The following is a 144,179-nucleotide window of genomic DNA, read 5'->3' on the forward strand; positions in this document are numbered from 1 at the left end:
ATTTTAAGAATGTATGCTCAAGATGCGTTTATGTTCAAGATGCTTTTTACGGTTTACATTTTATGAATGTCTGCATCTGGATCAACAGACATCTTTTTTAAAGTGCTTTCACGTGTAATTGCCATAATGTGAAGAAACATACCGGACAGCTGTTCATCAGAATATTACTGTCCATCATCTTTACCCTATTTGAGATGGGTGCGTGGGGGGTTTGGCCCCAAAATGCACGACTCAGAAACAATGATGTAGTTTATTCGGGGCAATCCAGAGAGCGTAGTCAAAAAACAAGCAATGATCGTACACGTAATATCCGGCCAAAAAACCAAAGCGCAGTACCGAGGGAGAAGGCAGTCTTGTAATCGGTACACATGCAAGAAGTCTGGTATCCAGGAAAGCTGTCAGCGGGGCTCAGGGTCGATGACGGCGCAAGAGTCAAGACCGAAGTCTGCTCCGCGGGGCAAAAGTACAAAAACAGCAGGCAATGACGTGGTACAGGCAGGCAATGGTCAACAAAACAGAAGTCAATAATCTTTGGTCGGTAAACAGGCTTGGATCGTAACGGGTAGACAATGGCTTGACACAAGATGCTAAAGAGCTGCACTCACAAACAGGAGGCAAACAATTTCGCAGTAAGTAGACAAGGGAAATTGAAACAATTAGGGTGTGAGTGACAGAAAGGGAGAGAGAGAAAGCAGGAATGCAAGATTTGCAGAAAGACATTAAAAAACTGTATGCTAATCAATGACCAGTACAACGTAACATGAAACATAAATTGTGACATAACAAGTTTGCGAAATATGACAATAAACGAAATAACATGACATGGCAAGACTAACAATTAAATCGTAACAACAACTAAACATGAAACATAACATGACATAAAACCGTGGTGATACTAGACTAACATAATACGTGACATGACAATAACATAACTAAGACAATAACTAAACATAAAACATGACATGACAAACATGAAACGTGACACTATTGGCTAATAGCAGTAAAGCAGCTTTACCCTGTTGGCTAATAGCAGTAAAGTAACTTTACCCTGTTGGCTAATAGCAGTAAAGTAACTTTACCCTGTTGGCTAATAGTAGCACAGTAACTTTACCCTGTTGACTAATAGCAGTACAGTAGCTTTACCCTGTTGGCTAATAGCAGTATAGTAGCTTTACCCTGTTGGCAGAGGGGGTAAAGTAGCACAGATTGGGTTTGGGTGAGACAGCGAATCACTGTCTGGTAAGAGAAAGCTGAAGGTTATGGACTGCTGCAGAGAGGGCGATAGTGATGCTATCAGTGATGGAGATCGCGAACCTTTGAAAGAGCAGCCTTGGACACGATATTGTTGTATTTGGCACCAGAAAAAATAATGCATATTTACATGGCAAATACAGTAGCATTATTGACAATTCTGTTTATTTCTTCTCAATCATTGCTTTTAATGAATAATGTAAGTAAGATTGACATATATATATGTATATATATACATATATATACATATATACATATATATACACACATATATATACATATACATATATGTGTGTCTATATATATATATATATATATATATATATATGTCAATCTTACTTACATTATTCATTAAAAGCAATGATTGAGAAGAAATTAACAGAATTGTCAATAATGCTACTGTATTTGCCATGTAAATATGCGATCTCCATATCGATATATGTCAATCTTACCTGTTTCATTAAACAAGGAACTGAAATTCAGTATTTCCAATATTTTATTATGTATCAATCTAGACAGGACATTTATTAAGTGGTTGTCAAAAACAGTCTGGAATATGGACTCCCATCAGCATCAAGTTCGAGAAAAGGGGCTTTACTATGCAAGCGCCTTGGGGCAGCCCGCAATCTAAATCCATATTTTATCGGGGGTCAGCTATCACTTAAATTTGTATGGCCTAAAGCAAGGCTACAGGGCAGCATTCAATATCAATGGCTGTTCGGCTGGGCAGCCTAGATGTCCTGGGTTGACTTGCAAAGATCCATTTGAATTAAAATTTTTAGAAAAATTGCTTATTTTTGAAATGTACAAATACAATCAACGAACACATCATCAACGTATGATCCGTTTAATATGAGGTTTGGTGTCCTGAACATCAAAAGAGCTAAAGAGCACTGCTGTTTCATGAGAAAATATAAAGTTTGAGAAGGGAAGGTGGGGATTACATGTAAAGTATTCATGGGGCCGTCTGCAGTGTAGCTGCTTCATTGCATCCAGGTTTCCCAAAATCATTTATGTGTACCTAATCCACTGAGAACAACTGCACCCCAAGATTACACTACATTACATACTGCATTTGGCAGATGCTCTTATCCAGAGTGACGTACAGTTGATTGGACTAAGCAGGAGACAGTCCTCCCCTGGAGCAATGCAGGGTTAAGGGCCTTGCTCAAGGGCCCAACGGCTGTGCGGCTCTTATCGTGGCTACACCGGGGATTGAACCACCGGCCTTGCATGTCCCAGTCCTTTACCTTAACCACTACGCTACAGGCTGCCTTCAAGATAATAATAATAATAGGCAATTAGAAAATCTGTTTCACTTTCCAAATAAAACACATATATTTCCAGAATACCTTGAAACTAAGATGATTTTAATGAAAATTGATCAGCATAATCTACATTTAGATTACAACAGTTTTAATGTCTGTCTCAGTTACGTTTCGCGATTTGACAAATGGCACGCAGTGGTTTCTGTTCCAAGAAGATAATGTTTTTTAAACAGGATTGAACTGCTAATGGAGGCTAATGAGACAATATTGCGGATCTTGTTTGGTTCTAAAATGTCATTAAAGTACAGTATAAAAACAATTAGGATTCAGAACACAAAGTGCCTGTCACAGCTGCCTGTATCAGCCATGCGCTGCTGATGAGTTTAATGCAAACTTAATACGGACAAGATGGAGAATTTCACGATCAAAGGAGTACATTTTTTGTCAGGCCCTACAGGACTGCTGAACTGAGTGTAAGAAGTCGTCATATGCATGTTAATCTGGGTGAAATTCTGAGGCACAGAGCCAGCTTTCTGTTTTTACTTTTCTTTCCTTCCCAGTTCCACAGGGGGCATGGCCATCAGTCCCCTGCACTAATAAAAATGTATCTTAATACTACTGCGAATACAGCATTCTCTGGGGCTCATTTTATTATCCTGACGAATCTCACCATTCCACCGAATGATCAGCTCCGGTAATCTCTCACTGTGTGGAGGGGGAGAGGATATATATTTCCATGTGAAGGGGAAAAGGGGCTTTAATGGCATGTAATGGTTTGGAACTGGGTTATGAATAGTGATCAGTCTCAGAAAGTCTGTGCAATATTCCCACTTTGTGACAGGTGCCATCAACAGCAGAACTAGGGAAGGGAACTCTGGCAAGGGTAGAGAATATAATAATGAGACATATGTTTCCTAAAGAGCCCTGCCAGACTATAAATACACATCAGTCCCCTATAAACCGGGAACGTGAATTCTGACAAACAGGACCCAAACCTGGTAAAGACAAACACAGCATAACGGTATCCCTCTAAAGATGAAACATACCTAATTAAGAAAGCTTATTAAAATGACTAGATTGCAGTTGTGGTTGGAACGAAAACCAGCATACACAGGTGTACTCCCGGAGTGTGGGAACCACTGCTGCAAACAATTAAAAAAACTGAAATCAGTTAAATGAGTTAGGATGAAAAACGTATGGATGAAATGAGTGCACATCAAGGCAGGATGAAGACAACCCTGCTTTATGAAGGACCAGAAATGCCAGAGAGCTGCACCAGCAGCACACATGGGGAAATTGGGGCTTTCAGATGACAGCAATGATGATGCTGACATTATTGATCTGTGCCTTTCCTGCACTCAGATGGCCAGGAAAACGGAGCAGTGTGTAATGAAGCCACCACCCAGAACTTTTTTAGAGGACTAGGACCAGGGGAACCTGGGATGTAGTGTGAATTTCGGATCTGTTTTTCAAGACTAGGGCTGAAGGAACTGGGATCTTAAATACACAACACCTATGATGGCACTAACATTATACAATTGTAGATAAGCGCATAATCAGCGGTAATTCTGTTTGGGCATCATAGTACCAATTTGCAGCACATGCTGGTGTTGTCACATTCACAACATTGTCTGGGAGTATGAAGGCCAGGAAGCTAAAGGAATAATGTGTTCTGGTGAAAATATGTTCTCACAAGTTTTAAAAATATAAAGTGTTGAGCTCATGGGAACAATTCAGTATGTGGTGCTGTATAACCTACATAACAGCCCAGTTGACACATCAGGAGTGAGATATTATCACCAGCTACTGTAATTGTGAGTCTCTGTTAACCACCTATTGCATGGATTAAAAATGTATCAAAGATGACAGGAAAATGTGTTAAATACACATCTTTATGCTTGGTCTTGGAACTCTAGAAACAACTAAGACAAATGCAATAAATGTTTAGCTATTGCTGAATACACATAACGTCCCATTTAAACTGCAATGCCATATATAAATACGACTTAATGCAAGAAAAAGAAATGCCTTTGAAAATATGTGATATAGGATATGTGCAGTCACTTCTATCCTGTTCTCATTTAATCACACCATATGTCATTGTAGTAGGATACCTAAATGGATATTTAGTGAATAATGCATTTATACAGCGAAAAGACAAATATCTACTAATGATGTCTGCTGAAGAAAATATTGTCAACCTCAAACACGGTACATATGGTGCTATTCTTTTCCACTGCATCGCCTGCTGTAGGTGTGAAGATTTCCAGCATATTTCACAGTTATTCATTTCCTCCCTCTGCTGCTCTCTGCTGAGTTTACCTCCCCGGAAATCTGCAGAGGTTGTCCAGTGACTACAGTGGTGTAGGACCCTCTCTACGTATGTTTAGAATAATTATAAAAATAATTTGTTACTTAGCTTATGCTTTTATCCAAAGAGACTTACAGTTGATTAGACTAAGCAGGGGACGAGCTGCCCTTGGAGCAATGCGGGGTTAAGAGCCTCGCTCAGGGGCCCAACAGCTGCATTGATCTTACTGTGTCCACACCGGGGCTTGAACCACAGACCTTCCGGGCCCGGTCATGTAACTTGGGTTACAGGCTGCCCCAGTGAGATTTGTCCTTTTTTTGGCAACATTGAATTAATTATTTTGTTAATTAATCTTACAGAGAGAGGCAGCAAGTGGTGTTCAAAGAAGCTTGAGAAAATAATTTCAAATTAGCATTATGACTAATGAATGTGTTGCACCAAACACGACGGAGAATTAACCATGACTCAAAGCCGATTCACCGTTTAAATGAGCGGACTGCAGTGATATCTGCTACTGTTCCCGACGATCCCTCGGAATTCTCCACAGGTAGAGGCATGTCCCAGAAGGACCACTTGCTCTCTGGCCTCTGTGGGAAGCTCGTCGGACACACCACACATAAAACCTGTGACCTTCCTGGCCCCATAGGACTACTCATCACTTCTTGTTTGTGAAATTCCCCTGTGACTGTCTCTCTCTTTATACACTCAGGTTTGGTTCCTCCCTCACCCCTCTAACTGCCATTACTGCTTGCTGAATAGACTGTATTGCCAAGCACTTGCAGCTCTTCTATTTTAACACACATTGCACCACATTCATCCAACAGCTGATTGGTGCCTGGAGAAAGTACTATTTCGGGTGCCAATCACATTGATGGCTCAAAGTCATTTTCAGTCATTATGAGCCATTTTTGTGAAACTACCTTGAGGATCTCCAGAGAATGCTACATTTCTTGAGCGTATATTTTAACATCTGCACAACAGATGCAAGATTGCCCGCTCATCATTACGTCAGTAGACATGAGATTTAAAAAATGTATTAGCCTCTCTAAAAAAAAATAAGAAGCTCCAATCACAAAAGTTTCTCTGAAAACATGAAATATTAATGTTCAGCAGGTGAGCACACTGTTAGTAAGGTTTTCTTGAGGAAACAATGTAATATTCTTGTTCGAGCCATTATATCTGTCAGCGTAAACTCCAGTCAAGGAACACAGCTACACGTGTCAGTGGTGTCAAAGAGTGTCTTCATTACCACAAAGACAGCCTTCTTTGCATGTGTTCTCAGAGTATCATGTCGGCACTGAATCACCAGACCCATGTAAAATTAATTCATAAAACATGCATTACCATATATCCCATTTGGTGTACTTTGCAGGCATGAAAAATATGAAATTAAAAGGTTTGTTCTGCTCCAGAACCTGTGCTTCCTTACCTCCCTGAGTTTCTTGGTAAGCTACATACATTCCCACACTGCTGACAGTATGGTACAACACACAGCCTATGTAGTCATCCCTGCTGATAAAAACAGTTTAAGCTAGGTTTTGAAACAGCTGATAGCTGGTTGACCAGTTCAGACCGGCTCCCAGCTTGACATGGTTTCTCCCACTCAAACTATATTTTTAAACAGTCAACCAGCTATACCGCTCAGACCAGCTATCAGCACTAGCTGGTAGACCAGCTCATACCCAGCTACACCAGCTAATGAATAGCTTGGCCATGCTGGCTGGCCAGCTTATACCCAGGTAGACCATTTTATAACCAGCTTGTAGGCATCCACCTGGACAGGTACCAAGTGCCTTCACACAAGTGAGCCTGCTTTGGCATCTGTTCATTGCCCGAGACTTCTGCCTGTTGACTTCCCAGTAAAGTTTTACCTCCTCTACAGTTTGCTTGCCCTCTGCCTCTACTTCTTTCGCTGGCCCAAGGCACTGTGTCACTTACCTGTGCTCCCTACCGAGGCTCCGCTCAACTGAAGGCGTCCTGTCTGCGGGTACAGCACAGCCATCTGGAAATTAAAAACAGCAGGCAGGACCTCGCCAGCCAATCCTCGGCGTGGGCCGATTTGCATTCTACCCTCCGTCGTACAGTCAACACAAACAGTGACAGGTGTGTTTAGTTGATATGCATTGCCCCACCAACCCACACACGCTTCTGCTTATCCCGCCCCCACCAAATGCATGTTATCACTTCTTTCCTGCTTTTTCGGTTATATACACATTTTTACTAAACTGCTTCCTGGTGTGACTATTTTGTTCCAGACCCTCCATCTCCATGGGAGGTTGAACCTGATTGGCTTACAGTTGTTTAAGCACATGCTTAAGGAAGCTGAGTGAGTTGCCTACTGTATGAACTCTATACACCCCTCATACCACAGGTGGCTGCTGATCTGTTCAAACTATATCCCTCTGCTCTCAGAATCATGTTCCCGCTGTTCAAGCTTGGTGTTGTGGATATATTTGATTTATTCTGGGGAAGTAAAGGTGTTGTCTTTCACTGTTCCATAACCCTGGTCCACTGGGTACACTGTGTATGCCTGTTTTCATTCCAGCTGAGTTCCTAGATAATTTGACTTCATTGAGCTGTTAACTCAATACTGATCTTTATTTGATACCTTATCTCAGTTTAATCTACCCAAAACTATTTGTGAAAGAATTGTACATTTGCTCATGCGAATGTAAAGATAAGGTTGTTTATTGACCTTATTGTGTATTAGGGATGAAACAATAGTCGATCCTACCGTGAATCAACGATTGATTACATCTATCATCGATCCATATCTAGCTGGCGATTGCCATGGCAATTTCTTTAGTTATTTTTCTTGCCAGAAAAAAAAGCACTGTGAATTTTAAGGGTCATTCAATACATGAATAGTATTGGTCTTGTACTAGAAAGCCTGCATTTTCTTTTAAAGTTACTATATTAGCATTCACAGGTTGTTTATCAAGACCTCACGTCTTTGGAATTCACCGTAACGGCACAGCTGTTCAGATTAAGAAAATTATTAAATTTACCCACGAAAAGAACGTGAAGGAAGCTGTACGAGTTGTTGTTGGAGCCATTTTGAAGTTTGATGTTTTCCTGAAATGAATTATTACCATTATGTGCTTGTATCATATTAATATCCGTTGTTGACGAATATTCTGTTCCGTTTAGCCTGGCCATCCGATTGAACGTGACTGAGGTGTGCCTGGCGGTGTTAATTTAGGTGAGAGTAACAGGTGGCTCAATAAAGCGGAAAAGAAAAACGTTTTTGACTGTGTATCCAAGCCCGTATTGTGTAACGTTTATGGACGGTGTGCATGGAATGTGTCTTTGAGCGAATGTGGAATTACTATTGAACTGTATGTTCAATGGGAATTGCCCGTGGGATTCCGTTGTGCTTCGATTACACCTTATTTAGTATGATTTGGTTTGTTTCTGTCATGACTGTAAATAAACGCACATGAACCGAGCACAGGAGTCGGCTGGGCTGAATCGCTTTTATACATGGCATTAGAAAGCTATTACAGTTGTTGTGCATCACACGTCTTCATAATCGTAATGGAATATGAAAAAAATAATATATCCAGAATCAACAGATAGAAAATAGTTAGTAGTTGCCAGTGTAGACGGCTTTTTTTCCCTCAGCCGATTGAATCGACTATTGGCAATCACTAGGAGGAGCGATCGGCAGAGAGGTTTGGGAACGATTTAACAACCCTATTGGACAATTATGGGACTGCTTTCACCATTTAGCTTATTTGGTTGTTAAATCAATTGCTCTGGTTCACATAGGGTAATTAATCTAGTCTCCATAAAGATGTTTTGTGAACTAATTGGTCCTTTTAAATAAATTGAGTTGTATTTAGCAGATAGTGTTCAGTAGACCCAATCAAAATTGAAATAAACTGACAGCTCTGTTGATATGAAGGCCAATATACCGCATCTTTCTTATCGATTTTGTGTTCGCTCAGTTTAAGCTTCCTTTGACTTGTTGATATGCAGATCGCAGATCAGCTGTTGATCAGTGTTTTGGAGATTAGCTGTTAATTAGTCATTGAGAGCAGCTGTTGTGCATTCGTCTCTTGTCCAATCATAGCGGGACAACACCCTTCCTGTTGGGCTTCAATGTGAAATGAAATGCGCTATATTATTTTCTGATCCTATATTATCGCTTTCCTGCAGTTTTTTTGCGCTGTATTAGTCTTTTGCCACTTTGTTTGACTTTGCTTTAGTTGTCAGTCCAATGGGGTAGAAGTAAAAGTACTGGGAAGTGTGATGGTTTTTCAGGGTGTTGTATTTAAAAGCATTCCTTTGCTCTGTTATGTGTGTTAGGGTGACTAGCAGAACTAGCCTTGGCTATCCATTGCAAGTCCATGCAGATTGCTTTGTTCAAAATAAGCTGCAAAGCTATCTTATTTAGGTTATATCTTATTTAGGTTATCCTAATAAGATATATTTATCCTTTTTAGATACATATATCTAGTCTTGCCACAAGTTTAGGCTTGTTATTTGCATTGCTTTAACTGTTAGGTCCAATGGCCAGCTGTACACTTTCCCCTGTTGGGAGCATATGGTCTTTAATTTGATCAGTTCAAAATGCTTTTTATTTGTTATTTGCGATAAGCACACAGTGTATATGGAACATATATTCTACTTTTGTCATGTTTACAGAATGCATTTCTTGAATGCAGGACTCCTCAACAATGTAATAGCAGCACAATGATTTTGTAGCTTTTTTTCAAATTGCTGCCACATTGCATTGCGATGATAAATGTAATCCTTAAAAAACCTTTTTTTAAGAAAAATCCATCATAATTGGACATTGACAAGATGCTGTAAGTAAAATAAATACTGGCACTGTCAACAAGGGCTGGTAACTAGTGTGAGAATAATTCATGAAAAAAAAAAAAGTAGGAATGAAAACTAAGAATAATAAGGAGTAAAATGTGTTGGTGCAGATGGTCCACGTGCAGTGAAAGTGTAGTGTTCAGGCCACAGGCTTGTGCTGTGAGCAAACAGCTAGTCACCCTTTTAACAGACTCACAGCCTGATGATAGGAACTGCCTCTTAATCCATGTGTCTGGGACTGGAAACTTTGACTGGTATCATATGCTGGACTGGTAATGTACTGGACTGGTATCGTATGCTAGACGGTATTGTACTGGACTGATACTGTATGCTAGACGGTAGAATCCTGAAGTTTTTGGCCTGGCTGGCTGGAGTCATTTGTGATTTATGTATTTTGGTCTTCAGATACCGCCCGGATGTCTTGCAGGGAGGAAAGCTCACCTCCAGTAACACTCTTGGCTGCCCACACAGTCGTCTGAGATGCTGTGGTTGAGGGCAGAGCAGTTACCATACCGGGTGTTAGCGCAGGCTGTCAGCAGCTGTAAAACTTCCTGTGGGTCTGAGGGCTTCTGCCAAACTTTTTCAGTCAAAGGCCATGTTCTGCCTTCTGCCCCCTACCCGGTCCAGGACCAGAGGTCCTTGGATGTGCACACTCAGGACCCCGAGTCTGCTGACTCTCCTGACCGCAGCCCCAGTGAAGTCTCTTCGAGTGCCTGTCGGGAAATCCAGGATCCAGAGCCTGCTGACTCTCCCAACCGCAGCCCCAGTGAAGTCTCATCGAGTGCCTGTCGGGAAATCCAGGATCCAGAGCCTGCTGACTCTCCCAACCGCAGCCCCAGTGAAGTCTCTTCGAGTGCCTGTCGGGAAGTCCAGGATCCAGAGCCTGCTGACTCTCCCAACCGCAGCCCCAGTGAAGTCTCTTCGAGTGCCTGTCGGGAAGTCCAGGATCCAGAGCCTGCTGACTCTCCCAACCGCAGCCCCAGTGAAGTCTCTTCGAGTGCCTGTCGGGAAGTCCAGGATCCAGAGCCTGCTGACTCTCCTGACCGCAGCCCCAGTGAAGTCTCTTCGAGTGCCTGTCGGGAAGTCCAGGATCCAGAGCCTGCTGACTCTCCTGACCGCAGCCCCAGTGAAGTCTCTTCGAGTGCCTGTCGGGAAGTCCAGGATCCAGAGCCTGCTGACTCTCCCAACCGCAGCCCCAGTGAAGTCTCTTCGAGTGCCTGTCGGGAAGTCCAGGATCCAGAGCCTGCTGACTCTCCCAACCGCAGCCCCAGTGAAGTCTCTTCGAGTGCCTGTCGGGAAGTCCAGGATCCAGAGCCTGCTGACTCTCCCAACCGCAGCCCCAGTGAAGTCTCTTCGAGTGCCTGTCGGGAAGTCCAGGATCCAGAGCCTGCTGACTCTCCCAACCGCAGCCCCAGTGAAGTCTCTGGCAGTGCACCCACCCCCTGGCGATGAACTGGCAGGAAGTCCAGGATCCAGGTGTACTGAGGAGTGTCTATGCATAGGGCACATGGCATGCAAAGCCATTTTTGGCATAATGTAGTTTATGAAAGTAGTGAATAATCCCTGCTTGTGGCCAGAATGATCGTACCAAGTTTGAGAATCACTAAAATAGAGAAGAAAGTGGTCAATTATAATGGGAGGAAAAGCTATAAGAACATTGGCTTCCTTCTAAGCAAAACCATTTGTTCATTATTTTATTGAAGATGTGTTTTTATTGTTAATAAAAAGTCATGACTTTAATTTCCCTGAAATAAACTGTGTTCCTCCTTTCCTTATTTTACATGGTTGGAATCGGTAGTCAGACTCTGGGCTTTTGGGACTACTGTGCTGCCACAGCTGTAATCCCAGAGAACAAAGCTGATTTTGGGATTTTGTGTTAGGATCAGTATATCTATGGATAAAATGCTGTCAGAGCCACATTTGTAGCACTTCTTTACGCTTTACAACTCTGCTCTTACAACAGGGGATGGAGTGGAGAAACTGAACAAAGGCTCAACCTGCCTATTGTGAATAAAATAGAACGCAACATCCCTGGGAAACTTTTCTTAAACCAAGAAAAAATATTGCCAGTCTGCGACTGGATGATTCTCAAATATTTAGGACCGTTTTTGCTCCTCTGTATTTTCTTTTTTTTTATTTATAAATGAACCAATACATTCTGATAGACTTTTCACCTACACAGAAAAGATGAAAAAAGTCAGGTATCATAGACCTTCAAACTGTGCAGTAGTACATCTCTGCTTATACATTTTACCCAACAAAAACCTTGCCCTGTCCGCCCCTCTAAAAATCCCATCACATTGGTGTTGTTTTACTGCTCCTTAAAACCGCTGGAGCAGCCACCACGGGGGACAGTTTTAATATTTCACGGGCACAGCCATGCCTGTCCTTCACAACAAAGCCCTTTCTTCATATAGAGCATATGATAGGATAATCTCAGGTCAAGGGCCTGGAGCAAAGCACTGGGTGATCTCTCACTCTGTCTCGCACAAATGCTCTTATTTTCTGGAAGTTTCTGAAATGATTTCAAGGAACTGTGATTTTCACTTATTTTACTACTGTCTGGTTTTTTTTTCTGCACATCCCAGCATTTTCTGGAAAACTGTTTTACATTAAGTTGTTGTGTTCCTGGATTATGTGATTATAATGTGTGTAGTTTCAATATTAAGGCTGTGTTTTCTAACTTCAGTCAATCAATCAAGAGGCAAGTTTGTTCACTTCAGTTCAGCATCTATCATGCGTTGTGTGCAAGCGCGATAGCCTCCATTGTAAATACACATTTCCTTTCAAGTGGGACAATGCTTCATGCTTCATTTAAAGCTGTTTGCAGTACTTTCCCCAAAAAAGGCTATCGTAAAGGCTTTCCTCAGGCCTTACAATCAATGCCATATCTACATCTGCTGAAAGAAAATCTTAAACATTAAATTAGCTCATCAGTACATTACATTCAAATTGCATGCTTTGTTTTAAAAGAAAAATATTGAATTCATATTTTATCATTTTTAATAAGCACATTGTGAATATAGAACATATATTCAGGTTTTGCCACGTTTACAGAAGTGTAAATGCTGAATGCAATTTTTAAATGCTCCTCAACAATGAAATTGCAGCTTAATGATTTAAATCAATATTTCCATCTTTTAAAATTTCAATAAAAAAAAACATTAAATTAGCTCACATTCAAAGTGCATGCTTGGGGGGGGGGGGGGGGGGGGGCTATATAAGGTGCCGGCTGACCCAGGTTGGCTCGCTTTTGGGGAACTTCGTTTTCGGTTCTTTGCTTCGTCACAGCTGACACGCCACATTGGATTGCGCAGTGTGTTAATACTTGAGCAGGAAAGGTCTGAAAATGCTCCAATGGGGAATGTGAATCTTGGTTGGATGTCGAAAGAACTCCGATTTAATAATGTATAGAAAGAGAATTTTGAATGTGGAAAAGCATAAAAAAAGTGCTTTCGCTATGTGGTTGATCAGTGTTTGTTGATCAAATACTGGATGTCTTGTCTATATTGCCAGAGCGAAATATTGATTTTATTGATTGAATTTTCTGGATGAACCTGGAGACTAACACTTGCTCTAAGTGTGAAGCCTATTTACAGTATCTATAGACATATCCACTCTGACTAATGCAGGCACCGTGGCTGCTGTATTAGACAAGCTTGGAGAAATTGCAGGAGCTGAAGTGTGACACTGTAATTACAACCTTTTCATTTCATCTTTTCTCTTCAGTTGAAAATAGCAAGGTTCCGAGACTACGCTTATTAAAAAGCCGGTAAAAGTTTACTTGGTGACAGGTTGAATTCATTCAGCTTACTGGTGCATTGGTAATGAGGTGCTTTGTTCTGGTTCATTCACAAAATTAAATAGCTGAGTATTCTCTCTTGTCCACTCAAGCTGATGATTGACTTTCACCTTGTAGAATTGGGAGTTTAATGAAAGTTCATGTTCTCATGTGCCAGCTTCCTTCACACTGGCCACGGCTAGCTACTCCATCGCTGTAAACTGGTAGGCTGTATAGCCTATTTCCTCTGCGAGGTGTATTGCGAGGTGCGAGGTGCGAGGTGAAGACAGCGATTTAATTTATTTGGTTGCCTTCAGCTGGATGTGATGAATGCTCTCAGGGTTAGCTCAGCTAATTAGCCCGCAGGTTACCATGTCAATACCCCCGGTTGTCATAACTCTTACATTTTATGCAATGTGGTTTAAAGCGATTAATCCAAATTCCACCTGGGACTCGCAGATTCACACTCACTTGCTTGCACTGTATGCAACTAGATCCTGACAAAGTCGCCTCACCCTCCCGTATCATATACCAACAAAGTGGTCCCATCTCTTAACTTGTAGCATTATGAGAGACAGACAAACCGGGACCGAATCTCAGGTGATATTCAGTCTCTTGCACGTATAGTTGGTGGTGGTGAGCCTGCGTGTGTTGCAATAAATCCGACTGTGTATAGTGGTGTTGAAGGTGTAAACATGGCATCAGTTTCTTGCTACCTAAGTGTTCAGAATGGCAAACGTCACATTTGTGGGAGTACATTTCACGAGCTGACAAGCATTCACAGGTGCTTTTGAATCTGCCACACGTTCACTAGTAGTCAGGGTGACATTGGCTCAGGCGGTGAGAGCAGTCGTTTGGCAATCTGAGGGTTGCCGGTTCGCCCTGGGTGTGTCGACGTGTCCCTGAGCTAACCCCAAAAATGTTCCTGATGAGCTGGTTTGTGCCTTGCATGGCAGCCAGTGTGTGTATGAATGAATGAATGAGAAGCATCGATTGTACAGCGCTTTGGATAAAGGCGCTATATAAACGCCTTTTGCTACTGTATTTGGCAACACGGCCTCACGGCACTAAGCTAGCGTCATGGTTATGGGAGCATGTTTGCCAAGCTGGCAGACCACCACAGACTATAAGTCATAATCTTTTGGGGGGGCTCTTCAAATCAATGTTGTTTCGCATCATTTAAGTTTTAATGCATGTTTGTGTTTTATTTCAGGTTAGTACAACCATCGATGACTTTGCCTCTGCCTCTAAGGTCACCATTTATTTTGGGGGATGCTCATCACCACCGTCTGCTCCAGTGCTAAGCTAGTGTCATGGTTACGGGAACATGCTTGCCAAGCTGCCAGCTGGCCTCGCTAACATGAGGAAATCAGTTTCCACAGCTCATCGACAATAGCAAAAATTCAAAGACATTCACATGCAGCATTAACTATAAAATACATAATTGAAGTCACATTTAATAGAGACAACAGACAGTGAACCTTTTTGCAGGTTTCTGGTATGTGGCACAAAGCATCACCTAAGTGTGCTGTTTAACACTGAGGGTGATAGCATGGCAGGTGATGAAAATTACAGCTGTGCAATGGGTGAAGCCCGTGAGCTGCAACGATGCTCACTTCCTTCTGTACATCGTGTTCAGCTGAGGAATCATTTAAGGCTTTGAGTTCTTTGCTGAAATTCTCAGCGTGACGCAATAAAACAACCTGAACTGGATAGAAGTTTGTACAAGAAGAAAGAAGAAGAAAGGGTTCCCTTTCGGGTGGTGAATTTCAATAGCTTTTTACTTTCCATTTGCAACTCTTCATCACCCCTGCCCTTATGTCTGATTGACCTCTGCCTCATGCAGTACATGTGAGCGTTGGATTGTGATGTAACTTCTCAAAGTACATTCATGCAGAAGTGTATTACAATTCTGAATACTATTCTGAGGCCAATGAAAGGCCAAGTTTTCAATTTGTCCTGCCACCTATGGCACGTGCAGTCCTTGAGTCCAGACAAATGCATCAAAGGAAGCTTTTACCTTACTGAAGCCCATTCAGTGGAAAGCGGGCTGTTGGATCCATCCAGGTAAATGAATCCTCGCCCCCCCTCCCAACAAGGGGCTCTTTGCAGTCGCTAATTTTTCACCTCCTATCTCTTTGTTCTTCACCTGACCTGGAAATCAATTGAGGTCCTCCATCTTTAAGGAAATCCCAATCCGTTAAATGGTCCTAGAAGTTAGGAGGCTCTTGAGCTTTTCTTGAGCGAGGAAACATGAGCCCATCCTTTGCTGAGGTGAGGCGTGAGGTGGATCCACAGGTTGATCATTCGTACAGGATGCCTGTAGCGTAGTGGTTAAGGTAAAGGACTGGGACACGCAAGGTCGGTGGTTCTAATCCCGGTGTAACCGCAATAAGATCCGCACAGCCGTTGGGCCCTTGAGCAAGGCCCAGCATTGCTCCAGGGGAGGATTGTCTCCTGCTTAGTCTAAGCAGGACTGCGTGTCCCAGTCCTGCTTAGTCTAATCAACTGCATGTCGCTCTGGATAAGAGCGTCTGCCAAATGGCATTAATGTAATGATGCCACGTCTGTAGCTGACGTTTGAAGGAGCAAGGACATTCCATTAACCTAATTCACATTTTCACCATTTCCCCATCTTCACTTCCTTTTCTCACCTCTGCAGCTGAATCAAGACAATGAACAGGAAAAGGATTATGAGGTGAAAATTAAGTAACACAAGTAATGTACCTTATGGCATAATGAGGGCCACATATATGATCACATATATGACACCCTCAAAGCTTAAATAACCCATCCCTGTAGTAATCTGTCTGCAATTTACAGAGATGTATCTGTTGTCTTTCTGATTCCTACTTATTAATCTAATTATCTGCTTCTACTCTTTCCTCTCTGCGTGGACGTTGAAAATGAGGAGTGGAATTGAAATCTGAGATGCTGATATGAAACCAAATAATGATTCAAAAGCCAGAATAATTTTGCACATTGGCTTCACATCTCAATGCAGAAGCCCTCTGAAGCATATGAAAAGCGTAATGTGTTTGTCTCATGTTCAGTTGTGTCTTTAGAGGTTGGATTGCACTTTTAACCCTTTGGTTACTAAACAACAGCTGTGCGTTGGTGTTGCTCATTGATTTGTGCCCGGGGCAGAACATACCAGCATAGGCTCCTTTTGAACTGCAGACCGATAAATTATGCTTTATTGCACAGAAACCTGCAAGTGTTGAATTTCATTTTTAAAAAAAGGGTATGGCAGAATCAATTCTCAATTACTCTCAATCTAGTATTTATTTTAATTTATGTGATTTAAAAAGCCAATATAGAATTTCTAGAGACTAAACAAGAGCAGTCGTGATGGTTGCTATCTAGGACAAATATATTGAAATGCCAATGAACAGGAAGATATTACCTTCAGGCACACAACATGTTCAGTGTTAAATCAACTCTTACAGTGTACATATGGTCCCTAAAGTTTGAAAGCTGTGTCCACAGCAGTCAACAACCTTAATGAGTTCATTCTCCTTTTTGGTGTTTCTATTTTTTTCTGTGCAGAGACAGCTAAATTCAAACTAGACAAACTAGAGTTCCTAGCAAACATGTTGTTATCGCTGTATCGACAGGGAAATGCTAACCATGCTTTCCAAGCAAAGGTATTTCACAGCTTTGTGGTGCATGTATCCAACTATAAATGATGTCCTGCGTGATTCAATAAATACTAAACATTTCCATGTCTTCGTATAGTTATGAAACAATATAGCCTGTTTTAGTCATATTTCATCTCTATCTAAATCACATTATTGTTCATTTTGCATAGAATATATGGCTTATTGCAAGTAGATTAAAAAGTACAGACTTTATAAAACTAAATTTAAATAGGAAAATTCAATCTGAAGCAGTTTGACAAGCTAGACTATACAATATGCGCAATCAGATTCAACTCTCACATGTACTATAATTGCTCATATATACCCAAATTACATTTTCAGTTTCATTCACCAGTGTTACGTAATGCACTTTTGTTCTGATCCATACATCCCAACATCTGAAATTCATTTGTATTACTTCCACATTATATTTTATTGCCTGAAATGGAAATAATTATAAAATATATCTGATTTAAAATGTGAACTGCTATGTACATTTTTATGTATCCTGTTGAATGGCCTTGTGCATAGTTTAGATAATATGCAAAGAAATTAATAAAAAAAAAAAAAAAAAAAAAAAAATATATATATATATATATATATATATATATATATATATAGTTCTGTGATTATAAAGTACCCTTTCATACAGTATGTTTCTGTTACATTCTTTGAGCATAATTTACAAGGTAAGCAATGACAGAACATTAATCAAGTATTAAGTGTTTTGCTAGTCATTTGAACTTGACCTTTTTTGACTTTTTGTTTGTTCAAGTGCTTTATTTTTTAAATGGTTTTATTTTTAAATGGTACCTGTATAGCCCTCTAAGAGGAAAGGATTTGAGACATACCAAGCAATTAAAAATCTGCTGGGTAAGGACAATTAATGTGTTTTGTGCTTAGTATGTCCAAATAAACACTTAATCATTTTCAGCCAAATACAATGTTAAGAGAAGAGCATTTCCCCCTTCCTACCCTTGAATTGTGTGGGGCAAAAGGTACTTTAATGTGCAAAATGCTCTTATACTAAATGAAGAACTATTTGTACAGGTATAAGTGAATTTCATGTTTACCCTATATCATTGGCCTCAGTACAACCAGCAATGCCATTTCTCTGAGCACTGGTGAGATTTACAGTAATCCTTGTCTGAGCACTGGTGAGATTTATAGTAATCCTCATCTGAACACTGCTGAGATTTACAGTAATCCTTGTCTGAGCACTGGTGAGATTTACAGTAATCCTCGTCTGAGCACTGCTGAGATTTACAGAAATCCTTGTCTGAGCACTGGTGAGATTTACAGTAATCCTCATCTGAACACTGTTGAGATTTACAGTAATCCTTGTCTGAGCACTGGTTAGATTTACAGTAATCCTTGTCTGACCACTGGTGAGATTTACAGTAATCCTTGTCTGAGCACTGGTGAGATTTATAGTAATCCTCATCTGAACACTGCTGAGATTTACAGTAATCCTTGTCTGAGCACTGGTGAGATTTACAGTAATCCTCGTCTGAGCACTGCTGAGATTTACAGAAATCCTTGTCTGAGCACTGGTGAGATTTACAGTAATCCTCATCTGAACACTGTTGAGATTTACAGTAATCCTTGTCTGAGCACTGGTTAGATTTACAGTAATCCTTGTCTGACCACTGGTGAGATTTACAGTAATCCTCGTCTGAGCCCTGGTGATATTTACAGTAATCCTCGTCTGAGCACTGGTGAGATTTACAGTAATCCTCATCTGAGTACTGGTGAGATTTACAGTAATCTTTGTCTGAGCACTGGTGAGATTTACAGTAATCCTTGTCTGAGAACTGGTGAGATTTACAGTAATCCTCGTCTGAGCACTGGTTAGATTTACAGTGATCCTTGTCTGAGCACTGGTTAGATTTACAGTGATCCTTGTCTGAGCACTGGTGAGATTTACAGTAATCCTCATCTGAGCACTGCTGGGATTTACAGTAATCCTTGTCTGAGCACTGCTGAGATTTACAGTAATCCTCATCTGAGCACTGCTGAGATTTACAGTAATCCTCATCTGAGCACTGATGAGATTTTCAGTAATCCTCATCTGGGCACTGGGATGAAGAATCTTGAAACAGGCCATATGGGAAGTACAGGGAATAACAAAATTCAGAAAGCCGTCTTGTCACACATACAGGCAAGTTACCATTACATGAAATTAGATTCTAATCTTTTCATTAACTAAGGTATTTGATTGTATTGTGTATGGGTAAACACTTCCAACTGATGGACAAAACTGATCTAGCAATTATTGGCTAGCTTTTTGTGCTTGTTGTAGCAAACAGACGTTTGTACATGCAATCATTGCCTGAAGATTATCATGTGTTGCTGAATTATTACCCCGAATCCAAAAAGCGAGTCATTGTTTGTTCACTATGCATCTGCAGAGTGCTACTTGTGCCAATAAATGCCAAGTCCAGCAAATTCCAATTCCTCAAAATGGCTGCATGTCTCATTTCTATATGGACTGTGCCTCTTGACTGTTGGCAGAGCAGCCTATAGTTCCCCACCACTTTGATTATATAAACCAAAAGGGTTTGGAAAAGGCGACAGCTGCTGTGTTTATTCCTCATTCTAATGGTTGCTTCGAGGAGCTTGATTCTGATTTGAAGCCGTGTGCATTTCCTTTTGGGTCTTGTCTAGGCTTTCGATTCACATGTATTTGAGTTGAAATCCATTTAGTTTTCAAATCCTAGTAATGTGTCGAAATAAGGGCAGGCCTAATATTATTTTAGTGTAGTTTCTATGCCGGCCATATCTTAATATTCTGGACCAGCAATATTGCAACTTGAGGCACCATTCATTTTATTACAATGTTGTCTTTTGTCTGAAATGTAATTTTAAAGGCCTGCATTTCAGATTCAATAACTGGTGGCGTTTATTTTTTCCGCATTTTCACACATTTTAATTTGTTACAATGTTTGTCGCAGCCAACGTGACCAACATCGCGTCACATCCTGGTGGCACCATGGGCTGTGTAGAGTCTGTCAGGCCGGGGGCATTGTGGGAAACCAAAGTGAGAACCTCTCCTGCACTCAGCTGCACATATCCAGAACACCGGGAAATTTTATTAAATGGGCCTTGACACAGCTGCCTGGGATCCACCGAGTGCATCTCTCTGATACTCCTCTGAAAGAAGCCTTTGCCCCAGGCCAGAGGAGTACTGGTCACCTCCAGCAGCACCGGCAGTGATTCATACTGCTCTTTAGACTTTCTGACAAAAGCTTGGAGAGATGGGAAAATGCCGGTGTTTGTCTGGGAGAAAACGTTGTGAATACTTTGTATCTTTCCACCCGGTGGCAAGGCCGAGACACAGGATTATAACGAGTTCCCTTCTGCTCATTGTATAAGAACCATAGCACAGTATAGGGAACACATGGATTTCAAGGCTTTTGTACAATGGTCAGTGGACATGAATGGAAGGTGATGCACTATGGGTTATTGTTCTTTATTTTGATTTGTTGTGGTTAATTATGCAGGTATAAAACACTGAACCATGTGGTAAACTATGCATTGTGCAAAATTGTAGCCATTCTAGTATTTAGCTTTCACCATTAATAATACATAAATGGGGATTCATTCATTCATTCATTATCCTAACCCGCTTATCCTGAACAGGGTCGCAGGGGGGCTGGAGCCTATCCCAGCATACATTGGGCGAAAGGCAGGAATACACCCTGGACAGGTCGCCAGTCCATCGCAGGGCACACACACCATTCACTCACACACTCATACCTATGGGCAATTTAGACTCTTCAATCAGCCTAACCTGCATGTCTTTGGACTGTGGGAGGAAACCCACGCAGACACGGGTAGAACATGGAAACTCCGCACAGAGAGGCCTCGGCCGACTGGGATTCGAACCCAGGACCTCCTTGCTGTGAGGCAGCAGTGCTACCCACTGCACCATCTGTGCCGCCTAAATGGGGATTCAGAACACACAATTCACAGTATATCTAATTTGCCAATGTGTGTCCAACAGGAAGCGTGTCATATTAACAATTACAGTAACACACTTATAATACAGTACTGAGGAATTACAGTAGCACTATAAATGGGTAAGGCCTCTTTCGTTACATGACTAAAGCATAAAACATACCACCATTATGAACTTCATATTGAGGCTACATGATTATACCCAAAGAAAATAGCAGTATACAATAATTTAGGGCATACATTTGAATTGTTTTCTGAAATAAATGCTTGCATGATTGCAGTAGGGACTCCAGTAGGGCTAAGAATGGACTCGTATTTACAGGAAATTAAGTGAGGCGCATCAGTTATTGTGGCATTCAAAAGTAAAAAGTATTTCAACAGCCATGTCTGCATTGGTGCATCCATTTAATTCAAAACTATGCGATGGGAATTGTGCGAACATTTAAAGTTGGATTACTAATAACTCCTGACTGCTTAAGAGAAAGGCCAGTTGCAAAGGGCAAACAATGACCTGCACTTGAGCCTTATTTAAAATTGACCCATTCTCAGGTGAGATTACTGACAGTGTATTGAGGGGTTAGCTGCAGTCATACAATGGAACTCTTCCTCGCAAAAAATCTATTCGGAAACACCTGTCTTGGTCCCGTCGCTGTTTTTGCACACAGGTGGAAGTGATAGTTTGTTGCGCCCCAAGGTACATTTCATGTGACATTTCAACTGCAAATATGGAAAACATTGAATGCGATTGTGGGTAAATATTTTGTGTCCTTGGACACCGAACGAGGTGTCACTCCCACAGACTCCGGGAGGGGGGCTCTATTTCCGGTAAATTCTGATTCTCTCTCGGGTCTCGGCACGGGTGCAAGCCTTTGAGGATCCTAAACACCATTTAATGTATGATCCTGAGCACTGCTGTTTGCTCCCACCATCACAGCAGTGCTGCCCCGCATATCCAGTGTGCTATCATGCGTGTATCATTTAATTACAGTGAAATGTAATCCCATCATGAATTTTAAAGAGTTCCATTTCTGTAAAGAGTGTTTATTGGAGCCTTTTGAATACGCCCCATAAGATGTGGTTCAATTAATATCGGGTCGTTTTTATTTTTTATTATTTGCTCTTTGGGCTTTTTTTTTAACTGAATATTCTTCCACAACACCCTGCCGCTCACAGTGAGGGTTTGATCGAAGTAATAAGACCTGATTTGTCACTAATGGTCTCAACATGCACACTGGATTTTTGTTTTTCAATTCACAAGTGACTCGCCCAATAAAACTAATGCAACACTATCTTAATTGGCTTTGCCCTGTGTCAAGAAGACATGCTGAGCAGTCATGTAATGTGGTGCCAACTTGATTTGCTTTTTAATTTTCTGGCTGCCGCTATGTGCCAGACGGATTTAAAAGTCCAGTTTCCCAAAAACAAGGATTCTTAAGTGCACAGAAAAGTGGACAGAAGTTAGAAAATATTTCAATTTTGCAAAGTCTCCATTTTCTTTTTTTAAATTCTGAAAACGAATGCAACACTGAGAACAGGCTTTGAATTGAAGAGGGTTTGTACTTCAGATGATATGCTTGAAGCCAATAAAAGCTGTTCTCTGAATATAGCTAATATCGCTGAGCTTAGTAATCCTGAAATTGTAATACTTTCTGTGCCTATTGTAATGGGTTTACTCTGGAGGTAAGTCAGGGAGGAGGCCTGTGCAGAGATGGGTCCCTGCCCAGGGCCAGCTCCGTGGTCCACTGCAGGAGCTCAGTGGGTAACTGTGGGTAACATCCAGGAAGCTACACCATTTATCTTTCAGCTTCAGTGGGCACCTCTCTTTATACTGGCCTGCTGTGCTTTATTTCATACGGCAATTCATATGTTGGGTCTGATTTATGGGGCCGAATTGTATATAATGTAATGTAAAAAAAAAAAAAAAAGTACCAATGTGTAGGTTGTCTCAGAATGAATGCTGCTGTTGTACTTCAGTGAAAAGTATGTTTGGGAAGAGAGTTTATAATTCTAATTTGTGTAAAATGTTCTACTCTTGGCTGCTAACGGAATGCTTTTTCCTTGTTTATTTTGGACATTTTCACTCTGCCTTATGGGGATGAGGCTGTGAAAAGACATAGGTCTTTGGTTCAAAATCGCTTGTTATGCTGAAGTATAATGTAATGCAGCAAAACTGTATTTAATTATATACAGTAGCTGTACACACACTCAGCACATTGATGATCACTTCAGAATTACTGTTCTCCTAAAGGCTCCACCACATTCAGGGACATTTTTGGAATGGTATTAGGCAATATTATGACCTGAAGATGTGAAGGGATTATAGATATTTTTACATGTCAGAGGAGACGGCGAGTGTAGAAGTGGAAATGTATTCTAAAATGGCTGCTCTCTAGGGAGGCTGGGGTTGTGTATTTTCATTGCTCACACCACCTCAGAAACATCCAGCTGTCAAACATACTTATCAAGCCCACACTACCATGGGTCTGTAATTCTACAAAGTCTCCGAAAGATCCAGCACTTACATAGTCTCATTCCCATTATTCACCATAGTCACTGAAGTTTGCTGTGATAGGGAGATACGGAGCAAGAAAGGCTAGACATTATGTATCCTAATAAGGCTGCACTTAGATTAAATGGTTGAATCAAATTGGCCAAATTTAATTGAGTCTGAGAGCTTAAACGCTATTGCTGTGTGGTTTTCATCTTAATTCATTAACCAAGCTGACAGATGTGCAGGATCTGGCATCTGATGAGAATAGCTCAGGCTTTGTTAACAGGATTGATACCCAGACGGGAGACTGTAAACCACCATGAAATAAGGAGGACGGAGGACCCTTTGGAAAAATAAATGTAAATAAAACCAATTTTTGCTTTCTCGCTTGCTTTCAATATGCCCTAATCTGTAAATGTTTAACTTTCTGAGCTTGCACAGTCACACAGAAATTAGTTTCCCCAAAACATGAGAGATTAGCGTCCTCCATGGGAGAGTCTCCAGATGCTATTGCTAACAACCCCTTTTGTAGCTTAAAGGCTCCAACTGCGCTTCTTAATAGCTTCCTCCTTTTTCATACATGGGGAGTTTGCAGATATCTGCTTACATTTGCTTTACATTTTATTTCACACTTAATAAAATGGGTTGGAGAGGATGACACACCATTTCACCAATATCAACGCTGTTGCATCAAGGGAAGCTTGGCAGTTCATACATCTAAACGATATCATGGGATCTTACAGGGTAAAGTAATTTTACCCCAGCCAACAACTCCTCCCAAGACGCGGTTTGCTATAAAGGGCAATAAATTCCACTTTGTCGGTCTGGTCAGATGCTTCTTGGAAACTTAGACAAACATAGAACATCTCCTAGCTATGTTAGATAATATCCTAGCATCACCTAAGACCTTTAAAATGTATTGGTAACTATTATGATGACATTTTGGGCTTCTGATCCACTCTGTAGCTAAAAAATAGTTGTTTGTTGAGGTACCCACAGGGATCAAGTCTAGAATATCTCTCCTTCACTCCCTTACTGAATGAGCATCACTTTCAGGAGAGACATTTTATCACTGAAGCCTTTTCAGTTCATTATATTCTGTAAAAAAAAATATCTCATTCAAATATTTTGCTATTTTACAAAACTCAAGGGGAAATATGCAATATCAGGAAGGGAGCAAATACTTGTACTGGCACTGACTACACTGCACTCTTAAGATATCAGTGTACGTATTGTAATGGGACGCATTGGAACTGGCTAAATGTCATATTTACCCATTGGGTTATTAAATAAATTATAATGCAGATATTAATGTGCTTTATTAAAGGGTTGGTTGCTTTTGCTATATTGGTTGTCTAATGTTCTAGAAGTTTTGTGGCCTTCCTCCCTGCATCGTGTTAGTAGTCCAGAGGTTCCCAGTTACTATCAATGAGTTGTGCCTCTCCTCCAGTCTGTTTCACTCTATAGCCTGCGGTTTGAAAAATAGCCAGCGCTTTGCAGTTCAATAAAGTGGAGCTCTCTGAATGCAGGTGCCACAGTGACCACTTAAAAGGTACAGTTGGTGATATCGCCCCCAACAACAGCAAATAAAAATGGGATATTCCAATGACCTCCAGAGTGAGGTATTTCTGTTGACCGAGTCCTTTAATCCAGACTAGCCATCCATCATATTCAACGGAAGGCTGATATTTCAGCAGGCCACAGCTCATTTATGGCATAACCCCTTCAGTGGCATACGAGTGTGGAACCTGTGCTCTCTAGCCTCTGTTGACATACACACTGTATGTTTTGTGTATCGGAACATTAGGTCCACTCTTCCTTTCTCTTCCTTTGCTGAATGCTGCAGTGTCTTGAGCTTTTGCACCCTGTTGTTCCCTCACACTATTGCCACACTTGTGCACCTGTTTGTCTGTTGGAGGTTGGGTTGTCACGGCAATGGCATGTGTGTCATCATGTCAGCTCTGCAACAGGTACAGTAAGGATGCACATATTTATATTAATTCCATGAGTGTACTGCAGTCAGGCAAGAAGGAGGGTAATCCTCAAAACCCCAGAACACATGCATGTGTGCATAGGCATATTGCTAAGGGAGATATCTGTAATATCTTATTCAAAATTATGGACCCCAGAGGTACAAACATCCGGTGTTTGCTTTTCAAAGCATGGCCAACTTAACACATTTGATTGTGTTTATCAGATATCTTTTCAGTTGGCACTTGGCTCCCAAAATTAAAACACATGCTAGTTTAATCAAAATAACATTTCTAAGTATTGAGAGAGAGGGGACATATTGTAAAGCATGATGAATATGTGCCATGTTTCTCTTGTAATTGTTGCTCAATTCAATATTTCCCACACTTTTCAGTTTACTTGCTTATCATTCATTCGATTCATTCCTCATTTCACTCATGAGGCAAGCTGTCCTGTTTCAAGATATCAACTGTCAGAACTGAGATTATAATCACTTAAACCATTCTTCAGGTTGGTTTGAATGACACTTCATTTTTAGACAAATTTTCCCCTTCTGTTAAAATATACACCTATCCAGACCAGCTTTTCTGCCTGACTGATTTACGTTCAAAATCTTTATCATATTTGTTGAAGCTACAAAAAAGCAGGGATCACTGACAAATATCAAGAGCATGACTTGACATGGCTGTTGGCATTCCTTCTCGTTCAGCTATCTTCACACATGCAAAGCGCATTTTATTGCGTAAATCCACACAGTACGTGCTGTGTGATTCACTCATCCAGCTTTGAATCTTTTTAATTTCACTTCGGCTATGTGTTCTGGTCCAGCAAAGGCTGGAGATCACAGCACATTATAGGCTCGTTTAAAGGGAAACTGTCACACATCTACGTGAAAGATTACATTTCTGATATGAATTGTTTGTTACAAATGTTCACATTTGACAGCAGCAAGACACATCAGGCTGCTGTCGGCACAGAAAAGGCACTGAGGGGATAGTAGATTGTCAATCACGCCAACAAAAAGCAGATGGAATAAGTACAATTTTGGTGTTCGGGGGAAAGAGAGCAACTGTCAACTTTGAAATCAGTCATCTGACACAAGGCCCAAAACATTCACACTGTGCCGCAGAAACACCACATTACAACCCAAGTTCCACACACTTTGCAGTCTCTATGATTCAAACAATAATATGCCAGGCATTCCTGCTAAATGACTAAGTTGCATGATGACACGGAATAGCCTAGAAACCTTGCCCAAATATTTTAATCCTATTGCCAGTATGACAATATAGCCAGAGTCAGAAAATGTGTAATTCCAAAGGTGGTCCCAGTAGAGATTTACAGTTCTGGGAGATGTTGCAGCTCCTTTCAGCAGTACAGGGAAGGTGTGACTGCCATGCCAAAAACAGTCTGCCAATTACTACATAAATGATTAATGTTACTCTAATTAACTCTAGTTACTCTAACTACATAAACTGTATGGCTTACAGCCAAGACAAATATTTGAAAAATCTCACCATTGTTTTCTCACCTTTCAGTAGTAGGCATGGTTCAATAGTGTCATTTTTTGCAAAAGGGGGGAAAGTTGCCAATGTGCAAATTGGATGGTATTGTCTATATCGTAATACTCACAGTGAATGTGGGGTTTCTATTCAATTTTAATATTGGAAATGTGATTAAGAATTAAAAAGTGTAATGTTAGTTGTGGTGGGGAGGGGGGGGGGTGTGTGTTTGAATTGTGTACACCCTGGTGGAAACGCTACATGATGCATACAATCAAGTAAATACGGGTCAGGAGCTTCAGTTAATGTTCAACCATCAGAATGGGTAAAAATGTGATCTAAGTGACTTTGACTGTGGAATGATTGTTGGTGGTTTGAGTATCTCAGAAACTGCTCATCTCCTGGGATTTTCACACATTCTAGTCTCTAGAGTTTGCAAAAAACACAAAAAACACACAAAAAAATCCAGCGAGCAGCAGTTCTGCAGACAGAAAAGCCTTGTTAATGAGAGACCTCAGAGGAGAATGGCCAGACTGGTTAAAGCTGACAGGAAGGTGACAATAATGCAAATAACCACACATTACAACAGTGGTATGCATAAGAACATCTCTGAACACACAACACATCATATCTCTAAGTGGATAGGCTACACCAGTAGAAATCAAAAAAAAAAAATGTATTCTAATAAGTACCTCATAAAGTGCTTGGTGAGTGTATATCATTAGTTATGAGAGGAGACAGGGGGGAGAGAGTGAGCTGACAGCACATCAGCGTGAATGTCTGAATGAGGACCGTGGCTCGGACTGACCCAGAACACTGCGCTCTGTGGGAGTCTCATGCTCATTTCACACCCAGCACGCCTGGGCCTGCTCCATGTTTGTCCAACAGCAGCGCCAGCTCATTCCACTGTCCACATTACGCTCTTGATCTCTAAGTAGGCTCAAGACATTTCCTAGTATCGTTCGTGCTCACAGTTTACTTAGTGTCTTTTTTCTAAAAGCAAAGCTACACAAAACTCTTCTGGTGTTCCTAAAATGTGCAAAAGTAGGATAAATGAAATGCAGATCTGCACCACGCGGGCTGACATTCTGCTGACTTTTGATGCTGTAGCTCAGTCACTTTGTGTCCTGTTTATAATTAACTGCCACTGGAGTCTCTTAATCTCCAGAAAATATTACAGAAATACACTGTGTGACACCCACACCGAATGCAGGCTTTTCTATGCTGTATGTTCCACAAATTGTCCTTTCAAGTGTGACCCAATGTTGGCTGTCGGCTGGAGCAGAGAGGGCTAAATGTGTTTCTTCACACTGATTTTATTACTTTAAAAGTTTTCAGAGGTTTGGAAAGTCTCTAGTCATTTTTAGGAATTTTCATCTGAAATTTGCATTCTGTTGCATGCGATGTATAAATTGAAAAAAAAACAAATACCCCCTGCGCTATCAGATATATTTTTTAAAGAATTACTGCAATGTCATGGTAATTGATTGCATGCAGCACAGCCTTAGAATTGATGCCCTTAAAATATTGCTGCTATTTTTTTTCCAATCGTATTTTCTAGCGTTGAATCTTGCTCAAAGAGACTGCCTGTTTGACAAATGGCACGTGCGCACGAGGATGGTACTGCACAAAAATAGCGATTTGCATTTAAGAAAAGACACAGTGCTTGTTGCACAGATCCCTAGGAAAGGGTGTAGCTTTGCCATTGTCACAAGGTTTTAAAACAAGGATAATAATAAAACGTGCCGGTGGCCAGCGTACAGAAGTATGATTACAGAATGAAATACAACACAGATCTGTACACGCCTCAGGGCACTGGACCATATGTTTCCTGTCCTCCAAGGAAATGCATGAAATACAATAATTGAAGATTTTAAAGGAAAACATATATACACTAAAGTGAAGCTTGGAGTTCTAATAGCAACTCAAAACATTCTTGACGGCTTAGTGAGATCATTTTGTCAACGGCAATGCATTACCGTACACAGAGCTGGGGTGATATTTCTGCTTTCAGGCAAAATGAAAAAAAATGTTTGCATTACAGTTTGTCAGTCTTAGGCATAATTACAAACTACCAAACAACTGAAAAAGTTTACACCCACCCCCACCCAAACAACTACCACCCTCACCCCAAACAACTACCACCCTCACCCCAAACAACTACCACCCTCACCCCAAACAAACCAATTGTTTTTGGACAATGTGACCCTTACAAAAAATTCAACATCTGAACTGGACATTTTTACACGATTGCCTTTGATTGCCTTTTTTCAGATGTTAATGAAAAGACTTGAAATAGCATAGGCTACATTTTTCCAATGATCTGATAAGTGGGATTCTTTAGAGTCCAAATGTATTCTTCTCATTTTGAGTGTTTATATGTGATTATTGAACACATGGGCGGCCTGTAGCGTAGTGGTTACGGTGGTTGCGGTAAATGACTGAGGCACACAAGGTCGGTGGTTCTAATCCCGGTGTAGCCACAATAGCCTTGAGCAAGGCCCTTAACCCTGCATTGCCCTTAACCCAGGGGAGGATTGTCTCCTGCTTAGTCTAATCAACTGTACGTCGCTCTGGATAAGAGCGTCTGCCAAATGCCAATAATGTAATGTAATGTTTTCAATAATTAATAATTTTGAAAGTGGAATAACAGGAGCAAAGTCGGCCAAACTACAACGGCACTGAACAGGAAGACCGGATAAAGAGCAAATAGTGTCTGGAGTGCTGAATGTAGCTGCTAATTCTGCCTCAAATCACTCACTCAGTCAATCTGATGGCTCATAATTGACATGTGCAAATGTTGTGTGTGTAAACTGTTTCATATAACTGCAATGCATAATGGAATGTGAGAAAATACTGGGCTGAAATTGAAATTACACTGAAACTTTGTGAAGATGTAAACACTTGGGAAACTTGGCATTCACCTGGCATTCTTCGTGTGTGTGTGCATGTGCGGGTTTTAATTTAATTTATTTTTACAGAAGTTTTTCAGGAATTTGTTCTTTCTTGGATAGATTAAAGAGAAAGCCAACAGGTTTGTCGTCTGAATTCATCTGGCAAAGTGAATAAATTGAAACATTTATCAAAGGGCTGACCTGTCAAGGGGACCGGCCTCAGATGTGCAAAAATATGCGTTCAATCACACGCTGACAGTAGGTGCCCTCCTGCCACTCACACTCACCTCAAAGGCAGCTAATCTTCTACGCCCCAGTCTGAGTGAATGCAGATATTCTTATTCCAAGGGGAGGCAAGGAATCTTCCGGACCTGGCACATCCTCTCTGCTAACTGTCGCTTTCCTGCATTTTCCTTACATACATGTACTTGGCAGTCCTGTGGATTTTGAAATGTGCCCGTTTTTAAAAAATGATTGTGGGTTGTTCTGACAAGATGGACCCAAATGAGGTAATCGCTGAATCATGAATTGTGTGTCACACCTCATCGAAAGACCACACAATGCTGTCATATGCTTGATGCCTGAATTATAGTGGCCGCTATATGTTCGCTATTTGGTTTGCTATTAATTTGCTTCAAAACCACTCTCAATGCAACTTCACAGCTCTACTACAACGCTGAAAGCTATGCTGAAAGAGTGATACAAGATATGCGGTCTTAAATAAGATACATGGACATGTTGGAAATAGAGCATGCTTTAGAAAAGTGCAAAAGAATTATATTGCCTGTAAGCCAATAAACTTTTCAGTGCACTACTCTAAGATTGTTTAAGATTCACAATCTGCCCAGTGGTGAGCACATGTTGTTTGATGAACAGTAGGCATTATACATGGCTGTAGCAGTTGTCAGATATCTGTACTGATGCCTTGATGGAGAGCAGGCTGATGTTAGCATTAGGGCTGATCAATTTAATTTCCTGTCTTGAGGCTTTGTGCAAATGCAAACATTTCACTTAAAACATTATTTTTTTGTGTGATTAATAACCTATGGGCCTAGGCACAGAAGGTTGAAACATTTTATAATATTCATATGATTATGTTTCCTATAGATTTTCAATAACCTCATACCCTAAAATGATTACATACAAAAAATATGGTAACTGAATTAATCAGAAGACCTGCCTGGAATAAAGCCTGAAACTACAAGGCAAAAGCCCTATCAGATAATCTCATGCTGAAGTAGTTGAACCCTAGAGACATCCAAAATCAACAGGCTCATTACATTACATGTTGTTTGGCTGACACTTTTAGCCAAAGCAACTTACAGTTGATTAGACTAAGCAGGAGATAATCCCCCCTGGAGCAATGCAGCATTAAGGGCTTTGCTCATGGGACCAACAGTTGTGTGGATATTAATGTGGCTACACATTGAACCATCGACATTGTGGGTCCCAGTCATATACCTTAACTACGGGGTTTATAATGCATATGGATGTTTGAATGAAAGAAAAACTAGCACAAATATACAGTAACAACCTTCATATCAAAAGAGTATTGAGTAAATGAAGTGCACATATGTCTTCGCACCCTCAGCGTTCTGTTGAGAAAGGTGAGCTAGCGTTCTGCGCATACATTCACAATGTCGGCAGAGGAAGGCGCGCGCGATCCTGAATTTGGTAACATTTATGATGAAAGCAATCTTTTGAGGAAAATGACACGCGATGCCTTCGGCCCCGTTTTCGCTGGCATTGATAATGATGCAATATTCGCCCCGTGAAACTCTGCCGAACGAAAAAAAAAAAACATCCATCCTCTGCTCTCTGCCTCGGGTCTTCATTCTGAAATGAGATCTGCTTTTTGGGGGGGTTTTTTCACCTCCATCTGACGTCAAAATGACAATGACACCGACATAATGAGGGGAAATTTGACATTATGTCAAAACCACCAATGGTTTTACTTCACATTTCCCCATCTTACCCCTTCCCCTAACTAAAGAAGTTGTCAAGCAAAGCTGCATGTGCAGGCCTAACTGCAGAAGTAATCTCAAACAATTTCCTCAACTAAAGTACTTATTATACATCCTTGGATTATCAGATCACACTGCAGGGTGATTTATTGAAATCCAATTAATAAATTAGGTAGCAGTGGTGGTGGGGGATTTGTACACCTTTTACAATCAGTATTTTACTGACTGCGCTAGTCATTCTGAAATGTACAGTTTACCGATGAATCACATATATAAGACATGGCGTAATGGGTGAGTTTGGCTGTGTTTTAAGGGAGACCCGGCACCTCATTACTTCTGAATGTAAATCATTATTGTGAGGTCTAGTCGAAAAAGGACCCCTGAGATGGCGACCGTGTCACCTGCTTGAAAGAGCGGAGCGCAGTCTGGTTCCACACATTGATTTCAGCTTATTTTGGCTGCAAAATAAGAGCCTGTATTGACGTCCTCATTTCCCTGGATGGATTGCTAAATCGTCGGTTATGTTTATAGATATGTGACCTTACAAAGGCTGCGTCTGAAGGTCATAAAAAGTCATGCATTTTCATTTTAATCCATATCTTCCATTATTACGCTCCGCCGTGTTGGGAAAACAATGTGTGCCACATAAACAAAGCGGCCCTTTTCTTGAGACAATTTGAGTCCTCTAAATTTGAAGCGCATCAGCTTTTTTGATCTTGCGAAGGTCCATAAGTGTTCAATGTCCCTTGAAGAATTGGGGAAATGACACAGGAAAGAGGCACAGAAAGTGCCTACACATGACTGAAAACTCGATACACGGTCATAAAGTCTAAGTATCTGCATCTGTTGTGCTCTCTTCATTTGTCCTCTGGACTCTTATATACTCCATGCAATCACCTTACAGCTATTTAAATGTCACCGGAGCACTTCTTTAAGCCAACTATGGGAAAACCAAAAGGCCTAATGTTCTTTTAATTAATTCCCCTGTATTGATGAATGGTTCACTCTGAAGAGATAAAGCTAGACATAAATCTCCTCTGTTTAAGTGACACCTTGTTCAGACAATGCCGGGGGATGGATTACAACCTAAATCGAGTTTTTTAATACAGTATGGAGACTTAGTCTTATGGAGTCTGGGTCTCAGCTCTCCTCAATTCCTACAATCAATTCTGCTCTTTTAAAAGTGCATCTATAGTGCACATAACTACTAAACCCAGAGCATCCCATAAACCAAACAGTCATGCGAGTAAACTCTCGAAATACAGCACAATGTGCACCTTTGACAGGACATGCAGTGAATTCAAACTATGCTATGCAATGTGCTAATTGAATGCGGTCATGGCTGCTTTAACAGAAAGCTGTCTGTAGTCACATATTTAAACAGAGTTGGCATTTCTCATTAGGTTACATAGCCTTGGTTTATAGGGAAAATAACATCACCTGGATTCCGTCCTAACATTGATTTAGTTAAATGCCCACACTCAGTCTTTTAATCAAACCACACATTGATGAATAACAAGAACAGTGAAATGAATAAATGCAATTACTTCTGTACAATTCATTTGTCAAATATTGAACAAAGCGTTTTTTTTTTCCAATTTGCTCATTTGGTAGAATATATATACTTTAAAAATGTGACTCGTTTTTTGCGTCATTCTCTGCAAACTCTAGAGACTGTTGTGCGTGAATATCCCAGGAGATCAGCAGTTTCTGATATACTGAATCCACCCTGTCAGGCACCAACAATCATTCCACGGTCAAAGTCACTTAGATCATATTTCTTCCCCATTCTAACATTTGGTCTGAAAAACAGCTGAACCTCTTCATCGTGTCTGCATGCCTTTATGCATTTAGTTGCTGCCACATGATTGGCTGATTAAATATTGTCATTAACAAGCTACAAATGTACAAAAGTACCTAATAAATTGCACACTGAGTGTATTACAGTGATCAGTGCAGTCTGAGATTGGCTGTCCTTTGGACATACTCCAGCGTTTCTCTCATTAAAAACTATATCCTTATCTTTGAACTAGCTTATCTTTGACTTCACTAGATTATTTAATTTTTTTTTCGATAATTTGTCATAAATTTAATGGAACATCAATCCACTTATTTATATGAATATAAAGCACAGACTAGAAGAGATGTGGAATTAAGAGCTCACACAGCGAATCGATACAATGAGAAGAGATTGCCTCCGACTCTATTATACTCCATTGTAAACTATGGATGCCATTACTGGAGTCTAAAAATAGCTCCGGTTGAGACTTGAGTGTGTCTCGCTATTGCTCAAGTCCTGGCATGATGCTGTGCCAATCCTGGACATTCATGCTGAGGTCATCAGAACAGCTAGTCTACACTAGACTTCAGCTCACAGCAACATGGTGGAGATCCATAACTACACGCTGACCTTCAGGGCCGCATCCTCAACTCAATACATTTCAGGCTTCATATTTCAAAGCTGAGATTAGCATTTCGCACCAAGGTCGGTTTTCCCTCGAAAACACCTGTTCAGTGGGGGAAAACTTTTCCTTTTTTTTCAGTTCTTTAACAAGGTTGTTCAGAGGTTGAGAACCGGCTAGTTCAACATTAGTCCAGTTCAATAAGTTAATTGAATAAATGTTTACCGTTAATAGGGATTTGTTGCCCAGAGAAACCATTAGCCTGGTGAATCTGTGACTGCCAAGACAAAAGATGGTTCATCCGTAGTAAACACTAGCCTTTAGTAAAACAGCATTGTCAAACTACATCTGCCAACCCCACGTTGTCGCTGAATAATAAAATGCATTATGCAATGTCTGCAAGTGCATAGGCTCAATGCTCGGTTTTTGTACAGCTGAATGGGAGAGGCACTGAGCAATGCCTCTTGCTAGTGCCTATTTCCAGGATGCAATCTATCTGAGTAACAGATCTGTTAAATGAAGTACTGGACTGTAGAAGGCAGGGAAGAAGGAGTGTGTGCAATTTGACTGGAGCTAAACAGCCTCTCGTGACATTGAGGTACCTTATATTTTTCCATCTGCAGGTATAAATACAGAAACAAATTGCCTTCATGTGCTTTGCATACAATGGACACTGTATGCACTTGTTTTAGCCTAAATTGTTTGTATATTGTCTATGTTCTTCCGTGTCTTGCTGTGTGTAATGCACAATCTGTGTTATTTGTTATATTTTCAAATCTCAATGGGACTATTTCCTGGTTTTTGACAGTTTTGTTCATTCCGGTGCTTTAAGCGTGCCAGTGGCCCATACGCTCAGAATTCTAAATTCTAAATTCTAAATTCTAAAAGGGGGGCGTCAGCCGCTAGGGTTCTGACAACAGCTGATGCCTCCTGATCCCTGTATGGGTTTTAAGAATTCTGAGCGTAACTCGATATGATCTACAAATTGCTTGTATAACTGTAGATTATCTCTTGTTAAAGGAACAATAGGTAATATAGTCTTTAAACATTGTTAGAAGACCATTGTAAATCCCTTCCTATCATTGAAATAGGCTCACAGACATGTTGACTCACCCCCTGCCTGTGTTTATGGTACTTAAATTTGGTTTAAAAGTGTACATTTGTCGGGCCATCACTCTGTATCAAAATATTGTACAGCTATACAACAAGTTCATTGGTTGATAATTGGTGCTAACTGCCACAGCCAATGGCTTGGGGGCTTACTCAGATTGTTCGCGTAGCTCCCCAAATTGACGAATTTACAAAAAGGCAATACAAACATAGTAGCATTGCAAGGATTGTTGCACACAAGTTGTGTCTCAGGTAGATATTTGTAAATTTGACAAGCTAACTAATAGTTAATTTGCTTGTTGTGGCAGTGATAGAACTTGCAGTGTCAACATATTATAACTGCACTGAAGTAACACTGTAAGGATGGTCAGGATAATTGTATCCCATACCTAAGCTGGGTATGTATTTATGGTTAATGTCATTCAGTGCATGTGGAGGTAGAAATGAACCTACCCCATTTCTCTCATGTACTATTTGTTTCCTTAAAGCTGATTGTAGGTAATACACATTGGACTTTGGATATGGCATCAGACTAATTCATTATTGTTTTCATGTCTGTTTGACTGTTGTACAAGTACCTCACCCCATTAGTTTGAATGGTGAGATGATTTAATCTAATGGATGTCAAGCCCGAAGAAAAGAAAGATTAAAAACACAGAAAGGAACCAATAGGCCCCACTGTACGTCAGATTGATCAATACAACAGTCAACATGTGGGTGGCTGGTCTAATTCAGAGTAATTTCTCACCATCTTAGCTCTTCTCAGCCAGACAGACACAACTGTCAATAAAGCACAATAGAGATTTTGAGGATGATAATAATAATGATGATGATGATAATAATAATATACTGTAACAGAACATTTCCCTGCATGGGACTGTATTTTAAGTGACATATATTATTGATACACAGTGGAAATAACGGTTTTCTGTCAAAATGTACAGCACGTTGTGAGCCACTGTGTGTGGGAGACAGGCACATGTAACTATTGGCCGTTAACAATAACATAACATTGAGCCATGCGATCAACTATAATTCAGTTAGTGCTCCTAAATATGTTGATCAGCATTCAAGCTCATTCGATAGAGCTTAGAAACAGAATCTGCAGCACTAGCCTCTGGTTCAAGCATTCACTAATTTTCCAATTTAGTGTAAAATTACCCATAACAAGCTAGAAATAGCAAGTGCTATTCCAAGCCTCTGGTCCTTGAAAAAAAGCACAAAGCAAGTAAGACTTTATTTGTATAGCACATTTTCATATGAGAACTGCAACGCAATGTGCTGTACATGGAAATAGTTATGCCCCTGAAATCATTTGAAAACTTAATTCAGCAATATAGACAGCAAAACAATGAGGATAGTCTCTCTGCGTGTTCTGTCCAGCCCTGACACGCTACATTATGGGACACTGGCATCATTTCAGCGTGAGTTGCTCGCAAATTTAACCCTTGTGTTGTCTTAAGGGTCAAAAATGACCCGCCACTATGTTTAAAGGTACAATAGGTAAACATTTTCTGTTAAAGCATTGTTATAAATCCATTCTTATCATTGAAAAAGGCTGACTGCCATGCTCTGGCTGACTGTCCCTCTACCTGTATTCATAGTCCTTAAATTCTGTATACTATTGCTTATTATTCAGGCGAAGGCTACATATCTAGTTTTAAAACAATACCAGTTCACTACCGGTAGCAACAAGCAAATTAGCTTAATGAATTTACAAATATCCACCAGGCAATACGAACATAGTAGCGAATGTTGCGAGCATAGTTGCACAAGCCTCAGGTGGATATTTGTAAATTCGGCAAGTTAACTAATAGCTTGCTCATTTGCTTGTTGCTACCGATAACGCACTGGTATCATTTTATAACTAGATATATATTCTTGCCTTGGACAATAAGCATACAGAGTTTCAGTGACCGCTTGTCTGGACTGCAATTTCAGCAGCTATACGTTCCTTTTCAACTTTTTGTTATTCAACTTACCAATCATTTTCTCAATTCTAAAGGAAAAGTTAACATTCATTTATTTGTATATAAATATCAGCAGTCAATGTTCAAGGAAACCCTGGCCTCAATCTTATTCTTGTATTTTAAATAAACTTATTTCAAGGCATGCTCTGTTTGGAAGGATACTAGATCATCTCATTCTCGCAGATACCCTGCACTGTCATCTGTCAGGTGGCTGCGGACTTGATCACATGGTCACAGAACCACCCCGCCTTTTGCAAAAAGCACAGAATCCCTGCTTTCATTTTTTTGTTCTTCAAATAGCCCTCCACTAAAGGATCATTTTTTCCCCCCTTTCTTTGACAAATTGCTCCCACAAGATCAAACTCTGAAGATAATGGAAAACCAGCGCAGAACCGTGGAACTGATTTATTTTCAGACTTGAGCCTCTGAAACAAAACACATTTAAGGGCTACAGTACAGTCACAAACTAGTCAACGTCTTGCTGAGCTGAAGCTTTATAGTCTGACAAGCCTTTATGACTCAACCTTTCTGTTTTTATTCCCTCTGCTTGTCACTTATCACTTAATTGGCTATATTAAATTATGATTAAACTGGCCATGTGATTAAAAATAACCTTGATTAATACGCGTTCACACCATGGTCCAGGCAGACGTGTCATTCACCTGCACCGCACTGCGGGATAAATCTCGTTCAAGTTTAAATACAATTTATACACATGTTTTCTCCTACATTGCCACAAATGGCGTCTCAGGCTTGACAAAAACATTCATCGCTATTCAATTCAATTGCTATTTTAATAATGATCATAAATGATATTCTGAAACAATAGTTTTATTAGCGAGAGGAAATGACATGTTTTGAAAGCAATTTATTTGCAAATGAGGTCGTTTTTTTCCGTAAACAATTTCCCATTGACACAATATTGACACGGTTGTTGTTAACGACATGGCACATATAACGACTTTAAAAGCACATTCCGAAGGCCCCGGGCCTGTGATTAAATTTTTAACTTGACTACAAAAATCTCATGAAGGTATACTGGTAATGCAATCTGACTCAGCATATTCCTGCGGTATGAAAATCAAGTTTCAGGAGGTGCTTCTCTGCACCTTTTATTGCGAGGAGATCAATAAAGGTTCCCGCCCGCTCTTCCTTCGAGGGGGCAGACTCTGTTTACAAGAGCAAGATGGGAACTATTCACAAATATTAGGTATGAGCAGCGTTTATGTCATGAATATAGAGCAGGCCTTGAGGTTAGGCATTTAATAAATGGAAAGTAGAAATGGGAGACCTTTAAAAAAAACAGTTTAGTGGCTCCTGTGCAAACATCAGCGAGCCTCAACTCTCTTATCAAGAGACTCTGGACCCAGTGTATATGAAGGAAGAGGGTCTGATGCACACTCACATACACACACACACACACACACACTCACATACACACACACACTCACATGCACACACTCACACACACACACTCACATACACACATACACACACTCACATGCACACACTCACACTCACATGCACACACTCACACACACACTCACATACACACACACACTCACATGCACACACTCACACACACACTCACATACACACACACACTCACATGCGCACACACACACACTCACACTCTCACATACACACATACACACACTCACATACACACACACAGACTCACACGCACACTCCCATACACACACACACACTCACATGCACACACACACACACTCACACACACACACACACACTCACACACACACACTCACATGCACACACACACACACACTCACATACACACACATGCACACACACACTCACATGTACACTCACATGCACACACATGCACACACACACACATACACGTGCGCACACACACATGCACGCACACACGTGCGTGCACACACACACATAATCACATGCACACACACGTGCGCACACACACGCGGGTGCAAGCATGCACATAGAAGGACACACAGACACACACTTACTTTCTCTCTCTCGCTTTCGCACTCTCTCTCTCTCTCACTGCTGACCCTGCATGTTTGAAGTGCATTTATTTCATAATATAAAAGTAATACTCAGTTGAGACTATAACCATATGCCTTTATGTGCACCTGTTTTTTTTTTGTTTTGTTTTTTTTGAGGCCAAAAGTTACAGTATTTATTGTTAATGCCCTATATTTCAGCATGTCCTCTATTTTGCAAACCCTTGTGAAATAATGTGGAAGCTTCCTGCTTGCTGCATTTCCCTTTGGGTACAATCCCACACATATTTCATCAATTATATAAATGAGTCTGACAAGATAATTAAACGCATCCTGTTTTTCACTTGTTCATCTCCCTCTTAGCTGCAGGAATATATAGTGTAAAGTGTGGGCAATTTACTATAGCCAATCAGTGATTTATTTTTTTATTGTAGCATTACCTATTACTTATATTTATATAAGGAATATATATATATATATATAATCAAGGAATTGAGGTCACATCTCATTCTGCAGTTTTTTTTTTATGTAACACAATCACATTTCTAATAAAATGTGACACTTCAAATAAAGATGTTTCTAGTCAGTTCATGTATATGCTTCTAAAGAGTTCCCTTTCTCTGAATAAATCGATATTATTAACGCAAACCAACAAAGTAGGAAATATCTCACAGGCAGTGTAATATAATTAGCAGGTAGGTTCTTGGCTTAAAAAGTTTACATCTCACTGCAATATTTCAAAAAGTAATATAGGTAGGGCTTTCTCATGAATAATGGAACAACACATAGACACTCTGCTCCAAATTCCTGACAGCTTCATTGTGATGATGTGTTTGGATTATTTTGCTTGTGACATTATCACATCACCCACCCACAGTAATGATATTTTATTGTTTTCAAAGTGCAATAAACAGCTATCAGTTTTAAAGCTATAGTGGCACTGGAAAATACTTCAAGTCAGCTCACTGGAAACTGCCATATGCACTGTAGCCAGGAAAAAGGACTTTTCAACAGGGGAATACTGGAAACAGAGTGAGACGTGCAGCTTCTCAGACTATACTCCCAAACAATATTCCCTAGCACAGGCCATTCACAAATTGTACATTTGGTCAGGAATCGTACAAATGTCACCGTATCGTACTGGAACAAGCTTTATGAAACGGGTAGACGTTAAGCCAGTTATGGTTAAGCAACGGGCCCACCTGTTTACAAGGTCACAAGACAATGCCAATGACTGATACTCAAGATATTACTGTGATATGTTTGTTTTGGGATGCTTATCATTCAAATGTAGAATATACAAAGCCCTGCCTTTGGAATGGATGCCAACATGTTGAACATACTCCAAGAGGCCAGCATATGCACGATGTCAAACAGACTGCCAGGCCTCGTCTCAGGCCTAATGCTCCAGTGAAATCACAGCAATTCTGTTTCCTCCAGATGTAAATCTCAGAGCACAGATCATATCCTAAATGGCTGTGGAAGGAGCTAAACAAATAAATTGAGTCACGGGTATCAATGAGTACTGGGAGCTGGAGCAGAGGAAGAGAGCGAATCTGCATTTCGCCCCTCAGAGCAAATACAAATGAGATGCTAATGCGCCCTCCACATGTCCATCAACTGCTGCATCAGTATACCTTTGCTGGGAAACTAATCTGGCTTTTATTGGTCTGACAGAAAGAATTTATACATTAGCCATAGATTACTGAGGAAGGCAGCTGTACAGTGTGCAGAACTAATGTCGTCTGTCACAGATTGTCTGGATAATGAACTGTTGAGGAAAGTAGCCAAAGCAGCCCAAAAAAAAAGATAGTAATGGCACTATTAGGGGTACTGCACGAGGAACTGGCTACTGGAAGGCAACCATGGCAACAGCATCTGTCTCCATGGCTTTGTTTGGAAATGCTAACTCTATCCAACGCTGTGACAGGGAAGGAAAGAAGCATAGCATTTTTGTCGTAGTAGCTTTGTTTCAACAACCGCTGTGTGATTATTTTGCATTCGGAATGGCCAACGAGGTGGAATTCATGCCCCTGCCGTGTGTCCCGGGGGGGAAGGGGGGGAACAGGCAGAAGAATATCAGAAAATGGAGTCCAGTTTGCTGGCCGTCCTGGCCCATTGCCCACAGCTGCAGACGAGGGATTACAGCTGATGTATCAGACTCCGGGACGTGGCTGAGGGGCTGCTGCCCGGCCCTGGAGGCTGCGCCCGAGGCAGTTTTCTCTGCCTCACTCCCCTGCCCCCCCCCCTACCCCATTCTCTGCTGCTCTGAGCTGGTACATGCAGAGGCTTACTAGCCCCCAGACGAAAGGCAAGGGCACACGCTACACGTAGCTCACCTCAGAGAGAGAGAATTCATAGGGAATCAGAACCCACATTAGCCTCTGGATACGGGGGGGGGGGGGGGGTTGTCCAGAGGGAACAAAAACCTTTAGTCAGGGGATGGTAGAGTGGAACCGAGTGGTAGTGTGTTGGTGGTTGGGGGGGGGGGGGGGGGGTTGGTGGCACGGTTGGGGTCGGCGTGTTGTATCAGCAAGACTGTTCAATGAATCACACATTGCAGGGCTGCTTAGGTGATAAATACACAAGCGAGAGGTCTCACGTAAAAGATAAAACTCATTGTCGGAGGGGACCGGCCTGTATTTCACAGGCAGGGCAGGGCTGGTGATGGATGGTGTGGACATGGGTAATATTTCTCTCAGTATTTCGGTCCAGAGCCCTGTGGAGGAGGGGGGGGGCCGGGGCTGAATTTATAATTTTTGAACGAAACCAGGGAGGCCTGGACCTCACAGTCCAGGCCTAGGTTAAGGCCGAGGAATTCAGGGGCCTGAGCAAGTTCATATTGTCTCCGGATATTGATTTCCTGCTATAAAACTATTTCAGTTTCTTCCAAAAGGCATCAGTCTGTGTCAATATATGTTACATACAGCATATATTCATATTGGGGTCATTTCAGTATTTGAGTTGAATAATAGAGATTGGTTGGTTGAGTAATTGCCTGATGGATTCAGTGTGCTGTCCAAGAAATGGGGTCAATCTGGAGGTCTGGCTTGAGTTATATTTTAATGGTATGCTAGTTAAAAAGTACAATTCTGGTGAATACCTACAATTCAGCTGAAATATTAACATCTCTGTATACGTACTACTGTAACTGCAAACGTGATTTGCAATCAATCTTAACTTTCCCAGAAATGGTCCAGTTCATCATTTTACTAGTATAGTTTCAACCTCAAATTTCCCTCACAGTACTCAATATTAACTATGTTAATTATATATAACTGTATAATTCCATATATAATATAATGGAATTGTAATACATATTATAATAACTATAGAAATGATCTATCTATCTAAAATAAATGTAATGTTTCATTTGCTGTTACAGCACATTGGCAATATCAAATAGTCTAAGAAGCAAGTTATAACTAAGCGTGGGCTGACTAATTACGATTGTTGTGGGATCTGCAGAACAGAAGAACAGTACAGAAGAAATAGCAATGACAAAAACATTGAAAAGCACCGGACAGTTGAATGTGTCATTTCTGCACAGACCAGACACTTTAACTCCCTCTCATAGTTATTGCCTTCTGGACCGGCACCTAAATGCTGTCAACATATTATTATTAATTTAAATCCCCCCGAATCATTTCATGATAAATATTTGACCACGGCAGGGCCGGGCTCCAAAGGAGAAGGGTTCAGGATATCTGTGTATGCTTTATTTATGTCCCCCAGTTCACAGGCACCTACAGGGCAGAACGTAATGGGGAGTAGTGTTCTTTTTTTCTCTGAGCCCCTTGCAGATGTAATTTCCCTTAGCCGAGCTATACATAGGCTAGAAGGTACTTTAATCAAAGACAAACTGCCTTTGCAATGCAATTTTGTGGTCCCCACAGTTGCATGGGTGAAGTCAAGTGATTTATAAAGCTGTTTATGCCCGGCGAAAAGATTCCCGTAGTCCCGTAATGGTGGTTTCATCTCGGCGGCCGCGTTTTCATTTTCGGATTCCTTTAAGAAAACAAATCCGGGGATTGGGTCCACCTCTTTATCTGTTGTGTTGAGGGATGGCTCGGAGGAACAGTGTGGACCGCGTGCGATCTGCATTCCTTCCCTGCCTCTTCCATCTAAATTGCTTACTTTGTAATGTCCCATCTGTGTAGCCCTATCCTTTCGCACTGACTGCTAAAAATACTACATATGTGTTAACATGTCGTCCCGTGGCCCAGCATGCATTGCTTTCCTCAATAGCTATGTGCGTTTTCAGTCTCTGTGTTTGCATTTTATATCAGGGCTGTGGAGTAAGAACTTTATATAGCACGAATGCTAAAACTGCAGCCAGATAAAGCAGTTTCCTCCTGTGTTGCAGTGTGTGTTTTGTGACCTGGCTTAGCATTTCTTCAACCCAGCCAGCCTGGCTTCCTACTTAACAGTACATTCATATTTAAAGATGCCAAATGACCGTTGACAATTCGTTTTTAATTATGTATGCAGTTGATTAAAGTCAATTGATTAGATTAAACATGATTAAGCATGGATATAGTTATTCTAAACTGAGAGCGTTTGGAAAACGAGCTGCTTCTTTTGCTTTACATCGACGAAAACACCAGAGGCACTTGGGTAATAAAGTGAGACTGTGGAAAAGTCACACCTGCTCGAAACAGGCTATGGGTGTCATCAGACACGGTGAGAGACTGACTTAGGAAGATGCAGCGGTGCGCAAATGCCATTTGCACTTTATTTTTGTTCTTATTTGACTTTAATGGGAACCCGGTTCACGACCAGGAGAGCAAGAAAATGCAGTCCCGTGGCTGTTGTAACAGCTATTATGTTCGTACAACAGTGGCTGTCAGCCATTACTGAACTGTATTCTATCACTGCTCACCCAGGACCTTGCAGAGCAAAGGAAGGTCAGTTTCAGGAAATGACTTATACAATTGCAGAAGTATGATTAAAATAATTTAAAAAAAAACAGCATTTTGTGAAAAAAATTAAATACAGCATACAGAGACTGTGTTGGTCATTTATGACTTCTATTATTTTTTTAAGCCCTTAGGGTTGGGGTTAAGGTTAGTATGCAGCACACCTTGGAGTTATAAGGGAGTAATTTTACGGCCACCAGACGCTGGCCAGTGCCTACTCTTTTTTGTAATAAAAATTCTGAAAAAAAAAAAAAAATGTATATAGTATACTTTTTTGTTAAAAAAAAGCCTGTACTTGACTGTGTGTCCAATCAAATCTGGTGTCTATCACTAGGTTGCACAGCCTGAATATAAACAATTTTCAGAATAAACCCTGTGTTTTTTGGTGAGGTGTCCTTTCCAGTCCTGCTCACGCAGTAAAAATAGCGGAAACATTAAAATCTTAGTATTGGCTTCCCTTTATCAGTTTTGTTATTTTAAATGACAAGACCTCCCCATGACTTATAGTCCGTAGGCCACCACCAGTGCCTTTAGTTCCTGAGGTTGTCCAGGTGATATAGTGTGAGCCCTGCATAGGAGGTAGAAGGGATCAGCTGTATGATAACAGAAAGAGGCAGCAACTGTTGCATTTAAAATAGCGACAGGCGGTCTTCTGTATTCACAGCCCACTGACACAGGTAGGCATGAAGGTCTGAGACACCCTCCCTTCCTCCCTAACAGATGAGGCAATAAGAACAAGGCCAGGACTGGACCAGTGTGTCATCTGATTACAAAAACACAGTCCGATCAGAAGACGCATTTGACCAGCATTCAGACAGTGTGATTCAGTGACTGATTAAATTAAATGGCCTTCAAACCACAGTAAAGTTTCCCCGATCTTGAACAGAGAGGTGAGGAAAAATATTTGTTTGGACTTTCAATGTCGAAATTCACTCAAATTGTACATTAGCAATGCACATCATTGACTATTAAATTATTACATTAGCTCATGAATTGGCCAACATTGTGTTGGATGACCCTTCAAGAGGCTCAAATCTTATGAGCAACAACATCTTCACCTGAGACATTCCTCAGCTGAGAGGGTGACACGAGAGGTACTGGATGATGCTGATTTGAGATCTCCGATGTCTGCAATCACTCATCATTTATCAATAACAGCCCAATGTCCCAGGGTCAATGTTTATTCCACTTGACATCAACAGCAATGCTAGGCAATGTCAATGTAGGAGGGGCTGGGAGGAGGGGTGGGGGTGGGGGGGGTTGGGGTACTGTCTGCCAACGAGCTGTCACTCAAAGTTCAATTAGCATTTCTCACCACCATCTGGTGGCATCTGAGCCAGTGACACAGCTCAGGTGTAGGGTAGGTTTTGATTACAGAGCTGTCTGAGACCCATCAGTCAGCAAACCGGAGAAGTACTAATGACTGCACAGCACCTCTGCGGAAAAGAGGGGGAAGAGGAAGGGAGGGCAGGAAGCTCCACGCAGGTGAAATTACACGTCTGCCTCCTGTTATGTTTGCTTGTACATTCTCCCCAGAACGAGCCACTTCCTCTAGTATACAACCCAAAAAAAAGGCAGTACTTTCATTTTATTACTTTTTTTTTCAATAAAGACAATTTTCGCATTGAGCTATTTACATTATTCAAATAAGCAATACTGCTGGTTATAATCGTTGATTATAATGTGTTAGCGGATGCAGAGGTGTGCATTGTAAAGAATGAGGTGGTGACACGAAGATTGAATCTGACCATGTCATTGTCAGACTTGTATTTGTTGTCCTTCATTTTAACATTAAAATAAAACCTATGGCCTCTTCAGGGAATCTGTTATTCATGAGTGTTGCCTGCAAGCTACTTATTTTCAATGAAATATTAAACTGTTCATTGGTTTTTAGGCCCCGGAAACCGATAAGCGTCATTTCAGAATAGAGCTTAACAGACAACCCACACGAGATGGACCTGCCGATAGCTCTCGACGATCAAATGCTGTTGGAGGGTTAGTGGCTTTGGCATTCCAGCATTTGATGAGCAATCCATCAGTGTCCCCGTTAACTGAGACAAGACATCGGACAATCTGACAAACTGCAGGATAGCCCTGCAACTTTGCCACAAAGAACCAAGCCAAACATTGAACGGTGGTCTCTATATAGGAGACAGTGACTGAATGTCGGAAAAAAGCGAATGTAAAAAAATCCTCCGTTAAAATGATTATTCTTTTTCAAACTGAAATTAACAAATCACATTCACAAAAAGGCAGAACATTCAGGCCTACAGTTGACACCTCACATTAACATGAGTCACTTTTAAACGATTTTGAGAGTGGTGAGCCATGACATTCTGTCAACTTGGGAAACGCTGTCCTGAAGGAACCTCAATCAAGATCATAAATGCAATACAGACATTAATGCACAACCATTAACTGCACAACGCAGGTCACTACACTGACATGCAAATAATAACATTTATATAGAATGTAGTACAGTAAAATGGCCACATTTACGGGATTCAACATTCAACATTTGGGATTCATTCCATTGTGCCAAACTCCTCTAACCATTTCAAAACTGATTCACTCCATGAGGATAACAATAGAGTATGTTCATGAGTGCAGGGAAATGGAAACAATATACTTCTATTCAGAGACCAAGGTCAAAAAACAAAAACGGAAAGAAAAGAAGATGAAATAAACATCCACGATGGTGGTCTAGGTACGTTTTATGTGGTGTAGAACAGATAACAAAAATGCACCAGCAACAGATGCTACAGGTAATAAACACATTCTCATACTATTTTAAAGTAGCTAGCATCTTTCATATATCTCTTGTGGCTGAATTATCCTGTTTACAATTAATGTAAAATCATGTTTTTTTTTTCAAGTACTAGAGTGTTAATGCTATTTTAAAAGTGGTTATTAAAAATCTCATAGCATTTTGGTTTAACTACCTTCATGATACATATGGCACTACTCATTTTTCTGTTGAATGTTAATGCAAACACCTGAAAAGGAATTCACAAAGCAATCACAAAGTAATACATTAGCTTGCAAATACATGACCTTCTAATATTGATGCTCAAGTTATTTTCCCTGCATGCACACACATTTCAGGGATGATGACAGAGAAAAGGTAAGTAAAAAAAAAAAACTGTAGTTGATACAATTCAGAGCTGATAGCCTATGTAAAGTGAATGGAATGGCATACCTTAGATTGCACCAACTGTAATTGCCAAAAAAAAGTTCTCGGGAAATAGCTTTTGTTCTTTCCAGCAGACCAGAAAAAATGATGAAACATTAAAGACTCAGGCATGTCTATGCCATCCTCTCCAATAATCCGCTTTGCCTGCAGCTGCTCTTGCGCTGGCAGAGTTCCGGTCCTCAGGTCCTCTCCAAAAGTTTTTCTTTCAAACCACTCTCAACATCACCCCATACTTTCTTTAAATCTCCTATTGATAATATTATTGCTCTCAAAGCATTCATTGTGTGATTGATTCCTCCCCTTACATCCAAATTTAATTAAATACAGTGTCAGGGAAGTGAAGCCTAAAGGTGAAATATTGTCAATTTTCAAATCCAGCAATTTTAACAATCAACACCCTTGTTCAACGTTCAGCACTCTGAATACCAAACACAAGCGCATCAACTGTTAAAACCCTTCACTTATCCAACATGTAAAATACATTTATTTGATTTGGTTCATTATTATCAAAGATATCAATTATCAATTAAATCACAAAATTCTTTGATAGGCAGAGCAACCTGTTGGATCACCTTTAATGAGACAGTTTCCAAAAATAATATCAAGTCTGTCTCTCAAAGGCAATATTCAGATAGCACAGCAATACCTGCTGAACCAATACTTCAGATTAACGGTCAATTTCGCTCAACGCTCAATGTTGTTTTTATTGGCTGTTGTTGTATTCTAGCTGCCAACAGTGGTATGCTAGTTTGAATGTTGATTGTACTCTTCAAGGGTTCTGAATTTCTGTATGTTTACACTAGGACTCGGAACTGTACTGTCCTCTCAGGTCTACTTTTGCACTTGTTCTTGTGATTGATTTGCACTTTGTTGTACGTCGCTCTGGATAAGAGCGTCTGCTAAATACCACGTAATGTAATGTAATGTAATGTAATGTAATTTCTGTTCTCTCACAGACCTTTTTGAGCATTGCCCTGTAGTGTCCATTTCTTCTGTAGGTTAGTAATATTATGCACATAATGCTTCACTTACTATTTATAGTCGTCTCTTTACTAATTATAACTTTTGATTAGTTAGTTGCTTGAGAAGTTTGTGAATCAGTCAGTTATTCACAAAAATTCTGACACTATGCTATTACAGCTCATTATTAGTGACTTACCCATGCAATCTACCATCTATAGTGTACTTGCTTCCATTGGTTTCAGTATATTTTCTATTCAAACCATTTTATTTGTGCTGTTGTTTAATTTCAGGAATGAATAGTGAAGTAATTAAGATCACACAATTTGACAACAAAGTATCTGCACTTAAAATGGGGTTCATGGTTAAATGAAATATTTTATAAAATAACACTGTGATGGAAATGGGTTTAAGTGGGCCGCAACTGGGGGAAGGGATGGCGTTGTGAGGTTTGTGGCGAGAGAATCCATGTCTGGACAGCTTGGCAGTTGCATCTTCAGGAGTGCACGCTTGGTCCCTGTGTGCATAACTGTACAGGGTTTAAAGAAACTGTTAAATCAAGCTGTCATTCTCCTGCAATACCGGGCTTCTCTTCTCAATGTTTTTTGGAGATAAGCTCTAGGCTGTAAAATGACCCAATATGTAAGCATTTTAATCTACCTCGAATGCATCTCAGATTTTGAAAGAATGTCAGTTCATTCTTTCATCTACAGTGTGCTAACACTTGGGAAAAAATCTAATTAAACGTCAACATTTTTCACCTGATGGACGATGAAAGCTGCCATTTTCAGTGGCCTGGAGCCAACACAGATCCAGTTTAACCTGAACATAGGCAGTAGCATGATATTGCCCTTACTCCATTATATACTGTATACGATGAGACGGATTGAGAAAAATGTGTCAAATTTAAATGTATTAATATAGATTTAAGGTGAATATTAGATTAATATGAAATGCATGAAACAATACTCTAAAGATATTTGGAAAGCATGTTGCTCAAAGCACCCTGGTGCTAATCTCCCATAACACTTTTGACACATTTTGTACCGGAGAACAAACTACCTCCGGGCACTAAGCCTTTCCAATAAACTCACTTTTGACATGTGAATGTGAAGAGAAACTGTGCTACTAAGCACATAACATAAGGTCCTGTATAGTTTGTTGTCATGCAAAGAGAATCCCCTGGACCATATTTGAAAAGTCCTTCTAAAGCCATGTGTCCACATGAGACAGCTATGACTTTTGGCAATGTTATGAAATGCACAACGTGCCGCAAAGAATATTCTCACCTTCTGATGGCTGCATTGTAATGTTCCACCTGACTTCTGCGGTGAATTTTCACCACTCCAAGCCCCTCTCTATCAGGCTACAGTGTGCGTTTTTGTGAGTTTTCAACCGAATAACAATTCATGCACTCAGCCATGTCTTTAACAGCCGGCCCACCAGGGGGAATCCCACTGGAAGACTGCAAGATTGAGTTACAGTAATATGAAGCAATATAACGGAGCCATATTTTAATCCAGGATAATAGGCAAATTATTTTTAACCTTACCAAATTGGAAATAAGGAATAAAACAGCCTTAACCTTAGCCCTAGCTAAATTAAATTGCATTACTCATTCTGTATGTCTTTCTAAGTATTTTAAAATGATGTTTAATATAATCCTTCAGAATGTGTTTGCACTAATGAATTCACTGCTTGAGCTGCATGTACTGAAAGTGCCAGTGTACATTAAAAATATATATCTTTTATTTAGCAGGCATATTTGTTACGGTTTAATAATTATGATGAATGTGTCAGTGGTGCTCTTGGCAGGTAGACCAAAGGTGTAGTAGCCTTGTTCATTATCACATTTAAAACAAAAATGTGCAGTGATTCATCCTTACCCAGAGTTAAGGATGCTGAAGCCTGAAAAGATAAATAGTTCTCTTCTTCACCGAGATCACTTCAGTAAAGAAGATTATTTGCATGCCTTAAAATTAGGCGGTCCCTCAGAGGTCATCTTTTCGGTCCTTGCATTTGGCTTCCTCATTAAGGCCCCGGATTTGTCATTGACTCAAAGCTTCAGTCAATATGCCCACAAGTTCTGCAAACAGAGCAAATCTCTGTGGCCTTTTTAAGACGGTGAACTGCGGTGATCTCTAATTTGATGGTGTCTGACTTCTGCTCTTGATTGTATTTACGAGTTCATAATATTTGCAAAATGATCCCAGTGAACTCAATTAAACGACGAGTGCCACTCGCTTTGAGGTTCGGAGAGTCGGCACGCATCTTCATTTCCCCCCATTATTGACGCCTCTCTGGAGCTATGTTTTTAGGGACAGAACCTAGAAACAAAGACATTGGTTTAATTGAGTAATTATATAATCGCTTTGGAACAAAATACATGTTATATCTTGTTTACCAACTAGTTTTGGGAAAAGGTTTATAGTGGTCTCTGTTTAGAGGGGGAAAAGATTTTATATTTCAATAATCGAATTTAAAAACCTGCCTACCTTCCTGTGGTTTGTGTGTGCAGTGTATTTTTGAGATATTGACACTTTTATAGGACTAGTACAACATAGGTGGAAATTGCCCACTAGGGGCAAAGAGGAAAGGGTTCATTAAAGTCTGATGCCAGTGCAGTCCTTTGGAAATGATGATTTTAATGCTAGAGCATTCTAATAAAGAGCCCAGAGGGGAATGTAGGAATAAGGGCCGAGGCTGCTGGGACCATATTCTATTAAATATTAAATAATACTTTTTATTTTTAGCATATTCGGTTATTTTGGTATTACACATCTTCCACATATAGATTATTTGAAATTCCAAATTTACTCATATCTAATGTATAGTATATCAAGTGGCTCTAGTTATGTTGTGAGAGTACGGATGCATTCTGCCTACGAACCACAGAATTTTCGGCTGAAATTAATTTCCCTACAAGGAACAATACATGTGCTTAGGGAAAATGGTGTCTAACAAGAAATACAACTCTCCTTAGAATTTCTTGATTGGCAATTGTGATAAATTCCTCTAATTACTGTCAACGCCAAGGAGGGTTTAAATGTGACAGCTTTCTGTGTACTTAAAAAGAAAAATTGCAGCGCTGCAATGTCCTTTGGAGGCCATTACCACAGGTAGCACAGCTGGCAGGAACAGCTGAGGAATGGCTCCAGGACCCAGTCATTCATCACGATCAGGCCAGCTTTTCCAGGAGAGGATCCATCAGCGGGGGTTTGTCCTGGGCCTGGAGATGCTCCCCACGCAGGTATCCCCCTCCGGGGGGAAACGGGAGATGCGTCAGGATGACAGCCCTCATCAGGAGGAGCGACCTCCAAAGAGGACAAAGTAGGAGTCACTGGAAATTAGCATTGGAAGAATCTTTAATCTATCTTTAAAATCACATGTATAACAGTCTTCATGTAGTGGACTCACATACAGAATTTTTTTAATTATTTTTTCTATTTTCTATTATTCATATTATTATTATTCATATTATGATTATTATTATTATTATTGTTGTTGTTCTTGTTATTGCTGTTTTTGTTGTTGTTATTATTTCTGACTTCAAAATAAACTGTCATTTCATATTTAAACATAAGTCTTACAATGATCTACATGGCTTACAATGATCTAGGGCTACATGGCTCAGGCAGTAAGAGCAGTCGTCTGGCAGTCGGAGGTTTGCTGGTTCAAACCCCCGCCTGGGCTGTGTCGAAGTGTCCCTGAGCAAGACACCTAACCCCCAATTGCTCCTGACGAGCTGGTCGGTGCCTTGCATGGCAGCCAATTGCTGTCGATGTGTGAGTGTGTGTATGAATGGGTGAACGAGAAGCATCAATTGTACAGCGCTTTGGATCAAGGCGCTATATAAATGCCAACCATTTACCATCTATAATTTAAGATTATATAAACATTATGGCATTTTAATGGTGCTTAAAAAGCAAAAACGGCAGGAATAAATACATCTTAAGTCTAACCAAGAGACCTATAATGGGTGCAGTTGACCAGGGTTAGATCAAGCCTTTGTTTGAGTCTCTCCATAAATATGTTTTCAACAGCGTTCTCATGACTGGATTTCCCTACCCAATTAAAGTGATGGCTGGTGAAAGCCGTCTCCTCCCCCAGCACCCAGCCACCCCCTACTCTTCATGCGAGCAGCACCATCATTTTGACTGATGGAGCCAGCAGGGTGTCCATATTTATTTGGGTACATAATGACGGGATTTATGCTTTCATCCCAGGCTCCCTCTCATCTGTCAACCATTAGGGGAAAAAAACAGTATTTTGCTCTGTAGTGGCTCTCTCGCTCTCTCTCTTGTTGGTGCTTGGATTCCTGTTCTGATTTGACGCTCTGACAGCTGAGTACGCCCCCCTCTTCCTGCCTCTCCGCTCCCTCTCAGAAAGGTAGAGATGGGCAATTTCGCACCAAAAGAGCACTCACACACCCAGCGTTTTTCATTCGAGACCAGATAACAAGCTGCATGTTCATGGTCTATCAACAGAAAATAAACAAACAAGTCACCACATGCCATGTCTTCATGTTGTCTGAATGTGTGATCCTCGTGTCCTTCTTCCATTGTTTTAAGCCAGGAGAGATTTGGCTAAGCACAGGGGGGAAAGAGTACCGAACAAACACGAAAAACATGACTTGGCAGAAAATGTATCTTCCAGGAGGGCCATATCGGGAGCAGTAAGCTCAGTTATGGAGTTAATGGGGGAGTGTACCCAAAGCCTTGCCCTACACATCTCACTGCGTTCATTTAATACCACGAGCCTGCTTCTCTAAACGCCTCCCAATTAGCCTCTCTCAAGCAGCATGGCACAGAAAATTGGAGGATCAGGAGACAGGTGACTGATACTCCACACCCAAAACTCCCCATTTCCTGCTGTGCTGAAAACAACTTTTTCCTTGTTGGAAAGTTCAGCTTCACCTGGCCCAAAGCCCAATTATATTTCCGCTACTAAAATCGGCGCCCAGAATCTTTTCTGTTGACGCAGTCCCAGCACGATATCGTGCCATTACTGGGAAGAAGTGTCGGATTAGACACATTTTCTGGGATAATTTTAGTTTTGTATTTCCCTCGGTTTGTGAAATTACAAATGAAAAGGCCCATTATAAATTACAGCACTGTAAGAGTGAGGATCAAAAAATATATATAAATGAGTTGAAGTGCATCCTGTGTTGCGAAAGAGCATCTGCCCACGGAGCGTCCCAGTTCACCGGTCCGACCCCCGCAGCGTGGGAAGAGCGTTGCTGCACCGTTGACTTCATTGATTTCAGCGATGCTCATGCCACTGTAATCATGGGGCACTGTGGCGAGCTTAGTTTATTTTCCTTTGTACATCCAAAAGGATACATAAACATCATTTAATAACTCAGGCTTTGTTGTTGAGGAAGCAGGCCGTGGTTTGGTTAAGCAGGGCAGTTTTACCATTATGTCTTTTTTTTTTTTTGCCCTCTCCATGTCTGTTCAGGTATTGTGTTGTCCATTTGTCTATGCTCAACAAAAAACGGCCACATACAGAGATATTTCAGCATTTTTATTTGCAATGCTGGAAAACAGGTCCACTGTATTCTATTCTACAGTGTAAGTATTGAGTTCCCCTTTCTCAAAATATGTTTCCCCATACATTAAAAATGAACTTTAATAGTTTCTTCCAAACAGTCAATTAAATGACAAAGGTTTGTGCAATATTCCCGGTTTGGCTGGCTCTCGTGGAGTGCCATAATTGGCTCGCTGCTCCAGAGGGAGGGACCTGGAAGGGTTAGCTGATCACCACACAATAAGCACCTCGGGCGCCTCGGTCAAGAGCATGAGACAAGACGGCTTGAAGAAGGCGTGTCGCTCTCCTTCGGGCCGCTGAGGGACGGGGTGTGGGCGGTGTATCTAACACTAACTCTAATTGGTTTAGTTGGGGTACAATTGCCTACCAAATTGGGAGAAAAAGGAAAAAATCTTAAGTAAATGTATAAAAAAAATGAATGTATTTGTGCAATAAGTTCAGTGAGTAAAACATTTCACAAGTAACCTCGACACAATACTGTAATGTGGACCGTTGGAGTGGCATGTCCAGCGTGTTTGCCTTGATCAGATTCAGCCTGTAATCAGCACTGCAGGATGGTGTGGGCTATGCTCTGCCTCACCGTGCAGGAGGAACCCCTGTTTATGGGCCACTTCAAGGTCACCTCAGGACCTTAGTGAAGGGCCTATTCGTTGGAGTGCACTTGTATAATTTGGCTTTAACATGCATGTTTAAATAGTTTATTTTTACCATATTGTTTCACATTTATGAATGCATAAAACAAGGACAGATGAGCTTGGCTCAGGTCATATGCTAAACCGTTTTGTTTTGTTTATTTGTGAAATTGGTATTGTGGTTGTTCGCGGTCACCCTTATTTCCCTTATGGGTTCATGTTGTTTTAGCTAGATTTAGCAAAGTAAAAAAATTTTTTTGCCAGATAGCCAGTTCATTTGCTGGTTGTACAACTTGGGGTAGACAGGTTTGTTTATGGTGGTTAGCTTGTCAGTAAATCTGCTGTCAGCAGCATGAATGGTTCTCACTCACATCTACTGTTCATTAGGCTGATTCAAGAGTGACCGTCACTTGTGGAGGTGCACCAGTTTCACGATCAACTAATGTAATCCGTGAATTGCATCATTATAGCAAAGCATGTGTAGCAGAGTAGATGCTGACTTTAGTATGTCCCACGCAAACCTCACCTGCACGTATGCCTTGCCAGTGCCTCCCCTTCTGCCACCTGACTTTCGCTGTTCGAGAGGTAGGTCTGCTCGTTGCGTTGCAGCATTTTGCCAGAATCGGATTTCTGGTATTCGCTAACTTCCCCAAATGTTTGTATCAGCTTGTCCTTGGAAGCTGCGATTCTCCGTGTGGCTCGACGCCGAAAGTTTGTGTAGGTTTCATTTTAGCTTGGTAGTCCGGTCCGTTCCTGCACTATTATTTGCAATGATTGTGGTGCAATTGGTTGTTTTTATCTTGCGTAGCCTGGCGTCCTCCCTGTAGCATCCCTAGCCGGCACATCGTTGTTATTTGTGCGACCTCACTGACGGTATGTAAACATAATCAAAGTCAAAGTAAAATAAGAAACGTGAAAACCAAAATCTGTTGTGCAGTTAGTATTGTGTAATGTCAAATAATGACACCCTGTTCAAATGGTTGGTAGCCATTCTTATTGTACATTTTATATGGATTCATGGCATTTGTAATTAAATTGCATAAGCTGTGACTATGACAGTGACTATGTTGTCAAAGTTGATATCAGTTTAAACTAAATGGTAACTATCAATAATTCAAGTATTTCCTCATAATGATCATACTTTCTAGTGGTAAATTAACAAATGAATTGCTAATTGCTTTCATAAAACAAAGCTGGGAGTATGTGCTTTTACAAACAGTATTGACTGAAAAGGTCGTCTTTGGCATTGTAATTTCTAATTCTAAGCACAAGCGCACTGACTGTGTTTGTGACATATTCCATATCCAGTCAGTAAGTGATATCAGGGAAGGATGTGGATAATGCAATTGTCCGCAACATTGGATAACGTCAGAATAATTAGACTTGTGCAATTCATTGACAATTCAATTAATTTCTTGACAGTTCTTTCCACAGATTCCTCTTCTGCTCTTTGAACATTTCTAAAATGAGACTAAATAAATGTGATTTATATAAATAATTACTGGTAAAAGCAAATATAGTGCAGTGTAATTTGAGTGTGGGCCTACTGTGGAACTAAATGGAAATGTACATCTTTGGCATCATGTAACAGCAAACCATAGTAAAATCTGAAATAAGGTTTTGGTGTTTTGATTTCTGCAAGTAGTCGTGCAATTTTAAGCAGATCCTTTGAAACAATCAGCACATCTGGTCATTACAAAAACAACTGTTTTCCAGCATCAGCCATGCAACTGGTGATGGAAACCGGCCTGAAACATATACTGTGTTCTTAGATTCATGGGTTACAGAACTTATTCACTGTCCAAGCCACAAAGTGGCCTCAGAAGATATTACCAGGAAAATTAATTGTGAAGTATTTATCTAAAGTTATACCATCAAATCAAGTATATTGCCATCTTTTTAATTATCTTCAAAGTATTTGATAACTGCTGCAAGTAATAAGCAGCCAGGCCATGGCAATATAAATATTCAAGTCAAAATGAGAGGTCAGAAACCAGTCGCCTACAGTTCTCTTGCACCCAAGACGGCATTAAGGAGTTAATGTGACACAGTGCGGTGGTTTAAACAGATATTCCCAGAATTGAGTGAGCTCTTGCTGCCTGATACTTCCTGCTTATAGCAGTAATCAATCAAGACACCCACCACTGCTCACATTTGACTGGCTAATGCACCCCATGAATATCCGTTATTAAAGTCGCATGATTGTACTGTACTATATGCCCCACTTCCAGCTCACCAGCTTGATTCAACAATTGTATTTTTTTTATTTTGGTATATACTCACATCTAAGTGATTTTATTAAAAATTGCGCTTATAGTTGCATCTGTTTTACAGATTTAACACATTTTGTGATTGGGTATGTACAGTACTGGAGTGTTTGTTGTGGACATACACACAGCAAGATGAGAGCTTGTCATTTAAAAATATATTCTTGACCCTTCAGCTATGTAGTACTCTAATAGTTTCAAAATTGATATGCATTGGCATTAATAAATGTAGTTAACACAAATTAACTGATGTACAAATGCATTAAGCATGAAATTAAATTAGTATTAAGTAATTTATTTGTTGCACTACAAACTATTGTATTAGTTGCATGAATATTTATACTTTAGCAAGCCACAGGCTAAACCTGCAATTACTTAACCATTAACAAATACATTAACACTTTTTTTTACTTCCAATGTTAAGTGGCATTAACTAATCTAGTTGTTAACATGATTTAATGATGTACAAATGTATAAAGCTGCACGGATTGCCTTCTCGGTAGTTAGTTAGTTAATTGCATTGTTTAATGCCAATTCATATACACTAACCTTATTGCAAAGTGTTAACAAGCTGGCTAATAGATGTGATGGCAGTTCCATATTTGTAGTGATAATTATGAGTAGAACCGCTTGATACTTACGCATATTTCTGGCTTTCATAGGCTTTCATTGCTTGCAGAATGTGACATACTGCCAGATAACCAGGGTCGATTTAAAAAGCTAAAATATTGCTAAAATATATAGCGTTTAATACATTTGATAGCTTGTCTTCATTGTGGATCAGATTTACACACGTGTTAACCAGTGGCAGGCATGGGTGGTTTTCTCGGTTACCTGTGTTTCAGTGATAGACATTCTGGGGCTGCTCTCTCACTGTGCCTCGTGTATATTTAGGAAGATAAATCATCTTTGCTAGTGAAGCACAGTTTTCAGGGCCCCAAAAATGCATAGTAAAATTTATAATCCTGCCTGCAGGCAGAAAACAATGAACAGAAAATGATTTTAAAAAAGGTACAACCTGAGGCAGGTGACTGCATGGTAAAATATGACAAATGTGTCTGCCAAGGCTTTTACTGTATACAGAAGTAGACTGGCCGACTGTAGATAGCCTAAAATATTGCAACGAGGCAGAAATGCATCGAGCTAACAGGCATTTCGACTGCACTCATCTTTATCTGAGTCCTCGCAGATACTGCTGCTCTCGGTGCTGCCTGCTGAAATGCTGAATTGTATATCAAACGCGTGAAAAGTGATTGGGATTAGATGCAAATAGAATGGCAGCATTAAGTGAATGTTAAGCCTTCTGATAGACAATAATGCTAAGAGCTCTTTCAAAAAACGCTCTTTCGTTCGAGTAAGAGACGAAGATTTATGTTACCTCTGTACTGTCTTTCATGAGGGCCGTTTTTACTTTAGCGCCCACTGTAGTTTTTTTTCAATGTGTTAATACATAACTCATGTTTGTTATATGAGCTGAAATACAATGAATGCCATACAAACTCTTAACGTCTGAGCATGTTTGCAGGAAAACAGCATGTCATCAGCCATTTTGACAGAAATATTCATAAAGCTTAGGCTGCAAAGAAGTGGCTGGGCCAGAACTGCCTGTGTGGGATTTTACAATTAGGTGCGGTGGTTCAGACAAGAAAGATATGTGGGCTAGGATACCCTAAGTGCCTGTGACTCACCCATACCTACACAGTTGCATGTACTGGAGTGAAACTACAATATTTTTTACACCAATTCTTCTATGGTCACGCAAGAACCTGTTGCTGCTAAACTGCTGCTGTGGATGTTTATCAATAAACCAAATCTTTCTGCCTGCCATTCAACACACCTTAGTAAAAATTAGGCAACTAATTTGATTTCGGAGGTAAGCACTATGAAAAGGGCTTTAAAACACACTTACATACAACTTACATGTAGTTATATAGTGCCTTTATCCAAAGCACTGTACAGTGTACAGAGTTGCAATTGACAAAGCTTACTGATTTTGTTTCATAGCACTTGCCACTGAAATCAAAGTACTTACCAAATAATTAGACGTAGATGTGCACTTACCCAGTAAGTAGTGATAACTTTGTTCAGACACCCAGTGGAGGTCCTGAACTTGTCACAGACCCCTTATTGGTTCATTTCTGCATTCTTTTGTGTCGAAATAATTATTCAGCAAGTCAGTCATTAAATTAGTCGTAATGCGTCTGTGAACAGCTGAACTGCTGTTAACTGTCTCACTTATCTTAGTTTAGAAAAAACCTGTCTGGGTTCATTAGCATTTTGAGTATGAATTGAATCGTATGTGTAAGATTTTACTCAAAAGTTTATGTGCATGATTTTATTAGCTCACAGAACACTCACACAGTCTATTTTGCCTCATAAACTTAATTGAAGATCATTAAAATATTCTTGTTTCTTGTCTTCAGCCATGTGGTGCTCGTATTGTCTCAAAATTTAAATGCAACATTTCTGAGATGCATTTTATGACGCAAGTGTGCCCAGCTCACTAAAGAAAGAATAAACAGCACAAAAGCTTCTCAAAAGCCATTTCGCTGCCTGCTTATCAAAGCACATTTCACAGGCCAGGTTCACACGGACATGAGCCCGAGGAGGATGCCTCACACGTCAACAAAAAGACTTGTAGGTTCCCGGTCAACCAGTAGGCGGTGCTGGTGTGCAACAAGAAATCCTTAGTCCTTTCCACTTCTGGACTTTTTGGAACAAATTTCAACGCATGCATGCAGAAGATGATCCGATTGTACAAAATAAACAGTATTGATGCAAACAGTTGGGAAAGCAACCTTAACCCTCACCAATTGCACCCGTTCAGAGACCTCGCTAAGTTGCTAATTAAGCCACCATAACTGTGTGACATTCAATTCACACATGCTGGAGGCTCATGCTTGTCATTAAAAAAAAAAAAAAAAAAAAAAAAAAAAAAAACTTGCAAAGGTAGCATCTTCCGCCATCACACTTCAAGGCTTGCTGTTATAAATACTTTCAGAAGAGAATGAGTTGTCATGTGGGGTATAGACTTAGCAGCTAAGAGGACAAAATATAAATGGAAAATGTATATTATTCTAGTGGCTTGTTTCTCAAACAGAATTAAAAGGTAAATGGATTCTCCAAGAGAGACTGACACTGAGCCGTATAACAAAGTGAAATAAATGTTTCTGTCACAACCTCATTTCTGTGAGACGCGTTGGCAGGCTTGACTCCGTTAAAGGGCTCTGCTCTGCCTTTATCCGAAGCACTGTACAATTGATGCTTCTCACTCACCCATTCATACGGCAACGGCGATTGGCTGCCATACAAGGCACCAACCAGCTCCTCAGGGGCATTTTGGGGGTTAGGTGTCTTGCTCAGGGACACTTCGACACACCCAGGGCGGGATCGAACCGCCAACCCTACGACTGCCAGACGACTGCTCTTACCAATGAGACGACTGCTCTTACCGCCTGTGCCAATGTTGCTCATGCGAGTAGTGAGTGGGTAAGTGAGCAGTGAGACCCAAATGTTCACCCACGGCTTTGTGAGGAAAGTGAGGAAAGCTGGAGTGTAACACACCCCTTGTAGCCTGCGGGAGGGGGGGGGAGGGGGGGGGAGGCAGAAGTAAAGGAACCTGTAGGCCTCCCGAGCATCTGAAAACAATCCCAGGATCCTTCCTAAAAGCCCTCGCCTTTGCCCCAGACCCTCCCACCCAATGGGAAGTGCTGAGTGTTTCTGGTGCATCGCGAAGGATTTCTGGCCTGAGACACTTAAGCCTCTGCCCTCTGTGCAACTCAAGCCTGTTAAAGTTTTCTTGCTAGGTTTTGCCCCGATGCGTCCATGGCAAGGAAGAACAGCCAACTGTATCTAGCCTGATCTCTCCCGTATCACACGTAGTTTACCCACCATCTCCTCCCCTTGTTCATGACACCCTAACCATTCGCAGAAATCAGTTCATCTGGGTTCCTACACAAAGTGATAGAACAGACCAACACGATGATGAGTATGCAGATAATGCAGAGTATTTACACCCATCTAGAATCACAACAACCACGTTGAATCTCATGCTGAATTTGGTTTTGCTTTATTTCTCACCCGGAATACTCAAGCCAATTTGAAATCATTTTAAAACCTAATGCGGCATGAGGGTAACCAGGAACGGTGTGCTAGTACACCAGTTATAAAGGCACAGAGTAATAATCAACAATAAGTAGCCAATTACGCCACCCTGGGAATTTCACCCTGGGAAATAAACCTCAGAAAGTAGGCACTAAGGAATACTAAGCAGGAGACATGATTTCCTCAACCAAACTTATTTTTTATTGAACATAGACAAAGGGAATACTAGAGAAGGAGATTAAGTGTAAACTAAAAGGCAAGCATGATTACATAGCAATATGGCAAATGTTTTCTTTATTTAAAGAAACGGTACCCCTAGTACAGCACAAGAATAGGTTAGGACAAGGTGTATTCCATGCCTTTCGCCCAATGTATGCTGGGATAGGCTCCAGCCCCCCTGCGACCCTGTTCAGGATAAGCAGGTTAGGATAATGAATGAATGAATGAATGAATGAATGAGGTTAGGACAAGTCAGTTGCAGTTTCACTTCAGTCTACACACACTATAGTTGCCACTCCATATGGCCACAAGGGAAAAGGGGGTTTAAACCATTACGGGAGCAAGGCTGAGGCTTACCTGGAGGAGGCAGTCTAGCTGAGGTGTGTTTCAGGATCCAGACAGACACACGTGCACACAGCAAATCATAAGAAAAAGTGAGATCAACCAACCTACGTGCTCTTAAGCCACATCCAGTGCAGGAAACCACCACCAGGTGCCTAGCCTCCTCTGGGGCACACAGCCATTGCTAAAGAAAAAGTAGAAATAATTTCAAAATACCACGCCAAAATATACCAGTACCATGCTCCAAAGGTAAACTTAACCATGCACAGAAATTGAAAAACCAATTGCAATCAATACCAATTAGCTTGCTATAAATAAACCATGTAAACAGAAAACCACAAAAAGAAACAATATCAAAGAAACCAAAAGATAAGAATCAGTAAAGCACACATTTCACATTGAATAGGCCCACAAAGAAAACGAAAGAAACGGAAACAATTGAAAATAGACAAAGCAGGAGCGTTCTCACTCATTGCCTGACAAGCAATGGATACGCAGCCTTGAGCTCCCTGCAAGATAAGGCTACAAGATTACAACCGGTAAGTGTACAGCCTAGGAACGCTTTTTACATTATGTTTACATACCGTCAGTGAGGTTGCGCAAATAACAACGATGTGCCAGCTAGGGATGCTACGCCAGGGAGGACGCCAGGCTACCAAGATAAAAACAACCAATGGCACCACAGTCGTTACAATGCACGGACTGGACTACCAAGCTAAAATGAAACCTACCTAAACTGTAGCGTGTAGCGGGGTTTTTAAGGTACATGACTGGGACCTGCAAGGTCTTTCGTTCGATCCCCGCTGTAGCCACAATAAGATCTGCACAGTCGTTGGGCCCTTGAGCAAGGCCCTTAACCCTGCATTGCTCCAGGGGAGGATTGTCTCCTGCTTAGTCTAATCAACTGTACGTCGCTCTGGATAAGAGCGTCTGCCAAATGCCATTAATGCAATGCAATGTAATGAACTATTGGTGTCGAGCAACAAGGCCAAGAAAACCGATTCTGGGGAAAAAAAAAGTTGCAACGCAACCAACAGACATACAGTACGTACATACATACCTCTCGAACAGCGGAAGTCAGGTGGCCGAAGGGGAGGCACTCACAAGGCATATGTTCAGGTGAGGTTTGCGTGGGACTAAGATATAAGATATATATGCTAATTGGGCTGCCGCAATACTAAACGGAGCAATGCAAAGGGAGAGAAAGAGAGAGAGTCCCAGTGAACGGCAGAGAGAATGACAGGGAAAGAGATAGCATCTACCCTGCTACACTAAGTAGGGTTAGTATGTCCATGTTCTATTCCTTGTACCAGCATTGTTTTAATAATAAATCTTCCATTGCCATTGGTTTGCTTGCTTGTGGTTCACCTGCACCTATAGTCTTTTGGGGAATAAGCTGGGATAATAATCTGGAAAACCTAGGCTCCCTGCTTGAACATTCTGATAAAGTATTGTCCCTGTCTATGAAGACACTGTCCATTTGTGAAATAATTCATAATTGACATCTAGTACACAAAACAGTGCAAATGTCAATTCATGCTACTTCTTGTCCTTGTTTTTGTGTCCTTTCTCATCAGTTGGTTTCCAGATGAACTTGTTTATTTACTGCCAAAAATGGTACAATGGTAAATGGACTGAATTTATATAGCGCTTTTATCCAAAGTGCTTTACAATTAACGATACAAAAGTGAGTGAGTGGCCCAAAAATAAGCAGGTTAGAGTTCAGTCCCGAGTGGTCCAAGAACACTCCTTTCAAGTGGTCCCTGGTCTATTGTTTCGATTTGCACCATAGTGTGATTACTTCACTATGAGTGGTTTCATTTGCATTTGCCACAAAGAAGCCAAATCACACTTCTGTCCCAATCAAACAGTCAAGTGGACTGGATGGGGGAGTGCTAAATATTTCAGCCAATTATTTTCTTCCACTTGGCTCAACCCAGAAGACTAATCTTTTTGGAAAAGCATAAAACTTATCCTACATCAGTCAAGTTATCTACTGCATCTTTCTGCCTCAGTTCAACATTGCTTAATTGGCCATTTATTCTAACTCAAAGCGGAATGATCAAGCACCCACTGTGTTTCAACATTATTTTGTTTTAACTGGAGAACTTCCACCATTCCTTATGCAGCTTAGGCCTGTAGTGCCATTTATCTACAGTTCTGTGTCTGCTCCAGCCTAGGAGGGAGGTTCTCAAATATGACATCTCTATGCCTATACATGTAATCTTTTAGAAAATGAAAGTTAACAAGACAATACAATTTCCTTAATTGTCTCGTCATATCCCACCTTTCACAACTCCAAAGTACGGCTGTCAGGCGGGCTACTGGCGTAATTGTAGCCTGCCTCCATATCACAGGTATGAGAGGTCTGAGCCTGTGATAAAGTATGTCACTAGCCGATTGTGACCCTAGTCCCCCCTTTGCTTCAGCCCAGTCGGGGTATATTCAGTTTGCTGGCCGGGGTAACTACCATATTCTGGTCTCTCCTCTTCTCCACGCTGGCTGTCTTATAGTACAGTGCAACCGAATGCACAGAAAATGGTGATTTGTGCAAGAGTGCATCTGAAAAGGCTAATATCCAGCAGCAGTGCTCCTTGTAATGCCAAGAGAAGGAAAGGGAGAATGTGAAAAAATGTGTCTTGGTCTGAGATGGAAATGAGACCTGCAGTTCCTCAGCATTGGCTGGGGTATATAATCTGCAAAGTGGCCTTCTATGTGTAACATGTTGAAGTGCTGCCAGTCTCTCTTCAGTAAGAACACATTTCAGGATGCCGTATTGGGAGAAATATGTTGAGAAAATGACAGGATAAACAACAAGCTCCCGCCATTATCCCAGACAGGATCAGGGAAATGGGTGGTCTGCAATCGATTAACTTTTGTGTAAATTCCCTGAGATTTGATCCTTACTGAAAAAGGGCAGCAGATGAAAACCATAATTTATTATCTGCCCATTTACCTCCAACCAAATAATTCTGCCTCAAACTAATATATTGTAATTGAGAGCGCAGAAGCAATAAAAATGTAGATGGGACCAGGTAATGGGAAGAGATAACTGACATGCCAATATCATTCTCTCATCTCACGAAATGAAAAGGCAAGATTCCGCTCTTTTTTTCGGAATAATATGGAAACCCTGGTTTAGCAGAAGCAATATAGACTTGAGTCGCTTAAGTCGATTTCAAATGTTGTGCATAGCCCATCTGTACGATTCCATAACACCTTATCACTACCCAAGAAAAGTACAGAACAGCATGTCAGTTCTACTTTAACTCAGTTTCAGTGGACCAATGCTATTGGGGTGCTCCTGGTTCCGATACTATACGCTTTGAAGCAGGACACCCCAGTGTAAAACCCAGCTATGACCAGCTTGAAATACCAGCCTACCTCGCAATACGAAACCTAGCTTGAGCTGGTCAAACTGGTCAACCAGCTACCAGCTGTTTCAAAACCTAGCTTGAGCTGTTTTTTCAGCAGGGCTGAGTAAAGACAATTAGATTGTTTTGTCGTCTCCATACAAGTGCTTGTTGTCAAAAAGCTATGAAGAGACCATGCACCTCATTTTGATCTGCTTTAATTCTTTCTTGAATAACATCTGATTTAAATTGCTAAATTGCATCCCCTCCGACACATTTTATTGTGTGAGGCCTGTTGTGACCTGCTTAAAAATGCACTCGTGTCAAATGCCAGGCATGTGACATTATTCTGCATTTTGCTTCAGTAATGAATGTTTGTAAACATACGTATGCCTGCGGGGGGAAAGGGATAATCTTTCTGCTTGATAACTCACTGAGATAATATTTCCATCTCTGTTCCACCTGGCTGCTTCCAGGAAATGGACAAAGCGTGAAATTAGTGGTGTGGGGGTGGGGGTTGGGGGGGTCAAAAGGAAATGCAAAAATGAAATGGTCTTGCAGTAAATCAGAGAGCATCACAGTCTGCTGTTCTGCAATTCTTAAATTCTCAATCTGAAATGATCAACTAACACTGTATTTTTCTAAGACGTACAACAGAAAACATGGATTTCATTCAAGTCCTTTACCAAATATCCCTTTCATCTCAGACTGAAGGAAGAAAGACAATTTTTGCCATGAAGTGGACTTTTTCTTCAATGCAAATGAATTGTCCCCTGTTGAAATCCCGCTATTGGTGATGCAGTAATGGGAACGATATGAGTTGGATGAATAGGGATTGTTGGGTGACCCGCTTTACAACTCCAAAGTGCAGTGGCAAGCTCTAAATCAGCTTTCTGAAGGCATGTTGTGGCTCCTTGCCTGGATGGCCCATTCTGCAACACAAACTCTCGTCTACCATGAGTCCATCCATTATAAAGCAGGCCCCATATTTATGTTTCATCGTTTGTACTGGCAGTTATACAGTGTGGTACATTCACATCCCAATAGTTCATACTTTTGGCCTGCAGAGGAGGAGACATCTGGTGTAAAAGTACTAATTGCTAACTGAAATTTATTTTTAAAGCTGGTCCAACCAGCAGCTTCTGGAAACTGCCATAGGTCAAGGCAGTTCAGTTGATCCTCGTTGCTGGACTCTGTTTTGAAATTGCCATGAATTGGCTTATTCTCCATGACCATATTGCATCGTGTGTTAGCAATATGGCATCAAAGAAATATTAGCAGTTTTCCTGTAGGACAGATTGACTCCATTTATAGTGTTGGTGTATATGAAAATAAGGTATGAGGTATGAAATAAATGTTCTGACTGCAGTTATGAGCAACATGATCTCGCACCATTTTTTCATGCCCGGGAAATCAGTTCACATATAGCAAATCCGGGATAAGCGCCACCCTGCGATTATATTCTGCAATTGCAAGGAGAAATATAATAGATATAAAATATGTACAGATAGTATATGTATTTACACATAATCTGTTGGCAAACGGCAAAAAGTGATGGTAAGAAATATAAATATGCACAGAAATACTAAATAATATAATATAATGTATTTACACATAATCCTTCATGAAATGGCTTTTTTTTTTAGCTACAGTACTGTTTGTGTTATGAATATTATTTTGTACCTTTTTTTCGTGTTTGTAAGTAATTGTCCATGTGGCTGTAATCCTCTAAGAGGCAGTCCTGTTTAGGCCATTGTATGGGACATGCTAGCTTAATTTAACAGTGTCATTTCCTGATCCTGTGAAGTGAAAAATATTGAATTTCAGAATAATTTCCATAAAATTCAAAAGGCAATATGTAACTGTCAGGAGAAAAAAATATTATTTATTTATTTATTATGAATATAGGGTCTTTGATTAAATCGCAGCCCATATTATACAGGAAAACATATTTGTGACATTTTAATTCCCAGCACAGACTGTGTTTCTGAATGTGTGTGTTCCAAAAAGATTAAAGATGGAATAACACAGGGATGGAGTAAAGGTCACATACAGATACCAATAATCCAAGCTCTACAACAAATACAATTCATGTTATAAAAAAACACTCACAAGTCAGTTGGCACGAGCAGCTCCTGATTTCTGTGGACACAATTACAGATCTTTTCTGTTATCTTCCCTGCTGCTTGGTTATTTGAATATGAAGAATATGAAATGTGTCGTATCTTTATTCACTTTGCATGTTTGATGGCATTGACACCAGAAAATCAACTAATGTCATGCATGGTGAATTGTAGATATTTATACTGTATTTTATTATGGCAGATGTCAGCTGTATGACAACCTTAATAAACATAATACGGTGCATTATTGCCCTGTAATAAGCACGGAAAACATGAGGAAAAACAAGAACTATGATAAAAATCTACTATTCTGTTGTGGTCTGCATTATAAGCACCTACATGTACAAGGACAGAGAAATAACCCTGCGCAATTCCACAGTCAAATCAAAAGCTGATATCAAGCCCTGAAAATAATAGAAGCTCACAAAATAAGCCAGCAATATGCTTATGGACACAGTGGTGTCTGTTTTAAACACTAATGTTATCACCGTTACAAGGGATTGTTGATGGAAAGGCTTGCGTTTGATTGGAAAATAAGTGTTTTATTGAACACTAAGAGGGATACAATGGACTTGTAATCACTTCAGTTCATTGGACATATTCACAGCACCCAAAATGACATGTTTTGTATTTTCATCTACAGCAAATTGAGTGTTTGTTGTAGTTTGAGTCATTGTTTTATTCTCCTCTACTGTAAGCCCAAAATGCAATTTTAGGAACTTAATTGTGTAGTCGTTCAAATCAAAGTTTTAAGACTTTAGTTGGCTTATTAAAATGGTTCAAGGCAGTCGGTTGTCTCAAACAACTTGAGTGAATGTAACTTTTTTTGTGTCCTAATTTGAAAGTGTACGCAATTACATACATTGTATTGTATAATGGTCTACACTCTGTTGACACTTTATTCACAACTTCTATAAAGTTCTAATATTGTATTTGTACACTGCATGTGGTGGCCTTGCTGTTGTAGTTCGTTGCTGTTGCACACCGAGGACCGGGGTTCGATTCCCGGTCCTGCCAAAAGCCAAGTTTGGCCGTCTCGTGGAGCGGCGTGATTGGCTCGCTGCTCCAGAGGGGGAGGGACTTTGCAGGGTTAGTGGATCGCCGCTTACAACAGCGCCCCAAGCGCCTCAGAATCACTGTCACGAGCATGAGACCAGAAGAAGGCGTATTGTTCTCGAATCACCGCCGAGGGACGGGGTGTGGGCGGTGTATCCCCCAGCTAACACCAATTGTATTAGTTAGGGTACAATTGGCTACCAAATCGTGAGAAACATCGTGACAAACGTTATTTACCCTTCTAGATTCTACATGCTATTTACTGAAATGTAGTTTAAAAAAGTAAATATAATTTATCTTTTCACAGAACCATAGTTTTGCCGAAGGGATCATACCACAGTTGAATCGCAAACTGATGACCTGATTGCATAACAAGCTATCCCTGTCATGATTGGTAGAGTTTACTGTAGGTGTTTAAATCAGTAAAACCTAGGAGCACAGGGATTAGACGCCCTTACAGTATGTTCGGAGTGAGAAGGCAGCTATCGGATACTTCAGCACCTTATCTAATTGTAATGGCCCCGGTTCCTGGCGCAAATAGTCTGTTCCAAGAACACGTCAGCCAAGATGAAGTAAAGTAACTACAGGGAAGGGAATGTGTGCACCTCCAGTAGGCAGACAAGAGGAGGTATTGATGTTTCTAATGCTTGGGGCTGTGAGCATAGACACCGCATTGCTGAAAAAGAGGAATAAAACAAAGGTATTAGAAAAACATTGTTCTGTAGCAGGTAAAGTCAGCATAACGGATTCTGAAAGTCATGTCCTTGATTCTTGAAACAATTTTTTTTTACCAAGGCCTTCAAAAGAGAACAGAAACAACCACAGTTCTGGCCTATGGGCTGCCCTGACACAGGGGTACATGATTCTGGCAAACTCCAAGTAACTATGAAAACAAATGACCCAGGTGAGTTTCTTGATGTCTGGGGAAACAAAATAAACAAATGCCACCATGAATATCAAGAACCCCTCGCAATCCCATTGTTCTTTTCAGCACATGTTGGACAGTGAAGCAACGGGCCTGTCTGATGCTTACACTGTGGCTAGAAGAAAGCAGATAGGAGCAGACGGCTTAACATCCTGTGAAGCAGGCGGAAGCCACTTATCCAGCCTGACCTGAGCCTGGACCCCTGGAGCGGAGGTGTCTCACCAGGACCTGGACCCCTGGAGCAGAGCAGCCTGACCAGGGCCTGGACCCCTGGAGCGGAGGTGTCTCACCAGGGCCTGGACCCCTGGAGCAGAGCAGCCTGACCAGGGCCTGGACCCCTGGAGCAGAGGTGTCTGACCTGAGCCTGGACCCCTGGAGCGGAGCTGTCTGACCAGGGCCTGGACCCCCGGAGCGGAGGTGTCTGACCTGAGCCTGGACCCCTGGAGCAGAGCAGCCTGACCAGGGCCTGGACCCCTGGAGAGGAGGTGTCTCACCAGGACCTGGACCCCTGGAGCAGAGCAGCCTGACCAGGGCCTGGACCCCTGGAGCGGAGGTGTCTCACCAGGGCCTGGACCCCTGGAGCAGAGCAGCCTGACCAGGGCCTGGACCCCTGGAGCGGAGCTGTCTGACCAGGGCCTGGACCCCCGGAGCGGAGGTGCCTGACCTGAGCCTGGACCCCTGGAGCAGAGCAGCCTGACCAGGGCCTGGACCCCTGGAGCGGAGCTGTCTGACCAGGGCCTGGACCCCCGGAGCGGAGGTGCCTGACCTGAGCCTGGACCCCTGGAGCAGAGCAGCCTGACCAGGGCCTGGACCCCTGGAGCGGAGGTGTCTGACCAGGGCCTGGACCCCTGGAGCAGAGCAGCCTGACCAGGGCCTGGACCCCCGGAGCGGAGGTGCCTGACCTGAGCCTGGACCCCTGGAGCAGAGCAGCCTGACCAGGGCCTGGACCCCTGGAGCCTGGAGCGGAGGTGCCTGACCTGGGCCCGGAGCAGAGTGTGTGACAGGCATCGGTCGTGTCGCACAGGGCTCTCCTCCACAGGCGGGCGCCTGCACAGATCGTTCATTAGGCGAGACGCATCCCCCCGCTCCCCCGAAAGATGCAGCCTGAGCTCGTGCCTGTCAATACAGGCCGTCCGCTGGCTGCTCAGGTGTGCCCCCGCGCCGCCTCAAAATGAACAATCAACCAAACATCAAAGAGGAGAATCTTTCCACCCGCTCCTTTCTTCTGAAAATGTCAGAAAATAAACTATTCCTTTGCAAGCCAAGTGATTGCCCAGGTGCCTGTCAGTCCCAAGGCGTTCCCGGGAACAGAAAATAATCTGGGTGCTTGGTTCAGGTCATTGTGGGGAAGTGTTGTGGCATGAATAGAGGAACGTCAAGGCGGATTGTCATTCAAATAGTTGCGGGAGAGTCAAAGGACACTGGCAGGTGATTGAAACGAATGCATTGCTTTTTGCATCGCTGTTGTTGTCGCTGCCGATGATGAAGAGAACGAAAATAATGAAATGGAATCTGTGCCAGGCCGCCATTTCTCCATCGGCTCCAGGTGTCGGAAAGGGCAATTGGGTCGTGAGAAACGGAAGTGCGTGCAAAATAAAGCGGGGGGGGGGAGTCGCTTGCTGTGAAAGCAAAAGGGAAATGTCATAAACTCTCCAATGTGAACTTCACGTTTTTTCGATCCGAAGTGAAAGTGCATAATTTCGTAGAAGCTTTCATTAGACGTGCAGTGCTTTCAGCCATTTTGCGCTCTCCAAAGTGTTGCATTCCCATTGGGAGTGGGGGGGGGGGGGGGGGGTATACAGCAGCTGGGGGGTGGAAGATTATATTTATGCCTTTTTATTTTTTTTATTTTTGCATTTCAAGTCTCCCCCTGATGCTTTTTATGCTCCTTTGGGCTTTGCCTACTGCTGAACACTGGGAGAGGCAGAGCTGATCACACAGATGAAAGAGTGGCTTGGATTAACGTTCTGCTTTCTTTAGTAATTGGAACAGGAATACTGAAACAGAGAGAGATTGTTTTTTTAAATCTCATTCTGAATATAAATATCAACCCGCTGTATCAGCTCCCAGTGACAGGTGGAGTACCGAATATTTAACCGTCCCTGTGCGTGTGTCTGTGCACAGGGCTACTGACGGAGCTACAGACATGTGTTGGTGCAATCTGGGTAAAAGAAAGTCTGCCTGTTGGACAGGGAAGAAATGACTAGTTATAAGATTTGATGCAATGGTGTCAAAGGCATGCAGTATTGTGCTATTGTGCTCTTGTCGGCCATGTTACCCTAATGAACATTTGAAGTATAATGGAAGAGACATAATTAATTAATTTGTAATTAATGTAAATGAATTCCGAACATACACACCTTGTCAACACCTCACAGTGCATTCCAATCATTAGTGACTGCTGCTTTTTCACGTATTTAACCTTTAAATGCAGTTCAGCATTCTTCTAACATTTCTGCGTGTTTAACTGTTCAAGCCTCCCACCGTTCCCTGTGGGAGGTTTTCTGCCCCATTAATTAATATGCAATCAGCTGGAAATAAAATGCTAATGTGAATTTTTTCTGACACAAAGGTGACATTAGCTAGCGGCAACGCTGGATACAGCACGTGTTTAAATGTGTGAGGCAGAAATGCTGAATGATCTCCATTTACTTTCTCGACTGAGGGCCAGTGTCTGCTAGCAATGCTTCAAATCTTCTGAGGCACATTAGCATCACACATTTTGGGCTATTTAAAGGGTATTTCTATGCTTTTCTGTAAGTAGAGTTTAATACTGTGCCGGACCATGTTTATTTCTCCTCTATTTGAAATGCATTGTAGCCACTATGGCAATGCCTCTCTGCAATGCCCCTCGTACGCAAAATGGGGACTTAGCTTAGCTCTGTTAAAAATAGCCTTGTTATAAATGTTAGCAGGAGACTGTGCCATTGTCTCCGGTGCTGAATCTAGGAGCGTACCGAAAAGAGAATATCCTGAATTGCTAATGCCTTTCAGCCAACAAAGTGAGTCTCCCCATCCATTCTGTATGGGAGCCGGTCCGCTTTAAAAGGGCCGTTATTAAAAATTCCTTTTCTCGTTAACTCATACAAGCACCTCTGACCTGGGCATGCTCATTACCATCACCGTCCCTCCAGCTGTAGGAGCCTGACAGTGAAAATGATCAGAACGGATAGATGAAAGGCACAAAAGCCCCGATTCACCCGGGCTCCCTTCTCCGGCATTAAGTGGATTCTGAAAGTGTGCACGAAGTACAGTAAATGCTATCCGCCGAGAAAATTATCTTTACCCAAACCTATCTCCCCTCCAATAGATAGTAATGCATCCTGTAGTGAGGTGTTTGTTTCTTAGTGCCGGATTAAATCTAGAGCTGTGGCCAGAAGTCCTGCAAGGTGATGGGTAATTGGCATACACTCACCCGAAGGGGATTGCCTGAGTTGAGCGAGTATCCTTGTCCTCATTGCTCAACAGAAGGCCTTTCACTCCAGCAGGCAGATTCAGACCATGTCCGCGCATCTCTGCACGGCTTATCCGGCAGACTGTGGTGCAGACGGAAAGCACAGACTGGCTACTCAGCCGATGGACTGTGGTGCTGACGGAAAACAGAAACTGGCGCCTTTATCCAAAGCGCTGTACAATTGATGCTTCTCATTCACCCATTCATACACACACTCACACCGACGGCAATTGGCTGCAATGCAAGGCGCCGACCAGCTCATCAGGAGCATTTGGGGGTTGGGTGTCTTGCTCAGGGACACTTCGACAAAGCCCGGGCGGGGGATCGAACCTGCAACCCTCCGACTGCCAGACGACTGCTCTTACCGCCTGAGCCAATGAGACGACTGCTCTTACCGCCTGAGCCAATGAGACGACTGCTCTTACCGCCTGAGCCAATGAGACGACTGCTCTTACCGCCTGAGCCATGTCTCCCCACAATTTAACGGATGTCGAGGTGATAGAACAGATTTACAATTATCGTTGTGCAATACGAATTTGGAAGATGACAAAAATGTTGTCAGATGAGATGAACGTTCCTCTTTGAACATGGCGCTTCGGGGAGGTCAAGTCTCAGCACTGATGGAAACTAATTATACCTTCCCCGGCCCCATTGCTGGGGACGGAAACAACTGTTTATTTGTTTCAGAGCTGTGTGCTCTGACAAACATTTGAAGTGAGGACGCTGAATGGATTAATGTGTGTCCTATTGGGACGCAGGTTGGACAGCACGAAGCCTCGTTTCTGCTGTCAAGCAGAGGGAACGCAGGGTGTTAATTACTTTTGCCTCTCTGATTTGTTTTTTGTTTTCTTTTACATTTTTGTTGCAGAATGGTTCACAGCAGAGAGCAACTGCTAAGAAAATGGAAATGGAAAATGCACAGAAAACTTTTAGAAAATGTGACTTTCAAATAATGTTCTTTAATTGTGGAGCAATGCTATGTTCTCTCTCGGCATTTCTGTTTGAACAAAGGAGCAGATTGTCAAAGAAAAGTCTCCTGAAGGGAAAATTAATACATGGCCATGAGTGGCACTGCGCAGGGGCTTTTAGGCACAAAAGGCACCTTGGATATTTTCTTATTCATGTGATGTTCAAAGCATGCTTGAACAAACTGTGCATCATTATTCATGTTTCTGCTGTGAAAACTGCCATGCTGGAGAATGGGCTTCTGATTTTCAATGGCACATTTAAGTGCTACAATAGGTGCACATGTGAATATGTCCTTCAGTGTGTTATTAAATTTCTGGTCATATTGGTCAGAGCCACCTCGTCTATTATTTCCGGTCCTCATGCAATAAGTTGAATTGGTGTATATTGGTAAATGGAGTTTCTGCATAATGGAAAGAATGCTCAACTTTTTCTTGTATACATTTTCTTATATAAACAATGGCATGTAACTGTGCCATGTAAAGTTTGCTTCCTCGATCACGTTTTCCAAGCTGTTCGTATAAGCTGAGGAGAGTTGGAAGTATGGGAAGAGAGGTCGTCTCTGAAAGTTTGTGTTCATATGGTAGAAAAGTGTATGTGAGTGTGTGTGTGTGTGTGTGTGTGGGCTATGCGTGCCTGTCCGGGCTTGTGCTACCTTGAGAGTTTGTTATAGTCTTGTTGTTCCCAGACGTGACTGCTGTTGTTTATGTTTTAGCCTGATTAAGAAAAAACTAAGTTAAAGCAAACAGGATGTGATTCATCCAAAAACAGAGGTCATGTGTTGCTTTATTGATAATGGAGTTAGCAAATCAGCTTGAAAGCTTTGAACAGTCCCTCCCCTGCTAGCCCACAAATAAATAGCATGGGCTAGTGGGAACAGAGGTCACATGCCTCTGACTGATGTGGACTCCCTTTGCCCTGACCAGTAGGATACAAGAACATTATTTCACGGAAAACAAGCTTGATCAATGGGAGGCAATGATGACCCCAGTACAAGTCTCAATTATGCACTTAACCGGTACGAATGCTCAGCACGCTGCCAGCGAAAGAAAGGAGCAGGGGCACTGATCGATCTGCTAATAATCAAATCGGCCATTTCCCCCTGTTTGATGATGACACAATGAATAAAGGAAGCAGGACATTTGAAAGTGCCATTGATTTAGGATCTCATATAAAGCTTGTTAAAGGCATCAGCTGCAATAAGACATAACCAGCGGATCCGCTTGGGAGAGGGAAGTGTGAGTCACCCACTCATCATGAGGAATCTGGGCCTGAAAGCGTAAAAACAAACACAAACACGCTCACGCAAACACCATCCTGCGCCTGCCTTGCCCAGTCCCTTCCACACCACTTCTTCCCCTTTGTGTCTCCAGTGTGTGGCTCGCAGAGCTGAATTTAATTGTGTGTAAAATCGTTCCAAATGAAGGGAAACTGTGGGAGAGGCAGCTGGCGCAATGAACTCTGTGAACCAAGGAAGAGTTCTTCAAGCCGAAACGTAAAACGGGCAGCCCAATCTGTTTCTCACAGACTTGTGTTATTGAAAAAGCATTATACATATGTGCTATGTGTGCATCTCGCAGACTTGTGTTATTGAAAGAGCATTATTAATATGTGCTATGTGTGCTTCTCACAGACTTGTGTTATTGAAAGAGCATTATTAATATGTGCTATGTGTGCTTCTCACAGACTTGTGTTATTGAAAAAGCATTATACGTATGTGCTATGTGTGCATCTCGCAGACTTGTGTTATTGAAAGAGCATTATTAATATGTGCTATGTGTGCTTCTCACAGACTTGTGTTATTGAAAAAGCATTATTAATATGTGCTATGTGTGCTTCTCACAGACTTGTGTTATTGAAAGCGCATTATACGTATGTGCTATGTGTGCTTCTCAGAGAATTGTGTTATTGAAGGAGCATTATAAATATGTGCTATGTGTGCTTCTCACAGACTTGTGTTATTGAAAGGGCATTATGAATACGGTCATAGAGAAGAAAACTGGGCTAAATAATGCCTTTTATTTACAGAAACCATACATAGCTTGAATAAATAATTGCAGATATTGTACTATCCTAATACTTCACTGTTAAATTGGCTAACAAAAGCATCCTTTTCTTTAGAAATCAGGCCAGTGTACACAGGAAGGTTGAGTTAATCTAGGCTTGGCTCCTTTATGTAAAATTATATCCCATTGTTGCTTTACAAAAGAAGATAATCCTAAACTGAACATATAAAATTACAGGATGAATTTATCTTGCTTATTTCTTTATTAATTTACACATATTCTACTCTCTATTATCCGAATGCCTCTGGGATTAAGATTGTTTGTATTAAGCAATGAATGTTACAAAGGCTGTAAACTCCAGTATGATTCTTTAATTTAAAATATATCCCCAAGAATATTACAACAGCACGTGACTTCTGATGTGTTATTATTCTGCTCATTAAGTGTCATGCTCAGTAGCCTTATGTCTGAGAGATTACCACTCTCTTAACATGGTGGATGAATTCGCATTTGAATGATTTTTTGAAGTCATATGTACTGTATGAAGATATACCCTCAGTGAGCGCTTTATTAGTTATTTATTACACTTATTTTTTAGACTTCTACTGCTGTAGCCTATCCATTTAGAGTATGCATTGCACTGCTGCCACACAATTGGCTGACTAGATAATCACATGAATAAGTAGGGGTAAAAATGTAAAAACTTTCCTAATAAAGTGCTCGGTGAGTATATATGCATTCAAAACAAAATAAATTTAAATGGTTCATAAAAAAGTTCTATTATCCATGGTAGTTGTAGATCTCTTTCTCCAAATAATTGAAAATTCTCATTTTTAAACTGTCCAATTAATCCTCTTTTTAAATCTACTGTCCTTAGTTTTTTTTAGCTTTTAATGCACACCACACTGCTATTATTGAAATAATAATTGGTTTCATTTAACATTTTTCCATCTAATTTTCCTTTGCAAATTGAAATTATTTAGTGCAAAATACTTTTTAGTTGCCGCAGTGACCATCAGAGGCAGGCCAGTTCCGGTTAAATATAATTCACAGAGGAGGAAATCATTATAGATATTTTGGTTTACAAATGATTAGTCAAGCACAAAGCAAGAAATTGCTATAATGGTTTACTTATCAATTATTTATTGACCACAGTCTCAACTCTAATTTCTGCTTCAGGCAAATAGCGTTTTAATATTTTTCCTTGAAGTAGATTGTCCCTGTTGTGAAAACGACAACAAATTATTATTATTATTTTTTAAATGGGTGCAATGATTCTGATCATATTGTGAAGTGCATTTCTTGGTGCAATGCCAACCTGTAACAACACGGGGTGTGAGAGCTGTCCTCAGCTTGTTGATGGTTCTCGTGCGTGGAAAGGTGATGAGTCAGCACGTCTGTGTGGGAAGATGAATGATGGGTGAGCAAAGTCTTTTCCACCCTCACCTGTGGCCTGGCTCACAGGAAAGCGGACAAATGACTAATCTGCAGCCTTACAGCTGGTAAGAGACCATGTTGATACACATCTGCCCTGGCTGCCTCAGAGCAAACAGGCAAATTAATTTATTAATTTATTAACAGTGCACATTAATCAACATTTTCAGTATCCACATCAATGTAAATGCGCCAGAGTTAGCTAATGAGCTCATTTTCATCTGTAGTCCCTAACCTGTGTTTGGACTTTGGACGAAGCATTTTGCACAAAGAGAAATAGAACACATCTCGAAACTGCCTATCAATTGGTCATTTATATATCAGTCATTATTGCATCATTAAATTAAGAAAACTGTCGTGAACGGGTACTGAGAAAACACGTTTCATCCTGCTTCTACTCTGTCAGTCGTTTTACAGGTAAAGGGGTAATTTTGAGCGGACAGTGAAAGCTATATTAATGCCTCATAAATGGTTACATTGATATTGTGAACACATCACAGTGCAGAGAGAGCTTCATGAACTGTAACGCAAACACAGAATGTTTTGGCTCCAGAAGACGGCATCGACAGAAATCCAAGGTGCAGCCATGCCTGCTTATTGTTGTTTTTTTTGTGATTCCTTTTGTGTCTGCATGTAAGCCCACTGCATTGCCAACCATCACAAAGAGATGTCCCTCTGCGATAGATATGTATGAAAACCATGTTCTTGGGAACAAAACTAAATTCTTCGCAGCATGGAATTCATCGCTGTGCACTTGCTGGGCAGTCACTAATCCATATCCTGAGGCTGCCTGCCAAAGGCCCCAGGCTGGTGTGTGTTTAGTGAGGCTTTGTATCGAAACAGCTTGAATATTATAGATTTCATGAATACTACTGTATTGTATTATTAGTATTCAAGTAAATTCCCATGAAAGGGAATTGAAATTGTAAGTTATGAATACGATGATATTCTTATTTTCTTGTTGTGTAAATGTTTGTGATTAGTGGCCTTGTTAAAGTGGTATAAAACATTCAGGTGGTTCGGTTCTTTGGACTATGGTTTGTGACCATTGGCTTTTTCTCAAGAGGCATTGCAGCCTGCCTAGTTATGATATGATGTAAACGTTGGCGAAATGTTTTACAGAAGTACAACATATGCGTATTCCTTTTTTTTCTGTACGTGTTTGCGAAGACTTTTTAACAGCATTCTGAGAGCACACATTTGCTTCATGAAAAGACATTTACGAAAAGAATGCCGTGCCAGACGATGGTGTTTCTTCCCTCCGGTTGGTGAGAAGCACTCTTGGGTAATGACAGGGAACGTTTGCATTTTGAAAGGAGGTTTGGCTCTCCTGGACTGCGAGAGGTGATATATCAACGAGCGTGCAGCCTGTCTCTGGCAACTCTTGCCAAGGGGGGAGCTGGTGGCTGGAAATCCAATAAGCAGTATTGGGCTTGCAGCACACGTCCCTGACAGCAGGCCAGCTCGCCGACAGAACCGCACTGGATGAGATCTGGTGGGGCCGGCTGAAAAAGGGGGAATTAGAGAAGCTAGTTTTGAAAAATCGAATCCATCAAGTGTTGACCTGAGTGATGGACCTTTCACTGTCTTTTAAAACAAGAGGTACTGAATTGGGAGTTCCCCTGCTGAGTGCCCTGTTCTTGGCAGAGGCCAGCACTGTAAGCATTACTAATTATTATTATTATTTTAATTTTTTTAGAGGATGAGACTAGGACCTGATTTAATTGAGTCAGCAGTTTAGCAAGTAAGCCTCTAAGCCGGTGATGTGCGGCACAGCACTTACATAGCGGTATAGTTGGGATTTCGTCGAAACAGCCTGTGCTGTGAGCTCGAACATCCCAGGTGATCTCTCCCGGCCGTGCAGAATCAGAATGAATAAATGTGCTTTTGTTTTTCCCCACAAAGCAGGAAAAGAACAGCAAGCCAGAGAGGCTTTCTTTTATTATTATGAAGGGTCATTTCCTCCTGGCACACAGGCCCGCTTTTATTTCCTTTCCTGACACACAGGGACTGATTAAAAAGACAGAATTGATGGTCACTGGCCCCGTTCTAATTCTCTGCCCTCCAACGGAGAGATGGATCTCCCATCCACTGCAGCTGACCTGCTTTCCTGTACCCGCCCGGGCCGGTGTCACAGGGACGTTTCAGCCCAGATCTCTACCGCATCCCACCTGGCCTACCTGGCCCGCTAATGTGCCTGAAAGAGGAGGGTTATCTATCAGGTGACGGGTCAAACACATCCCAGAGAAAGGTGGTTTGGCGGTTAAACAGGTACCTAAGGCAACGGGTGATCCAACTATTCTAGGAAGCACTGGGGAGAAGGGATGAATTGTGGGAAATGAGTCTAAATGTGCCCTTGCCACATATGGATGACAAATCCACTCCAGCATGTTGGCTGCTTTTGAAAATATGTATCTTGCGTGCACTAGCTTTAACTTTGCTGAAAAGGACATTTAAAAGGATTGAAGGTTTAATTTGTAACTTTTGAATTTACTGTACCGTGTATGTATCGGTTTTTGAGTCAAAATCGAAGTCATTTCAAGGACAAGGAATTATATTAATTTGGCATAAAGTAATACTTTGTCTTGATGGTTTTCATTTCTTCCAGGCTGCTTGTTACCACACTAGTTGGAACCCTACTGCAAGTGTTATGTAGTTGTGTTGTGTGTTTCCGTGTAAAATAAAAACATACAGTATTCTTTGTTAATTGCCGAGATACTGCAACGTGTATCTACTGTTAAGGTGAACGAACAGCTGCAGGCTCATCAAACACCTACCACTGAAACAATCTTGCTGGAATGTTTTTTAACTCTATAAGCACACGTACTACCAAATGAATGGTAAAAACCTCTCTAGTGAAAATGACAGCCACTTAAGACGTGCTCCTAACACCAGTTCAGCGACTGGAGCTTCAAAACGCTTTCCATTTGCTTTCGGAGGATCACATTTGCATTACGTTTGTTGCCGTTTCTGCAGGCCCGCCGTATCCAGCGTAACTTCCATTACGCTACACACAATCCAATAGAGCAGGATGCTTTACTGAACCAATTCAGGCTAAGCACCTCGCTCAGGGGTAGAGAGGCAGTCCCCCGGCTGTGGGATCCATCACGTTTGGGATGAGGCCGCCATTTCATGTAGCAGCTTGCTTCACGACCACTATTTGGTTTAGTTGCTTTTTCAGCACTTTCAATGAAATAAGGCCCACTTACCTCTAACATCCAGCAAGATTTTTTTCCCTTTGTTTGCTTGTTGTTTCTTTCTGTGTTCAGACTTATTTGTAGACAATGCAGCAGTGCGCACATGCTTCTCTCTGTATTTGTACATATTTACTGCAGGAATCATCTCTTCATCGTTCGTTACAGTGCTGCATATACAGTAAAGTTGGGTTTTACCCTGTTTTTGATCCTGTGCTCTCCTGCCATTTCTTCTCCGGCCTTTTGGTTCCCAGCTCATTGTGACAGAAGTGATTGGGATGTAAACGATCAGATAAATTGATGTCCCCTGCACTATTAGGTTCCCATTTGAATGGATTCCCATCAGCCTTTGTTCTGGTCCATAGATGTTTTCATCATACTTCACTGCGAGTGACTCCTGCTAATAGTCACTTTGCTAATAGAAGCCAATGGTCAAATTGTATTTATTTGCTTAATTATTGACTAATTTACCTAGTTGATTGATTTAGGTGCAGTGGATGTAGCCAGTACCTTTCATACTGTGTAGTTATTGCTCCGCTTTGCTCTGCAACAGTAAATAATAATTATGACTTGAATGGCAAAAACATACACTTCTATTACTTTAATATTAATTATTAATAGGGACAGGTCATAAAGACTCTGTAACCCCTGAATGTTAAACAATGACTATCCGGTTGAGAATTTTCCGCAATCTCCAGTCATTGTAAAAAGCACCACTCCTTCAAAACATTCCAGCAAGAGTGAACACAGTGTAGGGCAGCTATGGGCAGTCTTTCTATCTGACAAGGTTCTGTCTGTTTTCATTATTGTGTTTTTCTGCTATCTACGACACTTGAGTGCCTTTCTCCCCACCCCCTGAAAGCCTTCCACCCCCCAGCCCCCGAAAGCCTTCTCTCGTTTTCACATTTCAGCGGAGTGCTGCTCGTGCAGTCCCCCAGCTTCTCGCGACTGTAGATGCACCGCAGGTGTCCGCCCTGCTAAGTGGGCTGAACAACAGTCCCTGATTCATCTCCACTTTGAAATGCACTGCAGCGCAATAGAGCCATTTTTAGGACTTAGTCCCTAGCAATGGGAAACTAATGCGAAAACCTATTCCTTCCCAGAATTCCAAGGGAGGTACAGTAAAGGACTTTTCAGACGGCAGAACAAGCTATTATTCTAGCGACTATAAGTATTGTACGGCAACCACCAGACTCCTTAATATGCCATCAATGACCAATTCCATAAGTATTTATGTTGCACTATCTATTGTGTTATAATTTCAGAAATGGATCATGATAATTTTGGTTCATCAGTATTTTGTGTATTCTCAATGAAACAAAGAAAGCCCTTTGTCTGTACCTAGGGGAAATGGTTTAAATGGAATGCTTTTGACGGCTTTTAGTTTTGTCAACACTGCTACCCCTCACACAGAACAGAAGAGAATATACCATTTTGCACAATACAAGTTATTTAATTCAGAAATCATGCCTTTTTCCTTTTTTAATATGATTTACCAAACTGAATTTATCTTCAGGAACCAGCAGATTATTACAGTCCGGCAACATTGCGCTCTTTCACCTGTGTTGTAAGAATTCAAGGATTAATCAAGCGTGGCTTCTGTCCGCTCAGGTTAATTGAGGTTAATTGTTACTTAGGCTTGCCATAAATAAAGGAACCAAGGGGGAATGTGTCTTCCGGTGTTTATTTTGTAGGGAGAACAGAATTTCAGTTTGTTTACCTGAATCGTTTATAAATGAACTTGTCCTCCTGCTCTGCCATTTCCACCTCAAAGGGGATTTATTCAGTCCTAAAGTGTGAAAATAAACAGAGGAGATTCATAAAACGAGACGCGCATGACAAGATGAGTGACAACGCGCCATTCACGAGCTACTCCCACGGTGAGTTGTGAAAGGGCGCTGTGAATTCTTCAGGGCTATTACACAACTTCCTCCTACCCGTCGCTACGATATACAACAGTAGCACCACCATAAAAGCCCTGCTCGCTCAGCTAGAGCCCGTTAATGGTTTGAGGTTTGAATAAAGGTATCCCAGAAAAAAAAAAAGCTAAAAAAATACAATAACATGGCTTCTCAGAATGTATTGTTCTCATGAAATACACAAGCTGGTGCTTGAGCAGAGCAAAGAAAGGCTATTTTTCCAGCTATTGGAATGAATGAGGAGAAATTGATTTGGACTGGTCTCTTTATAGTGGAGTGGAACAGCCTTGAAAAAGTAGTGAATCAAGCTTGGAGCGGTGCTTCTGTTTGTGAATCTGTCAAGCTTTCAAAATGACAGCCAAAACACGCAGAGAGGAGCAACACCCCGGCCACCAGTGAAGAGGACGAATGTACAGGGTGGTGCGCACAGAAAGAAGCAGAATGCTTCCCTCCACATTTCCTGGATTTATAATGTATTTGCCAGGTGAATACAAAATGAGCATGCCATCAAACTCATCGTCACATACGGGTTTCATGGTGTTCGGTCTGAGATAAACTGTTGTACACTTTGTACAGTTCCTCTGCTGTAAATCTGGCTTTGCTTGCAAAGGTGGTGTTATTTCCCTTGTATTTTATGTATTGTGGGTCGTTTCAGTGACTTTTTTGTATGTACTTTAACACCACCGTGGCATCGAAAAGGCCCCTTTTATTGGCAGTTATTTAGTGGATCCTTACTGTAAAATAAGGGTGTGAATACTGCCCTGACGGTAGTCTTTCTCAATCCTGGCCCTGGAGACATCCTGTGAATACTTGTTTTTGTTCCAACAGCTCCTCATTAACTCGGTTTGATTGAGCCTTTTATCGAATAAAAACCTGGCGTTGGCTTGGCTTCCCCTTGCCGTCACCTTCTCTAAGTGGAATTATTTTCACTGTGTTTGTCCTGACAAACTTCAAATTAACAGTGTTTTTACAAAGCAATTTTGCTTATATTCAATACTAGCTTTGGTATTCCTAAAGGCTGAACATTTATTAAAATTTCAGGAGTTACTTGAATTTTTCATAAATCAATCGCACAGGTCATATATTTCGCAAAGGTGTAACAACCAAACTAAAATCCTAGCTGTCAGAGTGCAGCCCATAAATATACCTGAGTATGTAGGGCTGACTGGGGAAGCTCATCTGTATTTTAGTGTGGGCTGCCATTTAACCAGCCTGTTATCCTACCATGTAAAAATGCACAGTCTACAAAAGAAGCAAGAAATTCAAGATGTCAATTTCATAGACATCACTTGGATATGAGAGTGAGTTCTTCATATTGTTGTACATTTTAATTTAAATCATATTTAGTATATTAATTGTCTAAATTGTGTCAAAAAACTTTTTTAAAATGACCTTATATAACTTAAAGGCGCAATAGAATTTGAATCCAGTGTCCACAAGAGAGAGCTGCAATCCCAACCGAAGGCACGACCACACCTCACAAGTTGCTCTGTGGCTGGCAGGTCCTTTCTCAGCCTCTGCCTTTGTCAGTGGAGGTAATGCAGTGCCATGCATAGCATAGCCTGAAGCTGGCTGTTGTTGCACCCTGCAAATTCATGGTTCTTGGTTAACCATAGCCTTAAGTGGACAAATCGGGTCCTTAGGCATTTCGGGCCTAGACTCCATGGAAACCTAGGTAATATTTACCCCTTCATCATTCTGTTTCACAGTAGCTGCACTATTGGAAGGCATTCAAAGTCTGTGCAATACACAGACTGAGAGCTCACATCGTATAGCTGATGTGAAGCTGAATCCAAATTGCACACCCACGTTATTTGCAGTACTGGCCTTTCCCAGATAGTCACATGGATCAAAATGCCAATGGGAGAGAGTATGGCTTGGTGTCAAGGCAGCTACGCAGATGCTTTAGCCGCCCCTCGGCTACGGCCTAATGTTTGACTCAGGCCACTAGGAACACAATCGCCTCTCAGGCTTGTTTCATTACATTTTCTGCTCACTGCAGCTGAATAGATGATCTTGCTAATTCTGGAGGAGTTGGCTTTCTCTCGGGGGGGGCGAAACGCATCCAGAATTGCTTAGATTGAGGAGATCAAACCCGCTGACTGTTCTCCGCTTTCGCTGTAGCAGCTGGCAGAGAGAGATCATCAGATTATCCCCTGCGCTGTTGCTGATTCTTACCTTGTGTGACGATGTGGAAGAGCTATCACAGGGCAAGATTACTTGGCAGTTTCCGGCAAGTTGTTTTGTGGTATTTTTGTGCCATGAAAATGATTCATAGTATAATGAACACCTTATGAGAGGTGCAAGATGAAAATATGAGATATCTGCAGTATGTCTTGTTTGTGGTAGGAGTATGTTTTGTTGGTAAAGGGTGAAGGGTATGGGTGTGTGTGTGTGTGTGTGTGTGTGTGTGTGTGTGTGTGTGTGTGTGTGGGTATGGGTGTATGGGTGTGTGTGTGTGTATGTGTGTATGTATGTATGTATGTATGTGTGTGTGTGTGTGTGTGTGTGTGTGTGGGTATGGGTGTATGTGTGTGAGTGTGTGTGTGTGTGTGTATGGGTTCTGGGAAGGGGCAGGAGTAAAGTGGGTATTTAAACCTTCCCTTGTACACAGTCTAGGGGCGTGTTGTCTGGGTACTTTATTTGAGAACATTTCTCATTTACTGCTTGATTCATTGTTGCGATTCCCGGATAAAAAAAAAGCAGGGACATACATCAACTCACAATACAAACCTGTGCAACCGAATGAAAAGAACACACAGGAAAAAAAGAAAGATAAATTGGTTGCCTCTCATTGTTATTGTAAAACATAAATATAATTTTTTGCTTCATCTGCTATATATTTCTTAGAAGCCGTTCAGGTTAAATACTTGGCTCAAGGGTACAAAAGCAGCACTGGGCTTGGAATCAAACCCGCAATGTGCTGGTTATACGACTGGATCCAATTCCACAAAGCCCCTGTGCCTGGAGAATGCCATGCAGCTTAAAAACATGTAGATGTTTCCTTCATGAATACTGCAGAAGCCAGGCTCAACAGCCACAATGATTTCTAATACAAGATTATCAGAGCATGACGGTTTCTGCATCAGCAGAGAGAGGAGTTGATATGTAAGTCCGAACTGCTGAAAATAAACAGTTATTCTTTTGTCAGTGGAGCTAACTTTGGCAAACACAGTTATTCACGCCCAATAAGAGAAGATACTGTATATTAACATACACAATGCAGTGCTTCCAATTTGTGCTTCTGGTTGCTAACCAGAGCTAGAAATTCCAATCAAGGCAATAACATTACTACTGTTATGGACAATCAAGGCAATGACATTCCTACTGTTATGGACAATCAAGGCGATAACATTACTACTGTTATGGACAATCAAGGCGATAACATTACTACTGTTATGGACAATCAAGGCAATAACATTACTACTGTTACGGACAATCAAGGCGATAACATTACTACTGTTATGGACAATCAAGGCAATAACATTACTACTGTTATGGACAATCAAGGCAATAACATTCAACAATCAAGGTGATAAATGACTGTATGTTAAATGTATTTTTTCTTTTATAAAGGTTATGGTGCTCAAATAAGAAAAGTTACTGATACTGAAAGCAAAACATTTGCACTGTTAATCCCGAAAATTCAGCAATGCGTTTAAATGTGAAAAGAACTATGTGCCACATATGAGAAGCATTATGCGCTCTGTCACTCCTGTTCTCAAATGGGAAATATGTGTTATATGTATCTTAGACATGTTCTGTCTTGAAAGGAAAATAACAGGGCAATTTCCATGAAAACCTCCATATACCATCAATGTACAGTATCAAAGGATCCAAACCTTATACGGCCAATCTCAGTTTTATTGTATGCAATACAGAAAGAGAATGATGTGAAATTATTTAAATGACCCTCAGGGCTGTTACAATCTCTGAACGTGCTACGTCCTGTGTATCCCTCCATTCTTGTTAATAGGAAGCCACACTATGCTTGAACTGCATGACCGTTTTCGAATAAACCAAAGCTATTTTCAGGCAAACAGCCCTACTTCTCTAACTATTTATTAGATGGGCATGCTTGTTTGTTGAATATGGAAGGACAATTATAATCACCTTGACATATGCTGGTGTCTGGCGGACGGGTAATGATGATGGTAGTGTGGAGACGACGACTGCACTGCACTGTATTGTGACTTTTCTGATTGTCAGGCGGTTGGCAGGAAGCAGCTGTAAGCGTGGGCGACCGTTCCTCACTCCAGTCAGGCGCACCTGTCTCCGTTTGCTATTTCTGACGTCCGCACGCGGAAAACAGCCTGCCTGTTGTTCTGAAGTCCCATATGGCTGTACCTGACGACAGGGTGCCTTCCACAGAGTGGAGACGGAGCAGAGGGTGCAGGTAGGTGCCCTCTCTGAGGAGGGGGATGAGGGGTGGAGGTAGCAGGTAGGTGCCCTCTCTGTGGAGGGGGGTGGAGGGTGCAGGTAGCTGCCCTCTCTGTGGAGGGGGGTGGAGGGGTGGAGAATGCAGGTAGGGGCCCTCTCTGTGGGGCCAGTTGAAGGGGAGGAAAAAGGGTGGAGGGTGGCGAAACCGTGTGGGGAAATAAATGAGTACAAAGATGGAAGGAGAAGGGGCTGGGACAGAGTCAGGCAGAGGCCATGGTCACTGTGCAGCACAATGAAGACATCCGGTGCCTGTCGGGAGCCCCTAATCCCCAGCCCCACGCTCAGGGCCCGCTTTCCTGGCACTCCATCGCTCATTGTGGGCAGAACGACGGCCTGGCTGGACGGCCGGGCTGGAGATGGCCCATCGCCTGTGCTCCACGTTTTATTCTGAGACCCCAGAGGGCGGAGCTGCAAGGCAGGCTGGGACAGCCCATCGCCGGTGCTCCACGTTTTATTCTGAGACCCCGGAGGGCGGAGCTGCAAGGCAGGCTGGGACAGCCCATCGCCTGTGCGCCACGTTTTATTCTGAGACCCCGGAGGGCGGAGCTGTGAGGCAGGCTCGGGCTGGGCTGAGTACACGTGTTGTGATGTGCACGCCGTTGCGTTTGTCTTGTGCTGTTTTGCCGCCGTCTCTGCACTCAGTTTCAGCGGGGGCCGATACATTTACATTTACATTTTTACATTTTAGTCATTTGGCAGACGCTTTTAATCCAAAGCGACTTACAAGTGCATAGGTTCTACCACAAGTCAAAGCATCACATCCAGAACTAGAAAAATACACCTGGACTGCTGTTCTAAACATATAGTCGTGATCATAAGTGCAATTTTTTTTTTTTTTTTTTTTTTTTTTGGGGGGGGGGGGGGTTAGACAGGGATAGGGGTATCAGAAGGGGGGGGCGGGGTAAATCAGGAGGGGGGACTAAGGTAGAGTTTGAACAGGTGTGTTTTGAGTCTGCGTCGAAATAGGGGGAGGGATTCTGCTGTCCTGACAGTGGTAGGCAAGTCATTCCACCACTGAGGAACCAGAACGGAAAACAGGCGTGAAGGTTGAGGTTGAGGTTGAAGTCACCCAGGAGGATCAGGGGGGTGTCATTGACAGGTGAGGAGCTGAGGAGGATGTCCATCTCATCCAAAAAGTTCCCCAGAGGACCCGGGGGGCGATAAACAACAATGATAAACAGTTTGCACGGCAGTGTAACAGAAACCGCATGAAATTCAAAAGAGGAGAAGGAGAGGGATGAGGAGAAGACACTAGATCTCCATGAGGATGAGATTAGGAGACCTGTGCCACCTCCTCTGCCAGAGGATCTGGGTGTGTGGGAAAAAGAGAAGGCAGAGGAAAGGGCAGCCGGGGTGGCCGTGTTCTCTGGTGAGAGCCACGTTTCAGTTAAAGCAAGAAAGTCAAGGTTGAGGTGGGAGGCATAGGCAGATATGAAGTCTGCTTTCTGGACGGCGGACTGGCAGTGCCACCAGCCACACAGAGATCAATACCAGGGGATCTGGGAGGGAAGATGAGGTTAGAGATATTCTGCCCATGTTGGCGGGAGGCAAACCTCCTACCTGACTGGGACCTGGGGAGAGGAGAGAGGACAGGGATGGGAAGGAAACACATGGAGGGAACTAGGGAGGACAAGGGGAATACTACACAGTGGAATGAGGGCAGGCAGCAAAAACAAAATCAAACATCAGGCTCTCAGACAGCCTGGATGGACACCCGTAGATAGACACCCTCGACTTTGTACACCTGCGACTTCGTACGCCGAGGCAAGTAGCCGAGGCTGCCGCACACAGCTGCCGCTGGTGCGCTACACAACTGCTTAAATAACACTGACGCTGAATACAGAAAATGCAACCAACCCACTGCAGAACACTAATGCACACTGAAGTGAGTTCAGGTGTGCCAGTAATTATACCCTGAGCAGGGTGCAAAGTATTGGCTCCTCCTACAACAAAAGCTGTGGCCTGCCAGCCAGTAAAACAATAGCCTAACTTAATAGCCTAGCTTACCTGAGAGAAACAAACACCTAACCCAGTTTCACTGAATCTAAATAAACACCACTTGTAATAGCTAACAAACAAACAAGTACACAACAGAACACTATAATGACAACTAAACTGAATTTAGAATCAGCAAGCAAACAAATAATACTTAACTAATCCAGGAGAAAATGCAACCAACCCACTGCAGAACACTAATGCAGAACAGTGGCTAGCGGCCCGCAGGTGGGGCTTACCGGCTTTGCAGCGTTGTTTTATTCATCGCTGTGTTCTGCTGAAGTGAGCGCGGATGTCCTGTGCTCTGGTCCGGATCATGATTTTTGGTTGTTAGTGGATGCCTTGTAGATCGCATTGCCTCTAGGACAGTGCACATAATTATTCTGAATTGAAAAGATTACAGTAAAGGAGTAAACCGTTATACCCTCAGTGGGCACTTTATTAGGTATTTATTTTTTAGACTTATTGGTCTTCTGCTACTGTAGAGGTTTGACTGTAGAGGTTATTTGCATTACTCTCACCTTCTTGTCAGCTCTGACCATTCTCTTCTGACCTCTCCCATTAACAACAAATTTTTGCCCCAGAACTGGTACTCACTGGATGTTTTTTTTTGTTTTTCACACCATTCTTTATGAACTCTAGAGAGTGTTTTGTATGAAAATCCCAGGTGATCGGCAGTTTCTGAAATACTCAAACCACTCTGCCTGGCACCAACAATCATTCCACAGTCAAAGTCACTTAGATCACATTTATTTCCCATTCTGATATTTGGTCTCAAAAACAGCTGAACCTCTTGACCACATCTGCATGCTTTCATGCATTTAGTTGCTGCCACATGAGATTGGCTGATTGCCAGCATTAACAAGCAGATGTATAGCTACCTAATAAATTGGTATATACAGTTAGTGTATATATAATATGTTCTACTTTTTGGGGGTAAAGGAGACATGTTGTGCCTGAAAGCTCTCTATGGGGTGGCTGGACAATGTAACCCAAATACTGATTACATTGGAGTGACTTTTTATTTTGTGGTTGGTGAAAAAAGCCTTCTCCGGATCCCTCCATCATCCAGAACTACCGCCCGGTATCCTTTTCTATCTAAAACCATAGAACGAGCCGCTTCTAGTCAACTTTCTTCCTTCTTTTCTAACAACAACCTGCTAGACCCCCACCAGTCTGACTTCAGATCTGGACACTCGACAGAGACTGCGCTCCTCTCCGTCAGTGAGTCACTCCATGCCGCACGAGCAGCCTCCCTCTCCTCTGTCCTCATTCTTCGAGATCTCTCTGCTGCCTTCTACATTGTGGATCACTCCATCCTCCTGTCTGCCCTGTCAGCAACGGGCATCTGTGGCACAGCCCTGGACTGGATTGAGTCCTACCTCTCTGGTCGCTCCTTCCAGGTCGCCTGGGCTGGTACGGTATCGACACCTCTGCCCCTTGCCACAGGAGTTCCCCAGGGCTCTGTCCTAGGCCCGCTTCTTTTTTCTCTTTACACTCGTTCCCTTGGCCCTGTTATCACTGCACATGGTCTATCCTACCACTGCTATGTGGACGATACCCAACTCTTCATCTCATTCTGACCATCTGATACACAGGTTTCAGCCCGTATCTCTGCTTGCCTGAGTGATATCCAGAGCTGGATGGACAACCACCATCTTAAGCTCAACCCAGGTAAGACTGAAATGATATTCATCCCTGCCATTACCACTCCCCATCTGGAACTCTCCATTTCCTTCGGGGATACCACACTTACACCATCACCCAGTGCAAGGAACCTGGGCGTGGTGATGGACAGCAGACTGTCCCTCTCCGAGAACATTGCAGCGGTGACCCGGTCTTGCAGGTTCTTCCTATACAACATACGGAGAATCCACCCCTTTCTCACCCCCTACTCGACCCAGCTCCTGGTCCAAGCGATGGTTCTGTCCCGCCTGGACTACTGCAATTCCCTCTTGGCTGGCCTCCCAGCATCCGCCATCAGACCCCTCCAACTTATCCAGAATGCAGCAGCTCGTCTGGTCTTCAACCTTCCCAAATACTCACATGTCACGCCCCTGCTGACTACCCTCCACTGGCTGCCTGTCATGGCTCGCATCAAATTCAAAACATTGGTGCTAGCCTTCCAAGCAGTTAAGGGGTGTTCCCCAGCTTACCTAAAAAAAATCATCAGACCCTACACCCCTGCCAGACCTCTTTGTTCAGCCTCCACAGGCCGCTTGGCACCTCCCCCTCTCCAAACTTCCACCTCACGCTCACGACTACTGTCTGTTCTAGAATCTCTTCCCACCTTCAAGTGCAAACTGAAGACGCACCTCTTCAAGCAGCACCTCTCCCGTCCCTCCCTACCTCCCTGTGAACCTTAATTGTTGTCTTTCTGTGATTTACTTTTTTGTGTATCAGTATTTTTAGTTTGGTTAGGTAAGCAGTGTTTGGCTAGTTAAGGGGTTTGGTCATACTTTCGTGTTTTGTTTGTTTGTTTGTTTGTTTGTTTGTTTTTTTGTTTGTTTAAAAAAAAAAAAATCAAATTGGCCCTGGTCCTTATCTTTGTTGTACTGGTAGCAGTTGAAATTTTACTTCCCTCTAGGGTCTTTCAGTTATCCCTGGTTATGGGTATGCACTTTGTTGTACGTCGCTCTGGATAAGAGCGTCTGCCAAATGCCATTAATGTAATGTAATGTAATGGTGGTAGATGCTGTTAAAAATACCCCTGTAAAGGGTAATTGCACCCTACCTGGTGAAAGAATGAGTGAAATGTGTGAAGTTACTCTTTAACTATTCTGTGTTTGTCCTCCAAGGGAAAAAGCACAAGTCTGACTCATTACGTGAGAAGCTTCAAACCCAGATGCACCATGGTAAAAAATAGAAAACAGAGACATACATCTACTGTATCAAAATAATCTGTGAGAGTACTGTACAAGCCAATTTAAAACTAAAATAATTGGGAAAGCTCAGCAAATAGATAACTTGGCAGTAATGCAATTCTCTGTTTTGCTTTCCAAGGCAATAAGTTCAAGTCTCTCTAAAGCTGATCAAATTTCTGCTCCATAATGTCTGCAGGAAGATGGAGAGATAGGTAAGCATAATGAGTTTCACAGCAATACCCCTGCTTTAAATATAGGTTGCACACCTCTGCTTGCAACTCATCCTTGCATATTCGCAGTAAGCCTGTGATTAAAATTTCAATGCAGATATTGACTTAAAATCAGGTACCTTCTGATTCAAGTATGTGCAAGGCCAAGCCGCAATTCAAGGTTCAATGCATGTTAAATAAGTGTGAAATTGTAAAGGTCAACCTCTTTTAAAAAACTTTTTCACCCCAATTTAGGATGCCCAATGGTACATTTAGCCCTGTCCTATGGCGGTAATGCCTGCTGTCAGTTCCAAAGGGCACGTCGAGCATACTCTTCCTCCTTACACAGACAGCTGCTCTGCATTCGTCTGGATCAGCTCCTGCAGCCAACCACCACACAGCTGAAGCAGCTCACACACCCAGCCAACCAGAGCAGTCCCTCGAGAGCCTTGTGGTGGGCTTACCCTGCCAGCAGAAACGTGCGTCCCTGAGAAACACTCAAGGGACTACACCACAGAACTACGCATCGCACCACAGAACTACGCATTACACCACAGAACTACGCATTACACCACAGAACTACGCATTACACCACAGAACTATGCATCACACCACAGAACTACGCATTACACCACAGAACTATGCATTACACCACAGAACTATGCATCACACCACAGAACTACGCATTACACCACAGAACTATGCATCACACCACAGAACTACGCATCGCACCACAGAACTACGCATTACACCACAGAACTACGCATTACACCACAGAACTACGCATTACACCACAGAACTACGCATTACACCACAGAACTACGCATTGCACCACAGAACTACGCATCACACCACAGAACTACACATTACACAGAACTACACATTACACAGAACTACGCATCACACCACAGAACTACGCATTACACAGAACTACGCATTACACCACAGAACTACACATTACACAGAACTACACATTACACAGAACTACGCATTACACCACAGAACTACGCATCGCACCACAGAACTACGCATTACACCACAGAACTACGCATTACACCACAGAACTACGCATTACACCACAGAACTACGCATTACACCACAGAACTACGCATTACACCACAGAACTACGCATTGCACCACAGAACTACGCATCACACCACAGAACTACACATTACACAGAACTACACATTACACAGAACTACGCATCACACCACAGAACTACGCATTACACAGAACTACGCATTACACCACAGAACTACGCATTACACAGAACTACACATTACACAGAACTACACATTATACAGAACTACGCATCACACCACAGAACTACGCATTACACAGAACTACGCATTACACCACAGAACTATGCATTACACAGAACTACGCACCACAACACAGAACTACACATTATACAGAACTACGCATCACACCACAGAACTACACATTATACAGAACTACGCATCACACCACAGAACTACGCATCACACCACAGAACTACCAACCACAATCGGCAATGGCAAGGTCTGGTGCACTTTGGGCCATCGGATGCATTAATGCCTGTGAAATCAGGACGAAATGTTTGGGATTACTCCTACTCTTACTCCTGCTCCAGATTTGGGGGCAGCATTAACTCAGGAGGTAGAGCGGTCGTCTGGCAGGACGATAGTGTTGCCAATTTTATCCCATCTCCGGAAGTGCCCCTGGGCAAGAACCCCCAATTGCTCCTGATGAGCTGGGTGGTGCCTTAACATGCAGCTTTTCACCATTAAAGTGGGTGGGTTGGTGTGTGTGTGTGTGTGTGTGTGTGTGTGTGTATGCATGCATGTGTGTACATGTGTCGTGTGTGTGTGTGCGCGTGCGTACGTGCATGCCTGCACATGTGTGTTTCTTTGTGTGAGTGTGTGTGTGTGTGTTTATATAAATACACTCCATTTACTTCTCCTCCTAGCCTAGTCCCCACTCCTAATGCGGTGTGTATTTGTGCACTTTACCACAGCACGAGCCTGGGCAGAACTATCTTCAGTCACATCTGCCGGTGGTGCTGGGATAATTGGAGCATTGGCGAGGGAGTCTTTATCATGACCTGCTTGGCTGGGCTGTCTGGAAGGTGCAGAACAGGCTGTTTGTGGGAAGGTGTCCTGTCAGCTGAACGTCCATGCTCACCCAAGTGCGGGATGCAGCATGTACTGTTTTACAGAACCCCCCCCCCCCCGTGCCAAGGTCACCGCTGGGAAGGGCGAAGCGATGAGTAATCGACCCCCTGCAGCTCCCACTTCCTGTCCGCACGGTCACCCCGGCAACACCACCCGGGGACAGACACAATCTGCCTGTTCGTACCCGGCCTTATCTCTGGAAGTCCTCTCCTATTATCCCAGTGGAGTAGATTAGAACTTGCTTACTCACACCGAGGGATTTGTCACTTTGTGTACAAGCACGAGCTTCTGCATCTCCCGCTTAATCTATGAAAGTGTGTCTGAGAACGAGCAGGCAGCGGCGTGTGCACATTATTACCTTTTTAGCCCAATGATGGTCTGTGTCAGGCGCGTTAAATTTCACATTCTGAGAGTAAAAGCCTTTCTTTGCATTATTACAAGGGGAAAAAAAAAAATCGGACAGAAAGTTTCCTCCAAGGAGAAAGCAAGATCTTTTAAAAAGATTTACACTGATTCGTGCACTGCAGAAAAAGCTATTTCGACTCTGAATTCCTTCACGCTGAAAGCCATAATAGTCAGCGCATAACAATATCAAACAGAAGAATGTAATGACATTCTGGCAAATTAAAAACCTCTTGTTCTCTGCTGCATCAGGTGACTCATCCTACTTCAACTAAAAGCCATAATTGCTTCGGCGAGAGGTATTTTAAGAGCTCTAACTCAGCCATCCATACTGAATAAGGAAGGAACAGCAGTAGAGATACAGTAATTAGATGTAAGACCCGATTTACTCAATCCACCATGGCCCTGTCTCTGAACCGATGCTTTTTGACGGAACACTGTTGTACTTTACACCTATGGATAGGGCTCATTAAAAATGTAAATTAATTAATCTTGCCCATTAGATGTAGTACACTGCTTATGCAGTGATACTACACTGTGTTGCCTATGGAACAATATCTCAATAACATTTGTGATTGTTTCCACTTGTGTACCCCTGTTACAGCCCAGAGTTATTTATGAAGATATCCGATTGATTTGTGCCATTTGGTAAAATGTGCATCGATACAAACCCAAGGCCTGAATGTGGGGTGAACATTACCATACACATTGCAGTCTGACGACGTGCAGGCCTTCATCAGACAAGGGTATATCGCCCAGCCATTGATTTCATATCAGAATTATGACTATCGAGGATGACATTTTCAAAAGGCAGCATCATTTCTGCACGGTGAATTCATGGGAACCTGAAAATACTTAAAAATCTGCTGAAACCTGCTGACGGCTGAAATGGCCCAGGTAAAGAGAAATTAAATGTGAAAAGAAAAAATGATGAATAGTTTAAGTGTGTGTGAGACTAATGTACTTATCATTCTGGGATTATGTCATTCGCATTGCTCAAAACAGTAAAATGCCTGATTTATATGCTTTACTGATTTAGATAGCAATTGTATTATACTATACACTGAATATTTTTTAATGTGTGCATTTTCTTCATTTAAATCATTTGCTTTTTTGATACAGAAAGACAGAATCAATATGCATTACGAATGTTGCATTTGTTGAGCATATTAATCAGCCAAAGAGAAATATGAACAGGTGAATATTCTATAAACCAAAAGTATTCTATTTGTAAAATAGTAAGGATGTACTGTACACTGTGCTCCATATGTTGTTCAATTGTCTAGAAACACTGAACATTTGCAGAGCAAGGTCAAATCCGCTTCATAAGAGAGAATGCATTTTAAATGGGCTGAAGATCATTCCTCCATGGAATTTTTTTCCTTACTTTTTGAATAATGAAATCTCCAATTCTGTTGAGCCTGTACTCACACCTCATATCCCATGAATAACTAAATGCCTGAGCCGTCAGTCCATATTTAGAGACATATTAATATTTCACAGAGAAAAGGATTTGAAATAGCTACTTGTTTAAAAACTGCATTTATACAATGAAGAAACCTGATTTTGTCTCCAGCAATTCTCCCTGAATTCAACTAGCTGAAATACTGCTCTAAAAGGGGGGTTCTCTGTTGTAGGTGAAAATGAAAACTGATAGGAAAAGCAAAGTTTCGAGCATTTTTTTTTTTTTTTATGAGAAATTAGGATCAAGTTAGGACAATACATCTTAAAAACGAGAATAAACAGTAATAAATGGACAGATGCAAAGAAACATAAATAATTGTAATGTGTTGGGCTGCACATTCATGCCAGATGGCTTATTGGAAACTAATGTCTTGTCATTAAAATGCTCAACTAAATGGCTCATAATTCTGGGTTACATTATGGTCCAATATTAACATAAAGGGATTAACACACTATTGAAATGATCTGTTAGTGACATTTATGGTTCCAGTTGTTCCTCTGGGATACCATTCAAAATGAAAAATTTTGAACAATCAGTCTTGTTTGTTGAAAAATAATGCCATATATTGTGATCATATCTTGCATTATGAAGCTGTGATACTATAAATATTTTCATGTATATCTTTATAAAATCAATATAATTCAAGCCAAAATGTGACCCAGGGTCATGAGTGCAGGCGTGTGTGCATGTGTGTGTGTGTGTGTGTGTGTGTGTGCGTGTGTGTGCATGTGTGTGCATGTGTGTGCGTGTGTGCGTGTGTGCGTGTGTGTGTGTGTGTGTGTGTGTGTGTGGATGTGTGTGTGTGTGCGTGTGTGCGTGTGTGTGTGTGTGTGTGTGTGTGTGTGTGTGTGGATGTGTGTGTGGGTGCATGCGTATGTGCCTGCATGTAATCACAAAGACACAAATCACAAAACATCATGTTTAATGAGATGCTTGTGAGGGGAACCGGGAATGCATTTGAAAACAAGCTGTGAAAAGTGGCCAGCAATCAGAAGCCATGGCCGGGACAAATCAATGTCTGCGTCTGCCCCAGGTAGCCAAGGACACTTGTCCGAGAGAGTGAAAAGGCAATGCTTGCTCTCGGCTCCCGACGGGTGATGTATACAGTGCTCCCAACCCACCAGCCAACCTCTCCGTTCAGTTCAATAGCGCAGAGATCAATCGCTGCTCAGGTGTGAGTGTCTCGCCGGTTTGCTATACACGGCTCGGAAGGATTGCTTTGCAATGTATCGCCATTGTTGATGAGCATAGACAGCTGCTGCCCAAAGATTTGATTTATTTGAGTAAACTTGTTTCTTGTTAAAATCAAAGAGGAAAAAAAAAATTTCATGAAGAAACTGCTTCCAGATAAAGGCGTTGGTGTTGGCGGCTGAAGGAGTCGGTCACACTGAAAGGTGTGCGCATCTGAGCGTGGCAATGTGGATACATTACATGGAGATGCACTTTGAGGATGTCACAGGACACATGATGGCACATTCGCCGGATGCGTGCGATTCGGGTCTGTGGGTGGGTGTGCTTATTTGTGTATTTCAGATATGATTTAAGAAAAACAACAAAAACAAATAAATTTTAAAGTTTTGAGTGGTGCAGCAAAATAAATAAAAGGGCTGGTATATACATTCTATACATTCATAGATACGTAAGTATCTATGCAAAATGTCTCAAGACACAAGCCTTTAGTGATATTCAGTGGGCAAAAAAGAAAGAAAGAAATGAAATGGTCCCCAATATAACCTCTACTATATATGCCAGCATTGTATAAAAACTTGAGAGCTAAGGATTTAATTTTAAACATAGAAAGTAGTCTATCCCCAATGTACCAGAGCAGAAGAATGATGGCACTTTTGGAAGAATGCTAACCGCTAAGTAAGTAAATGAAGCAGTGAAGAAGCCAACACTTGAAACTACATGGATCCCTTAATGTTGAGATAACAATGAACAGTTTGGGAGTGAAGTACAGTCCAGGGAACGCTTCCTAAGGGCTCTATAGGGAAGCAGTTTCTCTCGCCTTCCACTGTGACATCCCATCAGTGAGTGGAAAGCATTATGACAAGCAACTGCGCCGAATTTCAATTCAGTGTAAAACCCAAGCGATAAAAAGCTAGTGAATGAATGATCACAATAATCATAATTTTTTCCACAATGCTATTTTAATCCCTGAGAAAGATGTCAACCGTAGGTATAGCAGGCAGACGGTCCTCTCCCCATCAGGTTGTGTTGGATTTCAATCCAACTGTGCTATGGCAATAGGTATTTATGCATCAAATTAATACAATCCCACTATCATGCCTTTGCATAATATATATATATATATATATATTTATTTTTTTGCCATTACCAGGTTAAAAATCTGCATTCTGAAATATGAATAGTTTATGTAATGATGGTATGCTACTGGGTGGCACATGGAAATGGCATGCAAATTAGGAATAAAGAGGTTTATTGGGTTTTCCATTGTTTATGGTAAAAGGCCAGAGTGGGCCAGCGTACATTTTTATGTTTTAATGTTAAAATGTGGAAAGTGCCATATGCCAGACGTTTTTTCACACGCTGTATGTGTGTGAGAACGTGTGTGGGGGTGGTGTGTAGGTGCAAGTGGAAACCTGTTGATATCTTTCTTAAGACACCAAAACTAAGCCCACACAGAAACAAACAAACAACCAACCAACCCCACCGCCTCCCATGGGTCTGCCTTTCCCCGGACGCAGATCCCAGCAAGACATCCTACTGTTCAAACACATATCCGCGCCCACCCTAGACCCAGCCTGACATTTCTGCTTTATACTCAATACCATACTGTTGTTAAAAAGGTGAAAATAATATACTTTTTATTATATCTCATCCAGGATTTCTCTTGCTATTATTTCAGGAATTGAATAATTTACCTGTATTGTTTATTTCATAGCCTAAAGCATTTCAATGGCTTTTTTCCAATAATACTTTTCACATTTCATGGTATGCTAAATGAGACAAAATGCACACATCCTTGTGGATTTTTTTGGGAATGAGACTATCAAAGTGAAATATGTATTAAAAGAGAAAGTGGAACTGCTCTATCCAATGGGATTAATTTACTGTGATTTACTGCAGTAAATGGCATTACAGGGGGTGAATAAACAACCTGCTGTACTGAAGCTTTCATATCAATATTCATATCAACAATCCCCCATTCTATTCTCCCTTTCTATACCTCTGGCAGGGTCATTTCCAAATTATGAGTTTATGAGCCATATCATCCCTTCAGTTAGAGGCGATATAAGTGTACCAGAGAATATTATGTCCTCCTTTTGAGGTTAAAATGCCCTTTCTCTCTCTTATCCCAGGTTGAAGGTATAATTTCGGCATTGTCTTTCATGGGAGGACTGTGCTAAAGAATGACGGAGGCATGCCTTTCTGGAATATTCCTCTCGGGTTCTTATAGAGGATAGCTCGGTCAATTTTGGGGAAAAAAAGGAAAACCTGCACACTCCATTACATGAATGGCATTTGGCAGATGCTCTTATCCAGAGCGATGTACAGTTGATTAGACCAAGCAGGAGACAATCCTCTCCTGAGGCATTGCAGGGTTAAGGGCCTTGCTCAAGGGCCCAACGGCTCACTGGAGATCGAACCACTGACCTTGCACGTCCCAGTCATGTACTTCAACCACGACGCTACATTCCAGGTTCTATCGTGCTCAACACGGGACTGATTCGGTATTAGACGTGTTCCACACACCCTCGTGATACTATACTGTGGCCTAATAACACACACCTTATCCTATATGTGGCTTATTTTATAGATGCTGTCAGACTAACCCGGGCCACTCGACAGAGACTGCGCTCCTCTCCGTCAGTGAGTCACTCCATGCCGCACGAGCAGCCTCCCTCTCCTCTGTCCTCATTCTCCTAGATCTCTCTGCTGCCTTCGACACTGTGGATCACTCCATCCTCCTGTCTGCCCTGTCAGCAACGGGCATCTGTGGCACAGCCCTGGACTGGATTGAGTCCTACCTCTCTGGTCGCTCCTTCCAGGTTGCCTGGGCTGGTTCGGTATCGACACCTCAGCCCCTCCCCACAGGAGTTCCCCAGGGCTCAGCCCTATGCCCGCTTCTTTTTTCTCTTTACACTCGCTCCCTTGGCCCTGTGATCACTGCACATGGGCTATCCTACCACTGCTACGCGGACGATACCCAACTCTTCGTCTCGTTCCCGCCGTCTGATACGCAGGTTTCAGCCCGTATCTCTGCTCCAGAGCTGGATGGACAACCACCATCTTAAGCTCAACCCAGGCAAGACTGAAATGATATTCATCCCTGCTAAAACCTCTCCCCATCTGGATCTCTCCATTTCCCTTGGGGATACCACACTCACACCGTCACCCAGTGCAAGGAACCTCGGCGTGGTGATGGACAGCAGACTGTCCCTTTCCAAGAACATTGCAGCGGTGACCCGGTCTTGCAGGTTCTTCCTATACAACATACGGAGAATCCGCCCCTTTCTCACCCCCTACTCGACCCAGCTCCTGGTCCAAGCGATGGTTCTGTCCAGCCTGGACTATTGCAATTCAACCTCTTGGCTGGCCTCCCAGCGTCCGCCATCAGACCCCTCCAACTCATCCAGAATGCAGCAGCTCGTCTGGTCTTCAACCTTCCCAAATACTCACACGTCACCCCCCTGCTTACTTCCCTCCACTGGCTGCCTGTCATGGCTCGCATCAAATTCAAAACATTGGTGCTAGCCTTCCAAGCAGTTAAAGGGTCTTCCCCAGCTTATCTACAAAAAATCATCAGACCCTACACCCCTGCCAGACCTCTTCGTTCAGCCTCCACAGGCCGCATGGCACCTCCCCCTCTCCAAACCTCCACCTCACGCTCACGACTACTGTCTGTTCTGGCTCCACGGTGGTGGAACGAACTCCCCGTTGAGGTCAGAACTGTAGAATCTCTCCCCACCTTCAAGCGCAAGCTGAAGACACACCTCTTCAAGCAGCACCTCTCCCCGTCCCTCCCTACCTCCCTGTGAACCTTAATTGTTGTCTCTGTGATGTGCTTTGTGTATCGGTATTTTTAGTTGGCTAGGTAAGCAGTGTTTGGATAGTTCACTTTGGTCACTTTTGCTGTTTGTTTGTTTATTTGTTCTCAAAAAAAAAAAAAGGCCCTCGTCCTTATCTTTGTTGTACAGGTAGCAGTTGAGATTGTACTTCCCTCTAGGGTCTTTCAGCGAACTTATCCCTGGTTATGGGTATGCACTTCGTTGTACGTCGCTCTGGATAAGAGCGTCTGCCAAATGCCAATAATGTAATGTAAAAATGTAATGGTAGAAATCTAACACCACCAATTACACTGAAATAATATAAACCTAATCAAAAGCTTGGGTTACAGTACAACTTCATGTAATATGTCAAACCTTCACCAAGATATTGTTTTGCAATCCAAATGTACCAATCTCAAGGTTCTTGCAATAAAATAAAATAAAAATTTTAAAAAATAGTACCTTGAAGCAGTGTCTGAATTATTGAACCCAACCCAACAAGTAGTCTGCCAGGGTGGCTTCTGGCTATTTTAATTTATGGTTTCATATCGTCTGTCTTTTAGACTGCTTTTAAGGTTCACATTTCATTGAAATTGGTGCAAATAGTATTGAAGTATTACACGAAAAGAGCACATTTCCAGATACAGGCAATGTGTGAATATTAGAGAACATAGTTCCTTCACAATCTATCACTAAACTCAATAGTTATACCAAATAAACTACAGAACCATCTAAAGATTAATAATTACTATTATGACCAAGCAAAGGTCATGATTTAGAAATAAAAACATTTCCAACATCTAAAGATTCAGGCTTCAAGATTAAATGAGAAATTCAGCCTTCAAGATTAATCCACTAAAGAACTGCAGATTTATTTGCTATGACTGTACTTGCCATAATATCTAACAGCATCACAGGCACTTTGTAGTCCTGCAATTATAGTGTAATCGATTTAACACTCTGGTTATTTGTGCAAATCGAGACTTTGATCATTAATTTCAGTATTTAGCATTTCTCAGATTTTATGTCTATTGTCCACTATGATGATGTTAGTAATTATGAAAGTGCACTTTCACAGTTTTATCTTGTACAGTGGAATTTCCGTATTTAAGTATTTACACTGCTTCTTCTTACAAAACGCTTTAGTGTATCTCTGAGGCACTGTGTTTATTTTTTTCCTCTGATGATCGCCACATGCACGACATTTTGAGATGGTGTGCGTGTTGTGTATGTGTGTGCACGAGTGCCTGCATGTGTGTGTTGGTAGTCAAGTCAGGAATTGAGGTTAAGGCTTTACACAATATATAAATGTTATTTTATTGTAGTTATTTATATATAAACCTTATTCTTAATGACATATCATCTTTAATACTGTAAATGCCAAAGGGAAAATGTTTTCTTGCAATCTGAGTGCAGAATAAAGTCTGTCATATAGAGGATCTATGAATCTACATGTAAACTTAATTTACTAGTCGAATGGGACTGGTAAAATCCCCCAAAACAAGATTTCAAGGACCTGAAAAACATCAGCTGTTATGGATAGACATGCAAGGTTAGGAATACACTGGGGGAAATGCCAAGCACCTCCCTTAGACATTTCAATAAATCATCTGCACTCAGGACTGACCGGTCTGCCACAGACTGAACTTAAAGCAGTTAACCTTGAGTTTACCAGAATGGTGACAGTGAACTTCCTTGCTCTGGGAAACAGAAAGGAGAATCAATAAAAAAATAAATAAGTTTCTACGGAGGTTGAATTATTTCAGAGGCATCAGTTCTCACTGAATACGTGCATGAAAATATTTTATTCTGTCAGTAATTTATGGAAGATGATTATCAGGTGAATTCACTTTCTTTTCTTCTTTTTTTTTAGGTTTAACCTGAAGGGAACAATTCAACAGAATCAATACCACATGATTCATAAAATTACTTCTAAGAAAATGAAGGATTGCAGAGATTGTTGATATCTATATCCATGTTCCTTCAAACACCCACATTAGAGCCTCCCTGGTGTGACGTTTGCATATACACGCATCATCCGTCTGGATAATGGATTTTAATACCACACTTTCGGCTGTTCAGTTCTAAAGGGTGTCATTTCAGCCTGATCTTGGGCACTCATTTTTCTTTTTCTTTTTTGCTTCAGATTTTTCCCTTTTTCTCCCAATTTGGTAGCCAATTGTACCCCATCTAGTCCAATTTGAGTTATTGTTAGATACACCACCCACACCCTGTCCCTCGGCGGCCCAAAGAAGAGCGACATGCCTTCTTCAAGCCGTCTCGTCTCATGCTCATGACCGTGATTCCAAGGCGCCCAAGGTGCTTTTTGTGCGGCGATCAGCTAACCCCTGCCAAGTCCCTCCCTCTGGAGCAGCGAGCCAATTAGGCCAAGCTTGGCTTTTGGCAGTACCGGGAATCGAACCCCGGTCCTCGGTGTGCAACTGCAAAGTCCGCTGCATCTTAGCCTGTTGCGCCACCGCGGCCCCCAATCTTGAGCACTCTTGATGTAGATAGAAAATCATTCAGTTGACAAGAAAACTCTGCATAATTCTGGTGGCAGGGTGATCAGAACTGAAGACATGACATGAGACCCAGGGAGAAAGTTGGTACTGTGTTACCCGTGTAACTTCAATCCCCCACAATGCCCTGTGCAGAAATAGTAAACATGAATGTTTGTTTTGACTGCTTGGCATTTACTTGAATTGGTATAAGTTAGGTCTTGTCATGTTGCGCTTGCTGTAATTGCAGAAAATTGGAATAGGCGGCAGAGCTGAAGGCTCTGAAAAGTTCACAAGCTGCTGACTGTTTGACATTTCTTGACCCTTTCTGATTGACTGCTCTGATCTTGGGACGGGTCAAGTGTTTTCTGAGAACAACGCAATCTCTGCATGTAGGATGCAAGACCATCTGTTCACAGTTCTTGGTGGGCCACAGCCTAGGCTAGGATGGTCAGACTGTTGGAATAAGTAGCAAACTAATCAGCTATGGTGAAGAGACCAGCATATATACAGTACTTATAATTCTGTCTTAGGCACCCTAGACTTTATTATACATGTTTCTTTTTTTGTGTGTATGTTAAAACACATTTGCGATTTCCAAATATTCATTTTCCAAAAGATTTTATTTTACTAAGACATTTTTGTATTTAATTTTAAAAAGCAACATATTATTGTAAGCAATTGACTACTTTTTACATAAAAACTTGTTCAAGGCTGTCTGAGATCAGAAGCAAGGAGCCAACCAAGGACTGTAGAAGAACTGTGGCAAGTTCTCCAACATGCTTGGATCAACCTCCCTGCTGATTGTCTTATAGAACTGCAGGACAGCGTTGGCAATCTCAGAGAAGTGATGCAGTTTGAACGCGGTCACAAAAAATATTGATTTGATTCAGTTTTTAACTATAATGCCAAATTACTAAAATGTAATGTAAAATGTATAGTATTTTTATTTAGGACCTGTCATGGAATTATTTTTGAAAGGCTCTCATCTGTACAGAATGTTATACAGGTGCCTAAGACTTTTGCACAGTACTGTATATATATATATATATATATATATATATATATATATATATATATATATATATATATGTATGTATGGTGAATCTACCAGCATAAGTAATAGCTATATGAGAATTCTGAAATTGCTCATTTCAGTCCGTCCATCATATAATTATGCTTTATTGCTGTCTCAATCTATTTTAACAGAGCACAGAACAAAACCCTATCATTATGAATCCACATTGAACCTCTCCTCATGTGCATCTCCATTTTCATCCAGTTCTTAATATTTTTACAGGCACCATTTGACCGCGTATCTCCTGATTTTTCCATTAAAATTAAATGGGTATTACCATGATGTATCTTGCAAACAGTAAAAGGATACATATGTTTGACGGACTTGCAAATTTAATGTATTTCAGTGCTGGTAACATGCACCGTAGAATTTTAAACTTGTTATTCATTGTGTCAGATATCCTACTATACACTACACAATATTTCCTGTGATGTTTTGGTTGCAAATTTTCAATATCAGAGAGAAATAACTTAAGTTTCCTTGAATTAGAGTATATATCAATTGAAAGACAAAATTACACTAGTGCTGTGGCCTCCAATGCAGCTAAAAAAATGTTGAAAGACATTATTCACAATATACAAATTGGACATTGCGACATGGGCACTGGACAATGGCCTAGAGCCAAACCCAGCCTTTCCTCGAGTGGCCTGTTGATTTCCTTCATTCAAAACCTTTGCACAGAACTAGTTGGACCATTTGTGTTGAGAGGTATTGAGTGAAAGCCTTGACGAATAATGTCATCCAGAAGCCATTTTAAGAACTATGATGGGTGAAATGTTCTTGCCCTTTTCAGTAGTTTCCATTTTAAGTATTTAATTGCGCTCATTTCACATGCCGGCTTCCCTTCCCCGATGGAGCCCTCATCTCTCATTCACTCTGTTCAGTGTTGTTCAGTGTGAACACTAATAGAGTTCAGCCAGGTTGAGGGTAGAACGGAATATATTGTATTGCAGTGGATGGTTTAATTCCCAGCGGCAATTTAATTCAACGCTTCAACTTTTATTTGAGGATGTTAACATTGTGTTTCTATATGGGAGTGCGTAGAATGACTGACTCATTATCTTCACATTATCCTTGACAAAATCAACCTAAATTTCAGAAAATTTCAAAGTTCTTCAAATATTTAGCTAGCTTTTAATATATGTTTTAGAATTAGCCAGCCTGTATTACCATATGTGAAAATAAAAATGTGTCATGTTGTAACTAGCAGCTAATTGTTAGGAGATAATTGGCTGCTGTGCCACTGCATTACTTGCAGTTATTCACCTCAACCTGATTTGAATACAGTAAGTGCCACAATATATAAATATTATCTAAATTAGCTGGCCTATCCTGATAAGGCACTGTTCTCACTGGGGTTGACATTGGCTCAGGCGGTAAGAGCAGTCGTCTGGCAGTCGGAGGGTTGCCGGTTCAATCCCACCAAGCCTGTGTGGGGTGTGTTGAAGTGTCCCTGAGCAAGACACCTAACCACCAAATGCTCCTGATGTGCTGGCTGGTGCCTTGCATTGGATTGGAGCCAATCGCTGTGAGTGTGTGTATGAATGAGTGAATGAAAAGCATCAATTGTACAATGCTTTGGAAAGGCGCTATACAAATGCCAACCATTTACCATTTCTCATTCTAGTGAAGGGTTGGGCCCATAGCCCAGGAGCTGTGCATCATCCAGGGTTAGGGAGGCCTCAGTCAGCAGGGCCCGTGTCTCATTGCTCTCTTGCAACCATACCATCATTCACCCAGCTCCTGCCAAATGGCTGAAGTTAAGCAGGTGTGGGCTTGGTTAGTAAATGGCTGAAGCTAAGCAGGTGTGGGCTTGGTTAGTAAATGGCTGAAGCTAAGCAGGTGTGGGCTTGGTTAGTAAATGGCTGAAGCTAAGCAGGTGTGGGCTTGGTTAGTAAATGGCTGAAGCTAAGCAGGTGTGGGCTTGGTTAGTAAACGGCTGAAGCTAAGCAGGTGTGGGCTTGGTTAGTAAATGGCTGAAGCTAAGCAGGTGTGGGCTTGGTTAGTAAACGGCTGAAGCTAAGCAGGTGTGGGCTTGGTTAGTAAATGGCTGAAGCTAAGCAGGTGTGGGCTTGGTTAATACTCGGACAGGAGACCTAATCGTGCTGCTAGAAGCGGTGTTGGTGGGACAGTAGCGGGCGATTTTCCCTCTGGTCAAATAAACCACCCAATGCCCCGGTGCAGTGATGGGGACACTGTGCTGTAGGAGCAGCGGCCTTTGGAATGAGACGTTAAAGCGAGGTCCTCACCCGATGTGGACGATAAAGATCCCGTGGCACTCATTGCAAAGAGTCGGGAGGTTCCCCAGTGCTTCATTCCGGGGGTTAATTCCATACATGGCTACTTCAATCATTACATTACATTACATTAATTATCCAGAGCGACGTACAACAAAGTGCACACCCATAACCAGGGATAAGCGCGCTGAAAGACCCTAGAGGGAAGTACAATTTCAACTGCTACCTGTACAACAAAGATCATATGGCCTCCTAACGGTTGGAAAACGAATCGAAGGCTAGTTTTGGAAGAGATACAGTACGTGTCTGAATTGGCCTATGATACCTGTACCGTGTAAATATGAGAGAACCTGACACAAAAGGCTGAGAATCCTAGCATGAACACCATATGAGCAGAAATAATAATTGCCCTGAATCATTTATTAGGCTTTAGCCACATTGGGTGTGATCTGGGGGCCGTGGTTTGAAGCACTCGAGGAAGGTACACTACTTCAACTTAATTACTCCTGTAAAACCCAGCAATACAAAGGGGGCTTACAGAATTTGCAATGTTGAAGATTGTAAAAAGTGTAATCTCTCCCATGAGAGTATCTACTAAGCCCACCTCACGTATGGTGTATGAGGTCAGGTTTGGAAATTAATGCTGTATTTTGACGGTGAGGCTGTTATCAGTGTCCGTTTGCATAGAAATTCTAAATCCTGATTCCTCCGTCAAGGCGGAAAAAGAGTGAAGTACTCCCTGAAGGTGAAAAATAACTTTTATTTCCCCCTTGACATGTTGTTCTGTGTAAACTGGTTTATTCATGTGAATTCAGTTTTATTGCCAAGCAAAGTGCACCCGAGGGCCCGGATGGACACAATTATTCAGATCAATCCTGTATTAATAAGCTCTTAATGTCAAGGTCATCGCAAATCTGCTGTAGTCTTAAAGATTTTCCCATAAGTGAGCTAATTAACCTTTTGTCCTCTCTCGTTAAAGATAAGAGATAATAATGTTAAATGAGTGGTGCTGTGAAGGCTTGTTTTTAGAATTCAAATGACATATGGAGTAAACAGACTGTAACTGCTCAGTGAGTGGCCTCACCTAAGTAACCATTCAAAATGAATGTCTGCAGGTCTTTTTTTATTAAAAAAGACAACATGACACCGCTAGAAAACAACTAAAAATGTATCATGCATTTCCCTTAATTAGAGTCAAAGCCTTATCAGTGATTTGTATGACATCTGCTTAGTGTTAAAACATAATTAAATGTCAATAGGCATCAAAGTAAAAAGCATCTGTATTTCTGCCCGTTAAAATGTTTATTAAAAGTATTTCATAAAAGACAAGATGACTCACCTCTGATACTAGTTCTTATGACTTGAGTCAGCTAGTTTAATGGTGCCATTACTCAAATAATTTGATTATTTTTATTACTCAGGAATGTAAGGTAATAACAAACAGTTTTTGCTGTTTATTTAATTATTTTAACAGACCGCACACAAAGTACCTCATTGGATGATAGTGATAACTGATTAAGACTGTGTTAAGCCCATATGTTCTTAAGGAGGTTATTGCTTAGTCAATCGGTGGTTTACTGCTCATTTGAGCAGACCATTAAGCATTGCTAATGCTGACAAATGATACAAACGAAAGCCAACAATAAGGTTTATTTGCTTGTGAATTTTTATGTTTATAATATTTGAAGTAACATTTCTGATTATGAAACGGTAAGAAATGCCTAATGTCTCCATTTGACATCATTCAAAATAAATTATTGATGCTTAGTCAGCATTAATAAACAAATTACTTATTAACAAGGAAGCCAAATTAACTCCACAGAAGGTTACAAAAAAATATAATTTAAAAATAAATTTTATTCAGTTCTGATGGTAAGATAGTGTGTAATTTGACAATCTGGAATCCTAAGCTTCTTTCGTAATATGACAATTTCTATTACTTAATGCTGGACAAAAAATGAGGTACAGTGCAGCATCTTATGCTTCATCGCGATTGCAGTTATGCTTTATTAAGTATTAATATCTGCGCTGTGTTGTACAGTACATTATTGAGAAATCCCCCACTGTCACTAAGGGCCGGGGTGTGTAGGGCTCTCATTCTTCAGTCGTATGTTGGAGGCCATAAATATAAAAAGCCAAGGGAATGAGTCAATAGAAAGGTCAGAGACTGGCTACACTGAGGATGGAAAATGTCAGCAAGGCGGTGGGATTATTTACAATGGGGAGCATGGTGTCGGGGCTGAGAGCGGCCCAATACAAATGTCAGAATAATACGGGCCGGGCAGACATGAGATGTCTGTCAAGGCATGGCTTTTCGCAGCGTGCACAGAAGAAGCACTTTTCAGGTAGTTGGAAAAGGAAAAAAAAAAAAATCGAGGGAGCTGAGCTCAAAGAGAAAAGGTGCCGTAGCAGTCAGGTTGCATTACCCGCGCGATTCCTCAATGTATAGATCAAAGAAGCGCATTTCCCTGTTCTCCGGGGTATTCTCTTTGTTGAGATGTGGGTTAAACCATCCCTTGCGTCCTGAAACATTATAACCGCATCTACCTATAACCCGTGACAAAGGAATGAAATCTGAATGAGATCCTCTGACTGCACGTTCCCTTCCTTTTCCCAAATGAAAGAGTTCCAGAGGGAGCTCTAGCTCCGCTCCCCCTCTGTGCAACCCCGTTTAGTCCCGGGGGCACCTGTAAAACCCATGATGTTGTCGATCATTAATATCTTTCAAGTTAAAAGCGTTTCTGTGGGGCTGTACGTTCCCTGCCTTGTTTGACAGGTGGCAGTGAGAAATTGAACAGGAATTGTCCGGGGTCGTAGCTTCCACACAGGCGGATTGCACTCATTGGCCACTTTCAGCTGCTCTTGTTACCTTAGAAAGCCTGGGGAGGCTTGCAGGACTGTGGAGAATAATGTTTCACACAGACTTGCAGGATTTTGGAGAGTGATGTTTCACACAGACTTGCAGGATTTTGGAGAGTGATGTTTCACACAGACTTGCAGGATTTTGGAGAGTGATGTTTCACACAGACTTGCAGGATTTTGGAGGGTGATGTTTCACACAGACTTGCAGGATTTTGGAGGGTGATGTTTCACACAGACTTGCAGGATTTTGGAGGGTGATGTTTCACACAGACTTGCAGGATTTTGGAGGGTGATGTTTCACACAGACTTGCAGGATTTTGGAGGGTGATGTTTCACACAGACTTGCAGGATTTTGGAGGGTGATGTTTCACACAGGATTGGAGGGTGATGTTTCACACAGGATTGGAGGGTGATGTTGCACACAGGATTGGAGGGTGATGTTTCACACAGGATTGGAGGGTGATGTTGCACACAGGATTGGAGGGTGATGTTGCACACAGGATTGGAGGGTGATGTTGCACACAGGATTGGAGGGTGATGTTGCACACAGGATTGGAGCATGATGTTTCACACAAGATTGGAGGGTGATGTTTCACACAGGATTGGAGGGTGATGTTTCACACAGGATTGGAGGGTGATGATTCACACAGGTTTGTTTAGCTGAGGTAGTTTGGTAATTGGCAGTGGCCTTGCTCATTGTCTTCATCACACCTGCTATAAAATAACAAAATAATTTTGATATTTGTTCGTTCTCAGCTGTAGTTTGTGAAAATGGTACTTCCACAAGCTATGGTAACGCAGACTCACAGTGTTCCGGACAGAACGCCAGCAAGCGCCCACTTCCACCAGATGTTAACATCCATTCAATGGTAGTTTTTCTCCTGAGGAATGTGGTTCATGATTATGGTTGCTTATTGCCTATCCCTAAAACACTAAAACACTTTGATTGATGTGAATTGGACCGATAATTATAGAGAAAATTACAAATAAGTGTTGGGAAGACCACGTTATCTCACGATATTCCGAACATCTATTCACGACCGACGTTTAGAACAGCACCGGAAGCATAACAACTACAGTTTTGTACTCGGCTATATGGCAGTACGTAATGGCAGTCAACTGTACGTAACTAACTTACTTGTCTCATTTAAGAACCCATTAAGAAAGTTCTGATATAGACATTGGAACTTTCACCGAATCAAAATGCAAACTCGCCAGAAGCCTTCTGTCAAAAAATGCAACTCATCTTAAGCCTACTCTCGGGCCAGCACCTGCGGGCAAGGCTGAGAAATGAGTCAAACAGTGAGAACATACAGAGGTCACACGAGAAGCACATCTTTCCCCTTTCAGCCATTTGCTAAGCCAGCAAAGAAGGCGATTGCCTCCAGTCCCATGTCACTTATGGACAAGGGCCGTATCAATCATGCACCAGTGGCTGTGTAGCTGCCAGTCTCTGACTAATGCAACAGAGACAAAGCAACAGTGTACGGGGCAGGTCTTGGTTCTCAGACGTTCTGAATTAAATGCTTTATCAACATAAGGTTGATTGATTCAAGAATTTAATATTTACACATATGATGCATTTCAAGTAATCAATCATATTCTGACCATAATTCTAGATGATTCTCACCCACATTTTATATTTCCTATTGTGTTGATCAAATGATAAGGATGGTTTATGCAAGAAAAGAAAATGACATTCAGTGGAGCTCTGCATGTTTGTTTCCATGGGAATAAGTAGAGGGAAAAAACTATATTCTGTAATCAAGCTCGTACTGCGCACTAAAAGATTGTTACCCCTCATGTACAACAATAGGCGCCATATAGCAATTATGCGACAGGTAAAAAGAAAATGGTCTGACATTAAACGGGAGGAAAAAGAAAACCCGTGAACCAATGAAGCACATCAGCCACATGGGAAGGTCAGGGTTTGGCCCAGTTTTGTGCGCTGGAGGATCGCTTTGCTGAAATTATAAGAGAGGCGTTACTGTGTGGAATCCCACCGGAGGTTGCCAGCAAACAAATGTAGTCATACGCCGAATCTTCCAATAAAGCAGTAAATATAATTTAAAGACAGGTCAGCCATAGCAGCATCATACCGGAATGACCAAAATTACGACTTCCCACCAGGAAAAATGGTTCACATCAACATCTGAGTTGTAATTCGGAAATGTGGGTACTTTCTGACTGCTCTGATATCGCTGACCTGTCGTTTATACCTACGTACCGTAAGTCACATAAATTCAACTAGAGAAATTTCTTCCATTACTAAATTTAGCCACCATTCAGGTTTATAAAATCGTAATATAATTTTATACCTATGCTTGCAGTATTTCACCTCTGCACACTGTTTATGATTAATTGTAGGGCTACTAATAATGGAAGCTACCGTTAATTAGCTGACAAACTGCAACAGATAGGCGACATGTTTAACCAGTGTCACTGGTCTGTTTTGGGCCGCCAGGCAAATGGGAAGTCCTTGTGCTTTCTCCTATGTGAATTGAATCCTGCAAGTTATGACTTCTATGCACTATAAAAACCAGTTCCTGTATGTGTTTTATGGAATTTATATTCAACTCCATTTCAGTATGAATTAATCAGGATTACCCAAATTAAACATTTCACATTTACATTTTAGTCATTTGGCCGACGCTTTTAATCCAAAGCAATTTACAAATGTTTAGGTTCTTCCACAGGTTAAAGCAGGGGTCTCCAACCCTGGTCCTGGAGGGCTACTGGGTCTGCTGGTTTTTGTTTTCACCTTAAAATCAGCACCCTTTGAGACCCAGGTAACCAGGTGAGGTGAGTTAATTAATCAATTAGAGCAGTTGATCACAGTTAAGTGCAGGGTAACAAGAAAAAACTATTATGGAATTCTGCCTACAAAAGGGGGTAATATTTACAACATTATGCAAACCTGTATTTGGTGAAACATGGATGTGAGTTGTTTATTCTTATACAACATTAAGTATGACAGTGAACTAGTGGCCATTTGCATACCTTTTGCATACTCATTTTTGCCTTCCCTCTAACATTTTTTCTTCTATGCATACCTGTTCATACTTGTAATATAATAACAATAATATAATATAACAGGAAATAGTAAGAAATGAATTAGGGAAAAATAAATTCACTGACTTAACGCGTAGTGTCACTCTATATTTTGAAAGATGTTTTGATATGAAGTTCACTATTTACTTCTTTAAAAGTTTCTCTGGAAATGTGTGTGCAGTACTGGGATTAGGCAAGAAAGTCCTATCAAAACTACTACTTTTGAGGGTGCTGTTAAAATGTCTTGAGTACATCCTCTCTATATTTATCAGAAGTGAATGCATTTTAAATGTGATAAATTCATTTTTCATGAAAACTGCAATGTTCAGTTAACAGAAGTAGAACAGTTCTTCACAAACGTGACAAAAGAATGCATTGGAAGTGCTGATAAAACTGAGGGCTTCACTTTTCAAAGTGGAAATTATGTATTCATTTCTGATTCTACAGTCTACAGCCTGTCTTTTCAAGGTTATCATGCATTGCTGCATAAAAAACATTTAGGTGCTCACTGTTGTGGCCAGAAACAAGATTTCTCATTTCACAAAGCTCCACAGTCCATGTAACACTTGTCAGTTAAATTATGGAAGCCAGAACTGAAAACGGGAAAAACAGAAATGATATCTCATTTAGCATTATTTGTGCACTGCAGTTTATATTTGTTTTATTTATAAAATGTTGTTTTAATTAAAATTATTTATCTCTTAACCCACATTTTTTGGGGTCAATTTGAATCCATTCAGTGCTTGCCATCTGTTAAAAACCTTTTTTTCCATCTTGTTACTGTATGTTTCTTTTATTTTCTATTTTGCTGGGATTAAATAGTAAACATGCAGTAAACATAATGCTATGCTTTCTGAAGTCCTGTACCACCTATGTGCATGTGTTGTATGGGCCGGCCTGTAGTGTAGTGGTTGGGACACGCAAGGTCGGTGGTTCGATCCCCGGTGTAGCCACAGATCCACACAGCCATTGGGCCCTTGAGCAAGGCCCTTAACCCTGCAATGCTCCAGGGGAGGATTGTCTCCTGCTTTAGTCTAATCAACTGTACGTCGCTCTGGATAAGAGCGTCTGCCAAATGCCATCAATGTAATGTAATACATGGGCTTATTTTGACCCTCTGTAACTGTATAAAATGTCAGAAAAGATTTATATTATTAATATATTGATATAAAACATTTTTTTAAATCTCAGATTTCTTTGTGGAAATAAATGGTTTCTCACCCATTTTTCATTTTTCTGGATAAAAGGCTAGTCTTTTGGGAGACAATGAGAAGGCATCACACAAAGTGTCAAAATCTACCTTTTGCAATAATTTTGTGTTTATTTAAGCTGTTGCGATCAATTTGACCCCAAACATAAAAGGGGTTATGAACTCTTAACATAACAGGAGGGTTAATTAGATTGGCAAGTCATACTATTTCACTTGGACAAGCATATGAGAGAAACCCAAAAACAATCATGAACAGTCATATCAGTTTGAAAGTCTGCACAGAATGCATCTGTTTATTCCTTCACTGCAAACCACATCATACCACTGCATTGCATCCATGCAAAAGGCTCAAGTATTGCGAGTAAGTATGTACTATAGGGCTGAAATATATTTATTGAACATTTGGTGTCTTGATCCACTGCTGTATGTGGATTCTAAATAAAAGTACTGGTTCTTAAATTGGCACTTAGATATTTTTAGATACATATCAATCCTATGAGTAAAACCTCTGTACCAGGATAACGTCCATATGCAGAAGAATTCTTCTCTGACCCTAGGATAACATGGACAAAGGATTTTCTAAGTGACCAAGTATTTTAGCCACTAATATTCAAGTAAGCAGTCTGTGAAAATATATTTCCACCTGAAATGTAACTGCTAATTGGTACACAGACCATATAAAAGCTAGTTTTAATGTCATTTTTTCCTTAACACAGAAAACAAAAAGTTTATAAACAACATCAATGTTACAAAATATTTATACTGAGTATGAGATGAGGTGATTATGAAAACATTGAGGCACAAAACCATTTGAATATCATTTTGAAAATGGTGCTTAAAGTCATCCCAAAGGTGGCTGAAGTAATACAAATGGAAATCTAAACATAAGAAAATCAGGGGAGACAATGCATCAGAGGATAATACAATTAGGAAAGACATACAGTAGAAGACCCATCAGGCTATTTAGAGAACAGAGAAGTCAGGAAGTAAATTAGCCTTCTTGGAACTGAAAAAAGTAGGCTAGGGAAAGGTTTCTCTGGAGGGAAATTTGCTTTAGTAATAAAAAATAAAATAAAATACAAACTGACCATTTTCTCCCTAGCAGAGCGGACATTCATGCGGAATATTTGGCCATCATTCCCACATTTGCCTCTGGGGTACGAGATCTTTGTGAAACAATCAGCTCAGTGCCACAGCATTACGGCGACCAGGAGACCTGGTTATGGTACAAATGTGTCCACCTTTGTTCCCCAGGACAAACAGATCTCCGGCCAAACACCACGGGCGACGGCACTGGGGTAAAGCAATTATCCTGCCGGGTCGGACAGTAGGGCCTCCTTACTGACATTAGAGCAGCCAAATTTCACATTTCCCAGCGCGGCTTTTCTCAAACCGCTGCGTTTAGGTAGTATTTATGTCCTTTTGTATCTTACAGAAGCACCACCAAGTCTAAAGAGTCTAAAGAAATAAGATCCAGGACAGTTTTTCCACCTCAAAACACCAAGAGCAGTGTGTTAAGGTTTTAGATTAAAGATGAGAATATGATCTATGAAGCCATGCCAAATAAATGTGATGCACTGCATGCAGTACTATTTTACATGACTTTTGAATTTTTGAATTTGGTATTGACACAGCTACAGTATCAAAGTGGGTACAGGACATCCTGGGTTTCAAACAGCCTCCTGCCACGCTGAATCCCATTTCCCACCACTTAAACCCCTGAAATAAAGAACAGCGCATGCAGGAACACGTTAAATCACAAACCGCTGAGGAATTACAGCTCTCTTCCTGACTCCATGCGTGTCCTTTTCAGTTAGAACTGAAAGATATGAATCGCTTGTGTCACCTGCTTGCAACTGTTTATGACATCAGTCTATTTTTTGGTTCTGTTTCAACTGCTCTTGAAATGCAGTCAAATCGTTTTCATACACTGTGTAATTGCACAACCCAGAAGCCAAGTTTCTGCATTAATTAAAATTGTTGTTATTTATTTATTTTGGAAATGCTTTAATGGGAGTTTGTTTTTTCATGATATTGATTGTGCCTGCCATATGCAATTACAGCCCTGCTTATGCCCACAGATATGCAGCTAAATTCTGTGTTCCAGTACATCCATTTGTAGTGAGCATTTATTCTGACAGTCAATCTCTTCTCAAACAGTTCTAGACCTCTCTGCAACTCCCCCGGTTTGCATAGTTTTGCATCCTCCAGTCTATTACTATTTTCTTCACAGCTAGATTCTAGAAGTTTAGAAGGACCAGTGACCCGAGGCAAAGCCCAGTCAGAAGAGAGCAGGCTGGGATCAGATTGTGTAGCAAATTAAGAGAAATGTTCTGTAAATTAACATGTCTAGCCAAAGCTGCCTCCCATGGTAGCTTGCTTCAAAGAACATTGCAAATAATCATATTTCTTTCAACAAATCCTCATTACTTCTGAAATTCTCGGGAGTTTTTCTCCACCAACTGTTTTTGACAGTGCTGCATCTTTCAGAATACTGACTAAGATCGCAATGCCAAACTTTGCTGAGTAGAGTAAATAGTATATGAGACGTTAATTGGGGATCTCAAGACGGACTCTGGTTTGGGATTTGATAGTCCAGTGTTGAATCTCATATTCCAGAAGCAAAGGCAAAGGCTGCCTATTATACAAGTGAAAGCAATTAGCGAGATGTACTGTGAATACGGCCAATTTCCTTTTTGATTCTACAACATAGTTCCTGAATTCACTGAATTTGTCCACTGATTTTACAAAATGACTAAGTCATGACCCCTTTCATTGCCAAAATGGAGAAAGTCTTGGCAGCTCAGTTGCAGCAGTGGTGGTGAGTGGTGAGTTTGCTCTGTGGAATATCTCCAGATCCTTTGACTGTAGGTAAGAGAAGGTTGTATCATGAAGTTCAACCCCATCAAATCTTCAATTGCATCATCAGCCTGCACCTCAGGTTTCATGATGTGTTCTGACTTTTCACCTCGCATGCGCCATTTCTTTTTCAGCTGCTGTATTCATTTCATATGTGTATGCACATCTATATTCATGTATCACATGAAGGAAAATGGTACGGTAGATATCTTTAGAAATCTATTTTTACCAACAGGTACAGTAATGTTACTTATAGTACGTAGCTTGGGTACAGAGTGTACATAATTAAGCATTGTGTTTTACAAAACTTGCTTCTGATAAATTCTGCATTTTGCATAGTCAATGCAAAGGCACATTTTTGGCAAATTTGAATCCATTGTAAAAACAGGCAAAGAATCTTAATATTATTAAATATCTTAGAAGAAAAAAGAGACTTTAACCCGGTGTCACGTTATAACAGAACAATATAATGACCCCTGATCAAGACCCGCAAGGGCAAATCACCTTGGTGCAACATGTCTCTAGAATAATCTGTGAATGTTTTATTTGTCTTATTCATTAGTATTGTGGCTTTCCTCTAAGATAACCCAGCAGTTTTATAGTATCTAGGGGCACATAATCCTAGCAGGAAGGAGGATGGAAGCATTTACTTGTTTCTACTATCAAGGAAAAAAATCAGAAAGAGCTGATGCTACCCATGAATGATTTTATTTCATGAAAATGATTGAACAATTAAGAATCACAATTGTTGTCTTTGGTATAATTTAGAAGCCAGCCAGCCTCGACGATTACTATTCATTGCGCTCAGTATCTCATATTGAATTCAATGAATTTCCATTAATTGATCCCACATTTTTGATATAAACATTCTATGCTTGCAGGTAATTGCGGAGATTCATTATTTTTTTGGCTTTGTTTTTCGGTAAAGAATACTGATAAGACTGTTCCAGTCGACAATGGTGATACTACCCCACGATAAACTGTAATGGAAGGATGGTTGAAAAGCCCTTAGCTTCAAATAAAGGAGAGTAAATCTTGCACTTAATTAAACGCAAGTCAATTTACAGCTCTTATCTTATGTAATCATGTTAACTAGTAAGAGGTCTGAAAACTCATTAAGGGTATGGATTTTAATTAGCAATCACGCAGGCACCACATAAATAACCGCAATAACAAGGGCTGCGATTTGATGAGGTGCATATTCGAGAGCGAAGAGGAAGTGAATGTTTATTTCCTGTCTGGGCTCGCGCGGATCAGCGGGCGCTCCGTGCGCACGGACTGTGAAGTGATTTCCACAGGGCCCCCGTGACTGCCAGACTGCAACAGGCCTCAGTCACGCCCACCCATCACTTCCAGTCTGTCTCTCCTGTCAGTCCCCATACTCCGGCTAATGTGGATCCATGCACCTACCGTAAGTGGTGTGTAAGTCTATCAAACAACAGACAGGTGAGATGTGAACCACGTCTCTGATCTCCCCAGCCTACTGTAGCTAACATATGGGGCTCCACCCTGCGCCCGACTCTATTGCTCCCTCTGTCCCACTTGATTTCTGCGTCAAATCAAATCAGAATACTGCAAGAGTTGTGTGCGCTGGGACCAAATTCAAGACTTATGTGCTCTTTTGTACTCTATGAAAAGTATTACGAGGCTGAGAAGTTGAGAAGTAATTATAAGCTCACATGCATGCGTGCATTCTGTACAGACGTCAGTCGGGAATGCAAATGAAAATATATGAAGTGAATTTCAATATCGTTGTCAGGCCTACAGTATACGATACTGTACCATTAGAATTATGATGAAATGCAAGTTATTTTAATTCAGTCTAATCTTCTGTACCTTAGAAATCTACAGGACACGTTTAGATAGATTTGTTTGAAGTGTACGTAACTCCTCTAATACCTGTAATATTTGATATTGTGTGACAATGAGGGTAATGTTTTGCATAGCATTCAAGCAATTCACTGCTGTTTCTGAAATTGATTTTTGAAGTGTCTGTAAACAATAATTGAATGTGGAATGGGTAGAAAGCTATCTGATCCAAATCATGAATTCATCTTTTATTGCCTTTGACAACACCTATTACCTTTGATTGCTGACTGAGGCAGTAGGATAGGGTAGTGAGGCCAATGGGGTAATTTCTGTTTTGAGTTGAATCAGAAGAATGATGCTTTTGACGAAAATTCTAGCATCATATCTAAAGTGGAATATGGTGGTAGATCTTTGATATGCTTGGATTGTCTTACATCTTCAGGTCATGCGGCTCATTTGCTTCCAGTATAAATGGCATCATCGAACATGAGCACATACTAAGACATTTTGGCTCAATCCTGGTATCCCCGCCAGGAAGATCAAACTTATTTCAAAATGAATGGTTCCCTGACCACAAATTTGCCGTTTTGCTTGGCCGCCTCCAGACTTAACCCTGATAGGCACTGTGTGGTCTGAGGAGGGTAGTCTTCAGTATAGTACAGACAAAAGGATACCTTGAAAGATTCTGTCTATATTTGGTTGATATTCGCAAATCTATTGATTTGGTTTGCATGTATATTGGTTTCATATACAAGCACTGTCTTGTGATTTCACATATTGGTTTTGCCAAGTATAGGCCTATTGGTTTGCTTCACATACAGTATACAGTATTTTGGGGGGCGATATTAGCTTGGGCATGACAAAGTGTCCCTGAGAAAGACACCAAACCCCCAAATGCTCCTGACGAGCTGGTTGGTGCCTTGCATGGCAGTCGATCGCTGTTGGTGTGTGAGTGTGTCTATGAATGGGTGAATGAAAAGCATCAATTGTACAGTGCTTTGGATAAAGGGGCTTTATGAAATTCCAACCATTTACCATTTACCATTGGCTTGACATATGCATGTACTGTATTGGTCAGTTACTTGCACATCTATTGGATTGTTATTGATGCTTATAGCAGTTTGTTAGTTACCCATCTATTGGATTGTCATGTAGTCCATTGCTTTGCTTCACATACTGTGCATACTGTATTGGCTGACTGTCATTAACAGCTATTGGTTTCTCATTCATGCTTATATTAGTTTGCAAATATAGAATAGTGTGATGAAGTTCACTGTTTTCTCAAATTTCTCAAGTGTTATGTCAGCTACCCGATTACTGACTTTCTAAATAGGCTATTTTCCATTTTTAATATTGCATAGTTTATTTTTAAACCGATCTTATCACGTTCCCTCGGCAGATTCCCCGAGCTGTTTTACCGTAGGGACCATTAGATCTGGGGAGTGACAGAAAATTGCATTTCCTTTGTGAGACAAGAAGTTGATAAGACACTTTCATATCAGCTTCTTTACCATGAAGGGGAAGGATTTGGGGGCTTATCTGGAACCCCGTGAGGTAGCAGATGCCTGGGCTATATTAAGTTATTGGGGGAAAAAAATAGCACAGGTCATTCATTAAATCTGGAGCTTTAATTAGCAAACACCTGTTTTCCGTTTGATTTTACAGTGATAAGAGCTCCCACTGATTTAATTTGTTCAGCAAAAGCCATTAAGCGGCAATGACAGTTACTGTTAATCTCATTAGAAAGACTGCCCTTGGTTAAAGAAATGACGGGGGAGTCTGCGTTTCATATTGAGATCCCCGATGTGAACATTAGCATACGGCTCTATCCTGGGCCCGTGGAGATCCTCCTCATTTAACCACCCAGTGTTCACAGTCTTTAGCATTAAAGCTGCATTTAATGAAACAAGGACAATGGGTTACTAATCGTCTTCAAGATACTTATCATTTATATTTATATTCGACATTCCTTATCCAACATTTATTATCGAATAGATAACAACTTTTAATTCTCTGCAAAATATATGGGAAATCTAGTTTTTCAAATAAAACAAATATTAAATTTTTTAAAATGTGCTAAAACCACACATTTGTCATAAAAAGTAAGCAAATGTAAAATTTGAATACCATTGTATTAGTAGCATTTTATATATTTATTTATTTATTACAGACTTTTGTGGCAAACTGAAAGCAAGACAAATTCGAACCTTTACAGTGTTAGAGTACTGTATGTGAACCATTGGGAATACATCTCAGAGTGAAACGTCGATCTGCTGTATCTGATCTATTTTCTGGTGTGTCCTCTGATTTGAACTAACAATAACTCCTGATTATTCAGGCTTTGTGTGTGATAGTGTGTGGGCTTTGTTCTGTTAATGAGCTCAAAAGTGTTTGTTATGATCACAGCTGGAATCCACAGGGCAAACAAAAATATCATAACTCAAGGTCCCCTTTGCCAGAACTTGTCAATTTACACACCAGGAATGCTGACATAATCATTTTTGTGCCTTCTCGGTATCGATTGGGTTTGTGACAACACGGCAGCAATATATATGAGAGGACAGCCTTGACCCCACCAAAAGCACATCCATGCTGTAAAGGTTATGATCGTATGGCTCCAGTATCGCCCATTGCTTAGTGAACCATGAGTGAAGAATGGAAGGTCAATGGTCATGAAAGCAAAATGCCAATTCATGTTATTACATGATAATGTTTCATGCAGTTTTCTTTTTCAGTATCCATTATGACTGATTTCTTGCATTCAGCATGTGATCATGCAGAACAGGGGTTTGTAGCCCTGTAGCCCTGTAGCCCATGTATGTCCTAATATCAAAACGGAGTCATCCAGTCCCTAGCCTGAATGCCATATGTGCTTGTAAATGTCAGTATCTGGTTTTCCTCTGATTGTTAATATTGTGCTTTATCTGTGTTGCTTTTCTGAGATCGGAAATTCTCTCTGCATGCCACACAACTGTAACTTGTGTAACATCACAAGAGGACACTTTATATTGATGTAGACAATGCAGGTTGTATAAAGAGGCAACACATCATTGTGCCTTAGAAAACCAAATGCCGATGGGGCAAATGATCCTATATGAAAGAAATTCATGCAGAACAACTACAATATATTACATAGAGAATGCATTTTGAAAGACTCTGATACGCTTCACTCGCACTGTGAGTGGAACAGTATTGTTTTCACAGTCACAAATTTATTTGTTTATTCTTAGAAATTTACCATGAGCAAAGGAGAGCACAGAAATGTGGATGAAAACATCGACGGAGAAACTTCACAGTTCCAGAGACAAACCCAGAATGGCACATTAGAGGAAACAATGGGGAACAGACAATGAAAGGACATTTACAAAAAATGAGAGAGGGAAAAAAAAAATGGCTTCAATATATCATGGTGGCAATCACTATACCAAATGAAAATGAGTTCTAGGATTATGAATTTATTACAGACCATTCAGAATATAGTGCAAGGCCATCACATTTTTCTTTCTAAAGACGGAGCAATAATTTCTGACTTGACTTGGCTCTGAATGAGTGGTAATGGGACTCTGAGATGTGAGCATGACCTGCAGTAATGACTAAAGCAGAGGAGATGGTGGCCAAAGCCGGGTATCTATGCTTTATTCATCTTTCACCCAATGCATTAAAAATGACTCTTCCTGTAGCGTGAAAGTCTGGAACCAAATGACATCTCGGAACAATCCACAAGCAAACAACCAAAGACAAGATTTAATGCTCAGCATAACATCATTAATCTCTTATTGCCAGAATTATTAGGTAAAGAGCGGACAGGCATGCGGAACTCTGATGAGGCATCAGGTCCACCAATGAATCACCATAAATAATAAGCCGTATATGAAGCTCATTAGAAGCCAATAATTTATGGACGTTGGCGTCCCTTTGACCTTTGGAGCCATCCACAGCATTTCTGTACTTTGTCCAAACACTATTGAGCTGCTTCTCATTCGTATCGTACGGACAGCAGGCATTCCACACATACTGTACTGGAAAACAGTGCATGTGATTGTTTTTATGAATGTATCATTATTATGGAGCACACACAAAACAGCAGCAAATGTTTCAACAAATAGGGAAAAGGTTTTCATATCATCTATGAAAGGGCATAAACATAAAATCCAAAAAATGGGATGGGATGCAATCAATGGGATGCTTTTTGTCTTACAGTATACAATGTAATTTCATGTGTTATATTGTTATACCCCAGCAAAAAAAAAGAAAATTCATTGCTGGGATCTTCCAAAACAAAGTTTGTACATCCATAGAGCTTCATGAATGCAAATTTGTGTTTATTAAGGCGACAATTTAATAAGATCACCACATGGAGCAGGAACTGGGGTTTCTGTGGAGTGCATTTATCACACACAGAAAGTGTACCTGTCATTTAAAGATCCTGCCTTTAATATAAAAGCCTGCTACAACAAGCTCATTCAGGATCCCACTTCTTGAGAATATATGGCAGCATATTTACTGTGGGATTATTTGTTTATTTGTTTCTTTATTGGGCGATGGTAATACACGTTGATATTCGCTGGTATTCAGTGATGTTATGTTCCGGAAGTTGACTCTATGGTTTTTGTTCCTGCAGCGGTTTGAGAACAGGCCAGTATAAAGGCAGCAGTATGTTAGACAGTGCTTTATACTGTGGGTACTGTGGGTAGTGGTACTGTGCATCTCGTCACCATTAACACGATTCCAGGGCTGAGACACAGAGAACGTTTCCTTAATGAATGCCCAATGAGCTCCCTGAGAGAAGGACATTTTCCCCTCACAAGATGTCCATGGTTTTGTCATTGCCTTGACTTATGAAATTATTTTTTTGTAGCGTCTGGTCCATTCAGCTGTTTCAATACAATGCTACGTGTATGTAATGTACAGGTCACAGGGACCACTCGACTGCAGCACAACAGAGGTGACCGTGATAGCCATGGCATTGTTTAGCACCAGCAGAATCTCTCATATTTCACAGAGGTCACATTTCCTTGGAACAGAATGGGTTTAGTTGCATTAATAACATAAAGGTTATCCTAGGAAAACATCATAATATATTACATATGTATGTATATAATTATTTTTACAATGTCAGATAACAGTGAGTATGTTATATTCCATTAAACCTGATAAAAATTGTTTTTATATCGAACTGTGGTCCCGTTTACCAATATGTAAAAAATGTGGCCTTAATATATGAATATGCAAAAAAAACCTTCTTCTTTTTTCTGGTAAGATTTTGCTACACACCCTCATCTGCATATATGCATATATCGTGCATGAGATACTTTGTCTGTGCCAGTCGTTTCATTCTAAAATGGACCAAAGGGTACGTTCAGATCCGCTGCGCACCTCTTTTCAATGCATTTAAATATTCTCTCTAACTTCCAGCTTCAGCTCCCACTGAATTTATGAGAACATGCGGGCAGTCACTCATTTTTATGAGCACCTTGTAATGAAAATATAATGACCCACATCTATTGTAACATTTCAACCTGTTAACAAGAACCGACATAGGCAGCAGCTTCAATAATAGGTATGAACAGAGGGAACTGGCACAGTAAGACTTTATTCCTGCAAGATTTCCAAATGCACTTGAATGGATATATACCATTTTCATTAAAGGTTCATTAAATAGTCTCAACGACACAGAGTTAAACATTACAAAAAGAAAAATAGGAAAATAAGGGGTCAATCAGTGAAATGAAAAACTTTCAGAAACCTTGCGTCAGTGAAAACATAAGGATAGGTCTTAAGTACTATTAGCAAAAAACTAAAATAAAATCAATGAATAGCTAATGTGGAATTTGAATGCCTGTCGATATCTTTACCAAATTTGGGACACATATTGAGATTAAGTTTTTGCATGAATATAAAATAGTTCATGGTTGATCCTTGGATTGAAAATTGAGATATTAACTATGAAATCATAAGGCTTTTTTTTTTAATGTAACTTTTGTGTAAACTGTATGTACATACTCTAATATAGATTTGTTCTGTCTCAAATTCAACCATGTGTGTGCAGTTCATAGTGTTTGAGATATTGACACTTTTATAGCAGTAGTACATTAAAATTGGTAGAATCACCTCATTAAGCTTTGATTATACACCACATTATAGTGTCATACGGTATTAATTATAAGCACATTTTCTCAGGAAAGATTGTGAGAATTTAAAATGAACACCGCATAGTTATTAGAATTAATGCAGTATGCATTTAATGCTGATATCTTCTGTCTTCCTGGTGGAAAAATTTGACAAGATTACACTATTTGAGGAATGTGTGACTCAACAAGACTTTCCAGATTGAACAGATTGTGTGTGGGTGAAGCCATGACACCTATAGGAAGCACTCAGCCAAACAATTAACAAATACCAATCTGATTTGATTCAGTATTCACCAGATCTGTGCCTACAGTACTTGGTGCTACGAGATGTTATGAAAATCCAGGCATTTTTTCTAATCTTAGCTTGAATGTTCCTGCCTATTCTGTCTACAATTGTCCTTAACTGTAATCCATGAAAGCTAAGTGTTTGTTATTTCTGCACGCATTCTGTAATTACAAAAATTTACCAAAAAATGTAACGTTTCAGTGGTGGTTGAACTTGATGAACTGAATGAGACCTTTCAGCACACAGTGGGCGTTTTTCACTTGAACACTCCTCAGTGAATAGCACAGTGGCACATCGAGAGCTGTAACAGTGCAAAGCTGCCACACTGATGACCAAAAATAAACAAAAGTTGTTTCAAACATGTAGTTTGAAAGAAGAAGATTGAGAAGAAGTTTCTGTTTGATGGAGTCATTATTGACCTCTGACTGTCAATCAGTTGTGACAGATAGAAAGGCAAAGAAAGAGCTGAAAAGAGTTTCATTTTACTACCTCTGCATTGTCAAGTACGATAACAAGATTAACCCTGCATTAACCCTGGGGAGTAAAATGCCAAAGAAAAGTGGTCAGTGCACAATGGAGCATTCCTGAAAGAGTTCACTACCTGCAAAAAAAGCATGTTTCTTAGCAACCTTTCTGTGACAAATACCAGGTCACAGAACACTGATTGCATCAAGCCTTTCCAAAAAGAAGTACTTTGTTTTAAACTAAAAAGAGAATAGTTGCTTCACAACTAAAGTGGCCCACATCCCTTTGGCAAAAAGTGAATGCAAACAAAAAATGGACTTGGAGAACAAATGAAAAGACAGTTTTTTTTTGCGAAAACTGTGCGCAGCCAAGCATGCTGACGTGTTGTCACGGCACTGACAGGTTCTCATCAATTGTTTCAAATTGCTGGTGACACCTGAGGCTCTGCAGATTGCAAAACGTTGCTTTCTAGCATTGCTTGAAACATTCAAAACCGGTGTGTCAGGAATGTACAACGTTTTGTCCCCAACCATAAGTGGACTGAGGAGCTCAAAAATCCAAATTTTCTTTCACTGGGAAAAGGCACACTGCCATATTGCCCTTATATATTACAGTAAACACTGGCAAACCATTGAATAATTGAGTTCATTAACATCCTTTAACACATACAGCCTATGTCCAGAGGCTGGTTTGGAGGGGTAGGGGAAGAAGGAGTATGGAAATTATTATTTCCATTACGGATATTAAACTGTCTATTGTTGCAGTTGACAATAGGTATAAATTTTAATTAATAGCATTCGTCACCCCCATTTATAAGTCCTCTTATATTTTATTAAACAATCGGATGTCAGGCTATGATATATAGATGGAGTTCTAGCATAATGAAACGAGATGGCAGGAGCCGCAGAATTGCATGTATAGTTTTTTTCCACAGGATGCATACGCGTTAGTATCCTAATGGTTCTTATTTGATCTTTTTTGTTCATACTTTGACTGGTGAGAGTCTTTCTTTCAGTTAATGTGGGTTTCTCCTCGGTGCTACTTTGAAAACATGAACTCGAGATGGACATTAATTTAAAAATGCAATATGTCTGATTAATTGGTGTGTGTCACATTTGTCAGTGAGTTTAACTGAGTTGCCAAATATATCTGCTTACCAGAGCAATACACCAAGAATGGCTTACTGTAAAAGCCAAGTTAACAGCATACAGTATTTCAAACCTTGGAAAGAGAACATGTTTGTGTTCACTATACAGCTAGGAGTGTCTAAATAGCCACTTGTTTGGGATTGTACTATATCAACTTAATAATGTCTATAGTTTGGGAAAATCCCTCCAAATGATATTTGCAAAAAGCACTAATGAACAAATTAATTTATTCTACATGACTAGCACTTGAATTGAAGGCAGCTGAAGCCATAAAGAATAATGAGTATGTCAGTTATTTTAGGCCAAAGTTAGCTGTCGAATCCATTTTCAATTCACTGAACCTAGGTAAATGAACAAGTATCTTTCAAGCTATGGCTACCTTTATTAATATTTCAGCTGTTGGTCTGCACGTCTGAGATTGCTTACTATTAATTACAATGAGTTAATAAAACAGACACACGTATTCTCTTATGAACACAAGCAGTCAATAAATGTGTTGTCATCTCACAGTCAATACCCTGGAAAAGTGGTCAAGAGGGGAGGAAAACCAAGGGGAACATAACATTTAAAAAGTGCTTATAGCCACTCATGCATAGACATATACAAAATCATTTAATTATAATGCTATCCATCAAATACACTGCTTGTTTGCTCAATGTCCCATTTAAATACGTACATGATATGTAAACAACTATAAATAAAGGCAATACAAAATGTTGCCCATTATGTGCAGAAGCCAATTAATGAAAAGCATATCTGTGGAGGTTAATCTATTCATGAATACACACGGCTGTGCAACTTCTGGTTCTGTTTGATAGCAAACATTATGCTTTCATTTGTTTATTGTTCCTTTAGACTTGCTCCAAACTTGATTATATTCAATCCTCTTCAATCTGTTTTTGTTTTTTTGTGGTATTTATTTTCTGTCTGTGTGTGTGTTTCTGAATGGATAATCGCATCCCTTTTTCAAAAACAACACAAAGGGTTATTTGCTCGCAGATAGGCTTTCCTTCAAACCTCATCAGCTAAATCAACACAAAAAAGCCAGCCATTTAACCAAACGATCGCTTGGCGTATGAAGTTATTTCAGCATTCCCTTTGTTTTCATTTTTCTCCATTGTAAAATCAGCGCCCTCCTCTATAACTGTCCTCCTGTGGCAAAACCGCTACCGCACTCAGCAGAACAAGAATTGGTGTATTAGTATAATGACATGAACGACCTCATAACCCTTAGCCAGGGTATTTGTCACACAACAAATACAGTGTCAAAGTCACTATCTGATGAATGAGATCATTTTCCTACCTGCAGTGTTTGTGTAAGAACTGAGACAGGAATGTGCTTCCCTGTCCATAAGAACCCGCTGGGCACCCGGTACCATTGTGTCAAGAGCTGCCGGATCATTGACCAGTGTCCAGCGAGTCGGGGTTTGTGAGTGGGGATTCATATCAACAGGTTATCTGCCTGTTCAGAGAAAGGCTGCTATGTGGTGCCTCTTCTGTCGAATGTGTCAACCCTCTCAAAACAATAAGGATTGCGCTTTGTAAACTTAGCACGCCCACAGATCCAATAAAGAGAGAGCGTGATTGTCAAAGACCATGGAAGGCTGTGAGGATTTCATTCAGAATTCTAATTTGGTAGCGTGCTGCACATGGTATCAGTCACTCTCCAGTCCAGTTACTTTTAACCAGATCGGATTAGCAGCCACAGAAGGCGTAGCCACACACGCATTGTCACCAGTAAAGTCCATTTCGATGCGGCACGGGAATCGTATCAGGTGTCTTAGCAGTTGCAATGACATTAAAGCTTTTTTCACTAGTCTACACACGTTTTCTGAAACCATACCTCAAGTTCTCAAAAGTCTAAACAAAAACCACCATCCCATTTACCATGCTGGAAAAACTGTACACATCTTAGGCTAAATGCAACTTTTCTGTCAAAACCATATCACCATATTCTTCTCAAAATCACACTTTTGTGTCAAAATGATACACACATGCATCATATGAATAAACCTTACTGTGAACCAATGGCCTTGAATGTTTCTATGAATATCATCACATATCTCCGCGTGAATATCACCATATATTTCCTCCATTGCCTGTAAAATCTGTGTGTGTGTGTGTGTGTGTGTGTGTATGTGTGTGTGTGTGTGTGTGTGTGTGTGTGGATTCCGTTCGACTGAACTTTCCATCACCATGCAGAGAAATGTTTTTCAATTAGATTCCAAAATGGTGAATATGGTGGGAGACAAATGTTGGAAAATCTGGGGTGGGCAAGGAAGCAGTTGTGGACCAGAGCAGCCCGGTGGAAACTAACGTTGTCCCAGATGATAAGATACATGGGCTGCTCTGGCTCATCTGTGCTGGTGGAGTCATGATGTTGTGGAGGGTGGCCAAAAGGTGACGAGATGGACAGTATTGTTGGGGCCAGGGTTGGCATAGTGTTGGAGAACTCCTACCCATCCCACCATCTCTGACTCTCACTGCAGAATTGGCATCCATTGTTCACCAATACAGGAGAGCATATGTATCTGTGGCCCTTTTATTCATCCATCCATCCATCCATTATCTGAACCCGCTTATCCTGAACAGGGTCGCAGGGGGGCTGGAGCCTATCCCAGCATACATTGGGCGAAAGGCAGGAATACACCCTGGACGGGTCGCCAGTCCATCACAGGGCACACACACCATTCACTCACACACTCATACCTATGGGCAATTTAGACTCTCCAATCAGCCTAACATGCATGTCTTTGGACTGTGGGAGGAAACCGGAGTACCCGGAGGAAACCCACGCAGACACGGGGAGAACATGCAAACTCCGCACAGAGAGGCCCCGGCCGACGGGGATTCGAACCCAGGACCTCCTTGCTGTGAGGCGGCAGTGCTACCCACTGCACCATCCGTGCCGCCCCCTTTTATTCATGTGTAAGTTATTACATTACATTAATGGCATTTGGTATACACTCTTATACAGAGCGACGTACAGGTGATTAGATTAAGCAGGAGACAATGCTCTCCTGAAGCAATGGAGGGTTAAGGGCCTTGCTCAAGCTGCGTGGATCTTATTGTGGCTACACTGAGGATCAAACCACCGACCTTGTGGGTCCCAGTCATGTACCTTAACCACTACGCTACAGGCCGCCCCTGGCCGTCCCTGTTGTGATTGCTAATGATTGCTAATTGACAATTTATGCGACTAGTGTCTAAAATGGTGAGGAGGTAATGGGGCCAACTGATAATTTTTGTTTGCCATTTTGAATAGTAGTGCTTTCCATGTTAATTCAATAAATTACATTAATGAGAATTGTGACAAAAGTATAGAATTGTGTGTAAAGGTTTGCGAAAAGTGTGATTTAGAATTGGAAACAGAGAATGTGTTTATATTTTCGCAAAAATGGTATAGGGGTTTGATACATGAGTGTAATGTTTTGGTAATTCTGTTTCAAGTCCCAGTGTTAGTGTGTAAACATTAGAAGAAAAAAACTAACTAACTGAATGTTGTAAATGCATAATTTCTCAACTACCAGCATTTGGTGCAATGTGTGTTTCCACTCCAATGCTTGTTGTTTTGATGTCTAAAATCCAGTATGACTAATGTGAATGACAGCTGACAGAAGTAGGATTCTTTAAAGTCAAGGTCTATACAACTGAGGTAAACATACAGCACCTTCCACTCACACATGAACGTGTTTGTTATATTTGCCTTCAGACTGGTTCTCAGTTTCTTATTTAGTGGACATTGCTGTAGCCTGGTTATTGTAGCTCACTTTTTTGGGGGGTGGGTGGGTGTAAATAGACAAAGGCCGACTTTATATATAGGTATTTTGCTTGTAAGATTCCTCTGGCTATATCTGGTATTTATAAAGCTGAAACTGCAGTTAACCTTTTAATCTTGAGAATCTCCTCTCTGTATCCTGTCTCAATGCTACCTCATGCAACAGTTCCATAACTTTATCAGCAGTTGTATTTTTCCACTATCAAGGATACCATGACACAAATTTTAATTGCTTTTGCTTTATTTCCAGCCAGTATTGCAGAATGGCTGACCTTTGAACTGCTGGCACCCTGCCCTAACGGCATGCTGAGGGGGTTTGTCATTTGAGAAACTCGTTAGGATGGCAACAGGGTGGCAGATACTATGTAGAGCATGCTGCCAAATTCAGAAAAGCCTTTCTCCTCAATCTATTCAGATTCCTAACAGAAATTAACAAAACAAAGACTTATCTGTAAGGGCTTATTGACAACTGTATTTGTATTTGAAGATTGGAGAGTGTATTAATTAAGAACTCCGCAGAATCAACATGAATTAACAACATATCTATTCTTAACTTGTGTAATGACTCATGCTTGCCATCAGTTTCATTTAAAAACTGATTTCCTTTTCACACACAAATTCCCAAATCCCCATCCAATTTTCCTTGAGCTCAGGAACAGGGTGTTTGTTCAGAGGAGATTTTTTATAATGCAGAGCACTTTTTCTTAGCGTCAAGCCTCCTGGGACCATGGCTTACTGTATGCTAACCTTCGGAATCCGGTCCTGAAATATCTTATTTGGAGACCCACATGTTGGATTCAGATAAGCACTTGAACTGCCCTCTGGCCTCTGTGCTGACAGCTTAACGGTAGGCTGCAGTCTATCAGGTCATCAGTCCTGAGTCTGACTGAACCGGATTACCCAGAACGGTACCACACACACATACACTCCCCCCCCCCCGTACACACACGCAATCACATACTGTATACATACACACGTATACACAGTGAAATGTTCAGTTATCAACTCTATGGTCCCAATTGGTACCCATGGAGTTACATGTGCTCTGTTACGAGTTGAATTAACACCGGACATTTTGCCTGCACACATCCCCAACTGCACACACAGAGAGAAACACACATGCACTTTAATACATACATGTACGCATTACATTACGTTACATTACAAGGCATTTAGCGGATGCTCTTATCCAGAGCAACGTACAACGAAGTGTATGCATGCATAAACAGATAAATCGCTCACACATACACACAAAATACAGCATAGCACTCATTATTATAAATTCTCATGGTTCTAGGAGTCAATTAAATTGGAGATTATCACCTTTGTCTAAAGGAAAATATTTGCAATCATTATGTCTAGGATATTGCCTTAAAGGTGTAACATGAATTACTTCCCACCTAGCATTGCTAATTACACAAGCAGACATAATGTACCTAGAGTGCATACATTCCAGGGCTCAGAGATGTACCCTGCCAGCGCACGGAACACCATCATTACTTAATATAAATATTAACGGCCAATCTGGTGGACCGCAGTGTTTCTCAGAGAGATAGAGTAGCTGCCCAAAACCAACCAAACTCAGATAGGTACTGTGTGTTACAGAGCTGGACGCTAATGGAGCAGCCTTAACCCTGCTCCTGGAGAGCCACAGGGGTTGCTGGCTCTACCCCACACTTCAAGTAACACAGCAATTGATCAGTGAAAGCATGGCTAACCTGGTTTCTTGGGTCTGAATCAGTTGCTGATCTTCAGGCCAAAACAAAAAGCAATAAACTATGTGGATCTCTGGGACGGGAATACCTGGAGGAAAGCCACACGACACGCGCAAATACCACAAAGAGGCAGGATTTAAATGTCCACTGCGCCGCCTTGCCACCGCGTTTGGGTCACTTCCTGTTGACAGCACACTCACTTCCTGTTCCTCTTTCCAAATACAAATACTTTTAATTCACCACATTCTGCTGCCATTTTAGGTATGTATTTTGATAACCATATATACAAGCTGTTTTACTGTGGTGTAATCTACAAGTAAACCAGTGTTGGTGTATAGAGCCAATTAGCTTATTTAGCCAGGGAAATTGGTGTAAACAGAAGCCTGCATGCAAGTGAAAGTATAAAAATGATATATATGTATATATATACTATGTGTATATATACTATTTGCACTTATAATGACTGTATTTTTTGTAGCACTTCATGTGTATTTTACTAGTTATGGATGTGAGGCTTTAGCTTGTGGAAGAACCTATGCACTTGTAAATCGCTTTGGATTAAAAATGTCTGCCAAATTACTAAAATGTGAAAATGTAAATATGTATATGATTTTGTATTAAAGAAACAATGCATGACGTTTATTGTCAGGTATATTCAATAACTGCAAACTTTTTGTAGATTTATGCAGATACTGAAATCAGCTGCATCCATCATATGGATGGACATTTTAAAGTGCAGTTGACTTTTGATCAATTTTCAAACATCCCCTCAACAGAGCTGACCCTGAAAAAACGAGGGACATTCATGAGAAAAGACAAAAGAGCGTAATTTTCCGCTTCTGTTAAACCCTGAATCTCTCCAGCAGTCACCTGCTATTACGATGGCTTCACTACAATGAGCACCATATGGTGAGCAGAGGTTGCCAAAAGGAGGAACAAGTCCTGTACTTTTTAATTGAATTATCCATCATGACTGTAATAAGTGTGCTATCATGCTGTTTTTTAAAGATGCCAACAGGGAACCCTTTGTATGTAAAGAGTAGCTGTCCTTGAATGTCTATTTGGGAGTGACTTTTATTTACAATGTCATGTGCTGTTTGGGTGTATTCCTGCCTTTCGCCCAATGTATGCTGGGATAGGCTCCATCCCCCCTGCGACCTATTTCCATAATGGAGAAATGAGAGTTGATTCACATTTTGTTTTTAATTTTAAAAACAAAAATCGAAACAATAACTTTTTTGAGCAATTGAATAATGAAACAAAATTCATGTCCAATGTTCTCAGAGAAAGAGAATTATTTCAGAAATTATGTATAATTTAGAGAAATACCTGTCATAAGCAGTGTTCAAATCTGCAGACTTTCTGTGCTAAAGCCCTTCCCATCTCTCAGCAAGTTGCTATTAGTAACAAATCCTTCCCCACAGTGCAACATTATTGTTAGATATCTATGTTAGGAGATGTTTTCATATATTAGCGTAAGTTCAACCAAAATTTCGACAACTCAAACGCAATATATAATATTGTGTTTATTTCATCTAAACCTATTTATTTTATGCCGTCAGAACGCTCACCAAGCGCTAACCTTTTACATTGCAACCAGAAAACAGTTCAGAGGAAACGCGGAGTTGTTATTTTTAAGCGATTAAGGAGCCTCCTGCGGATGCCCTCGGTCACAGTGGGGAATACACCGTGGTCAGAGGAGCCGGAGCACGTTCACCTGCTCCAGGAGAGGAGCCGTGCGGTCCAGCCGCATCCCCGGGCCCAGGAAACAGGCTGTTAGGGGAGGCCGCTGCTTCCTCCGCTTTGTACAAGCCGCATCAATATTTTAACGATCGCACTTCTTGGCCAAATAAGCTAACTGACAAAATTAAATCCTTTCCGGTCTCCCAAGAAATGTAGCAGGTTAAAGGGCCTTTTAGAGGGAGTACAAATTGTGCCTTTTCTCACTGTAAACTTTAGCTCAGACACTAAACTTCAGGAAGAAAGGAGCTGAGCACCCTGTAGAATAGGGCACTTGCCTTTTCATGGTTGCTGGAGCAACGCCTAGACAGAGAAGAGGAAAGTTCTATTTTGAAAGGCGAATGGGGCTTCCGCGGTTAGATAGTTTGCAGTAACCTTTTCTCTGAGCCATATCAGAAAATTAACTTCCTTTATGATCATAGCCACCGGTGATTATCTCATTTTATAGTTGGTCACAATGACTTTACTAGAGCAATGGATTTGTCATCATGATCACAGTTGTGCTCATCGCTGGAACTAAAATTGTATTGAACTTTAATGAGCAATGATGGTGTTTTGTTGGCAATGTAGCGATATCCATTGGCCGATCATACGTTACTGAACCGTAAGCAGTCTTTTAAAGGCAAAAATTGCTTGTTGATGGTCTTACATCTCCAATTTCATCTTCTGTGTTTGTTTCATTGAATTTTAGTCCACAGTAGACAGTTAGACTGTTGAACGCAGATCAATATAATTTTGAAATGACATTTCTTTATATGCATTTGGCAGACGCTCTTATCCAGAGCGACAGACAACACAGTGCATACCCATAACCAGGGACAAGTGCGCAGAAAGACCCTCAAGGCAAGTACAGTTTCAAGTGCTAAGAATCCCACAAAGATAAGGACTTGTTTTAATTTTTATATGAGAACTTTATTATGTATAGTACTTATAACAAGGAAAAGAAATTAAAGATAAGTGTCTCTGTTCAGAATAAACAAACGTAAATTCTGTTTCGATTCCCTGCGCTTTATTCTGTTGAGAGTAGTTTGCATGACTGCTAACCCATCATTTCTTAAATAAATTGCTTTGTGGTTGAACCCACACTTGTGATTTGTTATGTCATGGTTGAAGAAGTCCTACATAGTCTCAGTAAGTTAGGTATACAGCCATTGAAAGTTGGGAGTTGTTTTCGTTGGAATGCAAATTTCAGACTGCACAGTAATATCAGAAGCTCCAATAGACTTCCTTCTCTAATGCATGCCGTTATTTCATCATGTAATCATTTTTGAGAGATGTAGCGAAATGTCCAGAGAGTTCTAAACATGGTCTCACAACTCCAGAAACAAATGGTGTCAAATCATTCAAACAACGCCAACAGCAAACAGTAATCAATGAATCATAACAACAGAACTGCACTATATCTTGTCTGGTGCGGGAGAAATTGCAAACCATTTTCATTCCCCCCCGGGGCTGTGGGAACGTCACAGGCAAATGCTGCCCCGGAAAAGTGAACGGGTTCGATCTTTCCTGGGTTTAATTTACTGCTTTCATCACTGGGCAGGTCCCGACGGGCGCAGACAATCTCGCCCTGCCGCCGTCGATGTTCACCCCCTTCCCCGCTGCCCTCAGCCTGTTTGGACAGAGCTGTTAATTGGAAGCGAAAGCCACTGGCCGCCGGTCCGCGATGGATCCGATAGTAGATCACCAAGACGCGGTCAGACCGCCGTGGGGCTGCGCTAGCCTGGCTCCTCGACGGCATCTCACCAGTCCTGCGCTCGCTCGCTCGCCTCGCCCCTCTGCCAGAGAACCCTCACGACAGCGAGCTAATTTACTCTCTTGGACTGCTTGCGCACCGCCGTTATTAAATGCTCTTTTTACAATTAGCGCAATCGGCGGGATCTTCCAGAAACAGGTTTTAATGTGCTGAATTACAATTAATGATGAATTTCCAAAGAATCCCATTTGCAGGAAAATAAAATAAGGCCATGAATTAGATAGCAATCATCTCATTTCAGGATTCCCAAAGGCGTTTTTGGAATGGCTGCCTGCTGAATTGCAGGACGTGGGTAAATGGTTTTCCTGTCCTCTTGATGTGTTGGTCTCATTTTGCGATATTCTCACCGGGAGATGAGCATTTTTTCTTCCTCATGCCAGGGTCATGTACATAAGGAGAGGGTGGTAATTAGGTACCAGTTGCCGATGGCAAAAAGTGCTATCCTTGCTTACTCTCCTGCCATTTTCTTCTCCCAATGGAAGCACTTAACGGTTGTACGGGAACTCCTATCTGCCAGGAAAATGCATTGAGACAGAGGAAGAAAGAAAATGAGGAACTGGTGATCATATACTTGGCGATAGAGTGGTGAAAACGCAAAGTCAGCTTAAGTGAAGAATTTCTAATATGCAATGCAAAATAAAACAAAATAAACATAATAAGTAAGTAAATCTGTCAGCTTTTGTTTGAAGGTAATTTGCATGCATATCGAGTGATCCCTACAGGAATTATAATCCTTTGCTTACGTATTTCCCCCATTTCAAGGTACAGTAATTGGAAAGTTTGCTGCTCAGTTGTTTCTTGGCCAGCTGTGTGTATCGCGCCATTAATGTATGTACAAGAAAGCTAACAAAAGGTATAGAGTTGATTATAGGTCTCTCATGTGTGTATATGATAGTATAGAAGTTTCACATAGTTCTTGACCTTTTAAAATGATTTCCATAAACAGTGAACAGGAAGATGTTAAAAGAACAAAGTTAATATTCTAACACTAACTATCAAGTCACTGAAAGTATAGCCATATTTAAAATGTGCTTATTCCCCAACTTTCCCCTTCACATCTGAAGTAATACTAGAAATTTCCTATTTACTCAGGGATACATTTTGCTGTAAACTGATAACAAGCTAAAGATGAGACTAATTAAAATTATTTTCCTTCCAAAAATCATGAGAGAAGATTGAAAAAGGTACTTGAAATGGCCACTATGCATGACGGTGTATCACATTAATCAGTTTAGCATCCATATTTTGTAATACATTTTTAAATAAAGTTAATAAAAAAGGCACTGTAGATTAAATGAACATGAATAAGATAAGATAAGCAGACAGTAGATTCACATAACAACATTTAAACATGAAGATAGGCAATTGATTACACAGAGCTAAGTGTACATATACATTTATGTAAATAGTCTGGGTCTAATGTTTGTGCTCAAAATGAATGGCACAAGTTAAATTAATAATGTCACAAAGAAAACTTTGTGCATCTACAATAAGGAATAGAGCTCCAAGAACCAACTGTCCTTTTATTCAATAAATTTTTTTAATGATAATATATATGGTAAATGGCAGGCATTTATATAGCGCCTTTATCCAAAGAGCTGTACAATTGATGCTTCTCCATTCACCCATTCACACACTCACACACCGACGGCGATTGGCTGCCATGCAAGGCCCTGACCAGCTCGTCAGGAGCAATTGGGGGTTAGGTGTCTTTCTCAGGGACACTTAAACATAGCCCAGGCGGGGGATCGAACCGGCAACCCTCCGACTGCCAGACGACTGCTCTTACTGCCTGAGCCATGTCGCCCCAATATACTTTATGTACAGTACTTATTTCCATTAAATAATACATTTTACTATGACTGCTTGCCAGATTACATTATATTGATTTCAGTAGAAAGAACCTGTATGAACTGTGTTAAACTAGACATTTCCGACACTTCCCTGAAATGGCTTGCTTCCTATCTAAATGATAATTTGGGCCCAATGGCGTGGTTCATTTCTCATGTAGGGACTTCATCTCTCCACGTGCTGGTCAGTCGACCAGGGGGCTCGAACCAGCGACACCTGCAGCCGCCAGTCAAACCGACCAGTTACACTGGTTCCAATAGGAACCCTGATTCCATAGAAGAACCCTATCTAGTTAAAGGGTTCTTTGTCAGGCAAAATGGTTCTTCGTATGGCAGTTTTCACAGTTCATACCCATGACAGAGGGTTCCATAAAGCACTGAAAAGGATTCCCCTGTGGAGTCAAGCAAATGAACCCTGGCATAACCCTAAGAGTGATAGGCTGTCCGGCCTCCTCACCGTCTCGCAGAGATAATTATTACTGGAATGGATTATTAGTTATCCAGGACCCACATTGTGTACTATAGTCAATTCCAAAGTAAAAGAGAATGTATTTTAACATTTAAAGCAAGTTTGCCAGGGCAGGATACACATGAAAATAGTACAAAGCTGTGTGCTTTATATGGACTATATGGTGATGATGGGAATGAAACGTTGTTTCGCTATTTTAGACTAACCCTATCCTACCCTAAGCCTAGCATGCAAAACTCTTAAGCAGCCATCTTACTAAAAAAGGAAGAGACCTGTGCACTCTGAGCCCTATCAGAAATAAAATACCATAAAATCTGCTTACCTTTTATTTCTGCCCGGCATGACTGCATGTTTAATGCATTTCATTCCCCATAAAGAGCATACCTGCCATTGACAAAATATTAACGTTACGCTATTTATCAAGTGGTCATGGAAATATGTTTCACCTTGCTGTAACATTGCTCGTATCGTTTGTTTGCGTAAGTACTTCATTTAGGCCCGTGAAGTAGAATGTAATGAGCTTGAAGATATCTGAGAGCTGTATAATTAAGACATTACCGCCTCCCGCCCGGTGCATTGTATTAGTGGAGGAAACAGGATGCTTTTATCAGCAGCTGGAAGCCTGATGCACCATCTCAGGGGCAAATTAAAAACCGGGAGGGAAGCCTTTATTTATTCCTCTTGTTTGTCTCTTTCTCCCGCAGCTTCATGTTTTTTTTGCTGACTTTCAAAGCTAAGAGTGGCAAGAACAGCTCTCACACCCCACCTGTAGTACTACACACTCACTGAGCACTTTATTAGGAACACCTGTACACCTGCATATTCATGCGATTATCTAATCAGCCAATCGTGTGGCAGCAGTGCAATGCATAAAATCATGCAGATACGGGTCAGGAGCTTCAGGTAATGTTCACATCAGCCATCAGAATGGGGAAAAAGTGTGACTTTGCTCATGGAATGATTGTTGGTGCCAAACAGGGTGGTTAAAGTATCTCAGAAACAGCTTCTTAATGGGAGAGGTCAGAGGAGAATGGCCAGACTCATCAAAGCTGACAGGAAGGTGACAGTAACACAAATAACCACACATTACAACAGTGGTATGCAGAAGAGCATCTCTGAACACACTACATGTCAAACATCTAAGTGGATAGACCGCAGCAGCAGAAGACGTAAAAAAGTTTAAAAAAAAAAATAGGTCTAACAAATACCTAATAAAGAGCTCACCGAGTGCGCATACACGGCATATTGTTGACCTTCTTCGATAAACTCGGAAGGCTTTGGCCTGGCGCAGGGCAGCGAGGCAGCTCCCCGATGGGCGCTGTTGGTGTGCATGGTAACCGAGGTGCGGTGTCCGTGTGGCTTACGGCAGGGGCAGTGCCGCCCGCCCCCTCACCCGCCCGTCCATCGGCGTGATGGAACATGTGCGGGGCAGAGATAACCTGCGCTGAGCCGCAAGAGGAAAACGGCTGGAGCTCTTTCCGATAATATTTTCCTTATTAGCCCTGACAAATATTGGGTTCCCAATTCCCTATCTACGTTGTGCAGTTCAGAATGACGCCCCCATACCATCTTGTAAAACCACAAACCCTACATTTTACAGCCTATTAAAAATGAATACAGCTTTAAAAATCCCTGTCAAAAATACGTATGTTTTATCTGTTTTGAATATGGGAGTTTGTGCTTGGGAACAAGTAAACTTGAGGAAACTAATATTATAAATAACAGAACAGTTACACTCTTGTCACACTTGTATGAATGATCTTTAGCTATTTATCTGAATAATAGATGAGAACCTGCTTTCTGAAGAGTGAGTCATTGGATCATCCCTCTGTAAGGAAAAAACAGAGTTTATTATGAAGTAGACCTGGTGTGCAAAATACCAGTTGCAATAAAATAACAATTGCAGAAGGACAATCAGCAAGTGCAACATGCAAACACATTACAATATGATCTGACATGCAAGTACGCTTGATATTTGGAAGACGTGCCCAGGGCGTACTCTGACGACACAGGGAACTCATTGGTGTTTTCTAATGACTTTAATCTTGGTGGAAGCAATGTAATGGTGTACAGCGCAGAAATGAAAGATTACTAAGCACTACTGCGATAACCCAAGAGCAGATGGCACTTGACACAGATTGCTATGTCAGATAACTCCAGAGATGGCAGACAGGATGTGATTGATAAGGTCTCTGAAAGGTCTGATGAATTGTGATGTAACAGGAAGGGACTGATGGTGTGCGTGTGCGCGTGTGTGAGCACGTGTGTGCGCACACTTGTGTGTGTGTGTGTGTGTGCATGTATGCGTGCCTGTGTGTGCATGCATGTGTGTGTGTGCTTGTGTGTGTGTGCATGCTTGTGCTTGTGTGTGTGTGTGTCTGTGTGTGTGCTTGTGTGTGTGCACGTGTGTGCACACGTGTGTGTATGCGTGTTTGCGTGCATGTGTGTGTGTGCTTGTGTGTGTGTGTATGGTTGTACTAGCATGTGTGTGCTTGCGTGTGTGTGCATGCTTGTGCTTGTGTATGTGTGTGCTTGTGTGTGTGTGCGTGCTTGTGTGTGGGTGTGTGTGTGTGTGCATGCTTGTGCTTGTGTGTGTGTGTGCGTGCTTGTGTGTGGGTGTGTGTGTGTGTGCATGCTTGTGCTTGTGTGTGTGTGTGTGCTTGTGCTTGTGTGTGTGTGTGCGTGCTTGTGCAAGTAAGGGTCTCATTCCCTCCCTTCTGTATCTGGAGTACTGCCGGTTCAACACCTCAGATGTTTCCGGAACATAGACAGCACCAGCCCCCGTCAGTGTAGGGCAGCAGTTCCTTACCATAAAGGAGAAGACTATCGTATAAATATGCACTATTATAATGATTGGCAATACAGAGAGAAAGCCAAATCAAGCACTTGAGGGAGACTACACATCGCGCAGAGAGCAACTTGTTTGGTGGACTTCTTCTCACAATTTATTTTGAAAAATAAATGCCTTTGCCATTCATGGTGTTGGGAATATAATATTCATAATATGATAGAGACTGACATAATATAAGTCCATCAATCTCAGAAACAATTCCGGGTTCTTTCATTTACCAAGTGCTAGAGGGTGAGAGCAACCACATTCATTCTGTAATTTCACAAAAACCTGCAGTAAAATTCATCCATCTGCCTCAGGTTTCCTCTCTAAAATGTGCCATGATTTATTCAATATTGCACCCCGACCTCTTAAAACCACTCTTCCATACAGTCATCACAAAAAAGTCCAACAAGGACAAAAGACTGAAATACGTTCACCGATTGAAAATTATGGTAATTGCTTCCAATAAATCCCAAAATACTAAATTCTGCCACTCAAAAAAGTGTTGCATCACCTCACGATATTTGGTCTTATGAATCTATGAATGATTAAAACATCATTCTAAATGAGAGGAAAAGGTTCTGCACTTATCTAAAACTATCTGAAATACAGCATATGAAATATTTAGTTGTGGTAATGTAAGTCTGAAATACCCCCCTCAACATTAACCCCTTAAGTATCACCCCTTTTCTTGACAGAAGAAAAAATATACTCCGGGACCCCCTCTCTTTCAATAACATTACCCACACACACACTTGCAGTGCGCATGTACTTATGAATCCATATAGTAAAGGTTGTATTCTCCTCTCCTGTGTGGGCTACACAACAACACTTTATACAATTACCCATTACACCTATTACTGTGATGCTAGCCACGTGTTCATTGGTTTACTGTCGTGTTCCTTCACTAATATGGGATTAAAGTTTGGCTAGCAGTGAGCTTGCATTTCTTTGGATTGAGGAAGAATGTATGCGATGGGCGCAGGTAACTTTGTTCCCTTGTTGTTCGAATCACTCTGTGCAATTAGCTTCGCAAATGTAAATTCCCCCTTTATGATCATGCGGTAATTACCTCCTGTGCAGTTATCAGTGCTTATTGCATATTCTCCAAGGTAGAACTGAAGCAGCCCGGAGGCTGGTTCAGCTTGGGAGCCCAGGGGAGAAGTGCCATAAGAAACGGTACTGTTTGAATGCACACTGTAAGCAGAATGAGAACTCATTTTGTATGGTTTATATTGAATAAATGAATGCTTCATGCCGGCGCATAACTCGCCGCTTGCAATTGTGTGGAGTGAGTGCTGTACAGTATATTTGTTTAGCGTACTTGTAGTGTGGCTTCTGTGATGAATGTGTAGCTAAGACGAAACGATAGCTTCAGTTAATGAATAACCGGCTACCGTTGTAAAGGTATGGAGTTAAGTGAAAGAGCATTTAAAAACAGTTGACTATCTGGACAGAACTAATAGCCTCTTGTCTTACAGGACATAGTGGGCCGCTGTTTAAAAGGATAACCATTTTTTCCCCTTATTATTTCAGTTCTATTAGTTCTGGTTTCTATTTTAAACTCCAAATGTGCGTCATTGTCATATTTATTGCAATCGTCGGTTATCTGACAGTGCGGCTCTCCGTGATATCTGATAATGAAATAAGCTTGATGCAGCGCTGGTTATAAGTGCAATATAATCAGCATCAAGTGCAAGTTAATTGCAAAATAGGGATTGAATTATGCTGTATTGGAGTTGAGTGCAATACAAATCTTGGACTATTCTATAATAATGGCCAAGTGCACTATAATTGGTGCTATACACTCGCAGATAAAAATGCTTCCAAAATGAACCCTGTGATTCCATAGAATAATCCTGTATAGTTAAATGCTTCTTTCTCGGGCGAAATGGAGGCTAGGTGCTGTATTTAGGCATTTTACAGAGGATGCACCAATTTGCAGCATTATGTAATCTGGACTGTGTTCTGAGTTTTGTTTAGCACTTTCTGCCCATCCCACAGAGAGACTTGTTACACAAGTGTGCTGTGTGCTATTCAATACAATTGTGCTCAATATTATTCACCATTCATATTTTTGTTTTATTTATTTATTCATTTACTTTTTGAATGAGCAACTACCGACTATGGGTTAAATAGCTCCCATGGGTGGGTGGGTGGGTGGGTAGGTGTTTGTGTTTGTATGTGTGAGTTGGTATCTGTTGTTGCGTTATTAACATGCAAGATTTAAAAAAAATGGATTGCAAAAAAATATTATTCACCCTGTTATTCCACGAGTATCTGCTTAGCTGTGTTTATTTTCATTTCTCTGTAACAAAGTTCCCCATGCTCTTACTGTTTTTGGGTCTAAAACCTTTCCATCCTAGTAGGCGTGATTGTTTTTTCCGTTGTGTGAAATAAATTGACAAATTGTTTTCCTCAGCGCTGGCATTCTGTATTTGTTATATACGAATATTAACTGTGTACTTAACTGGAGCCCCAGCTACCTTAGACTACCTTCACAGGATTCTCCCACGTTTATAACGGGGAGTGGCATAGTAGGCAATTGTCTGTCCTAGTGTCCTAATGTGATTCAGGCCACAGATAAATAAGTTATATAGTTTTTTTTACTTTCTTCATGGACTTGGAGTTAACCCTTGTGTTGTCTTTTGGGCCAAAAATGACCCGGCGCTATGTTTAACAGCAGAGAAACTTGAACTTGAAATTTGATGACAAAGCTTGTGATGAGTGACAGGTTGGATCTTCATGCAAAAGAGATTTGGGGGTAAAACTCAATTAAGCTGCTTTATTTTAGGTTTTTAGGTTTAGTCAAGGTGGGTCATTAAGGGGAGTTCATAGAATGTTACCGACACAAGGGCTAAGTTAAAGTCTTGTGTATGTATGTATGTCTGTATGTATGTACAGTACTGTGCAAAAGTTTTAGGCAGGTGTGGAAAAAATGCTGTAAAGTAAATAGAATGTTAATAGTTTAGTGAGTGAACAGAAGAAAAATCTAAATCAAATCAATATTTGGTGTAACCACCCTTTGCCTTCAAACCAGCTTCAATTACATAGCCAATTCTTCTAGGTACACTTGCACAAAGTCAGGGATTTTGTAGGCATATAGTAAGGTATGTGATTAACCAATTATACCAAACAGGAGCCAATGATCATCAATTTAATATGTAGGTTGAAACACAATCATTAACTGAAACAGAAGCAGTTGTGTAGGTTGCTGAAGACAGTTTAATGTCAGAAGTCATACACTATGGCAAGACTGAGCACACCAACAAGACACAAGGTAGTTATACTGCATCAGCAAGGTCTCTCCCAGGCAGAAATTTCAAGGCAGACAGGGGTTTCCAGATGTGCTGTCCAAGCTCTGTTGAAGAAGCACAAAGAAACAGGCAACGTTGAGGACCGTAGACGCAGTGGTTGGCCATGGAAACTTAGTGCAGCAGATGAAAGACACATCATGCTTACTTCCCTTCGCAATCGGAAAATGTCTAGCAGTGCCATCAGCTCAGAATTGACAGAAACCAGTGGGACCCAGGTACACCCATCTACTGTGCGGAGAAGTCTGGTTAGAAGTGGTCTTCATGGAAGAATTGCAGCCAAAAAGCCATACCTCCGATGTGGAAACAAGGCCAAGCGACTCAACTATGCATGAAAACACAGGAACTGGGGTGCAGAAAAATGGCAGCAGGTTCTCTGGACTGATGAGTCAAAATGTAAAATATTTGGCTGCAGCAGAAGGCAGTTTGTTCGCTGACGGGCTGGAGAGCAGTACAAAAATGAGTGTCTATGCCGGCAACAGTGAAGCATGATGGAGGTTCCTTGCTAGTTTGGGGCTGCATTTATGTTTATTATAAAAATAAACTATTAACATTTAGAATTTTGCGGCATCACACCGCCTAAACCTTTTGCACAGTACTGTA

The 144,179-nt window shown here is 41.2% G+C and overlaps 1 protein-coding gene across 1 annotated transcript; it reads left to right on the forward strand.

The window, feature by feature from the left end:
• The first annotated feature begins 8,996 nt into the window (after positions 1-8,996).
• LOC133141315 (uncharacterized) lies at positions 8,997-11,285 on the forward strand. The gene is made up of 2 exons (XM_061261835.1): positions 8,997-9,644; positions 10,285-11,285. Exons 1-2 carry the CDS (start codon positions 9,640-9,642, stop codon positions 11,195-11,197), a joined length of 918 nt encoding a protein of 305 aa, XP_061117819.1. The 5' UTR covers positions 8,997-9,639; the 3' UTR covers positions 11,198-11,285.
• The last annotated feature ends 132,894 nt before the right edge of the window (positions 11,286-144,179 follow it).

The sequence above is a fragment of the Conger conger genome, chromosome 11, assembly GCF_963514075.1.
Source record: "Conger conger chromosome 11, fConCon1.1, whole genome shotgun sequence".
NCBI lineage: Eukaryota > Metazoa > Chordata > Actinopteri > Anguilliformes > Congridae > Conger > Conger conger.